The 144,179-nt window shown below is 35.6% G+C and overlaps 1 protein-coding gene across 1 annotated transcript; it reads left to right on the forward strand.

The window, feature by feature from the left end:
• Positions 1 to 4,937: 4,937 nt before the first annotated feature.
• Positions 4,938 to 83,746, forward strand: Nsun2 (tRNA (cytosine(34)-C(5))-methyltransferase Nsun2). The gene is made up of 15 exons (XM_069819957.1): positions 4,938 to 5,135; positions 5,740 to 5,820; positions 7,452 to 7,666; positions 15,030 to 15,207; positions 25,042 to 25,123; positions 32,066 to 32,206; positions 38,467 to 38,596; positions 45,150 to 45,280; positions 45,372 to 45,573; positions 54,728 to 54,985; positions 60,308 to 60,443; positions 63,649 to 63,726; positions 64,949 to 65,102; positions 71,114 to 71,293; positions 83,185 to 83,746. Exons 1-15 carry the CDS (start codon positions 5,070 to 5,072, stop codon positions 83,448 to 83,450), a joined length of 2,298 nt encoding a protein of 765 aa, XP_069676058.1. The 5' UTR covers positions 4,938 to 5,069; the 3' UTR covers positions 83,451 to 83,746.
• The last annotated feature ends 60,433 nt before the right edge of the window (positions 83,747 to 144,179 follow it).

Genomic DNA, 144,179 nt, shown 5'->3' on the forward strand with positions numbered 1-144,179 from the left:
GTGAATACTGCTCTTAAAATGAGTTTAAAATCGACAATGCACAATATTTAACAACTGCACTGCAGAACTGTCAAAACAATCTTTTCAAAATGTTTCACAAGTTAAATTTCATACTGTGTTGGCTTCATTTTATTACAAGGTCGGTACTAGGCTGTACATCTCTCCATAATACAGATAGCATTGTTATAATTCGAACATGCCGCAGCACCAAGCACAGGGATTATATTGAAGGAGAGGTAGGAGGACTATGCCTTATGTCGATGTAGATTTTGTTACTCTGACAGTATAAAATTAGAGAGGAGAAAACAAATATGGATTAAAAAATACTCAGATCTAAATGTCATTTTTTTTAAGTTCAAGGAGGGGAGGGGGGATTCAAACTCAGTAACTCCCCCTTGCGTAAACCCTTGCAGTCATACAGGCAATTGATTTTAAATAAACAGCACGAACTTTTAAATAGCATACTTGATTAGAATATAGTTTTTATTTCCATTTTTTCAGGCTTATACTATCAATTTACAATTCATTTTTATATTTCAGTATGCCTAGTGAATTATTAAATAAGTATATAATATATTTTCAATCTTAAGACATATCAACATGCAAATGTTTATTTGCTATTTAATAAGATATATGAACGTTTTCGCCGTTTAGGGCATCATCAGATATAAAAACCATCAACACCAACACATACAAATAAATCTGATGACGCACGACAGCTATAATCAATAGGATGTCATCAAATCAGAGTAATCACCAACGTCAAACAACTTTTCATAAGCGAACGATCTTTTGAATGATTGAAATTCATACTTAACTTACGATTTATCTACTACGAAAATCATCGTATACTCTACGACATCTATAACCAACGAGCATTCATTTCAAATAATATCTCAACAATTCTGATTACACGTAACAGTCATTTATAATCAATAAGATGTCATCAAGTCAGATAACAAATTGAAATAGTAATCTCCGACATAAAATAACATTTAATTCATTAGCGAACGTTTTTCAATGAAATACATACATAACACACTAACATCAGCTATGCAAATTGTCGTATACCCTACGACAATCCTCAACTAATGATTATTCTTAAAATATCTATTTTATCAATCATCACCATAAATTTTAACATTATTGACAAATTTTAATTATAATTGTATATTTTATTTGTAACATGAGCTATAGGTATAAAATATCCGTCCAATTCAATTTCAAATCTACAGATTATATCAACAATTATCCTGTATTATTTCACATTTTACATAAAGCTCATGAATCTCATGCATTACATACATACATTGTTCCTTATTCTTGTTATTTGCATAATTTATTATTATAGGTTCAGATTATATGTTTTCGTTATATCTGATGATGCCCTAAACGGCGAAAACGTTCATATATCTTATTAAATAGCAAATAAACATTTGCATGTTGATATGTCTTAAGATTGAAAATATATTATATACTTATTTAATTATACTATCAAATTTGATATATTGTTATACAGTCACAATAAAAGTACAGGAAGGAACAAGAATTAATGGAAAATGCTGTTGGTTATACATCATTAGAAATGGATAATATTATTTTTATGTTAAACAGCAAATAAATCCTTTAGGTTTCATAGAAAATGGCTGCTTGGTGGAATCATCACTGCCACTAATTCCTTGAACTTTCAACTCGTGAATAATAAGTAACAATTATTCTAAACTCCGATAGATATTGATGTCACAAACTCTCAAAAATCATACATACCATAATGGCAGTAAGACAGAAATCTTTTTGTAAATTCTTCACTAATGAGGACGATATATTAATTGATTAAACACAAATCCCTGTTCGACATGAGCCAAAAAGAAGAACCGACGTAAACAATAACAAATCTATATTTTGCAACAACCAGAACTGTTAATACAATTGAGTAAAGTGATTCATAATTGAAGGACACACACGATGCGGCAGATTTAGCTACTGAAGCAAAAGTTTGAGTGAAATAGTAAGTGAAGTGGAATTCCGAGCAAAGGAGAGAAGTGCAACAACCTCCTTCTCAAATTATTTTTTTATTTGTAACATTATTTCCTAAATAAATGCTCCTAAATGAAAAAAATAACATTGTAAAAAGTAAAAATAAAGTTTTTATATAATTAGTTTTTACCTTAAAGTTATGCTTATCTTTCAGCTGGGCTTATTGGTTTGTGAATAAATTTTGTGGGTAATTTTACAATATCATTTTCAATTGAACTTAAAACAAAATGAAATTGTTCGAGAGAAAGTCTGAAATATTCTTTAAAATTTCTGGGTTCATTTTCAAGATGTCTTAATATAAATTAAAAGGCCCCTCTGTATATCTATTTTTAAACATGACATTAACTACTTTAAAGATCCGTACTTGTTTTTAAAACGCTTATTATAACGTTATCATATTGCCATCCCCTTATCAGCTGATCAGACATGGTCATCTACATAAAACAATAAACCAGCGAATAGAGATTATAAAGAATGGACACTTCGCGTCGGTACCTTTGATGTAGCCAGACTGATTTCAATGACCTTCAAGCCAGCTATAGCATGAGATTCTGCTTTCTCCCTAGAGTTGGCGCTGACATCACACCAGCTAGCATCGACTCAGCGGAAATATAACACACATAATTATACATTATGTATAGAGGAGACGGCCTCCAAATATGGAGGGTAGCTGTGAATATATTGAATAAGCAGTCATGGACAGCCGATAAGGGGTGGTCCTCCAGCTTAGGGGTTGGGCTAACAACCCATCACCGTAAAAAACAGCTTGTTACGAATCCCTACAATAAGCCTCTGATTGTACCTATTTTTAAGAAGGGGGACAAGACTAACTGTAGTAACTTTCGAGGAATATCACTTTTGTTGACGGCGTACAAAATTTTGTCCAATATTCTTTTAAGAAGATTAACTCCATACGTAGTTGAAATTATTGGTGATCATCAGTGCGGTTTTAGGCGTAATAGATCAACTATTGATCAGATTTTTTGTATTCGACAGATAATGGAGAAAAAATGGGAGTATAAGGGTACAGTACATCAGTTATTCATAGATTTCAAAAAGGCTTATGACTCGGTTAAGAGGGAAGTATTATATGATATTCTTATTGAATTTGGTATTCCCAAGAAACTAGTTCGATTAATTAAAATGTGTCTCAGTGAAACATACAGCAGAGTCCGTATAGGTCAGTTTCTATCTGATGCTTTTCCAATTCACTGCGGGCTAAAGCAGGGAGATGCACTATCACCTTTACTTTTTAACTTCGCTCTAGAATATGCCATTAGGAAAGTTCAGGATAACAGGCAGGGTTTGGAATTGAACGGGTTACATCAGCTTCTTGTCTATGCGGATGACGTGAATATGTTAGGAGAAAATACACAAACGATTAGGGAAAACACGGAAATTTATTTGAAGCAAGTAAAGCAATTGGGTTGGAAGTAAATCCCGAAAAGACAAAGTATATGATTATGTCTCGTGACGAGAATATTGTACGAAATGGAAATATAAAAATTGGAGATTTATCCTTCGAAGGGGTGGAAAAATTCAAATATCTTGGAGCAACAGTAACAAATATAAATGACACTTGGGAGGAAATTAAACACAGAATAAATATGGGAAATGCGTGTTATTATTCAGTTGAGAAGCTTTTATCATCTAGTCTGCTGTCAAAAAATCTGAAAGTTAGAATTTATAAAACAATTATATTACCGGTTGTTCTGTATGGTTGTGAAACTTGGACTCTCACTCTGAGAGAGGAACATAGGTTAAGAGTTTTTGAGAATAAGGTGCTTAGGAAAATATTTGGGGCTAAGAGGGATGAAGTTACAGGAGAATGGAGAAAGTTACACAACACAGAACTGCACGCATTGTATTCTTCACCTGACATAATTAGGAACATTAAATCCAGACGTTTGAGATGGGCAGGGCATGTAGTACGTATGGGCGAATCCAGAAATGCATATATATAGTGTTAGTTGGGAGACCAGAGGGAAAAAGACCTTTAGGGAGGCCGAGACGTAGATGGGAGGATAGTATTAAAATGGATTTGAGGGAGGTGGGATATGATGATAGAGACTGGATTAATCTTGCACAGGATAGGGACCGATGGCGGGCTTATGTGAGGGCGGCAATGAACCTTCGGATTCCTTAAAAGGCATTTGTAAGTAAGGTACATTATGTACTCAAATAAAATAAATTGGATCCATAAAATAATAAATCCGTCATTAACTGTAATGTCTAGACTCTAGAGTTCCCTTATAATGAGAGTTGAGACGTTGACCCCAACAACAATTAAAATATGTAATGATTTGATAACACTGAAAATGGAAAAACAAAACTCTTACGAGAAGTAAAACCATATACCTATATTATATCATATACAAATATTAAACGAATTTGATACATAATTTTATAATGTATTATATTATTTTATAATACAATTTATTATATCTGAAATATAAACAATTATTATTACAACTAGTTCGTCACTGAGAAATAAGGAAAAGCTGTTAACTTGAATTTATTTGAAGCAAAGCATTACTGGATTATGCAATAAGGTAGGCGATGTTTGAATCCTGTGTCTCAAGTCTATTCTCAATTATTATCTTAGCCTATGCTCGATTACAATAACGTCTAGCGCTTGAAAGTAGAACTAAACGCTGGCGCACAGAGAAACAAAACACAGGCAAATTCGCTCAGTGTCCATTCTTTATAATATCTATTCGCTGAATAAACTATCCACCTACGAAGTTTGCCGGTAAAGAAACCACTCTCTGACGATGACCGCTGGCGATTTCTTCAGTCGTCAGCGATGTTCTTTCGTCGTAGCGAAACCATCTGTTTCAAACATGAGGGAAATTTCTCTCTTATTCAACCCATCACTAGGGAAACAATCCGACAACACTGTGAGCAACGCGCGCCCAAGCCGTCAAATGTTCACGTGGACTTTAAGGAAGTATATGAATCTGATTTCACTGCTACAATACAAATAATTTTAAGGTTTAACACCTATATTTAACATAATATTCACAAAAGTGATGGGTAGGGGAAGAAAATTTAGAAGTAAGGATAGAAATTTTGCTGAGAAGAGGAGAGCTAGAGAGGTGAGTTGCGGCTATCCGTAAATGTTCACGTTATAATTTGAGGTTAAGATGACTGGGAGATCTCAACGATGTGTTGAGTATACAATTATTAACTTATTTTCTCCTAAGATATACGATTCAAAATATCATAAAATGTCGTACAATACACGACCGTTATAAGAGCTCAACATGCTCACAGGATAACTGAACTCGCTGTCGCTCATTTAGTTAAATTCCATGCTCGCATGTTGAGTTGTACACAACGGTCTTGTAACGTAAATAACTATTACAAATATGGGTTAAACGAGCGGTGAGGAACTTCTGCCAATATTGGAATAGACACCGACCCATTTAGGTTAATTTCAATTAAGAAACACGCCAAACGAATTATCTTTGCGCCAAAAACGGATGCTCCTTGAACCAAATTATCGTTATTGTATAATTATTTGAATGCAACAGAAGTCGGAAGTCTTGCTAAAATCGGCGGGAGTCCCTCAATGTAGGATAATCGAGAGGTAATCTTTAGATAAACTGGTTAGAAATAATTTCACCTGAAATAATGTATAACCCAAAAATTCCTTGATATTTGTCAATGTGTTTATTTTCTCTCTCTTGTTTTTTTTAGAACAAACTGGACAGGAAGGCTCAAAGACATCATTACAAAGAAATAGTGCGCGAAAATGCAGAATTTGAAAAATATTACAAGGTTTGTAATTTCTATAGAGGCAACAGGGTTGCCAGATGCCCCTAGTCCCGCTTTGCTTCTAGGCGGGACGCATGAAGTCCCTCCTTTAGAGAATTAACATCACTGGAATAAATTGTATCGTTACGTAGAACTATTTTCTTCTAGGCTTAAATAATTACATTAAATTTGAATTAATTTAATGTAGGTTTGCACATTGAGAAAAAAAAAAATGAATATTTTGGGAAGTGTAAGGTTTGTAGCAGCAAATTCAGTGGTGAATATGATATTTCTAAACATTTTAAAAGAGACGTTCATCAGAAATGCATGGCACAGAGAATGGACAGAAGCTTGTTGAAAATGCTAAAGTACGGTGATAAATATGTAGGAAGCTCTAAAAATGTATAGGCCTACAGTATTATGGGGTAGTAATATGCTAAAGCACAAACTAAATATGAATTTAGGTATAAATAAATTTTGTGATTGTTATCAATTAATAAACATTGAAATTTAAATATTTTGTCGCGTGAGATGCCAGACAGAGCTATGATTAAGTCACTTAAGTTAATAATTTGACATAACATATTTTTGCCACAAGCTCTTCAGAAAGACTCCAGAGAAACGTGATGTAACTTACAGCCAGATAAATATTGTTTGTACCTGGATAGCTGTACCTATAATATGTTTTTTATTCAAATTGCAATTTTGAGATTCATATTACTTCAGCTCCGGGATAGGCCTAATTTTTTTTGTTTTCGTTTATTTATTTATTTATTTTGTATAGACATGAAAATTTCAACTCTACCCAAATTCATATCACTCTTTCTTTAAGACAAAACGTAAGTACTACAGCTTGTCCAAGTCAAGTCTGAGAGTGGGGATATCGGGATGGAATGTAGAGGCAAAACACAGTTGCCACATAGGTCACTTGACGCTCAAATTTCAACATGTTCACATCGTTTAAAATACACTATGGAGCACACTCAGTTTTTGTCTTTGTCTTCAGATAAAGGCAACAGTTAGGCTGTCTCCCAGCCTCCCCCCAAATGCAACTTTCTCCACGCTTGCCAATCAGAACGCCAAACCTCACTGTCAAGCAGAAGTAGAAGTACAGTCTATTTCAAAGCGTCTTATATTGTTACCGCTCTATGAACTGAAGTGCAGTAGGAAAACTTTGCTGTCATATGAGACTGTACTGGTCTCCTCTCGTTACCGCCTCCTTTCACTACAGAACTGCCTCCAACTTCCCCTCTCGGCTCTCAGACTTAACTTGATCGAGCTGTATACATGGTGAAAAAGGATGTCCCTCCTTGGTAGATCTAAAATCTGGCAACCCTGTGAGGCAATAATGACTAATTAAATGATAATATGGTTTCAAGTTTATCTAGGCTTGTACATTTACTTGCTCTAATTGTTCTAGACTGACATTTCCATATAATCGTTTTATTTCACATAGAATCGTTATTACAGTGAATAAAACAATATAAATATCAAACAATTATATATGTAGGGGGTAATAGTATTTTCATATATGCTTAGGGATGTAATTTGTAGTTGATTGCTTCAAACCACTTTTGAGAAAATTGAGACCAATATTTTAAGAGATGAGTTCACCATTATATTAATGCGTTACATATTTAATGTTTGTAATTTAGTTGCAGAAAGTCTGTCCAGACGAAGAATGGGACAACTTTATTGCTTCAATTAAGGAAAACTTGCCTACAGCATTTCGCATAACTGGTTCAAAATCGGAAGCCAAAGCTTTGCTTGGTATTGTGAAGGGGAAATTTTTCAAAGATTGTCTATTGAATCCGTCACAATCAGATGGAGATAGTAAGGAAACACAGCAGGAACCCATTTGTCTGCCATGGTAAGTTGGTTTTAAGGAATTAGCTAAATTCTTTATTTTCACATAAGAATTCTGTAACTTCTACATTGTGTTGTACATACGAATGGTTTGAATATCTACTTGAAAATGTGGGGCGAAACTTCCGTATCTCCCCACACTACACAATTCCTCGGCCTAAATAATCCCCTCAACTAACCCACTAATCTTGTCACATACCTCGGCTTAATGTCAGTTAGCTAAACTTAAATCAGATGTCAGTCCTGTTTGTGGTGTGGGACGATATTTAAGATTGACCAAGTAGAAGCCAAGCTCCAGAAAGCTACGCCCAATAAGACACAATTTTCTTTTGTTTCACTGGCTTCTGTGAGTTCTGTACAGTGACAAACACGTGGTTTTAGTTTACTGCCACAAACACTTTCAACATAAAAATCATTTGTTATTCACCTGTATATCGTAATACACTGTTGTAGCCCACTCCCCACTTGTTAAAAATTAACCGTAAACACTTCAGAGGTCCAGGACACAATACTGTACCCGGGTTTTCTATGGCACGAGATACTAAAGGTTTTTTTTTTAACGAAAAAAAGTGGAAAAATGTCTAGTTTTCAGAGGAAATGTACAGTGAAACCTGCGTTTGCGGTCACTTCATTTAGGCGGCCACCTGGCCAAAAGGCCAATTTTCTCTGGAACCAATTGGACTTTCCATAAGATCAATACAAATTCTCTCTTTATTTAGCGGCCACCTCATGCGCCGGCCAGCGGCCGGGGTCTATTTGGGTTGGAACCTGACTATAACAGTCACTGTCCAACAAAAAATCTTTTCACGGATACTGTCAGACCTATTTTTTCGACGGTTAGAGCATAGGAAGCAATAGCTAAGTGTACAACAGTACACCCTCCATATCTTGGGGTTAGTTGGTTACTGTTTTATGACTCTTTTGTCACTTTCCACTCCGACCCTGCACAGCTATAAATTCTTATTCGTTTTTTGAGGATTGAAACACGGACTTTTTATATCGAAAATGTCACAGTATGTTTTAGGTAGTTAACCATTCGATTTTTTTCTCCTCTTTCTATCTTTCTCTATATGGGCCAGCTTTTACGAATTTTTCTTCTTTTCATTCACTTGATTCAGAGGAACTGTGAAGTTAGTTTGAGAGAGAAATCATGTCTAACAATAAATTTAGAGTGGTGTTAAGTTTAGAGGTGAGACGAAAAATGATTGAAGAAAGTGAGAAGGGAACATCTGCGAGAAAGATTCCAGAAATATTCAAATGTGGAAGGACACAAATAAACGGTATAATTAAGAATAAAGATGAAATATTAAAAGAATGGGAGGAAGAGAGAATCTGTGTTTAGTAATGTGAATGATTTCGTTTACAAATGTTTCAAGTGTGCAAGGGCGAAGAAATTGCCAGTAAGTGAGCGTATGATTCAAGAGAAAGCTCTTGAAATTGCCAAAGAACTCAATGTAAGAAATTTTGTTGCTAGTAATAGTGGTTAGAGTGCTTTAGAAAACGGCATAACATTGCATTTCGTTCTGTGTCTGGTGAAGGAGGTGACATTGCAACCAATGTTATTGAAGAATGGAAAAAGTAGACTGCCTTCAATTCTTGTGGAGTATGAATTCAGAGACATTTACAGTGTTGACGAAAGAGGTTTTTTTTCAGGGCCCTCCCTAACAAAACTTAAGTTTTAAGAAAAAAGAGTGTAAAGGGGGGAAGTTGGCAAAAGACAGAATAACCCTGCTCTTTTGTTTTAATGCTGCAGGAGAAAAAGAACCACTCTTAATGATAATGATAATCATTGAAACCGAGATGTTTGAAAAAATGTTGACGTGGATTTATTGGGGGTGAAGTGGACTGCCAACAATAAAGCTTGGATGACATCATCATTGTTAGAGAATTAGCTATGCGATTTCAATTCCAAGATTAAACGACAAAATCGCATTGTGATTCATGAAATTGGTGTTTCTTCTCCCAAATACCACATCACACCTCCAGCCCCTTGATCAAAGTATTATCCAGTCATTTAAACTGAGGTCCCGCAAGCGAGTTTTGAAATGGCTAGTTGCAAGAATGGAACAGGCTGACATTAATATGCATGATTGATGTACGCGCACAGTCCTGAAAAGTCACTGAAATTCAGTATTTTCATGCTGATTCATAAAAAAACTCAACCTTAATCAAGCGGCCACCTGATAAAACGGCCATTTTACAAGGTAATTTCAGATGGCCGCTTTAGACAGGTTTCACTGTAATTTGGAAAGTGAAGAATTCATTAGGACGTAATTTGTCTAGAAAACATATTAGAACATAGCTAAAAATTGGAAAGAATTGATCGATGTAGATAACATGAAAGTTATTATTTAACACGTGAAATAAAGAGGTAGAACATTTGAAAATGAACGCTAATACGAAAATAAATTTACAACGCAACAATTATCATCGAAGCCAACCTAACCTAACCCAAGCTGGAAGTTTCATTGTCGCGTGCTATTAGGTTGGTTCCAGCAAGCAATTCAGAATGTATTATGAACTAATACCGAACTTCTTTCGACACATGCACCATTTGTGTACGGTCTCGGAACTAGATTGGGATTTTACCACAGTCTAGTATATACAGTCACGAAGCTGAATACATAGGGAATATGCATCCATAGATAGTTGCTAACCACTAGGATTGTTACTATCGCCTCATCACAGACAATGTGAAATAGTACCGGCACAGTCTGTTGTTCCTAGTACCCTCAACAACTCAAGCTTCATGACTGTATAATACTGGACTGTGATTTTACGTTTTGGAACGTTTCTTGAACTGTTCTTTCATGGCCTTCAGAGGTTCTTCTCTTATTAAAATTAATTCGTCAAAAAATGTATCACTATCATCTTCCAAATCAGTTTGAGGTATTCTTTTGTGACTGGAGGACGAAACATTTACTTACTCCCACAGGGGACATGCCCCATCATCAATAGCAACCATTAATATCATGGTAAAATCCATTTACTTCCCTCGACAGAATAACAGCATACTTACTTTTTTTTTTTATTTTCACTCGGTAAAAAAGAAAGAGAATTCAATATCCAATACAATGGCCAACACCTTCCTAGGACTTATGAATCCAAATATCTTGGAGTTGTTTTCGATAGTAAGTTAACATGGAGCAACCATTTGAAATACATTTCTGAAAAAGCTCGTAAAAGATTTTCCCTTCTAAAAAGACTAGCAGGAAAGAAATGGGGATGCTCTAGGAATACTTTGAACACTACATACAAAATGTTTATACAGCCAGTGCTGACATATTGCGGAGAAATTTTAATTACTTCACCTTTCATAAACGACGTAGAATATGTTCAAAACCAAGCTCTCAGACTCATTACTGGTGGAATCAAAACAACGCCAATAGATTCTATGAGATTCCTCACTAATATTAACAGCATCAAAATGACAATAGAAGAAAAAGCACTGATTCAATATGAAAAACTTATCAGATTACCAGGAAACAATTGGCATTCATACAGTCCTCTCTGTAGATTGAAAATTCAAAAAAGTTTCATATCCATTGTTCAAGAATTAAAACAGAAAATCAATATGCCGTATTTAAAAGAAAACTTACAAATTAAACCAAACCCATTAACTCTATTAAATCTAGAATATAATCTAAATTTAACAGAAGAAATACTGAAATCGGAAGTAAACACTGAAATACTGAAACATTTGTCTTTAGAGACAATTAATATTAGGTAGCCTCCACAAAACTGGCTTCATTTATACACCGACAGATCCTTGATCTCCAGAGAACAAGGTGCCGGTGCAGGTGTTACATGCTGTCTCTTCTCACTTTATAGATTTCTTGGATATGGAACAACAAGTTTTGATGGTGAAATCATTGCAATAAGTGAATGTCTCAGGAATCTTCTATGCCACATTAATAAATTTAGGAATGCAGTTATATTGTCAGACTCCAAAGCAGCTATTCTATCAATCGTCTCTAGACACACACCTTCATCTCAAACAGCAGACATAACTAAAATGCTCTCTCAATTAATATCACTCAATAAAAGAATTGTTTTCCAATGGATACCATCCCATTGTGGAATCCTGGGAAACGAGAATGCGGATGCTTTAGCAAAGAAGGGCAGCACTGCTACTTACAGACCTGTTACTAAATCTACGTATTACTCTGTGAAAAGATTTATTAAATCTACATACTTAGACTTCAACAAACAAAATTTGATAAATCAATCCCAAGGGAAAAAAATGGAACTCTCTGCATCATAATCCACAGTTAATTCCCGATTTACCACGAAAATCGTCTGTAGCTGCATTTAGATTGGCAACAGGCCATGATTGTTTGGCCAAACACCTGCGTAGAATTGGAATATATCAGTCCCCTAACTGCCCATTGTGCAACTCAAACCAAGAACTGGATTCGGAACACCTCAAAATCTGTGCTTCAGTGGCTGGCCATGATAATATCTTTGAAAAATATTGGAGTGCAAGAGGTCAAATGACTTTATTGTCAAACGCCTGGCATTAGAAAACAACAACAACTTTTTTTAAAATTTCATTTATCATATTCCGTAGATCTTATATTAGCATTGAAGTTTTAAGATGTGCAAAAAGTCAACATTTTACAACATTACAGTTTTTTTGGCGATTACATGTACACATTTTTCCTTTTATCATTCTGTTGGCAGAGACACAACAAATTATGATGGCGAAATAGAGGCTATACACATTGCTCTCCGACAATTATTAAATCTTCCCTTAAATAAATATAACAAGACAGTAATTCTTTCAGATTCTAAAGCTGCAATTCAGGGAATATGTTCAAATGCTACAAAGAAGTCAACAAAAATAAGAGAATGCTACAAAATGTTAACACAACTCCAAAAAGTTAATAAGATTGTCCATCTCCAATGGATTCCAGCACACTGTGGAGTCATGGGGAATGAAACCGCAGACACACTTGCAAAGAAAGGCACAACAATAAAACAAAAGTCTAAATTTTATTTCTCATATTCCTCAATAAAACGCTTGATCACTACAAAATTTTCTCATTCATACCTACAAGAAATAGAATCAAATGCTAAAGACAAAAATGGATTACACTACTTTCCAACCCAGATATAATCCTCCAGAGACCAAGGAAAACAGCAGTTGCAGCCTTCAGACTATTGACAAATCATGACTGTCTAGCAAGTCATCTCTACAGAATAGGTATCTCAGCTTCACCCATATGTGTCCTGTGTAATGATCCAGCAGAAATGAATGAAGCCCACTTGAAGACCTGTGAAGCATTAAGATCAGAAGAAACTACAGTTGAAAAGTATTGGAAAGCACGACTGCTAATGACTTCATTGTCAAATGCAAGGCACTAGACAACAACAATTTTTTGGCGAGGTGAAGTGAGGTGAGGTGAGGTCGAGGATTCGCCATGGATTACCTGGCATTTGCCTTATGGTTGGGGAAAACCTCGGAAAAATTCAACCAGGTAATCAGGGCAAACTGGGATCTAACCCAAGCCCGAGCGCAGCTCTGGATCAGCAGGCCAGCGAGTCTGCCTACTGAGCTACATTGGTGGCTCTACCAAAATTTTACAATATATAGCAATCAGATTATGAAATTTACGAACCTAAACAATTATTTATCAGTTGAGCTGTAAAATATAATACATAGCAAGTAAGTTAATTCACTTCAAAATCATAAACAATTCAAGCACTTGAGATATACAAAAATTGATGCAAATTACTACAAAGTACAAGCATAAACAAATCATCAGTAGAGCTATACCGACTACTATTCAATTTCAAGCATATACAGGGACATCATTTTATTTTTACTTCAATTTTTGTTGTACCCGAGTTTTTGAATGTACTTCACTCCCACCCCTTCTACTAATGAAGTTCCAACTCCACACAAAACCAAGACTGAGGATAGTAAGCAGTACTGAGTTACTGAGTATAGTACGTTCCAGAAATATGTTCGCGTTTTCCAGTGACGAAAGAGCTTTCAATATTGAATCATATTTTCGCACAGGTACTGTCCGTTTGCCTACGTCGCATCCCGATTTCCCCCACCTGCTTCTGCTCGCCCCTCTTTAAAAGCTGGGCTGTCTTAGCTCTTTTCTGAAAACATTAATTTCTCTTAGGAATTGGACGTTTACGTAATATTATACAGCTGTTTAATTTAACTTAAATAAAAGGGCCTCGTTAAGTAATTAACTTTCACGTGATTTCCTCCCTTTCTACAATCCTGCAGCATAACCACTTGGACGGACAGTAGATAGCATGTCTGAGTAATTTTATATTTTCGGGTCGGGCAGAAGTGAAGATTGAATTTACAGTACGTAGAGTAGGTACAGAATTATTTCAACATGAGTTACTAGTACGAAGGACGAAACTGGCAATTGGAATTAGATGCAATAGTCTATAGTGCGATAATATGCACAAAAGAACTGAAGCCTGTATCGAAATGAATGGCCACCATTTTCAAAATTGTGTTTAAATATTCATATTATGATTATTTTTCAATTTAACTTCTTTCTCTATATTGTATGCCAATGTGCTGTAGACAGTATAATATACACCGCATAATGAATACGTTCGCATGGATAACTCACTTCATGAGTAAAATTCTTAATACAGTACTGTACTTTGATTAAAGAAAAACCTAATGAAAATTATCAAACTCAAACTTCTAGTTTACGTAAATGGATGAACTACTTTTCTTCCTTCCTATACCTAGTAGAGTGATTTGTGTTTTACGCCAGTATCATCGAACTCCAGTCTTGGAGGGGGGAGCAAGCGGTGTTTCCGATTCTCTAAAGGTATTGACAGGTTAATATTAAAAATGTTAGTAAAAATGAAATGATGTCCCTGTACAATTTATCAGTTAAGCTATACAAAGATATACAATACACAGTAAACAGATTAATTCAATTTCCAAGCATATTTTAGTTGAGCTATACAAAATTGTACATTTCATATCAAGTAGAATAATTCAATTTGCAAGCATAAACAATTCATCAGTTGTGTAGAAGGTATGACTCTGTAGAAATTTCGTTAATTCTGTTCTCAGAAGATGAAGAAATGATTTATGTCTTGTATTAAAATTATGAATGTCTTGATTAGTAATAAATGTATCTCGGTTTTTAATAAGAAAAAAAAAACATCATTAGAGAAAGAATGTAGGCTATTCACAAGGTAAGGTCAAGATTTCTAAATTTTGGAAAATATTTGTACATGATGTCCTTTTATGCACACCAGCCATTATTCTTACAGCCTTCTTTTGTAAAACAAAAATGTGTGGAATGGAAAAATTTATTACTTAGATGGAAATTGGGTAAATGGGCTATATCTCAGTTTGGCTTTTATTACAGGTATCCAGATGGCCTGGCATGGCAGTTGCAGTTAACTCGGAAGGACATTCGACGATCGGAAGCATATTTTCGTCTTCATAATTTTCTTATATCTGAAACAGAATGTGGTAACATCAGTAGACAAGAAGTTGTTAGTATGATTCCACCTCTATTGCTGGATGTTAAGCCACATCACAAGGTAAGATTAAGTATTTGTTCACTTTATGTATTTTTTACATGCATTTCTAAATTACTGGAACGCATTGTTCACAGATTAACCTGGAGACTTGAAACTTTCAATCTTTTAAGCCCATATCAGTTTGGCTTTAGACCATCGTGTGGCACAACTGAAGCTTTATTATACGAGGGGGATCCAGGAAATAACGACTGTTTTGTTGTAATAATTAAAAAAAACATATTTATTTGAAAAAACAAAATCTGTTACATAACTGAAGCTTCCTTTACTTCTCTACATAATCACCACCTACATTTAAACACTTGTCGCATCTGTTTACTAGCTTTAGAATTCCTGTGTTATACTCCTCTGCCGCCAGTTCATTAAGCCAGGCGTTCACTGTCTTCTTCAACTCTTCATCACTTCCAAAACGCGTACCACCCAGAAAGTCTTTCAGCTTAGTGAAAAGGTGAAAATCGCTAGGAGCAAGGTCTGGACTATAGGGCGGATGATCAAAGATTTCCCAACCGAATTGATCCAGCAATTCTCGAGTTGAAGCAGCAGTGTGCGGGCGGGCACAGATTTTGTGGTAGCCAAGATGTTGCGACACAATTTCACCAAGCAAAGAACGAGAAATGTCAGGAAAGGCAATATGCAATTCGTCGAGTGATGTGCGCCTGTCTTGCAAGATTCTGTCGTTCACTTTGGTCTTCAGGTCTTCTGTGATGAGTGATGGGCGTCCGGGTCGAGTTTCATCGTGGACATTTGTTCGCCCATTTTTGAACATTTCACACCATTTTCTCACATTTCTTTCATTCATTACAGTATCACCATACACTTCTTTCAATTGCCAGTAAATTTCTGCAGGTTTGAAATGTCGGGCATTCAAAAATCGAATCACACTCCTCACCTCACAGTCGGCGGGATTATCAATCACATCGTTCATTTTGAATTAACACAAAATGCACAATGGCGACTTGTTGCAACCAGCACACTCAACATTATGAGAACACATGTTAAGGAAGCCAGTTGACCTTCAAACAAGGAAGGGGAGTCAGCTGCGCGGCAGGTATGCACTAATGGTCGTTATTTCCTGGATCCCCCTCGTATTTTGCTCAAGAAATTTATAAAAGTTTCACAGAAAAGAAGTCCACATTAGCTGTAATGATAGACTTTGAAGCCGCTTTTGATAATATTCCACACAGATCTATTTTATTACAATCTATGAAGCTTGGAATCAAAGGCAGAATGCTAAGATTTCTACATTCTTTTCTTAATGAAAGAACAATTCAAACCTCGGTAAATAATCATTTAACAACGATCCAAATGAAACATTAAGGGCCGATTGTATAAACCATTTAATCTTAGATCAGAGGTTAAATTGATCCTCGTTCTAGCTGAACTTGGAATTTTGTGTTGTATAAAGTCTAATCTGAGATTAATTTGTCTCAAACTAAAGTCAACTTTGACTGAAGAAATTTCTCCGATTAAGTTAGATGATCCAAGTTCAGTTATTTGCTTTCTGTTTGAAATATACGAGTGGCAGATTGTGCAAAAAGAATAACCATTATTATTAATATATATGGTAGATATATATATATATTTTTCAATTTCTTGCCTTAATACACAAACATTCCTATATTTTATAAGGTTTTATCATGTTCAGCAGTATCAAATAACATAACCTATAATTATATTATGTTTATAACAACCATTAATTATTCATGGATATGATAGGTACATCCATAAATTTTCAATTAGCTGTGTTACTAAACGAAAATTGTCGTTTTACAAAGCTTTATTATGTTTAGCAGTATCAAACACCATAACATGATAACAATTTGGAGAACAGTCAGCCATCTTCTTATTGTCCGCCATTATTTACAACGCACAACACAAACCAGTGTCTCCAACAGAGTGTGCAGAAAGTCGTCAAAAAGTAGTTGGAAAGTCACTAGATTTCTTATTATCAACAAAGAAAGATTAAATTTTCTCACTATGAGGTGCTAAAAAGGTCGCTAAATCCCTATTTAAGCAATATAAAAGTTAAAAGAAATTGTTGTCGAAAAAGAGTTAAAGTCGCTAAATTGGCTACACTGAACAAACCTGTAAAACATGGCCCGCGCATCACATACTTCACCTGTTTAAGCGATGTTGCCAAATCCTTTTCACGTGAACTTAGATTGTATTTGAACCTGGGTAATTTGATCGCAGAAAAGTTTTATATAATAGAAGATGTGTCTGAACTCGGTTCACTTTCCAATCTTCGATCAAAATTGATCTTTAGTCAGGGAATTTTATACAATTGGGCCTAAGAGTTATACAAACAGCTGTAAATAATATCAGTAATTGAACATTCAAATGGAATCCATCTATCTCACAATCAAAAACTGAATATACTGTCTTCACAAGAAGATACAGCTTAAAAAACTATGAACACATTTATTTGAATAATCAAGAAATTCAGTACATTCCAACTCCCAAGATCCTAGGATTAATTTTTGATGAAAAACTTTTATGGAAAACACATTTAACCAATGTTTGCTTCGCAGTGTCTACCACGATTAAATCTCTTGAAGATCACACTAATAAGGAATGGCAATGAGATATCACGACAGTGTGTCTGTTTTATAATGCTTATATTCGATCAGAATTGACCTATGAATGTGAAATATGGGGAGGAGCATCAGCAACTCATCTACAGAAAATATCTTTTCTTCAAAATTCAGCCTTAAGATTATGCCAAGGAGTACCAAAATCCGCATTAACTGTTGTCCTAGAAATTGAATGTAATATTCAACATATCAGATACTATGTATTAAAGAAGGATCTAAAAATACATTTAAAATTGCAAGTCTCGTCCAGATCTCAGATGTTCTTCAAACTGTCAGGTAATACCCTGTGCAATTTCTACAAAATAAACAAAGCAGAAATACCAATCTATATCACAGACACACTCATTGCTAAAACTCCAGTTTTGAACGAAATTCCTCCATGGAAATGGGTAATTCCTGAACATAGCATACAAATTCCAGGAAATCATTCCAAAAATGATCCTCCATACATTCTTAAGGGGGGGGGGGCGTGTGCGTGCGTTTTTTTTTGCTTAAATATTGTTTTTAGTAGGTTATTTTATGACACTTTATCAACATCTTAGGTTATTTAGCGTCTAAATGAGATGGTGATAATGCCGGTGAAATGAGTCCGGGGTCCAGCACCAATAGTTACCCAGCATTTGCTCTTATTGGGTTGAGGGAAAACTCCAGAAAAAAACCTCAACCAGGTAATTTGTTCCGACAGGGAACCGAACCCAGGCCACCTGGTTTAGCGACCAGACGCACTAACCATTACTCCACAGGTGTGGACTTAAACAATCATGGCCAGTGAGTAGCCAGAACATAGCAATAGCAGATTTACGAGGAAGTTCAGGGATTAGACTAATGTTTTCCAACAGATTTTTTCATTTGGCATTTTCACTTTCTGCTAATATTTTAATACATTGAAACCTTTTCAAGACGGAAGTGACATGGTCCTAATTTTTTTCTGTTGTGGACAGGTTTCCGTATTATTCAGGTGTGACATTAAAATGGAATATTTTGTCATTCATATACATGAAAAACAAAATGACATGCCGCAAACTGCAAGAAGTACAAAATATTCCATTTAACACTCATCACGTTAAATCAGCTTTCTGTCGCTCATTACGTTGGTGAATCATCTTGATTAAAATCTCATTTTCTGTATAAATATTATCGTAACTCACTCATTAGTCATTAAACATTACTAAAGTTTACTAATCTCATTCTATTTAATATCCAACACTATACTCTAATACTGTACTGCATATCACTGCACATTATTAATTAATTGGACTAGGAGCCATCTATTAGAAGCCTTGAATTCTGGTTTATTTAATTTCGTTCCTAGTTCAATAGCTTGCTTTGCAGGATAGATCCAGAAATTGGCTTGTTCTTTGAAAGGTCATGAAGAACCCACTCCCACAACAGTTCATTTATTTCCACATAAACAGTTGCTTTCTGTTCCTTTTGTGTCACCAATATTGGCCGCACGCCACTCACTCATTATGATCTTTATTTTTTAAAGTGTCACACCTGAGTTTTCCACAACTGTACTTCAATATTATTTCACACAGACTTTGTTTCTAATTTTCCTTTATCTCGATAACTTTTACTTCATCACTTAATGTTAATGCCACATTTTATGAAACTTTTTTTTTTTACCTGGAAATCACTACACTTCTGCTCTGTCTAGCTACGACAGTATACGGGTGTGAAGCATTGAAAATCTTTGAAGGGACTCGTCTGCCTAGTCAACAGGGTAATAAAATTATTACCTACAGGCCAACACACCCTCGTACCCTCTAGAATTTTGCAAAGAAAACTTGTTTTTATCTTGGTGACCTACATATTTCGTATATTCCTTGAAATTACACGCTGTTTCAAAATATAGTTACAAAATATAGTGTGTCCAAAATATTGTTTCCGTTTTGAACAGTAGCAGACAGTTTCCATTTCTGCGATGGGCAGTTTCTGTTTTATTCAGGAAAAATTACACATAATACATACAAATTTCGCCGGGACCCTTAAATTGTTCCGAAATAGACAGGATTCTGGATTATTCAGGTTCCGATTTGAACAGGTTTCACTGTATTATAATTGTGGTTGATCTTGCTTTTGATGATTCGTTTGACAGATTCATAGGACAGATTTAGACTTGTATTCTTTTCAATTTGGGAGCCGTTTTTCGCCAACATATCAGCCTTCTCAATCCCATTTATATTACAATGCGCAGGTATCCACTGAAGAATTATGTGTTTAAATAAACAGATTTTGAATTTGTTTAGACATAGAATGTATTTCTTTAATTTTTAATTCTTAAGTTAGATGCCAAGGAAATACTCTGCAGCACATATAAGGATCACCTTCAAATTTATACAGATGGATCTCTCAACCCTGATGATGAGACATCAGGAGCAGGGTATTATATTGCTTTAGCAAAGAAGGGCAGCACTGCTACTTACAGACCTGTTACTAAATCTACGTATTACTCTGTGAAAAGATTTATTAAATCTACATACTTAGACTTCAAGAAACAAAATTTGATAACTCAATCTCAAAGGAAAAAATGGAACTCTCTGCATCAAAATCCACAGTTAATTCCCGATTTACCACGAAAATCGTCTGTAGCTGCATTTAGATTGGCAACAGGCCATGATTGTTTGGCCAAACACCTGCATAGAATTGGAATATATCAGTCCCCTAACTGCCCATTGTGCAACTCAAACCAAGAAATGGATTCGGAACACCTCAAAATCTGTGTTTCAGTGGCTGGCCATGATAATATCTTTGAAAAATATTGGCGTGCAAGAGGTCAAATGACTTTGTCAAATGCCTGGCATTAGAAAACAACAACATATTCCAAAATATCAAGAAAGTTATTTCATACCGTGTTCATCCTCCTCCAGTCTTGACACTGAATTGCTACCTATTGATGCTGCTCTTCAGTGTGTTACTCAAATTTCTGAAAAAAATCTACTTGCATATTTACTGACTCCAAGGGGGCTATATTTAATATAATCAAATATGTACTAATCCTATACGCACATAGAATTATTCCAATTCAGAAACAACTAAGTAAACTAAAAGAACTCCAAAAGGAAATAACATTTCAATGGATACCTAGTTATTGTGGTATACCTGGAAACGAGAAAGTCGATAATATTGCAAAACAGGCAACGTATTTGCAACCAAGACCTCTTCAAATGATATCTCTATCCAGTGCCTTTGCTTCAGTAAAGTCTCACTTTGTAAACCTATGGATCAACAATTGGCTCTCTTCTGACAAAGGAAAAATTTTACAGTCCATTCAAAAGAAACCAAATGACCTGGAAATATACAAAAACTTGCCCAGACATGTTCAAACATTTTTAGCAATAGCCAGAACAGGTCACATTGTGACACAATTGTACCTACACCGATTTCACATTTCTGATACTTCTACTTGTCTGTGGTGTAATAATCATCTTGAAGATTCGGAACACATTCTTCTATACTGTCCATCCATAAACCACAAAAGAAGTAAATTAAAATCATCAGTACCAGTTGCAGAAGACACAGCCCTGCTGTATATATTGACTACACCCCAACTCTGGCTACTAGCAACAGGCATCTATAATGAACACTGATCAAAATATCCCTCATTTCTCATGAAAAGCAAGAACTGAAAAGACTACAGTCAATTATATTGGACTTTATGTTGTAGGAAACAGCTGGATACATTAAGAAGATTGATTGATTTTTATATGTTGTATTGAATTAACTAAAGTAAAGTTTCGTCAAATTCAAGGAAAAACTGAATGAGGTAGAAACAAATAGTAGGAATAAAAACATTAGAGATTTGTATAAAGGCATAAAGGAATTTAAAAAGGATATCATGGTAGAGTAAACATGATCAAGGATGAGAATGGTGACTTGCTTGCAGACTCTCACTCAGGGCTGAGCAGCAAGAGCGGATTCTACTCTCTCACAGGGAGCCATAAGATTTCTCTTCATCCCCTTTCTTCCTCGCCGAATACTGCGCAGTGTTGATTCAGTGACAGATGAATATTAAGCTTCCCCTTTTAGAGTCTGCATCTGCTCCCGACGCCCTGCTCTCACTCAGTCCTGAACAGATGGAAAAACTATTTTGGGCAACTACTAAATGTACATAGACCAAATAGAAATGATCAAGACGAAATTGAAATGCAAACTGCCGATCCATTTATACCTGAACCCACACTTTCTGAAGTCGAAATTGCAGTAGAAAATCTGAAAAAGTACGTCTCCATGTGTTGATCAAATTGCAGCAGAATTAATATAAGAGGATGAATGTGCATTGTCTAGTGAAATTTATAAGGTTATTATACATGCTATTTTGGAAAAGGAAATTGTACGAGAACAATGGAAGGAGTCCATATTCGTACCTATGTCTAAGGAGGGGCCTGTAGTAACTTTTAAGAAATATCACTTTTATTGATGTCATATAAAATTTTGTCCAATATTCTTTTGAGAAGATAAACTCCTTATGTAGATGAAATTATTGGGGGTCATCGGTGTGGTTTTAGGTGTAATAGATCGAATATTGATCAAATTTTTTGTATTGGACAGATATTGAAGAAAAAATGGGAGTTTAAGGGCACAGTACATCAGTTATTCATTTTTGCTCGAAATATTTGTCACTAATCTATATTCTTATCAAATTCTACCTAACCTTATCTCTAACAGTGGACCTACTTGTTGCTAATCTATCTTCAAATAAAATCCTACCTAACTTTGTCACTGATAGTTGAGCTACTTGTCAGTAAGAGTGAGGAGGAGGAAGAGGGGAGGAGAAGTATAGACGGGAACCAAATTTTTCTGCATAAGAACAGCCTTACCCTTCTGTTTGCTAAAAAGTATACTGCAAGGTTCCCAAATACTGATGAATCATAGTATGTAAATTTCCAATCCGGCATTTGCTTTTGTGACAGAGGGAAACCATGAAAAACCCCAGTCAGATTAGCCAGCCACGAGGTTTGAACCTGGGATCTCCAGGATGCAAGTCCCAAATGCCACCACCTGATCCAACTCGCTCAGTTACATTATATGGGGATGCTCTAAGAATACTTTGAACACTACATGCAAAATGTTTATACAGCCAGTGCTGACATACTGCGGAGAAACATTAATTACTTCACCTTTCATAAACGAAATAGAATATGTTCAAAACCAAGCTCTCAGACTCATTACTGGTGGAATCAAAACAACTCCAGTAGATTCTATGAGATTCCTCACTAATATTAACAGCATCAAAATGATAATAGAAGAAAAAGCACTGATTCAATATGAAGAACTTATCAGATTACCAGGAAACAATTGGTATTCATACAGTCCTCTCTGTAGATTGAAAACTCAAAAAAGTTTCATTTCCATTGTTCAAGAATTAAAACAGAAAAATCAATATCTCGAATTTAAAAGAAAACTTACAAATTAAACCAAACCCTTTAACTCTTTTAAATATAGAATATAATCTAAATGTAACAGAAGAAATACTGAAATCAGAAGTAAACACTGAAATAATGAAACAATAGTCTTTAGAAACAATTAATATTAGGTACCCTCCACAAAACTGGCTTCATTTATATACTGACGGATCCTTGATCTCCAGAGAACAAGGAGCCGGCGCAGGTGTTACGTGCTGTCTCTTCTCACTTTATAGATCTCTTGGGTATGGAACAACAAGTTTTGATGGAGAAATCATTGCAATAAGTGAAAGTCTCAGAAAACTTCTGTGCCACATCAATAAATTTAAGAATGCAGTTATATTGTCAGACTCCAAAGCAGCTATTCTATCAATAGTCTCTAAACACACCTTCATCTCAAACAGCAGAAATAACTAAAATGCTCTCTCAATTAATATCACTCAATAAAAGAATTGTATTCCAATGGATACCATCCCATTGTGGAATCCTGGGAAACGAGAATGCGGATGCTTTAGCAAAGAAGGGCAGCACTGCTACTTACAGACCTGTTACTAAATCTACGTATTACTCTGTGAAAAGATTTATTAAATCTACATACTTAGACTTCAACAAACAAAATTTGATAACACAATCTCAAGGGAAAAAATGGAACTCTCTGCATCAAAATCCACAGTTAATTCCCGATTTACCACGAAAATCGTCTGTAGCTGCATTTAGATTGGCAACAGGCCATGATTGTTTGGCCAAACACCTGCATAGAATTGGAATATATCAGTCCCCTAACTGCCCATTGTGCAACTCAAACCAAGAAATGGATTCGGAACACCTCAAAATCTGTGCTTCAGTGGCTGGTCATGATAATACTTACTTACTTACAAATGGCTTTTAAGGAACCCGAAGGTTCATTGCCGCCCTCACATAAGCCCGCCAGCGGTCCCTATCCTGTGCAAGATTAATCCAGTCTCTATCATCATACCCCACCTCCCTCAAATCCATTTTAATATTATCCTCCCATCTACGTCTCGGCCTCCCTAAAGGTCTTTTTCCCTCCGGTCTCCCAACTAACACACTATATGCATTTCTGGATTCGCCCATACGTGCTACATGCCCTGCCCATCTCAAACGTCTGGATTTAATGTTCCTAATTATGTCAGGTGAAGAATACAATGCGTGCAGTTCTGTGTTGTGTAACTTTCTCCATTCTCCTGTAACTTCATCCCGCTTAGCCCCAAATATTTTCCTTAGCACCTTATTCTCAAACACCCTGAACCTATGTTCCTCTCTCAGAGTGAGAGTCCAAGTTTCACAACCATACAGAAGAACCGGTAATATAACTGTTTTATAAATTCTAACTTTCAGATTTTTGGACAGCAGACTAGATGATAAAAGCTTCTCAACCGAATAATAACACGCATTTCCCATATTTATCCTGCGTTTAATTTCCTCCCGAGTGTCATTTATATTTGTTACTGTTGCTCCAAGATATTTGAATTTTTCCACCTCTTCGAAGGATAAATCTCCAATTTTTATATTTCCATTTCGTACAATATTCTGGTCACAAGACATAATCATATACTTGGTCTTTTCGGGATTTACTTCCAAACCGATCGCTCTACTTGCTTCAAGTAAAATTTCCGTGTTTTCCCTAATCGTTGGTCATGATAATATCTTTGAAAAATATTGGAGTGCAAGAGGTCAAATGACTTTATTGTCAAGCGCCTGGCATTAGAAAACAACAACATTATTCTTCTGGTAATTTGGCTGGACTTAACAGATTATTTCTTTAAAAAAACCGAAACTTTGAAACAGGGTTTTATTGCATCTGTTGTTTGTTGCAGATCTTAGACATGTGTGCAGCACCCGGGTCCAAAACAGCGCAGCTTATTGAGCTGCTTCATGGAGAAGACGGCACATTGCCGTGTGAGTATGGATATATAATGACTTATAATTGCCAAGTGCAAAGCTAAATGATTCTTTGCATCTTCCAGAACCAACCTTTATCCTTCATAGCTGCTGTGTTCCTTCATTTCTTGTGTTGTTTTAGCACTGGTCAGTGATAGCTCTACCTTTTATCTGATCAACATCATATTCCACAACACTTGACTTTCCTCGTCATATCCTCGTTTTAGGCTTTATCAATAAGGAGCAGATTCTTATGTAATTAAATATTCTTTTTGCGTGTGATAAAACACAATTAACAAACGATGAAAGAGTAATGGAACGGAGAAAAATTCTCTCCGGCGCCGGGATTTGAACCCGGGTTTTCAGCTCTACGTGCTGATGCTTTATCCACTAAGCCACACCGGATACAACTCCGACGCCGGTTAGAATCGTCTCAGATTAAGCTCCTACTCTTGGGTTCCCTCTAGTGGCCGCCCTCTGCACTACTTCGTGATTTAAGACGGCGCTTATTCCGTCGGATCCCGGCCAACTAGTCACTCATATCGAGTGCACCTCAGCACATGTGTGGACTTCGGTCCTGCGTTCAGAGACATCTATGACGTAGTGCAGAGGGCGACCACTAGAGGGAACCCAAGAGTAGGAGCTTAATCTGAGACAATTCTAACCGGCGTCGAAGTTGTATCCGGTGTGGCTTAGTGGATAAAGCATCAGCACGTAGAGCTGAAAACCCGGGTTCAAATCCTGGCGCCGGAGAGAATTTTTCTCCGTTCCATTACTCTTTCATCGTATGATGACGCAGAATATCTGCATGGAAATATCATATGTACTTCGGTACATTAAAATAATATATACAATTAACAAAGTTAAACATTCCGAACATGAAGTTTCAAGTTTAAAACCCGAATTTTATTTCACATAAAAACAGACATTTTCACAAAAAAATTATGTAAATACATATTTTCAGGAAATGTATTATAAATACATAAATCTTGGAGATTTTTTACTTGAATAATTTTTTACAATAATATTTTAAAACTAAATCAATTACATCACTCAGAAGTACGTTATCTTTTTAAGAATTCTTGGTTGCTTCGTGTTTCTAAGCGCTGTGTGGTGTATCCGTGATCCATTTTCGTAATAGTATCGCCTCAAGTTCTGAGAACTGCTAGGCAGCATATCAGTGTTATTATTAGAGAATAAATTAACATGGACAAGGAGGAGAGATCTTGCAACACATAATTAGGAATGTTTATTGTTGCTGAAGATGATTTCATTCCACGCTTTGTTTGTCAAACACAATAGATAAGATCTCCTGTATAAACTATAAACATTATTTAATTTAAACAAATCTCTCGCCTCTCGCTCATGCCCATCAAGTAATGCAATACATCTTGTTGTGATTCCCTGTTATCGGGCTTTGTCAATTGATATCCTTCAAGATATACTGAAAGATGGTTATTTAAAAAACGATTTGGCTTTCCTATTAGCAAATCTAAGGTTTTCGTGTGACACCATAAAAAAACTCGAAACATCCAAAAACTTGTTGTCTGAAACAGGGAGGTGCGTGCCATGAAAATTAAACTAGACTTGCTACCAGGTTCAGAAGCACAATTACTAAGGGACAAATTTCAGAATGTGTTTGGAAAAACAGTGGATATAAAAAAATGTGTAAAGTTGCTCAAGTATTGGAGGGTGTGCCTGTAGGTGAAATTGACGGTGTTTGTGTTGTGACATTCCTCTCTTTAAATATGCACGTCTGACGTCCTGTGATGCGGAATGATCGTTTTCACATAAATTGTTGTTCAAAGATAATCGGCATGCATTTGTGATGGAGAATTTGGAGATGACCTTTGTTGTTCACTGCAATTCTCGGCCAACTACTAGCACTCAAGTGTGGTTGTTGAGTACCTAGTAACATTTTTTTTTTCCAAGCTAAGGTATTTTTGTCATATTTAAAAGAAAATATTTTTTAATTTTTAGCAAATATTTTCGTACTTTTTATCACATAAAAAATAAATATATTTACATTTTTTAGCACATAAAAATCTGCTCCCTAATTATCAATTTGGGTATTCCATAGAAGGTAGTTCTTCTCCGTTAATTATCTGCAGGATGCAATGATTTAAACCATGATTTTTATAATGTAAATCAATATAAAAACTGCATTTGTTTTAAATCTGCACTACTGTACTGGCAGCAAACCTCTGGCCTTCTCACTTTTTCATATTCCTAATTAGACATTGTTGACAATTTGTGCACCTGAAATAATCAAAGTTGTGTTCTATTTCGAATAGATGCTTATTCTTTTTATAATGCTGTGTTTTTGACCGCAGAATACATGAAAATGCATTCCCCCATATTCCAGTAAGGCAAGTGTTGCACTAATCTGGCAACATTGTGATGGTGTCACTTCCCCACTCCATCATAACCTTAATTACAGCATTGTTCATATTTTGTGTACTTGCAACACTCACAACTATGCACATGTGCTCGTTCTTTCTGTGTTGTCAGACAGTCCTCACAGTATATAAATAACAGCTTACTTTTCTGTTTTGTGTTTTATATGAAGTACAATTCTGCATTATTGATAAAATTTTGACATATTATTTTGTAACTTTATTAGTTCTGTTAACATTACTTCCGTAATATTAGATTGGATTTATTGTGAAATGTAAAACATATTATTTCTTCGGAATATTTACGATAGGAACTTTCTTGTGTTAAATATTATTCACGTACCTTGTTAACATGTTTCGACCTGCAAATCAAGCTTTCAGGTATAACTCCCTGTAAAGTTAATTTGAATAATTTCGAGGGAATTCACAGATCATTGTGCACTCAATGTTGTCAACCCACTTTGGGGCCTGTGGATATAGAGGGAAAAATTGGATCGGTGTTGGGTAGAGTTCTCGGGTAGCTCAGTTGGGAGAGCGTTGGTATGTTTAACCAAAGGTCCCGGAACAATTTTTCCCTTGAAATTATTCATGTTTCGACCTATTTTTGGTCATCTTCGGAACTGGTCGTTGTTGGTCTTGGCGCCTCTTGTTTCCTGTGAGGGTGCGTTCGTAGTGTAGAGTCAAAGAGTGTATGGTTTTGAAATTGAGTTGTGTGTTGAGAATGTCGTTGGGGGTGTGTTTTCGTGTGTCTGTATATTTCAATTTGTTCTAGTGTGTTGAGTTTCTGGCTTTTTGGTTGGATGTGCAGTATTTCCATGTCTGTGTTGATGTCTCTGTAGGTGTGGTTGGCATTTGTGATGTGTTCTGCATATGTGGAGGTGTTTTGTAATTTTGTTATGGCTGTGATGTGTTCTTTGTAACGTGTTTGAAATGATCTGCCTGTCTGTCCTATGTAGAAGTTGTTGCAGGTGTTACATTTGAGTTTGTATACGCCTGTGTGGTTGTATTTGTTTGTGTGTTGAGATGTTTTTGTAGAGTGTGATTTGTTCTGTATGCGATGTTGTAGTTCAATTTCTTGAATGAGGTTGCAATTTTGTTTTCGTATGTTAGTGTGATGTATTTTTTGTGTTCTTGTGTTTGTGTTGTATTCTTCTGTTTTTTGTGGTTTTGTTTTGTCTTACGTATTATGTTGTCTATTATGTTGGGGTTGTATCCGTTTTCTTGTGCTATGTATTTGATTGTGTTTAGTTCTTCGTTGTAATCCTGTTGGTTCATTGGTATGTTGAGTAGTCTGTGTACCATTGTTCAGAATGCAGCTTGTTTGTGTTGTGTGGGGTGGTTGGATGTGTTGTGTATGTGTGTTGTTGTTGTGGGTTTTCTGTATACTTTGAATGTGTGTTTGTTGTCTACTTTTGTTATTGTGATGTCTAGAAAATTTATGGATTTGTTTTCAATTTCTAATGTGTAGTGTAGCTTTGGGTGTATTTTGTTTATGTGTTGATGCAGGTTTTGGATCCGTCTTTTGTTTCCTTTGTATAGTATTAGTATGTCATCTACGTATCTGTGCCAATATATGATGTTGTCTGCGTGTTTGTTGTTGACTTTGTTTAGTATGTATGTCTGTTCTATGTAGTGTAAGAATATTTCTGCTAGTATGCTGGAAATGGGTGATCCCATGGGTAGGCCTTAGGTTTGTGTGTAATATTTGTTATTGTATGTGAAGTAGTTTTGTTTTGTGATGATGTTTGTGGTGTGGATGATTTCTTTGATTTTTTATGATATGATATATTTATTCCACCAGTTTACATCGGTCGTGATGGCTCTTCACATTTCTGCATACAGTGCCATCACTCCCTTGGATACATGATTTTCTGCTTACGCTTTTTCTAAACCTCCGGCTATTACATATAAATGACCCTGATCACTTTTCTATCACGTCCCTCACCTCTGTTTCCCTCCCTTCTTCTTATATTTGCCCTTCCCTTTCCTAGTTATCTAACTTATTCTTACTAATCTCATTAAACTAAACAATGACATCTCTCAATCTCTTATTAATTGGTCCGAACATTGTTTATATTTGTTGAACTCTTCCATAGTTGTTAACTTATTTATTCACTTGAATCACTAACATTCACTAACAACTTATTCCCATTAATCTAATCTGTATATTTTCAGACGAGGTAGTTTCTACCGTTTCATTACCTTTCCATTCCTACTTTCTTTATTATATTTGTATCACTACTTACTTATTATCACTCTCTGGTTATTACTTGTATCTTATCCTTTTTCACCATTATTCCCTTGCCTTACGTCTTTTCTGTCACTATCACTCTTTTCACTTTGTCACTTTCTTACGTTTTGTCACTCATGCACCAACCTCTAAAGTTATAAGTTTTCTGACCCTTACTAATTTCTTATTTTTGTTCTTGTGGTGTGTGTTGTTATTGAGCATTTGTTCTAATATCTGTAGTGTATCTTTTATGGGTACGTTTGTGTATAGGTTAATTATGTCGAAAGTTGCTAATGTTGTACTGTGTGGAATTTCTTTGTCTTTTATTTTATTTACTATGTCTATGTTGTTTTTTTATTGTTGTTTGTTTTTCGAATTTTATGTTGTTCCTTATGGTTTTGTCCATTTATGTGGCTAGTTTGTGTGATTTATCATAAATATTCCGAAGTGATACAGTGTTAAAAGTTGTGTAATCAAGATGTATATTATTTCTATAAATAAATTGGCATGTCAGATTACTTTATTATTATTTTTGCAAACAGAAAATTACAGCACTTTTGTAAGGCCAAAATTCCTATTGCAACCAAGAAAACACCCTGAGATCCTTTTCTGTAGTATAAAGTGAAGGTTTATGAAAGGTTTCCTTTAAATTTCTAAGCGGTTTCAGTCTTACAAAGTCTTGACTGATCTTGTGCTTCTTCAGAATCCATTACAAGCTATTGTTTTTCTAAATAATTCCAAACAAATCTTGGAAAACTAATAAATTAAATTTTGAAAGAGTACAAAGGTTTACTCCATGCAGATGCATATTCATTTATGTCACGTAAATGATGCCGGTGTCAAGTCAGGTGATGCAGCTTTTGGAATTGAACACAACTAAGTGCAGCAGTCAGTTTCTTTCTTCACCAGTTCTAAACAATAGGTTGTAATCTACTCCCCCACACAGTTGTTGAAGGTAGTTCCTTTCATTACCAATGGATAGGGCTATCTTTAAAATATAAGAAACAATGTATAACTCATTTTACCAAAAAAATGTCACGTAGTTCCTTTTAGCTCTCACTGATTCATTCAGCCTGTTTCTGTTTCCATTATTCTTTACTTGATCAAGCAAAGTAAGACCAGCAGCTCTTCCTAAAAACTCCATTTCATTTGTTTCAATTTTTCTTCTGTCAGATCTATTCAGTGCCCAATTCTCTGAAGCATACATTAGCATTGGACAGCCATCACTTTATAAAACTTGAGCTTGTGTGTCAATTCTTGTTTTGTTTCTCAGAGTTCTGTGTATTGTACTACACATATGTTGAAATTTATACAGTTTATTTTACAAGATCATTCTTCCTGTTATATGATACATCACACCCAAGATAATTAAAATGAGAAATTTGTTCTATTTATTTATATAATAATACAGTACATATACTACAGAGTAATACATCAGACTTACTTACTGGCTTTTAAGGAACCCGAAGGTTCATTGCAGCTCTCACATAAGCCCGCCATTGGTCCCTATCCTGAGCAAGATTAGTCCATTCTCTATCATCATATCCCACCTCCCTCAAATCCATTTTAATATTATCTTCCCATCTACGTCTCGGCCTCCTTAAAGGTCTTTTTCCCTCCGGCCTCCCAACTAACACTCTATATGTATTTCTGGATTCGCCCATACGTGCTACATTCCCTGCCCATCTCAAACATCTGGATTTAATGTTCCTAATTATGTCAGGTGAAGAATACAATGCGTGCAGTTCTGTGTTGTGTAACTTTCTTCATTCTCCTGTAACTTCATCCCTCTTAGCCCCAAATATCTTCCTAAGCACCTTCTCAAATACTCTTAATCTCTGTTCCTCTCTCAAAGTGAGAGTCCAAGTTTCACAACCATACAGAACAACCGGTAATATAACTGTTTCGACAGCAGACTGGACGATAAAAGCTTCTCAACTGAATAATAACAGGCATTTCCCATATTTATTCTGTGTTTAATTTCCTCCCGAGTATCATTTATATTTGTTACTGTTGATCCCAGGTATTTGAACTTCTCCATCTCTTCAAAAGATAAATTTCCAATTTTTATATTTCCATTTCGTACAATATTCCCGTCACGAGACATAATCATATACTTTGTCTTTTCAGGATTTACTTCCAAACCTATTTCTTTACTTGCTTCAAGTAAAATTCCCATATTTTTCCTAATTGTTTGTGTCTATCAATCCAATAGTCAGCACATTTCTGTTCCTTGTTATTGTTAATCTGATAATTCAGTAAAATTATTGTGACTGTATTTTTCTTTGTGTAACTGTTTTGTATGTTTTTTTTTTTTTTTTTTTTTTTTTATAGCTGGCTTTGTAATAGCAAATGATGTGGACAACAGTCGTTGTTACATGTTGGTCCATCAAGCCAAGCGGCTCAATTCACCGTGCATTGTGATTACGAACCACGACTCTGCTGTGATGCCGAACTTTACTGTTACTGACGAAGGTATGATATTATAGTATGTTCACTTTCAGATTAAGAAGTATCATTATCATTTGTGAAGTGTTTACAATAGAATCCGGTTTCTTTCTTACTTACTTACTTACTGGCTTTTAAGGAACCAAAGGTTCATTGCCGCCCGCACATAAGCCCGCCATTGGTCCCTATCCTGAGCAAGATTAATCCAGTCTCTATCATATCCCACCTCCCTCAAATCCATTTTAATATTATATTCCCATCTACGTCTCGGCCTCCCCAAAGGTCTTTTTCCCGCCGGCCTCCCAACTAAAACTCTATATGCATTTCTGGATTCGCCCATACGTGCTACATGCTCTGCCCATCTCAAACGTCTGGATTTAATGTTCCTAATTATGTCAGGCGAAGAATACAATGCGTGCAGTTCTGTGTTGTGTAACTTTCTCCATTCTCCTGTAACTTCATTCCTCTTAGCCCCAAATATTTTCCTAAGCACCTTATTCTCAAACACCCTTAACCTATGTTCCTCTCTCAAAGTGAGAGTCCAAGTTTCACAACCATAAAGAACAACCGATAATATAACTATTTTATAAATTCTAACTTTCAGATTTTTTGAGAGCATACTGTATGATAAAAGCTTCTCAACCGAATAATAACAGGCATTTCCTATATTTATTCTGTGTTTAATTTCCTCCCGAGTGCCATTTGTATTTGTTACTGTTGCTCCAAGATATTTGAACTTCTCCAGCTCTTCAAAAGATAAATTTCCAATTTTTATATTTCCATTTCGTACAATATTCAGGTCACGAGACATAATCATATACTTTGTCTTTTCGGGATTTACTTCCAAACCTGTCCCTTTACTTGCTTCCAGTAAAATTCCCGTGTTTTCCCTAATCGTTTGTGGATTTTCTCCTAACATATTCACGTCATCCGCATAGACAAGCAGCTGATGTAACCCGTTCAATTCCAAACCCTCTCTGTTACCCTGGACTTTCCTAATGGCATACTCTAGAGCAAAGTTAAAAAGTAAAGGTGATAGTGCATCTCCTTGCTTTAGCCCTCAGTGAATTGGAAACGCATCTGACAGAAACTGACCTATACGAACTCTACTGTGCGTTTCACTGAGACACATTTTAATTAATCCGGTTTCTACCAAAACAAAAACTGCAGTCTTTTAGAAGAAAGATTTAGGTGACTTGTTTGCTTTCCTGCAAATCGTGCATACTTCATTTCACTGTTGGTTGACGTTGTAACATTGCTTTTAACAAAAAGTAGTTACATTAGTCGTTTATTTTCGTCGATGTTAGAAAAAACTCATTACAATTCCCTTCAGTTTTCTTCAGCAGTAGCGATTTTTTTATTTGCCATGGTGGGTTTGAGTGGATACAGTTTTTACTCTAGGAAATTCAAAATGAAAGATTTAGATCATGAACGTTAATGTTGGAAATTTGTTTAGAGTAGTCTCACTATACTAAAAGCCAGGTTATGAACCGACGAAACAGGAAGTAGCTGGATGGGCGAGAGGAAAGTGCGGGTTAGAGGGGTAGCCTGTGCAGTGATGACACGTTGAGTGTGGGGGATGGAGGGGAGAACGAGAACGGAGCTTTTCATTGGAACTCGCGTGAAAATGTCGTCTGCTAACGAAAATCTGGCAACGGAATCACGGAGACAGTGTAGCCAGTTCATTTGCAGTATTACGAGTCGCATTTCGTGCCAGCATCATTAGCTCATGCTTTCTTAAAAACAGTAATTTTAATTACTAATATTGTTGATAGTTATCGAGAACTATAGACAGTAGTTATTTTAAACATATCGGTGACAAACGCTGAACACGCTTTGAATCTCGCGCCACTATGTGGCAATAGAGCTCAGATAGAGACCAACAGAACGTTGCTTCCCGTTTAGTCGGTTTATAACCTGGCTTTTAGTATAGAGGTTCTGATTTAGTAGAGAAAATCAGAACTCGAGTGAGATTTAATTGACTGTTACACGATTAGAAGAAATAAAGTAGCTACTCTAATACAATGAAATATTACCGTAATTGACTTAGTAAAATATGTACTAAACTGTCCTAGAAATGTATTATTGCACCATCTCATCATTACAAATATTCCACCAGATGGCAGTAGTGTGTTAAGATGAGCTGTTGTCTTGTTACCAGTTGTGCCAACTATACGATTACTATGGACGATTACTAGTCAAGAAGGCTTTTTGATTCAGTTTCATTTTTATTAAAACAGTTGCATTCCACTTCAATTATCAATAGGTTTGTTCGCACAGCAAGTTTGTGATGGTTTGAGAACTGTCCCAACTCCACCTAATGTGCATGATCGGTTTCAAAACCAATTTCAAACCATCCGTGTTTTGAGCTGTATGAACGCATTTCCAAACTGGTTGGAACCACTGCCGTCTAGAAACTTATTTGAACTTACGACTGCAAATCAATTAATTAAAATACTTCAAATTGTTGAGAGAGATTCTCTGCTACATGGTGGGTTGCACGGAAATAATTCGCTGTTATTGTACCTAGGGATAATATGTTGAAAATAGGATTCATTTTAGGGCCTGTCTCTTTTCTCAGATAATTCCACCAAGTCCAACTCAGATGTTTATTCTTTATTCTGTGTATTTATTATCATCATTATTATTCTTTTAGAGATCCACTCGTTTCCAATTCGTTTACCAGTCCCAGTATTATATTTCTTTGGAGGGAGGGGGCATTACGAACACCAAATTCTCTCTGGCTTGCCCTTTGAGTAGCTGTAATTGAATTCGTAATCCAGTATTGCTTCACAAGGAAGAGTCGTTGATTTAATGCGTACTGCAAAAAACAAAACAAAATGTCGAAAACAGCTGCCAACAATAAGGAGTAAAGAATAAACATCTGCGCATCTCGTGACAGGGAATCAAAACTCCTGCTTAATTTGACGTTAAAAACTGGTCATTAAGTGAATTTCCAGCCGAATGAATAAAGCATTTTCAACATTTTCTATAGAGGTTAGTAATCTCCCAAAGATACTCTACATTTGAGACATAGCAAATTGTGGCTAGCATCATTCGTCTTGAAATAAAGAAAGAAAGAAATGTATCAGTTCTATATAAATCACTCTGTACATGTACGCAATGTAATTACAAAGTACGGGTACAAACAAATGTGAGAGAAACGGTATGTTTTACACTCATTCGACTTCACGCACACAGCCGGCCCAGGCAGGCTACCGGCTGCTTGGGGTATAATATGCATCTACTACAGTCTCAAGAGGCGTCCCTCATTGGTTAGAAGTTATGATGACGTGGGTTGTCATGGCAACGTCCATGCTAACCTACATTCAGCACTGCTGGCACTCTGCTGCCAGTTCAGGACCGCAGTATGTGCATTGTATATGCCCCATCACGCGACTTACAATTAAAACGTATTTAGAAACGTTTCGAGACTTTGTGATTAAATAAATAGAAAGTTTAATAATTGATTTGTCGTGATTCTTATAATCAATCACATTGAACAAATTTATAAGTATACGCTGTTAAAATTTTATCATAAAAATCGTAATAAGTTTGTATTACAGACACACTATGACACAAGACGAAATATTAATTCAACATTAGTAGAACCTAAATGTCTCACATCTGCTGGTCTAAAGCATAGCATTAATTTTGGCCCTCGGTTGTACAATTCTTTAGCTAAATTACAACCAGAACTTCTAACATGTAACCCACTAACATATAACAAGAAAATTAGAAACATGTTAATATCTTCAATTTGATTAAATACATGTATAGCCTATGTGTATGAATTAATCAGCCTATATTATATTTGTATTCTCTAATTTTGAAATATCATCATATCCCTCACGTATTAGACCCTGCAGGATCTGTTACGGTCTCATGCCAGCGCTTGCGTGGTCTTCCCAATTTCCTCTTTCCTCTTGGTACATAAGTAAGAATCTGTTTAGGCCATCTAGTGCGATCCATCCTTTCGACATGTTTTTTCCACTGAAGTCGATATTGTTGAACAAAATTAACTATAGGATCCATTTTTAGTTCCTGCAATATGTCCACATTTTTACGGTGTTCCAGCAAAGAGCATCCCGCTGTTCATCGCATGAACCTCATTTCAGCTGTCGCCAGCCTTTGCTCATCAGCTTTTCTGATTGTCCATGCCTCGCTACCATAGGTGAGGACTGGTCGAGCTAGTGTTTTATATACCTTTAGCCTTGTATGCTTCTGAACATGGGATGATTTGAAGACGGTGTTAATTACGCCAGTCATTTTTATAAATTTAGATATTTTGTTTGACATATCTTCATCAGTGATGTAAGAGAGGTTATAACCTAAATAGTTAAAGGAATTAACACGTTCAATTAAAGTATTATGTATCATGATCTTACTTGGAATTGGGTTCTCTCCCGAAAATGCCATGACTTTCGTTGAAATATATACTGTTTATATATATATATATATATATATATATATAAATAAATTGTCCTACTTTTCACGTGCGATATTATTCTTCTCTAGTGTTAATACTATATTATATAATTCCATTGCCGCTGTAATTTAAATTTTAGTTCCTATTTTATTTTATTTTATTTATTTATTTTTTTTATTATTTTCTATATATTTCTCTTATATTAATATTGTATTATATAATTTCTGTAACTGTAATTTTAATCTTATTTCCTATTTTATTTTATTTTATATTATATCTGAACTGCGACCAAACACATTCGGTCATTCGGTCTCAAATTTTGTTAATACTACTGTATCCCCTTTTTTATATTGATTGTATTATTTTATTTCTATTTCTCTTGTTTGTAATTATATTCTTTATTCTGTATATTTAAATTTAAATAAATCAGTAAATAAATAACAATAAATAAATCAGTGCTGCCCAAGCCGTGCTTGAGTGGACTGCACATCACTGCATCTGAATATACAACATTGCATATTAATTTTGTCATTCGTGATGTAGGTGAAGCAGACAGAGGAGCATTGTGTGGTCCTCTTTTTTGTCTTTGAATTCACGATAAACTCTTCCATAATTTGATATGAATAATTGTCACTAACTCACATAGAGGAAAAGCAATGAAAAATCTTACCAGCATAGGGAACTGTTAATGAAGTCATGTAAGATAGTGGTCATTCAGTTGACGAATTGCATTGAGTGCACAGAGTCAACTCACATGTCACGTGAGAGCATAGTCATATTGGAAAATGATCATTGTTTCTGTTAACAAGGTTTCTTCCTCCTTTCTGTGAACCAAATCAAGCTTAAAATGTTGTTGTTGTTTTCTGATGCCAGGTGTTTGACAATAAAGTCATTTGACCTCTTGCACTCCAATATTTTTCAAAGATATTATCATGGTCAGCCACTGAAGCACAGATTTTGAGGTTTCCGAATCCATTTCTTGGTTTGAGTTGCACAATGGACAGTTAGGGGACTGATATATTCCAATTCTGTGCAGGTGTTTGGCCAAACAATCATGGCCTGTTGCCAATCTAAATGCAGCTACAGACGATTTTCGTGGTAAATCGGGAATTAACTGTGGATTTTGATGCAGAGAGTTCCATTTTTTCCCTTGCGATTGTGTTATCAAATTTTGTTTGTTGAAGTCTAAGTATGTAGATTTAATAAATCTTTTCACAGAGTAATACGTAGATTTAGTAACAGGTCTGTAAGTAGCAGTGCTGCCCTTCTTTGCTAAAGCATCCGCATTCTCGTTTCCCAGGATTCCACAATGGGATGGTATCCATTGGAATACAATTCTTTTATTGAGTGATATTAATTGAGAGAGTATTTTAGTTATTTCTGCTGTTTGAGATGAAGGTGTGTGTTTAGAGACTATTGATAGAATAGCTAGCTGCTTTGGAGTCTGACAATATAACTGCATTTTTAAATTTATTGATGTGGCATAGAAGATTCCTGAGACTTTCACTTATTGCAATGATTTCACCATCAAAACTTGTTGTTCCATATCCGAGAGATCTATAAAGTGAGAAGAGACAGCACGTAACATGTTAAAATGTTAACATTGATTTCACTTGGAAGTTCTATTAGAACGTCAAATTTATTGCAGGCTAAGATATAGTGTTATGTACAAAATATGCTATTCATTCATAGTGTTCTGCGCAAGGGCAGGTGTTTCACTGCAAACCCAGCATTCTTCTCTCTTTCCTATTTTCTGCCTTCCCCTTTGTCTCCGCATATGAACCATATACTTAAGACAAATATATAAAATCTTGTGTAGTAAAAAATTCGTTGTTCATGGTTGTAACTGTGATTTCAGAAGGTACTGCAAGTATGTTGAAGTTTGATCGCGTCTTGTGTGACGTGCCATGCTCAGGGGATGGTACTTTGCGGAAAAATCCCGACATCTGGCTGAAGTGGAACACTGCAAATGGCAACAATCTCCATGGGTGAGATAATACTATTACATTATAAATTACATTTAATTATTAGTAATATCACAGTCTATTATATACAGTCACGAAGCTTGGGATTATTTTTTACAATTCTTGCGATAGTTGCTAGCCGCTTGGAGCGCTGTGAGTACTAGGAACAATAGACTGTGCCACAGCCATCGTGATCTAATACAGGCCATAAGGCAGACCATGTAACTCGTTTAACCTGATGACGAAGGGCGGCGTTTCAACCATATGAATTAGTTGGAATGCATAAACAGTAACATATGTTTCTCTAAAATGTAGTGTAATTCCATTAATAAAATTTAAAACAGTGATTATGAGACACTTAATTCACTTGCGAGTTAAGGTGTAATATTATTTATGGTGTGAAAATTACATTGTTAGTATGTGTAATACCTGCCTTTATTTCGATTAAATATTCCGAAATTCTTGTACATTCATTTATGCACAATTCAATAATTTTCAATTTCACCAGACGGATATTAAATTTAGATATGTTGAAATTATAGGTTATGTTTACTGTACCAGTTGCCCCTTTCTGTCTAAATTTAGTGATCTCCAATGCTTTGCCATTCATATGAAAATTATAGGTTATGTTTACTATATTTAACTTATATTCCTAAATTTGCAATCATACATTATAATTAAGCATAATGTCATGTATGATACCCAGGACATTCAATTTGTCTGTATTTTAATACTACAATTGAGTGCTGAATTACTGTATTTATCTACTACTTAAGAGATTAAGTAACACAATTGTACGTACACTAATTTCATAGGAGTGGTATGGTAAATGTTTTGTCTAAAATTAAGGAAGGTAGATGTGCTAAATTGAAATCACAATATGAATTATTTTTATTAAATCTCAAAATAGCTTCCATTCTAAAATTAAAATGTTGATGCCAACAGATTATGTTAACATGTAAAATTCTCTTCACATTAAAATAACACAGTTTTGTAATTATTTCTGCAACATATTATGCAACAAGAAGTAAACAGAACTTATGGGCACATTACACTAAATAATAAATGATATGCAATAAAGTTATAATATAATACTTCACTGAGCTCCATACACTGAAATAGAAAACCCGAACAAACATTACGGTCCGGTCTAGATCGAAAAGGCATTGACTGTGCCGTATTTCGCATTTTTGTGAAAAGCTATGTAAACTGTGAAATGTTCGTTATCGGTTGTAATAACTGTAAATGGCTAAAATACAATAATTTGAATAATAATATGGGACAAGAAGACGTTTGTAGTACTATAAATTGTAAGAAAAATAGGTTAGAGTTGTCCTTCTTCCGAAAGATCCAGGAAGGTGAGTTTATAGAATATAATATATATTTTATGAAAATAATATATAAACCTTATGTATTTCACATTTCAATAGTGGAAGGAAGGTGTTATTTTTTCAAAAGAACACAATATCCAAAGTACAATACATTTTATCGTCTGCTAGGGAAAGAGTCTGTGATGAGGCGATAGTAGCGATCCTGGTGGTGAGCAACTATCTATGTTTGCGTATTTAGTAAGTATTGAGCTTCGTGACTGTATATACTGGACTGTGCTAATATGCTATGATGCTGAAATCCACTCTGTTCCACGTTGAAATAATTGAAGCGTCGACTGGAACAACGCTGTAAGTTACAAAATTTTCATTCGGCGTATTTCCGTGTAATAATGTTGTATGTCATGTTACCTTGCTATACTCCTTGGCTTGTAACTGTCCAGCAATGCAGTACGTGAAATTTGTCCATTCAAAAGTTTGCTACCCTATAACAACAACGTTGTATGTGTACACATTTTTGCAGCTCCTGTAAATTTTACCAAATGTAACTTATAACGTTGTTCCAGCTGACACTTCAGTTATCACTAAGAGAATCTAGAGTGTAGCGATGGAAATGAACACATTTTTTCTTCGGCCTGTCTTTCTCAGGACAGACACTCGAAAATGAATCCTAAGTACAGTACTAGACTTCAACTGCAGATAGATTACTTGGACACAATGTATCTTTCTCAACATAATACAATAATTGAATTGTGAAATGCGTAAAACATTGAATGAGAATGTGTGTGTCATCTTCGTGACAAGTCCACACCTGTGGAGTAACAGTCAGGTCGTCTGGCTGCGAAACCAGGTGGCCCGGGTTCGAATCCCGGTCGGGGCAAGTTACCTGGTTAAGGTTTTTTCCGGGGTTTTCCCTCAACCCAATACGAGCAAATGCTGGGTAAGTTTTGGTGCTGGACCCCGGACTCATTTCACTGGCAATATCACCTTCATTTCATTCAGACGCTAAATAACCTAGATGTTGATACAGCGTCGTAAAATAACCCAATAAAATAAAAAAAAAATCTTCGTGACAATCTCCTTTCTTTCTCCCCCCCCTCCCAGGTTTCTTCGGAAATTTTTATGACGTGATTCGAGGGCAATTTTGCGTCATTATTATTGTTATTATTATTATTATTATTATTATTATTATTATTATTATTATTATTATTGTGTTGACTCAGTAATTTATTTGTTTTCCTTCACCCACTGTTTCTGCAGATGGAAGCACTGTTGGTTGTAGTATAATGGAATCTCATGAACACGTTTTCTCTAGAGATCAAAGGACTTTAAACATCATAAAGTTTAGCATATGCTGTATTTAGTGAAACTGAGGCTTCCATTAATAGACGTTGTATATAGGAAAATGCAGTAATCAGGAAGTTTTGTATAGTAGGATTTTTCAAAGGATTGCCAGTCAGTCTCTTTTGTTGCTAGAAGAACTTTGCCGCATGGTACACCCCGGTCATTAAGGGACGCGTGTGGAAATTTCTAGGCGCGCAGTTGTCACATTTTACATTGACTTCGCCACGTGGGTATGAAACAATTGTATATTTATTTCTATACAACAAATTGTACTTTCATTCAATCAATCACGAATTAATGAATGGTTAATTTTAGTTACTGTGTGTATAAAGATCCGTTATAGAACCAATGTAGGTCAACTTCTTCAAAGTAATATATTAAATTCTTATTTATATCAATAATAATATCAATAATAATAATAATAATAATAATAATAAAAAGTAACACCGAAAGAATATTGTCAATTTGTGTTTTATGTCTAAATCCGCAGCGAAATCTGAAATGTTATGTAATAAAATATGACAACATTTTGCTTCTCTTACCTCTATTCGTCGTCACTCTCTCCTAAATGAATCACAAATGTCTCTTGGTTACTGTCCCTGTCGTGCTTCATATAATTCCCTTCCGTTTTAACTGCATGTTGAACACAGGAGGACCAATTATGGGGACCGATTGTTGCAGCTCCATCACGCAAGTTAACACACTGGACTCAAGTCGGGATAATATTGTTTTTCCTAACATAAGACTTCAGTTGATGCCAGATCATTTCTCAAGGTCGACCTGGTTGGCGCAGTTGGTACAGCGCTGGCCTTCTATGCCCGAGGTTGCGGGTTCGATCCGGACTAGGTCGATGGCATTTTTGTGTGCTTAAATGCGACAGGCTCATGTCAGTAGATTTACTGGCATGTAAAAGAACTTCTGCGGGATAAAATTCCGGCACACTGGTGACGCTGATATAACCTCGGCAGTTGCTAGCGTCGTTAAAGAAAACATCACGTTTAACATTTCCAAAGGATTTAGAACACAGTGGTAGGAGGGAAGTCGTAACACTTCATGTCCAGATGAGGCTACGAGCTCCATCACTGCATGTTTCTTACTAATATTGGCTGATTTGATTTCCTGCAACATAACTCCCTTGATGGGTATGGGGTTGGGAACGGTAATATTATTGTGACTCATAAAGTTAATTATGTTTTAACATTGCTGTTCATCTATCATTGCTATCTTGGAGTTGTAAAAAGTGAGTAATTTACAATATACTCCGCAAAACAAAACAAAAAAAAAATAATAATAATAATAATGATAAAATTACAGAAGACTTTCAAACAGCGAACAAAAACACTTGTGAATTGTTTGAACATATTAAGAAAGATTGCATTTAGTGTTAGCATTCAGGCAAGAATTCGCAACATTTATGTTTGCCTCAGAAAGCGGAAACAGAGATTACCCCATCCCCGAGTGGACAGAAAAGATTGGGGGAACCGTCTTATTTCAAAAGCCACCGCTCAGCGTGCGGTATCCTCTGTCTTTAACTGGGGATGCATAGAGCGAGCCTACTATATCTGCATTATGTCCATGAACTTAAGAAGTCTTGGTGCAAGAGAGATCAGTTGTTCCATCAAACATAATTCCAGTCCACACCATTACTGTCACCTCTAATTGAGGTCCTGCCTGATATGTACAGTCTTAGAAAAATGTTTTGTCACACAGACACTTTATAAGTTTCAGAAAGGAGCCAGTGCTTATGATCAAACATGCAACGAAACAAAACTGATTTTACTACCTCAACTAGTCCTTCTCTTGTGAACCAGGTTGCTCGTCCTCTGATCATGCATACTGCCTCTTTCTGAAACCTATAAAGTATCTGTACAACAAAACTTTTTTCTAAGACTGTACACCTATTATCAGGTAATATGATGTGTGTCAGAGGAAGAACAATAATTTTATACATCTGAAGTTTGATTAATGTAATATATTACTAGTCAGCGATTATGCAATGGAGGGGGAAAGGAACTGGCTGCCCTACTCCATTTTCTCCTGGCTTAATTGCCTTATGAGCGATGCCTTATTGGTGTCACTTATGAAGGTCTAAGCTGTCTTTGACTATACAACAATCATTACTGTATCTCCATTGAACTTCTGAATGGTAGTGACTGATCTGCCTTCCTGACAACGTTCAACTTAAGGGGAGAGGATGGTATTTTTTGCTGAAAAATGAGTAAATTAAAAAAAAAAATCTTTAAAAATGTTCTGTGATATGTTGAATGTATAGTATAATATTTTGTGGGTATTTGTGCCCTTATCAGATGTTGAGACGCCATTTTTAAACTTCCTGCGCTATGGATTTTTAAATCACTCGCTTCCTTTTATCGGTTTATGGTAACTTCATTTTTTTGCTACATTGTCAGACAAAAATGGATATAATTTCTGAACTATTAAAGATACATGCATGATATTTAGAACACACATTCTTTAGACTGTTAGGAAACTTTTCTCTGTAACAGAATTTTGTTAATTGATTTCATTTTAAAACTACGTCCATTTGTTTGCAAGAAAGGAATTCAGAAAAGTGTTATTAAATTTTAAATGTTTATTTTACAAACCTGGGGACTAATATCAAAATTCTGTTACAGACAGTTTGTAGAGCATGCTTTTGTAAGTACATTGCAAAAAGGGATGAATGTACCTTTAAAATGGTTTACATATATTGATTTTAGTAAAATCCTGCATTGGGTATATTTTTTTCAAATCTGGGCCCCCAAATAATTTTTTTCAAAATATTTATTTTTGGTTGAGTTTCTACAAGTATGAGCTCTCTACATACAAAAAATTAATATTTTACACCAAATAGGAAAAAAGTTTTAAAAAATACCATCCTCTTCCCTTAAAGAACCAGGTGTTTTCTTTTGGGGCCTTCATACACTACTGTACTCCAACCACGAGAAAGTCTCCGCCGGATGAGATGAAGGAGGATAATGCTATGAATGAATGTTGATGTCATAAGGTCACACACGTGGATACTCTTATCTCTATTGGCTAGCTCTCACAGCACAAACCATAACATTGATACAGACATATTGATACTACCCTAGTTACAAAATTAGATCACAGTTAATCTGCTGGTCTTTTAATCTCTTCATACAGGAAATAACAAATGCAGGAGAGCGCATGGTTTTTAAACTGGCATTATAACGGTAATATTATTTATCTACTTCGTTCCAATAGAAGACGCAATAGTAAGCACATTCCTTTCACAGTTGATCTCCTGGTTGGAGAACAGTAGATGCCTGTCTTTTATACCTCAGCGAGACTCTTCTTCCTGTATTTTATTTTTGGGTATTCTTTCCACTAGACAGAGAAACCAAATGATCTGGAAATGTACAAAAACTTGCCCAGACATGTTCAAACATTTTTAACAAGAGCCAGAACAGGTCCCATTGTGACACAATTGTACCTACACCGATATCACATTTCTGATAATCCTACTTGTCTGTGGTGTAATAATCATGAAGATCTGGAACACATTCTTCTATACTGTCCATCCATAAACCACAAAAGAAGTAAATTAAAATCATCAGTACCGGTTGCAGTACACCCCACCTCTGGCTACTAGCAACAGGCATCTATAATGAACACCGATCAAAATAGCCCTCATTTCTCGTGAAAAACAACAACTGAATAGACTACAGTGGACTATATGCTGTCAGCAAACAGCTGGATACATTAAGAAGATTGATTATTGATTTCCTCTAGACAGAATGCTTTCACTGCTCTCACGTAACTTTGTCTGCCTTTTCAACCAGAGCAACTTGGTACTCACTTGCACAAAGGTGAAACTCCTCGAAATGAGGCCATCTCATTATCCGTTTTTAGGCAGTAATTGAGATGTAATGTTCGTGTTGCAGGATCCAGTCTCGTATTCTACGCCGTGGAGCGGAGATGCTTGCTGTTGGCGGACGTCTGGTCTATTCCACCTGCTCCCTAAACCCGCTTGAAAACGAGGCTGTGATCCACAGACTGCTTGTTGACTCCAATGGTATTCTGATTCACATGCATGCATTAATCAGTTAGTCTGACTTCTGGTGTACAGAATTTTTTTCAAACGGTTTCCTTGTTATATTTTGTAGGAGCTGTGAAAATAGTTGATGTATCGTCCCAACTTCCCGGGTTGAAGTACAGACAAGGACTTTCTTATTGGTTGCCAACATCAAGAGATATGATAGGTTACACAAGTTACAGTGATGTCCCAGAAAAGTGGCAGACGCAAGTTCGTCCACAGATGTTCCCTCCTTCCCCTGAAGATGCGAGCACGTTTAATTTAGACAGATGGTAAGTAGAAGTTTGTTTATATCGTGCCATTATTAATAAGTTATGCAACAGCCTGCATAGCAAGGGAGACCATCCCTCTGCCCCAGGAGACATGTACAGTAGCGTGCAAATTAATCCGAGCAATGTAATTACTTATGCAAAAACACTCAAACGGGATAAAAAAAAGGATCTAAGACATACCTCAGTAACCTATGTGGCCTCCCTTGTTCCTAATAACAGCTCTGGGACGATTTGGCATGGATTCCACTAATTTCCCACAAATATTCTTCATTTCTTCATCGTGAACCCATACACCAATGAGGGCAGAAATCATCTTCTCCTTTGTAGAACAATCCATTTTTTGCATTCTTCTTTTGCAAATTGACCACAAGTTCTCAATGGGGTTGATGTCGGGTGAGTTGCCTGGCCAGGGGAGTACCTGAATATTCTTCTTGTTGAGGAATTCTCTAGTTTTTCGAGACGTATGGCATGGTGCCAGGTCTTGTTGGAACACACCTCTGCCATCCGGAAATGATTTTTGCAGCTGGGGTACGATTCTGGTTTCCAATAAGTGAATATATTTGTCAGAATTCATCATTCCCTTGATAGGTATTAATCCTCCAGGTCCTTCATGTGTAAAACAACCCCAAAACATTACTTTAGGGGGGTATTTGGGTGCTTGTTGGAGATGAGCTGCTGTAACTTTTTCGGATCCTTTCCGTACGTAAGAAACACGATGACTGTGGATCTCGAAATGAGACTTGTCGGAAAAAAGTACATTCTTTCAGTCATTCACTGTCCAGTGTTGATGTAATTTTGCCCACATTAAGCGTTTTTTGCACATAACAGGGGTTAGCAGTTGCTTCTTAATAGGCTTACGAGCCCTTCGTCCAGCTTCCAAAAGCCTACGCCACACTGTTGTGACGTGAATATTCGTCCCAGTGGTAGCCATTAACTCGCGGGTTAAGTCGACAGCAGTTAGTCTAGGATTTAATTTACTTTTCCTGACAATTAAACGATCATCTGCAGGTGAAGTCTTCCTTTTCCGGCCACAGTTTCCTTTTTTCTGGGGTGTGATGGATCCAGTCTCCCTGTATCGTTTTATGATCGAATTAACAGTAGCCAAACCGATGTGACATTCTGCAGAAATTTGCCTCTGTGTCATAGAAGAATGCTCTGCTAATATTATAATTTTAGACCGTTTTCGTGGAGTTGTATCCATTTGTGAAGACGACAGAATGTACAAGGATTGCAGTATTAAGTCTTCAACACAACTGAAATGCTTGTAAGTACAAAACGACAGGCAAAATGTCACATATTATAAAAAAAATGACAGACCTTCAACAATGGAATTACACGTACTACAGATGTCAATTAAAGCAGTATAAGCAGCTGTGAGGCCAACAATGACAGAAAATGTAAAAATATGTCGTGTTCGGATTAATTTGCATGCTACTGTATTAATAAGTTATGTGACAGCCTGCATAGCAAGGGAGACCATCCCTCTGCCCAGGAGACATGATACAAGTTAGAATAGGGATGCTTTATGTACGATGCTTCAGTGAAGACTAAGACATCCACCGCTGTGGAGTAAGGTTAGCAGGCCTAACCATGGAACTAGCTGGTCCAGGTTCATATCCTGGTTGGAACAAGTTACCTGGTTGAGGTTTTTTCCGGGGTTTTCTGTCAACACATTAAGAGCAAATGCTGGGTATCTTTCGACATTGGACCCTGGACTCATTTCGCTGGCATTATCACCTTCATTTCAATCAGATGCTAGATAACCATAGCAATTGATAAAACGTCATTGCTAGGGACCAGAATTTTTAGCATCTATTTTTTCCAAATTCAGCATCTAATTTTCTGAAATTATTAGCTTCTTTTTTCCAAATTAGCATCTATTTTTCTCCAAAGGAAACTTTGTGCATTATAGGTTTCTTTTCTCAAAACATAACAATGTGAACAGTTCTTAGAGAATCTGGAGGTTCATTGCTGACCTCTGCCATCGGTCTCTATCCTGAGCCAGATTAATCCAGTCCCTACCATCATATCCCACCTCTTTCAGATCCATTTTATATTATCTCCCATTTAAGTTTCGGCCTCCCCAAAGGTCTTATTCCCTTCGGCCTTTCAACTAACACTCTATATGCATTTCTGGATTTGCCCATACGTACTACATGCCCTGCCCATCTCAAACATCTGGATTTAATGTTCCTAATTATGTCAGGTAAAGAATACAATGCGTGCAGTTCTGTGTTGTGTAACTTTCCCCTTTAATTTCATTCCTCTTAGCCCCAGATATTTTCCTAAGCACCTTATTCTCAAACACCCTTAGCCTCTGTTCCTCTCTCGAAGTCAGAGTCCAAGTTTCACAACCATACAGAACAATCGGTAATGTAACTGTTTTATAAATTCTAACTCATTTTTTTTTAGAGTAGACTGGATGACAAAAGCTTTTCAACCGAACTGTAATAACAGGCATTTCCCATATTTATTCTGCTTTCAATTTCCTCCCGAGTGCAATTTATATTTGTTACTGTTGCTCCAAGATATTTGAATTTATCCACTTCTTCAAAGGATAAATTTCCAATTTTTATGTTTCCATTTAGTACAATATTCTTGTCACGAGACATAATCATATACTTTGTCTTTTCGGGATTTACTTCCAAACTTATCTCTTTACCTGCTTTAAGTAACATTCCCGTGTTTTCTCTAATAGTTTGTGAAACCAGGGCAGGCTTGTGATTAGAAATAGACCACTGGCTCTATGTATTTTCTTAGTAGTGTTTTTTCCTGTTCAGGAGCTTGGCATTCCAGAATTGTTTTCGTCATAGTAGTAGCACAGTCTAGTATATACAGTCACGAAGCTCAGTACATAGTAAATATGCAAACATTAGGTAGTTGCTCACCACTAGGATCGCTAATATCGGCTCATTACAGGCAATGCAAAATAGTACCGGCACAGTCTATTGTTTCTAGCACCCTCAAAACTCAAGCTTCGTGACTGTATATAGTAGACTGTGGTAGTAGTAGTAGTAGTGAAGTTGTTGTTGTTGTTTTTGTTGCTGCTGCTGCTGTGTCAAGTGTCCGAAGACAGATTTGAACCTCGAATGATGTGCAGAATTGTTTCTTCACTTGCACTGTATTTTTTTACATATTGAAGATGTTGAGAGGTGAAATCTGTGCACTTACTGCTCCTGCCCTAGCTCTAGAGGCAGGGTCTGTAGATTTTGTAGTTGGTTCAGAAAAAGTTTACTCGTTAGGCTCTCTGAGATTTATTTAAGATTTTCTTTCAGTTTTGCAAGAGAACTGTTCTTATGTCCAAATTTGTTTGAAGATTGAGATACTTTGTTTTATTGCTGAAATAAGCGAGAGTTGACTTCGTGATTTCGGTTGTAATTTGCAAGCCAATTGACAAGTGCATACCGTACAAGCAGAGTTTTCTTACAATAAATAAACAAATGTACTAACTGTTGCAGAGCAAATTGGACACAACATGATAATTATTTTAAGTTTGAGAGTAGATACATAGCAGAGTTCTCTTACATTATCCTATTTATTGTGATCAATGTACTCTGCAGACTCAATACATTTGAAGAGGTGGATTCCAAACTGGCCTAAGTCCAAATGACAAGTTACGAGAAAATTGACAAAAACTGGTAAAATAAATTTGACACCCTTAGATCTGTTTGAAAAATCCTATACACTCACTAAGTCAAGACTTAGGAGAGTCTGTTAAATAAACTTAGGCCCAATTGTATAAAACTCCCTGACTAAAGATCGACTTTGATCGAAGATCGAAAAGTGAACACAGTTCAGACACTTCTTCTATTGTATAAAACTTTTCTGCGATCAAATTACCTTGGTTCAAATGCAATCTAAGTTCACGTGAAAAGGATTTGGCAACATCGCATAAACAGGTGAAATACGTGATGCGCGGACAGGTTTGTTCAGTGTTGCCAATCTAGCGACTTTAACTCTTTTTCAACAACAATTTCTTTTAACTTTTATATTGCTTAAATAGGGATTTAGTGACCTTTTTTGCACCCCATAGTGACAAAATTTAATCTTTCTTTGTTGATAATGAGAAATCTAGCGACTTTCCAACTACTTTTTTGGCGACTTTCCGTACACTCTGTTGGAGACACTGGTTTTTTGTGCAATGTAAATAATGGCAGACAATAAAAAGAAGGTTGACTGTTCTCCGAATTATCATGTTATGGTGTTTGGTACTGCTAAACATAATAAAGCTTTATAAAACGACAATTTTCGTTTAGTAATACAGTTAATTGAACATTTATGAATGTACCTATCATATCCATTAATAATTAATGGTTGTTATAAACATAATATAATTATAGGTTATGTTATTTGATACTGCTGAACGCGATAGAGCCTTATTTTTTTTTTTTTAATAAATAAATTTTATTTATTTATTTATTTAATAATAACATATACATAAAAACGTTACATTAAAATACCCCGAAAGAGCAAAGCTCGTGTTCGGGGACAGTTCCGTTACATAGATATACATACTTTGTAGACAAAATACTTCAGAAAAAATCTCACATAAAGATTGTAATAAAATTAGTAACTAATAATACTAATAATAACTGAGTGAAAAAAGAAACGATGTTGAGATTGATGGATTAATATTAAATTATTATTAGTAGTATAATTAGTGCAGGTCATGTTGATATAGTAACCAAGATAAGATAGAAAAATACACTTAGGATAGAAATAAACTTGTTTTACAATACATGGTACATAATATAATACAGGGAAGTCTGTCATATAAATTTTTTAATTCTGGATCTGAAAATTTCATTGCTTAAAGTAGTCAATTCTGGATGAAATTTTATTATCGAATTATATAGAAGTGGACCATAATTTGTACTGTGTAGTAAAGCAGCAGATGTGAAATATTTAGGTTCAACTAATTTAAGAATTTCATTTCGTCTCGTATTATGATCATGTGGCTGAGCTACAAATTTCATTCTATTTTTATGATAGAATTTCATTAAAGAGTATTTATAAATTTGGTCAATTCTAAAAACATTCAATTCAGAATGGATCAAATTTGTTGGATAATCCAGTCGCCTTTTCAAACAAATTTTGATTATACGTTTTTGCAACATAATTAGAGGAAAAAGAGCAGTTTTTGTAATGCCTTCCCATCCAATTATACCATATTGGATAACAGATTCAACTAGAGCCAAATAAACCAAACGTAATACATGAGTAGGCAAGTAATGGCGAAGGTTTACAAATTTGTAAATTGTTTTATGTATCCTGTTACATAAAAAGGTGATTTGTCTATCCCATTTCAAGTGCTGATCAACAATAATTCCCAGGTATTTCACATCTACAGATTCTTTCAGGCAAGGGCATTTACAGGTTGTATAAAATATAAGATTGTTTGTGTATTAAGGCAAGAAATTGAAAGAAATATATATAAATGTACCTATAATATCTATTAATATTAATAATAATGGATATTTTATTTGCACAATCTGTCACTCGTATATTTCAAACAGAAAAGAAATAACTGAACTTGGATCATCTAACTTAATCGGAGAAATTTCTTCAGTCAAAGTTGACTTTAGTTTGAGACAAATTAATCTCAGATTAGACTTTATACAACACAAAATTCCAAGTTCAGCTGAAACAAGGATCAATTTAACCTCTGATCTAAGATTAAATGGTTTATACAATCAGGCCTTATGCAGTTATATATATGCTGGAAAAGGATAAATTAAAACGTGAATAAAGCAAGTTAAAAAAAAAAAGACTTAGGACACTTTGGAATCCATTGCTTCATTTAGCAAAGTGTTTACGTCAGTATTGTATTTTATATGTTGTCAGAATTTTGTGATCTCTATTAATAAGTAATTAATACTGCATATCATTTCCTGCAGAGAATTTATTTGTGTGCATGTATATTATATAGCAGACTCCTGATAATTTGCAGTGATTAATGCAAGAACTTCTGCAAAATATCGAAAATGGCGAATTATCTGCAATATTTTTTTATTATTATTTAAAGTCCAGTAAAAGTTGCTCTGACACGTTAATTACTAAATTACACTCAGTGCAAAATGTGAAATAGTGCAAAACATTTTGAAACCTAAAATATTACACAATGCTGCAGTAGGAAAACAAGAAACACAAGTTTTACAAAAAATCATAAGTCACTTTAGTTTAACAAAAGTAATGTCATCTTTTTTTTGTTTCGTAGAGGATTGTTCATTTTTTATGATTTTAGATGGCAAATTTTTTAAGATATATGTTGTTGTTTTCTAATGCCAGGCATTTGACAATAAAGTCATTTGACCTCTCGCACTCCAATATTTTTCAAAGATATTGTCATGGTTAGCCACTGACGCACAGATTTTGAGATGTTCTGAATCCATTTCTTGGTTTGAGTTGCACAATGGGCAGTTAGGAGACTGATATATTCCAATTTAATGCAGGTGTTTGGCCAAACAATCATGGCCTGTTGCCAATCTAAATGCAGCTACAGACGATTTTCGTGGTAAATCGGGAATCAACTGTGGATTATGATACAGAGAGCTCCATTTTTTCCCTTGAGATTGAGTTATCAAATTTTGTTTGTTGAAGTCTAAGTATGTAGATTTAATAAATCTCTTCACAGAGTAATACGTAGATTTAGTAACAGGTCTGTAAGTAGCAGTGTTGCCCTTCTTTGCTAAAGCTTCCACATTCTCGTTTCCCAGGATTCCACAATGGGATGGTATCCATTGGAATAGAATTCTTTTATTGAGTGATATTAATTTAATGAAGACATCCGACAAGAACTAAATATTGCAGCCCTTACAGAGACAATCCACAAGTATCGGAGCAACTGGCATGAGCATGTTCTACGGATGCCAAATGATAGACTACCCAGGAGATTATCAAATTACAGTCCCCTTGGATACCGAGATCGTGTACGCCTGAAGAAGCGATGGAGAGACCAGCTTTTCACCTGAGACGGAACAGGCCAAATGGCCTAAACTCTGATAGCTATTGATTGAGAGAGCATTTTAGTTATTTCTGCTGTTTGAGATGAAGGTGTGTGTTTAGAGACTATTGATAGAATAGCTGCTTTGGAGTCTTACAATATAACTGCATTCTTAAATTTATTGATGTGGCATAGAAGATTCCTGAGACTCTCAGTTATTGCAAGATTTCTCCATCAAAACTTGTTGTTCCATATCCAAGAGATCTATAAAGTGAGAAGAGACAGCACGTAACACCTGCACGGCACCTTGTTCTCTGGAGATCAAGGATCCGTTGGTGTATAAATGAAGCCAGTTTTGTGGAGGGTACCTAATATTAATTGTCTCTAAAGACAATTGTTTCATTATTTCAGTGTTTACTTCTGATTTCAGTATTTCTTCTGTTAAATTTAGATTATATTCTATATATAATAGTGTTAAAGGGTTTGGTTTAATTTGTAAGGTTTCTTTTAAAGTCAGGACGTTGATTTTCTGTTTTAATTCTTGAACCATGGATATGAAACTTTTTTGAGTTTTCAATCTACAGAAAGGACTGTATGAATACCAATGGTTTCCTGGTAATCTAATAAGTTTTTCATATTGAATCAGTGCTTTTTCTTCTATTATCATTTTGATGCTGTTAATATTAGTGAGGAATCTCATAGAATCTACTGGAGTTGTTTTGATTCCACCAGTAATGAGTCTGAGAGCTTGGTTTTGAACGTATTCTATTTCGTTTATGAAAGGTGAAGTAATTAAAATTTCTCAGCAGTATGTCAGCACTGGCTGTATAAACATTTTATGTGTAATGTTCAAAGTATTTCTAGAGCAACCCCTAGAAATACTAGATATAAGTTATATAAGATATATGATGAGAGTATAAATCTCGAGTAAAAACGGAAATGACAATGTTATTTTGCCCCCCCCCCCACAAGGAAAACCAGATTGCAAACTATCTACTTACTTACTTAGCCTACTTACAAATGGCTTTTAAGGAACCCGAAGGTTCATTGCCGCCCTCACATAAGCCCGCCAGCGGTCCCTATCCTGTGCAAGATTAATCCAGTCTCTATCATCATACCCCACCTCCCTCAAATCCATTTTAATATTATCCTCCCATCTACGTCTCAGCCCCCCTAAAGATCTTTTTCCCTCCGGTCTCCCAACTAACACTCTATATGCATTTCTGGATTTGCCCATACGTGCTACATGCCCATCTCAAACGTCTGGATTTAATGTTCCTAATTATGTCAGGTGAAGAATACAATGCGTGCAGTTCTGTGTTGTGTAACTTTCTCCATCCTCCTGTAACTTCATCCCGCTTAGCCCTAAATATTTTCCTAAGCACCTTATTCTCAAACACCCTTAATCTATGTTCCTCTCTGAGAGCGAGAGTCCAAGTTTCACAACCATACAGAAGAACCGGTAATATAACTGTTTTATAAATTCTAACTTTCAGATTTTTGGACAGCAGACTGGATGATAAGAGCTTCTCAACCGAATAATAACATGCATTTCCCATATTTATTCTGCATTTAATTTCCTCCCGAGTGTCATTTATATTTGTTACTGTTGCTCCAAGATATTTGAATTTTTCCACCTCTTCGAAGGATAAATCTCCAATTTTTATATTTCCATTTCATACAATATTCTGGTGACGAGACATAATCATATACTTAGTCTTTTCGGGATTTACTTCCAAACCGATCGCTTTACTTGCTTCAAGTAAAATTTCCGTGTTTTCCCTAATCGTTTGTGGATTTTCTCCTAACATATTCACGTCATCCGCATAGACAAGAAGCTGATGTAACCCATTCAATTCCAAACCCTGCCTGTTATCCTGAACTTTCCTAATGGCATATTCTAGAGCGAAGTTAAAAAGTAAAGGTGATAGTGCATCTCCCTGCTTTAGCCCGCAGTGAATTGGAAAAGCATCAGATAGAAACTGACCTATACGGACCCTGCTGTATGTTTCACTGAGACACATTTTAATTAATCGAACTAGTTTCTTGGGAACACCAAATTCAATAAGAATATCATATAATACTTCCCTCTTAACCGAGTCATATGCCTTTTTGAAATCTATGCAAACTATCTACAAATTGAGTTAACTGCATGCGAATTAACAGGAGTCGATTGTATATCAATTCAACAACTTGCTGTTTTTCTTTTAGCATACGAATCCTACCACACCAGCAGGACACCGGGGGCTTCTTTGTAGCTGTGGTACAGAAGCTGCGTCCTCTTCCTTGGGAGTCTGCAGCAAAACATTTAGCTACAGACTCCAAGGAGGAGGGACCTGGAAGTGCTGAAAATTCCAGTGATGATAAACCACCTGTAGGACCCCCGCGAAAGAGGCGAAGAACCCACGGCTACAAAGAAGATCCATTTGTGTTCTTTACAGAAGACGAGCATCTGTGGCCTTCTATCAGGTAATAACCATAACTCTGTTTGCATTCTGCTACAGTGAAATGCCGCTGTTACGAATTTTTCAGAATAACAAAATAATTTTTTACTCCCGGCCATTTTACTATTTATATGGCCATGAAGAATGGAAAATATTTTTAAATATGTTGTTGTTGTTGTTTTCTAATGCCAGGTGTTTGACAATAAAGTCATTTGACCTCTTGCACTCCAATATTTTTTAAAGATATTGTCATGGCCAGCCACTGACGCACAGATTTTGAGATGTTCCGAATCCATTTCTTGGTTTGAGTTGCACAACGGGCAGTTAGGGGACTGATATATTCCAATTCTATGCAGGTGTTTGGCCAAACAATCATGGCCTATTGCCAATCTAAATGCAGCTACAGACGGTTTTCGTGGTAAATCGGGAATTAACTGTGGATTATGATGCAGAGAGTTCCATTTTTTTCCCTTGAGATTGTGTTATCAAATTTTGTTTGTTGAAGTATGTAGATTTAATAAATCTTTTCACAGAGTAATACGTAGATTTATTAACAGGTCTGTAAGTAGCAGTGCTGCCCTTCTTTGCTAAAGCATCCCATTCTCGTTTCCCAGGATTCCACAATGGGATGGTATCCATTGGAATACAATTCTTTTATTGAGTGATATTAATTGAGAGAGCATTTTAGTTATTTCTGCTGTTTGAGATGAAGGTGTGTGTTTAGAGACTATTGATAGAATAGCTGCTTTGGAGTCTGACAATATAACTGCATTTTAAAATTTATTGATGTGGCATAAAGTTTCCTGATAATTTCACGAGGCAAGTATTTTTACTCTTTTTTTTTTTTCTATGTGTAAAAACTTTGTGTTGTACTGAACAGTTCAGTTCATACATTCAATTGTGACTGGTATTGTATGAAATTATGAAGCTTTCGGATGCGGGAAATGACTGCCTGACCAGTTTTTCGTTACATGTGCTACCCTGCGAGAGGGAAAACAATAATGATAACCTAATATACCTCTGAACTTTACACAGATGTGAAGTGTTTATGGACACTAATTAAAAATAAAAACTCTTTTTAATATGATGTATAATGTCACTATAAATGGTGGTAGGATCGATTCCCGTCAATGATAGGGGAAAATAAATGACTTTGAAACAGATAAGGTCGTTACTTGTAGATTATTATTATCATTGCTTTTATCGTTATTATTATTTTAAATAATCCGTGGCAGGTATTATTATTTTAAATAATCCGTGGCACATCAGCTCTGAAGGATCAATGCCAGTTGAATCAGTTACTGCAACTAGTAGGTAGCAGTATAGTCATGTGGTTAAACGCTATCCCTCAATCGTTGGACCGTCACCAGGTTCTGAAAAGGCTTCCTACAGCACCTCCCCAGGAAAATCACAATGTAGCAGCACATTCATGAACAGCATATAACCATTTATTGTACTGTTATTACATTTCTTTACTTTTATATAAAATATTTCATTTTAAGGAATTTACCAATGTATTTTGTTCCCACTGTGCTAACTGTAGTGGGCTAATAAATTGCGAAACACATCATATTGTTCAGAAATGTTTTACCTTTCCAATCCCAGTACTTAAAACAGTGCAATGTTGGACCATATTGAACAGAATACTCGATTATAAGGCAAAGTAAATATGTGTGTAAAGTAACCCCGGTTGACGGTATTCTTCGTGGTTTGTTTAGAGATAAGTAGAGGGCAGTGAAATTGAGTTCTACACCTTTCCCAGTTGTATTTCAGAAAATATCATTTGTGTTTCAGATTAGTCAATTCAAGTTTAGATAGTATCAATTGTATTTCAGAAAACATCAATTGTATTTCAGATTTGTCAATTGTATTTCAGAAGTTGGTGGTGGTTGTGCTCTTGCAGTATAACACAGTACAATTCATCATGCTGCAACTTTATAGCTCCAGAGAATATGCCTGTCGGATGCTAAAATGCAATAAAGTTGAGGATTTTTAAAATCCATTTTCCATTTTTTTAAATACTGGGTGGCTCAGAAAGAAATGCATTTTTCTTTAAATTATAAGTCGGCTATTTGTATCTATGCACAATTTTAATTGAAATAAACTCAAAATACAGACCTTGGAAAATCATGTGTGATAAATTACATCATTCAAATGTCTACCCTCACGACGCTGACACTCCTCCAGGCGTGTCCTGAAATTTCCAATGACAGCTTGTAACATGTGTTGTGGAATGGCTGCGATTTCCTCCTGAATGTTGTCCTTCAGCTCTTGCAGATTGGCTGGAGTTGTGCTGTAGACCCGACTTTTCAGGTATCCCCAGAAGAAGTAGTCAAGTGGGGTTAATTCGGGACTCCTAGGGGGCCAGTTAATGTCACCCCTCCTTGAGATGAGTTTCTCTGGGAACAATGCTCCGATAGTTCGTAAGGACACATTTGGAGTATGGCTCGTAGCCCCAGCTTGGTGGAACCATGTTTCATCGTTGAAGCCTACGAAGTTCTGAAGTGCGGGACCTAAGAACCTTTCAATCATCCTGGAATATTGGTCTGCATTCACTGTTACGGTACAACCATGCCCATCTTCAAAGAAGAACGGCCCTATGATCCCTTGAGATGACAATGCGGCCCATACTGTGACTTTAGGGCTGTGCAGAGGTCGCTGATGTTTCTCTTGAGGGTTTTCTGTCGACCAGTAGCGACAATTATGCTTATTAACATATCCATCCAGATGAAAATGGGCTTCATCACTGAAGATAATGTTGTTAAAATCATTGAAACGAGTTAACATTTCATCTGCAAAAGCAAGACGACCAGCGTAATCAGTTATCTTCAGCGTCTGCATTAACTGGATTTTGTATGGATGTAAACCCAAGTCAATTGTCAATATGCGCCGCATACTGGATCGGTGCAAATTTAGAGTCGCAGCGTGGATCAGCTGCCACAGATTGCCAAACACGCTCAATGTTATCTTCGCTCCTGATGCTCCTGCGGCAACCTACAGGTCGTCTGTTACAAGTTGCCTCGAATTTCCTTACCCATTGTTTAATCACATTTGCACTTGGACATTGTCTAATGTCGTGCAGGCAAAAATGTGCACGAAATAAACGTTGAGTAGTTTTGAAGGAATTGTTGTTTTGGTAATACGACTGCACACAAAAAGCAGGCTCTGCACCTTTGAAGCAAACCATCTCTACTGAATGTCCAATTCCACTTCTCCCGCCAGCAAACATTGTTGGAATGCCCTCTCTTATATTTGCCCCGTAATTTGAAAAACAAAAATGCATTCCTTTCTGAGCCACCCAGTATATGTTAAAATCTCAAGTAGGCCTACATTTTTATTTTGTGAAATAAAAGTGACTACCTGTATGTAATCTTAAATGATTTGCTTATTTTCTGAAATTAAATTGACTGTGTACAGTACAGTACTGTACAGTAATACATATCTGTCAAATTATATTGTTCGTATGTGGGTGAATATTCTGAAATGGGTAAATGTATGTCCCGGCTGATTTAAGGAGTTTCTTGAAAATGTTAACTGATTACTTTTGCGTTTAATTAACTAACTCTCACATGTTTTAGTTCGAAACAAAGCATAAAAGGATTAATTTTAAAATTTATAATTAAAAAATAACGTCCAAACGTCAAAATGTAACTACGGTCCCTATGTCCCCAACTAAATTTTACTTTGTTTCACTAAGTTTTTCTCGAAATGTTTCGATTTGATTTTATTTCCTCGGCCAAGATTATAAAAATAAATAGTTAAAATACTTATGAAAGACAGGAATTGTTTGTTTAATTCTGAAAGGACACAACTTTAACGTAAAGTTGTCCCCAAAAATTTCGTAATGCCGGTCCCTCGAAATAAAAGAGCTACACAAAAGACAATTTTGCTTCATGTGGTAAATTTTAACAGTTGGTAGTGATGAGAGGTTAACATGGCGCCAGTTGAAAAACTTTTCGTCCATTATCGTAATTTATTTTGTTGGAAAATACAAAAATCATCACTGATGACTGAATGTTATGTTTTCTGTTGGTAACACCGGTCCCAGGTGGCATTAAATATAGTTTTTATATACAAAACTTTCGTAGTATATGCAAAACATTACAATGTTTGTCGACTAAAAAAACTAACCTCCATGATATTTTTAACAATTTATTTTGTCAGAACTATTACGGATTTATACTAATTTGTAACAATGGTCCCTGTAACGTCAGTCCCTTTATTGTGGATGAGGTTTCATTTAACATAAAATTATTAAATACTGGTGTATAAAGTAACTTCGAATATTATTTCATGTGATTGTTTATAGGAAAGAAAAAAAGTCTGATGATGAAAGTAGGAAATATGGAAGGGAGAAGATACGTAGGCAGAGGGCAAATATGACTGAAGAGGAGTTGCAGAAAAAAAGGGACTATGGCAAAGAATATAAAAAAAAGAAAGAAAATAGCAGATATGACTGATCGTAAAAAAAGAAATGTTCGAAGTCAAGTGAAATCTGAAGTACAGAAGTTTAGAAGATACCTTAAACAATGGGCTGTAAGGGAAAGATAACAACAGTTGTTTGGCTTTTTTTTTTTAAATTAGAAAATCTCATATAAAAATTTTTTTTAAGCTCAGCTGATACCAGAATCTTCAATAATAGGAGCAAATGTAACCAGTGTGAGGAAAAAAGTACACAATTTAATATAATATATTTTTTCCAGTTTTGTTATTCATATTTGCCCATTTCAGAATATTCACCCATGTATGTGATAATTCGATAAATAACAGTACAGTCATTTTAAAAAATCCTTATATGAAACCGATATAGTTTATAAGAATAAAAATAAAACAAAAAATTGAAGATACATTTGATACCATCTGAAATACACTTAACAAATCTGAAATACATGTGATAACATCTGAAATACAATTGATACTATCTGAAATTGAATTGACTAATCTGAAATACATTTGATAATTTCTGAAATTAAATTGATATTTTCTGAAATACAACTGGAAAAGGTGTAGACGACTTGGAAATCAACAGGCAAGAAACGGACCCCCATAGTCACCAAGAATCATCTGAAGACAAAATTAAACAGTGATAAAATCACCATTAACAATCACAATGATTTTTCTGGATTTGTCACAGTTCGGAGTTGTGACAGCAAAACGCTGTCACACCTCATACATCACTGAGGCAGATCTCTGTTAATTTTATCTGTTTTCTCAAAAATATTTTATATAGAGGACTTTGTTTATAAAGTATTTGCAGTGTTTTATTTTTGTATACATTGTGTGATGCTTTCTCATTTGATCAGTGCGAAACTGCTCCATTACAATCTTGGCTTTAATTATTTTGCAGGGATTTCTATGGCATCAGCAATGAGCTGCAGCCAACATGTCTGCTCACACGCTGTAAGGAGGGGAAGAAAAAGAACATCTACTTCACATCCCCGGCAGTGCGAGACATAGTGGTCAACAACCACGAGAAGATCAAGGTAATGCTTTGTCTGCCGTGTAACTGTCAAATGCATTATTTGGTAATTTGAAACTCTGTGATACTTTAAATTACACTGTCGCCTTCGAATATTTTCTCTTTCATATTTTTGTGTCTTGTAATTGTTTGTTTTTTTCTCTTTCTTATTTTTGCTCCTATATTTTTGTATTTTGTAATTTTTTGTCTTTTTCTCTTTCTTATTTTTGCTCCTATATTTTTGTATTTTGTAATTTTTTGTCTTTTTCTCTTTCTTATTTTTGCTCCTATATTTTTGTATTTTGTAATTTTTTGTTTTTTTCTCTTTCTTATTTTTGCTCCTATATTTTTGTATTTTGTAATTTTTTGTTTTTTTTTTTCTCTTTCTTATTTTTGCTCCTATATTTTTGTATTTTGTAATTTTTTGTTTTTTTCTCTTTCTTATTTTTGCTCCTATATTTTTGTATTTTGTAATTTTTTGTTTTTTTCTCTTTCTTATTTTTGCTCCTATATTTTTGTATTTTGTAATTTTTTGTCTTTTTCTCTTTCTTATTTTTGCTCCTATATTTTTGTATTTTGTAATTTTTTGTTTTTTTCTCTTTCTTATTTTTGCTCCTATATTTTTGTATTTTGTAATTTTTTGTTTTTTTCTCTTTCTTATTTTTGCTCCTATATTTTTGTATTTTGTAATTTTTTGTTTTTTTCTCTTTCTTATTTTTGCTCCTATATTTTTGTATTTTGTAATTTTTTGTCTTTTTCTCTTTCTTATTTTTGCTCCTATATTTTTGTATTTTGTAATTTTTTGTCTTTTTCTCTTTCTTATTTTTGCTCCTATATTTTTGTATTTTGTAATTTTTTGTCTTTTTCTCTTTCTTATTTTTGCTCCTATATTTTTGTATTTTGTAATTTTTTTGTTTTTTCTCTTTCTTATTTTTGCTCCTAAATTTTTGTATTTTGTAATTTTTTTGTTTTTTTCTCTTTCTTATTTTTGCTCCTATATTTTTGTATTTTGTAATTTTTTGTTTTTTTTTTTCTCTTTCTTATTTTTGCTCCTATATTTTTGTATTTTGTAATTTTTTGTTTTTTTCTCTTTCTTATTTTTGCTCCTATATTTTTGTATTTTGTAATTTTTTGTCTTTTTCTCTTTCTTATTTTTGCTCCTATATTTTTGTATTTTGTAATTTTTTGTTTTTTTCTCTTTCTTATTTTTGCTCCTATATTTTTGTATTTTGTAATTTTTTGTTTTTTTTTTTCTCTTTCTTATTTTTGCTCCTATATTTTTGTATTTTGTAATTTTTTTGTTTTTTCTCTTTCTTATTTTTGCTCCTAAATTTTTGTATTTTGTAATTTTTTTGTTTTTTTCTCTTTCTTATTTTTGCTCCTATATTTTTGTATTTTGTAATTTTTTGTTTTTTTCTCGTTCTTATTTTTGCTCCTATATTTTTGTATTTTGTAATTTTTTGTTTTTTTCTCTTTCTTATTTTTGCTCCTATATTTTTGTATTTTGTAATTTTTTGTTTTTTTCTCTTTCTTATTTTTGCTCCTATATTTTTGTATTTTGTAATTTTTTGTCTTTTTCTCTTTCTTATTTTTGTGCCTATATTTTTGTATCTTTTATTTTTTATATTTCTTTCTTAAGTTTGCTCCTATATACATTGTATTTGTACGTTGTATTTTTTTTTCTATGGATCAAAAAATTGAAATCAAACACATAGAACTTCCAGACCATCTATCATCTGTATGTGATGCAGTGTGCTTTGTTTATGACATTGTGGGCTGAGAATGTAGAGTATAATCCAAACATTGGACTGGAGAAAATGCTGTTTAGTAATACCAGTTCATAGACAGTGACAGTCCACACAATCTGAATTAATAAGTGGGAGCCATATAAGTCTTCCTTTTAAGGCTCCAAACAAATATAACTGGACGGACTCTTTATGTTGATAACTTTGGTTTTGAATGTCAAAATTACACCACAGTCTAGTATATACAGTCACGAAGCTCAATACTTACTAAATATGCAAACATAGACAGTTGAAATATGCATCCATAGATAGTTGCTCACCACCAGGATCGCTACTATTGCTTCATCACAGACCCTTTCCCCAGCAGACGATAAAATGTATTGTACTTTCGATATCGAATGCTTTTGAAAAAATTAACACCTTCCTTCCACTATTGAAATGTGAAATACATAAGGTTTATATATTATTTTTATAAAGTATATATTTAAGTTTAGAATGGAAGCTATTTTGAGGTTTAATAAAAACGAATTTATATTGTGATTTCAATTTAGCACATCTACCTTCCTTAATTGTAGACAGAAAATTTACCATACCACTCCTATGAAATAAGTGTACGTACAATTGTGTTACTTAGTCTCTTAGGTAGTAGATAAATACAGTAATTCAGTACTCAGTTGTAGTATCAAAATACAGACAAATAGAATGTGACGGGTGTCATACATGACATTATGTTTAATTATAATGTATAATTGCGAATATAGGAATATAAGTTAAATATAGTAAACATAACCTATACTTTCCATATGACATAACATACATATGTAGTGGCAGGGCATTGGAGATCACTAAAATTAGACAGAAATTGGCAACTGATACAGTAAACATAACCTATAATTTCAACATATCTAAATATCCGTGCGGTGCAATTGAAAATTATTGAATCGTGCATAAATGAATGTACAAGAATTTCGCAATATTTAATCGAAATACAGGCAGGTATTACACATACAAACAACTTAATTTCACACCAAAAATAATATTACACCTTAACTCGCAAGGAATTATATCTGAAGTGTCTCCTAATCATTGTTTGAAATTTTGTTAATGCAATTACACTACATTTTAGAGAAATATATGTTACTCTTTATGCATTCCAATTAATTTATATGGTTGAAACGCCGCCCTTCGTGATCGGGTTAAGTGAGTCACATGGTCTGCCTTACGGCCTGTATTAGATCACGATGCCAGTGACACAGTCTATTGTTCCTAGTACACACAGCGCTCCAAGCGGCTAGCAACTATCGTGAGAAATGCAAAAAATCACCCCAAGCTTCGTGACTGTATATAGTAGACTGTAATTACACTCTGAGGAACTATAGAATACTGTTACGATATCTGAAGAGATGTTTTAAGAGTTATAAAAAGACCAAAAACTTGAATCTAGCGAAGTGTCTATACTCATTACAAAACTCTTGCCTTTTACAGCTCATAAATACGGGTGTGAAAACTTTCGTGCGCTGTGATAACAAATCGATGCAGTGCGCCTTCAGATTAGCCCAAGAGGTAAGAACTGCAGCATACAACTGAACTCGTGCCTTCTTAGATCTGACAAGATCGTTGTCATTAGGGCTAGGATTTTGATGAAATTGCATCTTTTTTCTAGTAAGCCAGAAACATAGCTGCTTTAGTATTTATATGTTATGTGATAAATTGAGTGTTTTAAGACATATTTGTTAGGGCATTTTTTTGCATTTTTTGCCTGTTTCAACTCATAAGAGCATCTTTTGTTTTATTCGGTTATTTTTTAGGTATTTTGATTTAATTTTGGTCATAAATCCCCATTATTAATGTAAAATAATGTTTATTTCCATTGCTATTTTCTTTACATATTTTGTCCATTAATACCCATTATTTTGTATAATATTTTAATCGTTTTTCTACACAAATATTGCCATTTTAACGTAGTACACCCCATGTAGTCCCGCGCCGTGGCATCGTGGTCTAAGGCATTCTGCCTAGGACTCGCGTTACAGAATGTGCGCTGGTTCGAATCCTCATGGGGAAGAAATTTTCTCATGAAATTTCGGCCAGTGTATGGGACCGGTGTCCACCCAGCATCGTGATGCACTTGGGGAGCTACGATAGGTAGCGAAAATCCGGTTTAGCAAACCAGCTATAACAGCTGGGGGGATCATTGTACTAAACACACGATACCTCCTTACTGGTTTGATGATCGTTCACCTCCGCTTCGGCAAAATGTACGTGAGGCCAGCAGCTGGCTGGTCGGACTTAGCGCCATGGATTCTTTTTACACTCCACGTAATGGATCAGTCCAACCACCCTTTCAATATAGACTCATCCATACCTGCTAATTCCGGATAAGAGTGGTCTTGTGGTAGACTACATGGAAACTAAAAATAAAGAAATCCATGGCGCTACAGCCCAGGAAGGGCGAAGACCGACCAGCTGACTGCTGACCTCACATCCACAGCCGAAGCAAAAGTGAATGATCATACATGGAAACTACATCAGGTAAAGTAATTAAAGTGTACTACTTGGAAAAAATTATGTAAAATTTAATTTAATTACTAGTCTAAATATTAAGTAGTACAAAAACTCTTTTCCTATTAAGCCGGTTATGTAAGATCAATTTTTAGGGCATTTTAAGGGCATTTTTGAAAGATTTTTAGGTCATAAATGCATTATTTTTAGGACATTTTTTCATGATTTATAGGTCATCAAAATCCTAGCCCTAGTTATTATAAAGCTGCAATGTCTTTTTCAGGGCTTACACAGCATCTTTCCTTATGTAGGACCAAAGAGGAAAGTCTTTGTCAGCAAATCAGATCTGATTAAACTTCTCTTAAATGACGACCCGAAGTTCCCTCCTGAGACGAGCACTTTGGATGCTGCAACTCAAGGACAGCTCACAGATATCTGTAAGTGAAACTCGTTCTTCGTTTATTGTATGGATTGTTAAGCAAGTGAAGACTCTAACTGCTGTTGTGTCCCGTCAGTTGGAGATTTTGTTGTTCTGGATAGTATGCCTATACGGTATTAAAATTCTATTTTGTTGTTTATTTTCCACTGACGTTTGACTGTAATATGATTAATAGTTATTTATGGTACTTGTGAGGTAAGTGTATCTTTATTGCACGAGTGAAAAGATTTAAGCACGAGGCATCAGCCGAGTGCTTAAATTACACGAGCGCAATAATGATCATGCTCACAAGTACCATCCATGACTATAACGAAAAATTATGTTTTAAAAAAGAAAATATGTTGAAAATATAATCACGTATCATTGCATGGATTTTAGAATCGATACGTGTACTAGATAGGTTATGATGTAGGAGGCCATGATTAGTGGAGAATGATATCTAAGGCGTTGGATAAATAACAAATTATAATTAATTATATAATTTTAATATTTGACTCGGTTAAGAGAGAAGTTTTGTATGATATTCTTATTGAATTTGGTATTCCCAAGAAACTAGTTCGATTAATTAAAATGTGTCTCAGTGAAACGTACAGCAGAGTCCGTATAGGTCAGTTTCTGTCAGATGCGTTTCCAATTCACTGTGGGCTGAAGCAAGGAGATGCACTATCACCTTTACTTTTTAACTTTGCTCTAGAGTATGCCATTAGGAAAGTCCAGGATAACAGAGAGGGTTTGGAATTGAACGGGTTACATCAGCTGCTTGTCTATGCGGATGACGTGAATATGTTAGGAGAAAATCCACAAACGATTAGGGAAAACACAGGAATTTTACTGGAAGCAAGTAAAGCGATAGGTTTGGAAGTAAATCCCTAAAAGATAAAGTATATGATTATGTCTCGTGACGAGAATATTGTACGAAATGGAAATATAAAAATTGTAAATTTATCTTTTGAAGAGGTGGAGAAATTCAAATATCTTGGAGCAACAGTAACAAATATAAATGACACTCGGGAAGAAATTAAACACAGAATAAATATGGGAAATGCCTGTTATTATTCGGTTGAGAAACTTTTATCATCCAGTCTACTGTCAAAAAATCTGAAAGTTAGAATTTATAAAACAGTTATATTACCGGTTGTTCTTTATGGTTGTAAAACTTGGACTCTCACTTTGAGAGAGGAACATAGGTTAAGGGTGTTTGAGAATAAGGTGCTTAGGAAAATATTTGGGGCTATGAGGGATGAAGTTACAGGAGAATGGAGAAAGTTATACAACACAGAACTACACGCACTGTATTCTTCACCTGACATAATTAGGAACATTAAATCCAGACGTTTGAGATGGGCAGGACATGTAGCACGTAAGGGCGAATCCAGAAATGCATATAGAGTTTTAGTTGGGAGGCCGGAGAGAAAAAGACCTTTAGGGAGGCCGAGACGTAGATGGGCAGATAATATTAAAATGGATTTGAGGGAGGTGAGATATGATGATAGAGACTGGATTAATCTTGCTCAGGATAGGGACCAATGGCGGGCTTATGTGAGGGCGGCAATGAACCTCCGGGTTCCTTAAAAGCCAATAAGTAAGTAAGTATTTTTTCATTTTAAACGTGTATTTTCGTCTTTTTGAAGTTTGAGGGATTATTTAGAAGTGTTCATGGGACTAATGTCATTAAAATAATTTCACATTTTACTTCTGTAAACTTAAGAGGAATATTAAAAAGTAGTTAATCATCGTGTCTGTTTAGCTCAGTTGACTAACGCGTGTTGTTATATCGTCGCCTGAATGCAAGAACTAGGTAACTTGATTTTTCATATTTTGTGAAATCGCCTATTTACTTATTTATTGCACTAAGGAATATGTCTCGTTTTCTTTTACCTATTTGTTATATTGGAAAACAGATGTTGCTGGTATCGTTCGATCACTTACCTAGATCCTGGATTACATTTTGTGCGATTTTTGCTCTGCTATAAAAGAGGTAACTAAAAAACGCATTCAGGAGACGATATGTTGTTATAAAATCCTATAAACGCAACTTCGTAGGTTCAAGTCTCCTTGTCTCCCAAAAGGTAAATTATTACAAATTTAAAAAAAAATACGTATTAGATATGAATGGAATGCACAAATTACGACATAGTAGATAGAGAAAAGAGAAGGAGATTGAGTGTATGTATATTTAAGAAATGGTAATAAAGAAATAGAGGTAGTGACATCTAGTAACTAATATATCAACTTCTTGAGTAATAGTTGAATGGAAAGGTATGTGTGTGTGCCCGGGTACTAGGAAAATACTAATGAACTGTGAGATAAAGTTCAAAATGTGAGGTAAAGCCTTTGTCTCACTAGTGAAATAAAGTAATGTTGAATAAAAACCTACTTTACAAACGAAAAAGTACAGTGAAACCTGTTCAAATCGGAACTTGAATAATCAGGAATCCTGTCTATTTCGGAACAATTTATTGGTCCCGGCGAAATTTGTATGTATTATGTGTAATTTTTCCCGAATAAAACGGAAACTGTCCAACGCGGAAACGGAAACTGCTATTGTTCAAAATGGAAACAATATTTTGGACACATATTTTGTAACTATATTTTGAAACAGCGTGTAATTTCAAGGAATATACGAAATATGTAGGTCACTAAGATAAAAACAAGTTTTCTTTGCGAAATTCTAGAGGGTACGAGGGTGTGTTGGCCTGTCAGTCATAAATTTTATTACCCTGTTGACTAGGCAGACGAGTTCCTTCAAAGATTTTCAATGCTTCACACCCGTATACTGTCGTAGCTAAACAGAGCGCAAGTGTAGTGATTTCCAGGTAAAAAAAAAGTTGCATAAAATGTGGCATTAACATTAAGTGATGAAGTAAAAGTTATCGAGATAAAGGAAAATTATAAACAGAGTCTATGTGAAATAATGTTGAAGTTCAGTTGTGGAAAACTCAGGAGTGACATTTTAAAAAATAAGGATCATAATGAGTGAGTGGCATGCGGCCAATATTGGTGACACAAAAGAAACCAGAAAGCAACTGTTTATGTGGAAATAAATGAACTGTTGTGGGAGTGGGTTCTTCATGACCTTTCAAAGAACAAGCCAATTTCTGGATCTATCCTGCAAAGCAAGCTATTGAACTGGGAAAGAAATTACATAAACCAGAATTCAAGGCTTCTAATAGATGGCTCCTAGTCAATTAATTAATAATGTGCAGTGATATGCAGTACAGTATTAGAGTATAGTGTTAGATATTAAATAGAATGAGATTAGTAAACTTTAGTAATGTTTAATGACTAATGAGTGAGTTACGATAATATTTATACAGAAAATGAGATTTTAATCAAGAGATTCACCAATGTAATGAGCGACAGAAAGCTGATTTAATGTGATTAGCAGGGAACGGATTTATATGGACTAAAAATATATGAAATATGTAAATATATATGTAGTTATTTTTACCAAAATATGGAATTAAATATGGATTTTTACCAAAATATGGAATTAAATATGGACTTAAAATTATAAAAAAATGACTATGTATGTTAAATATTGGTACATTTTAATCAAACTAAACAAAAAATATAATGGACGTACCTTATCTTCCAATGTAGTTTCAACAAAACACAATTTTTATTGTCTGTTACCATAACAATAGGTTACAAACATTTCTTTCAAGTGCTGAAAAGTGAATCTTCTTCTATTGTCTCTGAGGATAGATTTATACTGACTAAAAGAGCGTTCGACGTCACAAGAAGTAACTGGTACATAATTCAATTTCACAATGTCTGCTGGGGATAAGTCCAAGTTAATCTTCACTGTTGATTCACCACTCATCACAGCAACAACCTTTTGTAGTTCTTCATATCCAGGGTTTTTTGAAAGTACAGTGTCCACCTTAGCTCTTACTGCATCTGCAACTTTACCTCTACCACGATTCAGTTGTTCCACAGTACTATTTATAATTTCAAAACTTTCAGATAGTGAAAGGTGCCTATTTTGGAGACTTTTGAGCGTTTTTATGATGCATGAAAATGTATGCTGAATGTGAGCTAAGTCATTCTTCACACTTATGTCACAGGTAACTGTTTTCGCAGTATCAATTGAGACTGCATCTTCAGAGTCCAATGCAAGGAGAACATTGTTAATAGAGTCTATATGTTCGGCATAATATTCAACTGCTTCTAGCCATGTACCCCATCTAGTTAAAATTGGCTTTGGTGGCAATGGAATTTCAGGGTACATTTCTTTCAACACGTTAACTCTACTGGGAGCTTTGAGAAATACTTTTTTCACTGATGAAATCAACAAATCTACTTTAGGGAAATTGTCTCTGACCACTTCTGCCACACGATGAAATGCATGCGCCACACAAGTAAAATGAGTCAATTTAGGATATACAACAGATAATGCTTGTCCAGCTTTGACCATATAAGGGGCAGCATCGCTAATAAAGAATAACACATTATCGTACATAATACCCTTTGGCCACAGGATACCCATAGCTTCGTTGAACAGTTTAACTATAGTTTTGTTATTGCACTTTTCTAGAACATCACAATGTAAAAGAATTCGTTCAGAATATTGTTCACTTAACAAACCGATAACTACATTACCAACAAGTCTACCTTCTTTGTCGGGAGTCTCATCAAAGGAAACCCAAATTGAACTATCTTTAATTTCATCTCTTATCTTCTGTATTGTCTCATTGTAGATGGATGGAGCATACGTCTTCCTAAGTGTTGACTCATCCGGGATTGTATGTTGAGTATATTTTTCAAGGAATTCCCTGAAGACCTTATTCTTTAGTTTGTAGAGAGGAATATCAGCAGAGATGAGCGAACGGCACAGGTCGATGTTAAACTCAGATCTTACATTCGATGTTGTTGGTTGTGTTAAAAACAATTGTCTCTGCTTGGAATTTAGTTGTTTGTTGGCCTGATGTTTACTAGTTGTAATGTGTTGTTGCACCAGGAACTTTTGTGTAGATGATACTGCACACTGACACAAATTACAAAATAATATTTTATTGTCAGTTGATAAACCATCTTCTTTAAATTCTGAAATGTAACTTGTTAGTTTTGATTTTAAATTGACTGAATGACGTACTTTTGGCATATTTACCGTCTTTATAGTATGATTTACAAAACTGAACCTATGTGTACTCTGACTGGCATTTAACTGTTGAGCTGCACAACTGAAGTCTGTTAAAAATTTTAAATTAAATTAATACAGTTTTGTAACTTACTTTCCCATTGTTGATAGGACTGCTAATTTTCAAATAACTCTGATGTTAAAGGGATTACTGAACATGTGTTTAAATCTCTATTGTTGAAATGTATTTTTAAAAGTTAATGGAATTTTGTTTTGTTTTATTGTTAAACCTAATATAATATGGACTGTTTTATATGAAATATGGAAAATATATGGAAATTAACGAAAATATGTACTAAACTGTAAAATATGGAAAAATATGGAAAATAAAAGTAGGATTTTTCAACCCTACACATTGTGAAACATAAAGATAATGCAAAATATAAATTATATTAGCTTTATAAGTAAATATGTATTTACATATAAATCCTTTCCCTGGTGATTAGTGTTAAATGGAATATTTTGTACTTCTTGCAATTTGCGGTATGCCATTTTGTTTTTCATGTATATCAATGACAAAATATTCTATTTTAAAGTCACACCTGAATAATATGGAAACCTGTCCACAACAGAAAAGAAATTAGGACCATGTCACTTCCGTCTTGAAAAGGTTTCACTGTATTTAGTAAAGGCATGTTTTTCGTTATGGTCAGGGATAAATGATATTGATATTCTTAATTTTCCTTTTTAAAATCGAGAAATCAGCACATTCATTAAAAATAAAGCTCCCATCATGTCAGATAATTAGACTCCCCTCTGTATATGTGTGCATATTTCTTTGTGAAATGTGAATCTATCTAAAACTTAGTGATTTTTTTAAATGTTGTACTTTCGTGATGATGGAAGTGAAATCTCTCTGCCTGCAGCTCTAGGTAGCTGTGTGTTGGTCTACAATGAAGAAGAGGGTCTTTCCTCAGATGAGGAAAACCCACCTCTCACACTGACTATGGTAGGATGGCGGGGAGCCAAATCTATGAGGGCATATGTTCCTGTCAGTGACTGTATACATTATCTTCGACTTTGTGGTGCTGATGTTTCCAAATATGGTGAGTAAACAGCATTTTCCACTTTGTGTTTATTTCATCTTCCTCAAAAATTTAGGAAGGATAGATTTTTATCTTTAGATTCATTTATAAATGTATTAAGTTTTCGAATTTAATCCATCAATGGAAACTTTTTATTCATCAGAATAATAAAAGTCCGGAAACTTAAATTTAAAAATATTCATCTTCATAATGAGAGAATAGCATAATTATGTATTAAAATTTAGTTCGAAAATTTATAAATTTTCTCCATAGTGTATTTTGTCTTTATTAATTATTTTTGTTGTTCATAATGAGTATAAGTTAATCTTCAGTGAAAGAAGAACAATTTAGATTTATGGCCTCCGTGTCTCTAAGTTTTGCTAAGGAGATAGTGCCTTTAACTTCATTAACCTCTAAACTGATAGTTGTACAGATTTTTAAGGTGTCCAAAAGTTCAATTCTTAATAGAAACAGAAGCTTCAAAATATTCATGAAAATTGCAGTTCATGTCTTCATAATAAATTAATCATTCTTGTCTTGAGTACTATGGGAGGAAGATATTTCTGAAAGACTAAACTTTTCACTGATGTAATGTTAAGTTATTTGAATAAATATAACTCTTCCACTGTGTTAGCATTGTAAATTTTGGTGTTATGTTGCCTAATTTTTATAATGTTAACACAGGGAAGTAGTTATTATTTATTCAAATAATTTAACCAGTGATTATAAAAGTGTTAAAAGAGTGTATTCAAGAATGAATAAATTTTTCAACTTAGAATACATTTATAGCAATTCATGCTACTGTTTGTGGAAATTGCATGCTTTCACAATATATATTTTGGTATATTACCGGAACATTAGTTGTCACTAAAGTTGAGAGTTGTTAATGGGTAATGTGTTGTGTTTTGGTGCATTCTATTCTGCTTTCTCTGCTGTGTTTTATCCTGTTGGTTGGAATGTGCATTTAACACTGCTTACGCTATTCTTTCATCTTGAGTTACGTTTGTTTCCTATGTTACGAGGTCAGTGCTGGAAGTTCTGTTAACAGCTATTAGAGAAATTGGTGATCATAAAAGAGCATTTTAAAGCTGCACTTTCAAACGCAACTATGCATGAACTAATGTTTGGGATGTTTGAGAAATTTTAATAATATTATTTATTTGTTATTAACTGAATTCTTTGACTTCTGCTTCAGTAAAATATATATATATATATATATATATATATATATATATATATATATATAATTTGAACTGGTAATGGAAATTACGGGAAAACGGCTGAATGGATTTTAATGAGTGACCCCTCATTTTCATGCCTGGTATCCAAAGTTTTTCGGAAAAGTAGTAGTTTTCAGTGAAATGTCAATTTTCCTACATAATTTTCCTATTTTCCAAAATCCATCTGTTGTCAGTTTTGAGAACTAATTTTATTCAATCACGGCCGACTTGATTGAATTTCAGAACAAAACACAGACTATAATAAACAATAGGCTATTACACGAAGGCCATGACCTGCAGGATTGCCGACATATTTAGAGCTCAATTCAATTTGTTATTAAAAACTGATTCTGCAGTGTATAATTTTCTGAGTACAGCTGTGTATTGGATATTCAAATCTACGAAACTTGAGATGGTTTGATGACATTATTACCATTAGAAATTAAATATTATTATAGTTAATATCATGATGTGACTATTTTTCATTAATTATACATATTAATGCTATATTGATGATATGAAAGCGAAACGTTTTGAGGTTATGTAAGTAAATGTAGAGAATATCTTAATTTAGATCTTCATTTCTATAATTTACTGAGTGACTGCTATATATAACTACAAAACTTAAGATAATATTGTTATTAAAAATCAAATATTTTTATACTTATTAAACCAGTGGGGTTGGGTCTTTTTCATATACTTAATGGCGGTGCAGTGTAGATATTGATATGTGTCATTGTCTTCAGTACTGGCTCGAGAGAGCGCAAAAATTACAGTTCCTAAGGAAAGATAAAAAGGTATTACTTACTGATAAAATAAGAGGCCTAGAAAATTTTGTAGTCTCCAGATCATTTCAGCAAGATCTCTTAGTAGGATAAAATGATTTTACGCTCTACATTTCAAGTTCTACATGCAGCAGCTATACGAAAATGCTATTGTTCAAAAGCTTAGCAAACCTGACATTTTTTTTTTTATTTTTGCCTACAATCCACAATGACCTGAAATAGCTACTGCTATCGTCCTGACATTGATACTTGCGTTTTCGTGTTGGAACTCAAAAACTGAAGTTGGATAGGTTCAAGAAAAAGTATTTGTCCTAAAAAAATCCATTCAGAGGGAGTATGTTTCATTATTATGGAAGCAAATAACTATCAAAAAGACAAGTATTCTTCATTGAAAATAAATCTGAAAAATTTTTATTTGAACGTCTAACGAACTTAGTTTGCAGCAGCATTTGCTGCACAAGCCACTAGTGTATATATAACTTGGTGCCCAATTCAGTGAAAACCATCAGTACACTCTTTGAAATTAGAGCAGCTTCACCATCACCAACCAGCAAACAATTGATTAACAGTTTATAAAGTTTGACGACTCTGTATTACATGCTATAATGAGGGTCACATAAGAGCAGTTCCCAAACAGCAAATATTGGCATCTTGTCAATGTTGCCAACTGTTACCAGATATCACACGATCCTTCGTACTAAATGACTTATTTACTTACCTTAAAAAGGTAAAGGTATCCCCGTAACATGCCATGAAGGCACTTGGGGGGCATGGAGGTAGAGCCCCATGCATTCCATGACCTCGGCACTAGAATGAGGTGGTGTGGTCGGCACCACGCTCTGACCGCCTTTTACCCCCGGGAAAGACCCGGTACTCAATTTTATAGGAGGCTGAGTGAACCTCGGGGCCGTTCTGATATATATATCAAAATGACCAATTTTGATGACAATGCATGTATTCTGAACAAAGGGAAACCCTAATGCTTCAGGACATCAATTTGAGGCAGCTTTGGACCAAACAATTGCAGAAAAAAAAGCTAATAGAAACAAGTGAATAAAGCTAATAAAAACAATTGAATAACAATGGTAATTTCATTCCAATATCTTCCTGAAAGTAATTAATAGGGAGCGGATTCCTATGTAATTAAATATTCTTTTTGCGTGTGATAAAACACAATTAACAAAGTTAAAAATTCCGAACATGAAGTTTCAAGTTTAAAACCCGAATTTTATTTCACACAAAAACACATATTTTCACAAAAAAATTATGTAAATATATATTTTCAGGAAATCTATTATAAACACATAAATCTTGGAGTTTTCTTTTACTTAAAAATTTTTTACAAGAACTTTTAAATATTTTAAAACTAAATCATTTATATCACTCAGAAGTACATTATCTTTTTAAGAATTCCTGGTTGCTTTGTGTTTCCAAGTGTTGTGTGTTGTATCCATGCACGGCCGACTTGATGTTCCCTTCGCTTTTTTTTGTATACGGCCTTGACAGTAGTAATATTTTCTTGAAATTGGATAATTTCTCAATTCCACCCCGAGGCGCTGTATTTACTTACCTTACTTTATGTTTAAATAATTCAATAATTTGTAACACGTTTTCTTAGGCAAGCTGTACAAGTATTCTGTCTGCCATTACGAAATTCATTGGTTTGACTAAACAGTTGACTCACGAAACCTAACCTAAAAATGTATTTTGTTTGACCACATTAAGGTACGTATTAACGTTTTGGAGGAAAATCTACATTTTTAACCAACCTTTTTAAGATATTTATCAGACAACATATGAAAGTAGACTAACATAACCATATATCAGAAACTTCAATTTCACTTTTTGATTCCTCAAAAAAAATAATTAATTAAAAATTATTCTATTTCTTCAAAATGCCATATATTTTCTAAAAATTACTCAATTTTGAAATTTCTTTCACTGAGTTATTGCTGTTAATGCGTACAATGCTCTGTACTATGATTTTGCAGCTAACATTATTACAAAGAAAATTTTAGTCAAAAAGACGCCATTTCAAACGTTAATACATACCATAAATAATAATAATAATAATAATAATAATAATATTGGCTTTATTTAACCTGGCAGAGTTAAGGCCGTAAGGCCTTCTCTTACACTCAACCAGGATTAAAACTTGCTTACATAGTTGAACATAAAACTGGATCTGAATTAAGTAATTACATACTGATACAATTTAGATACATAATGAGATAAAAATTTACCTCATAAAATAAAAATAAACATAGTGGAATACATATTAATGCTGTTAGAATCAAATACGAATCACATAAAAACAGACGCCGATAATTCAATAAAAAATGTACACAGTAAAAATAAAAATAAACACATTAGTATACATATTAGTATTAGATTACAATTAAGTAGGATTTACATAATTAAACCAGAAACCGACAATTGAATAAAATGTACACAAAAAAAAAAATAATAATAAAAAAACAACACAGTGGGATACATATTATTAGTACTAACTTCGAAAACTTACCTGACTATAGTCTTGAATTATAACCACAACGCAACAGATAAAATAACTATTAAGTATTAATATCAATACCGACATTAATTAATTATTAGTATGTTCAAATTTCACTAGCTTCCAGTAACAGGCTCAGAAACAAGAGGACTAATAATATAGTCCTCTTCCTCAGAAATCTAGTACAATTTCAATTTCATGGAACTCCAGTACCGACAAATATTGGCGATATTTGTCTCAGCTGCCAACATACCAGTTACAAAATCACTACCATTTGTAGTATTTGTCAGTATCGAAATTCGAAACGAAGTTGGCAAAAGAAAATTCAGCCTGCAAACTAGAAAATCACCACAATCCACTAGCATTGGTAGTAATGGGGGAAAAATGGTTAGGTTTCACCCTTACGGTATGAAGTAAGCTGACCCGGACTATAGTCCCGGACCCGGACAACCCCTGACTCACTCAATGATGCAATACAAAATCTTAACGAGGACCTTGAATCTATATCTGCATGGGCCAGAAAGTTTGGTTTGACTCTCAATGCAAGAAAATCACAAGCAATCCTAGTGGGACATCAACGTCTATTATGCAATATTACTCCTGCTCTTCTAGTCAAGTTAAAGGACACAATAATCGCTTTTGCTACCTGTGTTAAAAACCTTGGAGTTTACTTTGATAAGCATTTAAACTGGAATAACCAAGTAACCCATATTACCAAAAAAGTGCTTTCCATACTACATTCCTTAAACAGCATTCGAAAATTCCTTCCGCTATCACTCAAGAAAATACTAGTGGAAACACTAGTAATGCCCCACTTCGATTATTGTGATTTTCTGCTGACTGACCTCAATGTCAACCAGTCGCAAAGATTACAACGTGTTCATAATTCTTGTGTTCGCTTCGTCTGCGATGTCCGTCGCGCTGACCACATTGCCCCATCCTTCCAAACTCTAAACTGGCTACAGCTTAACGAACGTAGAAATTTTCATTCTCTTGTTCTCCTTTTCCAAGTCCTTCACACCTCTACACCAGTGGCGGTTATTCAAGTGAAGTACATGAAGGCCACCTTCACCCCTTTTTTCGTGCTTTAATAAAATATATTTTATCAAGAAATTAAAATAAAATGAATTCTTCACTAAACCATATTTTGCTCTATTTTTTAATATCTTGTTCGGCGTAATCCGCTCAGTTAACGTTCACTGCAGTACTTCACACGAACCCCTCACCAGTCAGGCCACGTGGCTAGCAGACCAGCTGAAGGTCCGAATGAGGCTTTCCTTTTCGCCTTCAGTAAACATACCCGGTTGCCATGACAACGAGTTGCTTACTATGAATTACTGGTCCCTTTTGCGAGGCTATTATGAGGGTCTGTGGAACAGGCATTCATCTCCTTTCTCTATTCTTGAAAGACAGAATCTCTCTCTCGTCCAAACATTGGGTCAGGGTGGCAAACTGTAATATTTTGCAACTAAATAAGAAAACATAAAATATTCTGTAAAGAAGTTAAATATTGTTTAAATTTAGTATATAAGGTATATATTTTGGTATTTTTTAACGTTAGCACCTCGTGAATATATTATTTTTGTATGGATTTTGAAATAATTTGAGTACACTGTAATAAAGAAAGTTGGCATAACATTTGAAACTACGTTGTACATTTAACCCGCGCTGACCAATGATTTCGCTTTACGTATTCTTTGTTGTGACAAGTGCAGCGAAGTGTGAAGGTGTTACTACGTGTATTAATGCGATGAAAACATGAATCCGTTAAACGATTTAGTGTGTAATCTTTTGGAGACACCGTTCTCTCGTTGGTGTGCAGAAGATAAGCAAGATATTTTAAAATACCGCAGAACAACAAGTCACATTAATATAACTACGAAAAAAGTGAAAAGTGGTGGTCGGTCATACAATATTCAGTTTCAAGATTCGTGGTATGCCGATTGCAACTGGTTATGTGGGAGTCACTATAACGAGAAGTTATATTGTTGGCCTTGTCTTCTTCTGGGGAACAAGAAACCCGCTTGGAATTCAACTGGATTTTGCGATTTCAGAAATGTCAATCGCGGTCTTTACAGCCATGCAGATTCAGCTGAACACATTAAATGTATTTTGCAATTAAAGGCACTGCAGAAGAACATGAACACCATTGCGGATGCACTAAAGGAAAGTTATAGGTTATACGTAAGTCAATTTAATGAAAACGTACGTTTAAATAGACTGGTAATGCACACCACAATCGATACGGTATTGTTTCTAAGCAAGCAGGAGTTGGCTTTTCGCTGTCATGATGAGAGTATTTCGTCACAGAACAGGGGGAATTTCAAAGAATTATTGGCTCTCATTTCATTGGCCCTATGAAAATTAGAAATCACTATGAAAAAATTAGGCCTGTTCTTTCTGGGAAATCTAAAACGATTCAAAATGAAATAATTGATTGTATTTCTGAATGCATCAATGAACTTGTAAGAGATGAAATTACTAGTGCCCCTTTCTTTTCCGTTCAAGTGTAAGTTTTCTGTTCAACAGAATACTGCTTTGATTTTATCGTAGCTGCTTGATTTTACTGGAGAGGTAAGCTTATATTGGAAGTTGCATGTTCCGAAGTTGATTTAAAATATGAATACAGTTTACGATTATGATTGTGATTTTGAATTTTGTTATGGGTCCTATTTCTTGTGTGCTCTTTTAATTTGATGTGTTGTATAAAATGTGTTAGATTTTGTCTTTTTTATGTCATGTGGACTTGTGGTTGTTTTATTATGTTGTGGTATGTATTGTGTGGAAGTTTTGTTGGGACAGTGAATTCTTCGGTATTAAGGGGACGTAGCTTCCGAAAATGTTGAAAATTTGTTTATTTTATATGCTGTGCTTTTCATAAAACTTAAGAAAATGGTGAATATATTACATTAATTCAATATGCCCATCGTATAGGTTACAAAAGCATTCGCGACGTCACGGGTATATAACGATTCCAGGAAATTACCTAGAATTCTATTGACCTTCACCTAATTTATCCGGCACGAGCCGCCACTGCTCTACACCTACCTACCTTGCCTTCCGTTTCAGTTACCTGTCATCATATCATAATCTCTTCACACGCACGCAAAATAGCCGCATACTAGCCATACCAACACATAAGACATCATCGTATTCATCATCATACACAATCTCGCTCTCGCGCTTGTGGAATACCCTACCCAGTGACATCAGAGACTGTCAGAATTTAGTAGCGTTCAAAAGCAAGCTTATTAAGTATTTCTTACTGCGTAGAGTAGGTTTAAATTTTACTTAATCAATAAAAGAAATGCTTCTCTCTTCTTAACTTTTACAATAAACTGTCTAGCTTTTATTAATCAGTTAATCTTTTAGTACTTTGATTTTTATTGTATTTGTAAATTTAATATTAATTGTAATTATAATTCTAATTGTATTCTTAATATTGTAGCTGTAATCCCCTGGTAGAGGGGAAGAGAAGGCCTGATGGCCTTATCTCTACCAGGTTAAATAAATAAATAAATAAATAAATAGTGCTCTGGGTGAAGCCTGCAGGCTGGGTCAGGTTGAAATTAACTTATGCTTGTCGGGTTCAGGCCTTGAAGAAACACAAATAATATTTTTCAGTCAGTTATGTACTGATTAAAAAAAAAAATACGAAGATTTTAATCCACAATTAGATGCCTGCCTGACACATCCAGAACAGTAGACTACCAATATCAGAAGTTATTGTTTATCTCGACTTCATATTTCGTAACAGCATTTGTCTTGTCTCTGAATGATAATCTCTCGCAGCTGTTCCTGACCCCTGTGGCCCCTCGCCTCTGCTTTGTCTGCTGACATTAGCGAAATAAATAAGTTCAAGTAGCTCATTTTGTTTCTACACCCACTGTTTTGATTCTGTACTTCTCCGTGTCTTTCTAAGCCAATCTCGGATTTCGGGTTGGACTCAGGTGATAACTATAAGCTAATTTCAGGTTTAGGGTCATATTGGAAAATCAATAATTGAAGAATTATATATAGTAGCCAATAATTACTTAACTTCAATAATTATTAATACACCTTTATTACTAAAAAGCGGTGCTGTCCCTTTCCATTGATGATTCCCAAGCAACTATTCAAAAAATGTCTCCACTAATATTAATTTCATTTTCATTAACCAAAAATATGTTCATATGAACCATTATTTTAATACTTACAGTATTGTGAATTTTATTAGTAACAACAATGTAATTTATTCGCCACAACAATAATTCCTTTCTACAATTCGCCTTAAACGCTCTCGTCAACAATTGGATTTTCACTTAACACAGTATTCGTTATAACACTCCACCGACGACAATGACCATTTACTTGGACTATTACGCACAACAATGAACTGTTAATCTTAACTAATATTTACAAAGCACTATTTACAAATCAGAAATATCAGTTCTCAGTTCACAGTTCTTCTATCTCAGTCACTCGAGTTCACAGTATCTCGAACCACAGACCTTCAGAGACAGTTCACTGTACTCGAACTCGGGTCCCTCCAACTGCGGTCCACTGCACTCGAACTCAGGTCCCTCCAACTGCGGTCCACTGCACTCGAACTCAGGCTTTCGGATGCTGACGCAGATGCGGACGCACACTCGAGTCGAACTCCGGCACACAAGTCTGGCTTGCTTGCTCTGGCTTACTCACTGACTGAATAACTGAAAACTCTCTCTGTCGTTCCTTCTCGTCCGTAATTTATAACCACAGCGACGTAGCCTCGAAAATTCGCGAGTCTTCCACTTCGACGGATTTCTGGAATAGTCGGGAAGGTCGTTCCACATTCACTGCGTTAAGTAGCAGCTGCGCGCGCAGCCTCCCCTCGCGTATAGGCCCCTTTCCCCGTGAAGCCCGCGCGCCATCCCAAAGTGCTCCGCGCGATCTTCTCTCTTGCGGGACGCTGGTCGTGAGTTCGAATCTCACGTCGCTGTCACAGTATTTACTTACTTACTGGCTTTTAAGGAACCCCAGGTTCATTGCCACCCTCACATAAGCCCACCATTGGTCCCTATCCTGAGCAAGATTAATCCAGTCTCTACCATCATATCCCACCTTCCTCAAATCCATTTTAATATTATCCTCCCATCTACGTCTTGGCCTCCCCAAAGGTCTTTTTCCTGCCGGCCTCCCAACTAACACTCTATATGCATTTCTGGATTCGTCCATGAATGCTACATGCCCTGCCCATCTCAAACGTCTGGATTTAATGTTCCTAATTATGTCAGGTGAAGAATACAATGCGTGCAGTTCTGTGTTGTGTAACTTTCTCCATTCTCCTGTAACTTCATCCCTCTTAGCCCCAAATATTTTCCTAAGCACCTTATTCTCAAATACCCTTAATCTCTGTTCCTCTCTCAAAGTGAGAGTCCAAGTTTCACAACCATACAGAACAACCGGTAATATAACTGTTTCATAAATTCTAAATTTCAGATTTTTTGACAGCAGACTAGATGATAAAAGCTTCTCAACCGAATAAAAACGGGCATTTCCCATATTTATTCTGCGTTTAATTTTCTCCCGAGTGTCATTTATATTTGTTACTGTTGCTCCCAGGTATTTGAATTTTTCCAATTCTTTGAAGGATAAATCTCCAATTTTTATAGTTCCATTTCGTACAATATTCTTATCACGAAACATAATCATATACTTAGTCTTTTCGGGATTTACTTCCAACTCTATCACTTTACTTGCTTCAAGTAGAATTTCCGTGTTTTCCCTAATCGTTTGTGGATTTTCTCCTAACATATTCACGTCATCCGCATAGACAAACCCTCTCTGTTATCCTGAACTTCCTAATGGCATATTCTAGAGCGAAGTTAAAAAGTAAAGGTGATAGTGCATCTCCTTGCTTTAGCCCACAGTGAATTGGAAAAGCATCAAATAGAAACTAGCCTGTATGGACTCTGCTGTAAGTTTCACTAAGACACATTTTAATTAATCGAACTAATTTCTTAGGAATACCAATTCAATAAGAATATTATATAAAACTTCTCTCTTAGCCAAGTCATATGCACTCCAATATTTTTCAAAGATATTATCATGGCCAGCCACTGAAGCACAGATTTTGAGGTGTTCCGAATCCATTTCTTGGTTTGAGTTGCACAATGGGCAGTTAGGGGACTGATATATTCCAATTCTATGCAGGTGTTTGGCCAAACAGTCATGGCCTGTTGCCAATCTAAATGCAGCTACCGACGATTTTCGTGGTAAATCGGGAATTAACTGTGGATTATGATGCAGAGAGTTCCATTTTTTCCCTCGAGATTGTGTTATCAAATTTTGTTTTTTTGAAGTCTAAGTATGTAGATTTAATAAATCTTTTCACAGAGTAATACATAGATTTAGTAACAGGTCTGTAAGTAGCAGTGCTGCCCTTCTTTGCTAAAGCATCCGCATTCTCGTTTCCCAGGATTCCACAATAGGATGGTATCCATTGGAATACAATTCTTTTATTGAGTGATATTAATTGAGAGAGCATTTTAGTTATTTCTGTTGTTTGAGATGAAGGTGTGTGTTTAGAGACTATTGATAGAATAGCTGCTTTGGAGTCTGACAATGTAACTGCATTCTTAAATTTATTGATGTGGCATAAAAGATTCCTGAGACTTTCACTTATTGCAATGATTTCTCCATCAAAACTTGTTGTTCCATACTCAAGAGATCTATAAAGTGAGAAGAGACAGCACGTAACACCTGCACCGGCACATTGTTCTCTGGAGATCATGAAGCAATTTTGTGGAGGGTACCTAATATTAATTGTCTCTAAAGACAATTGTTTCATTATTTCAGTGTTTACTTCTGATTTCAGTATTTCTTCTGTTAAATTTAGATTATATTCTATATTAGTAGAGTTAAAGGGTTTGGTTTAATTTGTAAGGTTTCTTTTAAATTCGGGATATTGATTTTTCTGTTTTAATTCTTGAACCATGGATATGACAACAGATGTTAAAACGTGTATAAATAAACTTAACAAAAAGAAAAAAAATATATTGCATACTTTATAAAATATGTTATAAAAAGAGCACCAGTTTTCCTTATAAAATGAATGCTTTCTCCTGCATTGAAAGAACTAGAGCATGCTTTTTTCTCATTTACTATCAATTGCTTGAATTTTGCATGGCGTATCCTTCAGTATTCTCTGGATGCTTCTTTGGTACTGCTTAATATTGACTTTGTTGTGGCATGCACCTGTTTTATCATCGATGTCTAATTGCTTATTTGTGTGATCAGAAGTAAATTGCAAATGAAGATGGTGTAGTCTTACCCACTGCTTTACTGTCTTGAAGCTTTGAATAAAAATTGCAATGAATAATGTTCCAAATCGTACTACTTTTATTGGTATATGTTTGTGCTTATACATTACAGAGAAGAATAAATTTATTAAAACTCCATCAGTTCCTGATGAAACGAATGATGAAACTCCGACGACAGTTCCTGATGAAACGAATGATGAAACTCCATCAGTTCCTGATGAAACTCCGTCAATTCCTGATGAAACGAATGATGAAACTCCATCAGTTCCTGATGAAACAAATGATGAAACTCCGTCAATTCCTGATGAAACGAATGATGAAACTCCTGCAGTTCCTGATGAAACGAATGATGAAACTCCGTCAGTTGATGACGATTGATGACAAGATGGATGTTGATAACGACAGTGATGTTCAGTAGGGAGAATCTAGTGATGGTAGACCTGACAGTGAGGCATGTACTGCTGAAGAACCAGAAAACAATGAGAATGCAATGCAGGAAGAAAAGAGAGAGGGAGCAGCGAAGTGTAGTGACCAGTGAACAAGATGGATAGTAGACTGTTGAGAGTTGAGAGTATCGAAATACAGTATTTTGTGTATATTATCAGTTAACAATATATGAACGAAATCCTCGTGTCCACTATGCTATGAAGAGAGATATATCAAACTGCCATTCTGTCGAAAATTCCATGCGGAGAATTCAAAACAATACAAAGAAAAGTTTGAGTATAACAATATTGAACACTTAGCTTCAAAATTTGTAAGTCATTAAGTTTTCATGCAGAAAACAGATTTGCCTTATTTCATTTCAGTAATTAGAGATTTATGTTTTTTTTTATACATAGCAAGTCTTCACGTCTTTTTTTTAACAGTGACATTCTAGTACAACATTTTATCAGTAAAGAAATTATAATAATGTGATTTCACGGATGATATTTGTTAAAAGTTAATTTCACTGAACACTTGATTACTGCAGCATCCAGTAAGAAAAATAGTAATATGCGTTACAAGAGTGGTATGTTGAAGTTTTCATGTTCCAGGAAAAGTTTGAAAAAGCAAAACGTAGTTGAGCTTTTTTAATTTCCGAGAATTGAAAGAAAACATACCGCTCGTGTATCGTACATTATTTTGTGCGAAGATCGTTTATTACATACCTGAAAGAGGAATTTCTAATTAGTTGCAATGAAATCTCCATCTTGGTTTCTGTTCAATGACGGCAAATTTGCAAAACAAAAGTATCTATTTTCAACATTGTTGCTTTAAAATATTTTCTGTGTTTACTATACTCCAGCAGGCCGTGATATACGTCTGTCTTTTTTTTTCCCCCCCCAGTCTATGATGAGTCTGGAATCTTGTTGATTTTTTCACGGCTTCCTTAATGTTACTTGCATCACGAATGCAGTAACTTTAGTGGAGTTGTAGAGTTTACTTAATTTTTGCAAATATTTAAAAACAATAATTAACAGTGCAATTTAGGTGAAATTGCAGTGGTAAGTTTCCAATTTATATTACTATATTGAACGTCTCTGAAAATAATATGTTAAAAGCCTAAAGCAGTAAAATCAATATGTCACTTAAGCAGTAAGAAGAGGGAAATTGTGTGTGTTAGGTTGGGAATACTGAATGTGGAATTTTAGACTTTCCGCGGATTGGTTTTGTGCGGAAACCAAGCAAATACACACGATCTCGCACAAAAACATTTTACTGCATTATTATGTTTTGAGTTTGTCAGAATTAATGTTGTACTTTTCACAGCTCATGACCATAACAGAAAACATGCCTTTACTAAATACTTTTGCGTTTGTAAAGTAGGCTTTTATTCAACATTACTTTATTTCACTAGTGAGATAAAGACTTTACCTCACAGTTTGAACTTTATCTCACAGTTCATTTGTATTTTCCTAGTACCCGGGTACACACGTATACTTTTCTATTCAAGAGAGATATTTGTATCAGCAAAAGCCGCCCTAAATAAGGGTTCGATAGACGTCCTACTAATCAGTTCACAATGAACAGTGATTAAAAACAGTTATGTGACAATTTGAAGGAAAAAAATATTAAGATAAATGATAAGAAGACATAGGAAATCATTTACAATAAAAGTTTGTTGGGTACAAATGATACTTGTGTTTGGAGAAAGGAATGACTCCTTTCTGTGATTGGCTGCTCCATTGAGGGCATGTCTAGCAATATTACGAATATTTGATACTTCTAAGCTCATGGAAGAGTTGAAGGCTGCTCACAGTCTACTGTATAATATTTTGCAAATTATAAAGTGGAATTTATATTAAAGCAGTGGACAGAACTTCTAAAACAATGTATTTTTTAATTACCAGGATTGGACTTAGTAATTTCAGAAAATATCATTATTGTACGATGTATTAATAAATATCTTATAACTGAATATGTTGTATAGAAAGTGAAATAATGCGTATGGTTTGTGAGATGTTTTAAAATGTAACTTTATTAAATATTTATACGGCACCAATAATATTAAAATTAGTTGTGTATTATAGTACGACTTCTGCCGATAATTTACCAAAACGTACCTTATGCGATAAAATTTAATAATAAATGGTTCTGTTGAATTTCCGAAACAATACTTTGTGTTTTGCATTGTAGACCTGTGATTCCCAATAAGTCCTTCATAATAGGGTGTGTGCTTTTTATGACTATTACTAGGGCTAGGATTTTGATGAAATTGCGTCTTTTTTCTAGTAAGCCAGAAACATAGCTGCTTTAGTATTTATATGTTATGTGATAAACTGTGTGTTTTAAGACATATTTGTTAGGGCATTTTTTTTTTTGCATTTTTTACTTTTTACAACTCATAAGAACATTTTTTGTTTTATTCGGTCATTTTTGGGGTATTTTCATTCAATTTTGGCAATAAATCCCCATTATTAATGTAAAAAATTATTTATTTCCTTTGATATTTTCTCTACATTTTTTTTTCAATTAATACCCATTATTTTGTATATTATTTTAATAGTTTTTACACAAGTTTTTTAACGTAGTACACCTCCATGTAATGGATCAGTCCAACCACCCCTTCAATATAGACTCCTCTATACCTGCTAGTTCCGGATAAGAGAGGCCTTGTGGTGGACTACACGGAACTATATCAGGTAAAATAATTAATTAAAGTGTACTGCTTAGAAAAATTATGTAAAATTGAATAAACTTTTACATTGGTACTAGAATTTAATTTAATTACTACTCTAAATATTAAGATACCTACTAAGCCAATTATGCAAGATCAATTTTTAGGACATTTTTAAGGGCATTTTTGAAAGATTTTTAGTTCATAAATACATTGTTTTTAAGACATTTTTTCATGATTTATAGGTCATCAAAATCCTAGCCCTAACTATTACACTTTTACTACGTCACGCTACTTTTGACCAATAAAACGGTACGAAAGGGCGTCTTTCAACCAATCATGGCTGCTTATCGCACAATTTTATCGCGTCCCTAGCATTTGTTTAATTTTATCATGTCCCTAGCATTTGTTTATTTTTATCACTACCATAGCATTTGTTTCTTTGTTTGCCAACATTTCAAACTGCACTGGTCTGGACGGCAAAAAAACAGAAAATTACAAACCACTCCAGTCGATGCACAGCAGTTTCAAATATGACTCGCATTGGCATTCAAGAACAAGAATTAATAAAGATCACTGGTCATATATGAAGAGCACCATTCGGAAATCCTGAATAAGTTGAGGGATACACCATGTACATCAACGAGTTCACTTCTTTTACGCACACGTCCAATATAACATCAACTGAACCACCAACCACTAAAACATTCAAATTTGAAAATTGTACTTTCAATAATTGTTTCTTTTAAAATTATTCAAGTTTATTTTTTATTTCATCATCATTAATTAAAAATGTTTCTTGTTTATTTCATCATCCCTAATTAAAACTTTTCTAACACTTGTGTATATTAGTTAGGTTATGTTATAGCTTCTGCTATATGATATTATGGATAGTCACGTATCAGAGATTGTTTAATACTAAGATTTATTGAAAATAATCTGTCAAGTGACGTTGATTACTGGGATCCGGATGATTGAAGTGGAATGCAACTGTTTTAATGAAAATGAAACTGAATCAACAAAGCCTTCTTGACCAGTAACCGTCCACAGAGTTCAATGAAGATTCCATAGTTGGCACAACTGATAAGAAAACAGCTATTCATAATACACTACTGCCATCTACCAGCGTAATATTTATAATGTTGAGATGGTACAAATTTGAAGACAGTTTTGTATTTTCGTAAGTCAATTAATATTTTATTGTATTGGAGTACTTTCTTACTTCTAATCTTTATATACTTTCTTCTAATCATGTAACAGTCAATTAAATCCCACTCGAGTTTTGATTTTTTCTAGATAAATCAAAACCTCTAGTGAGATTACTGTTGATAAAATATTAATTAAAGCAAAAATGAAAAGAAAAAAGTACAGGTAGACCTAATTAGCACAGTTCAAATACAAATAATATTTTGTAATTGAAAAACATAAAGTACCAATAGTAAGTTTAGTTTATTTCATCGAATATTTTAAAAACAAGTCACTGGAACAATTAACACTTTTTTCAAATTTTAATAAAAATAATTAAATCCTTATAGTGCATCTCTTATCATTGGAAACAGCAAGAATTATTGTCACACTCATTGCAAACTAGGAGCGACTAATGTGGCAGAATTTTGAGAAGGGAGATGTACTGTATGTATATTTGTTAGAAATCGAGGAATTGTTCTGAATGTAGGTTTGAAAAATAGAAGCACTCTTTTATTACTTGTCAGTTTTAGGCGCAAAAAAAAATAAGAATTTTTGCAAAAGTTGATAGATGCAGAAATCAAGATTTTACAGAAATTACATTTTTAAATTTAAACATACTTACTTACTTACAAATGGCTTTTAAGGAACCCGAAGGTTCATTGCCGCCCTCACATAAGCCCGCCAGCGGTCCCTATCCTGTGTAAGATTAATCCAGTCTCTATCATCATACCCCACCTCCCTCAAATCCATTTTAATATTATCCTCCCATCTACGTCTCGGCCTCCCTAAAGGTCTTTTTCCCTCCGGTCTCCCAACTAACACTCTATATGCATTTCTGGATTCGCCCATACGTGCTACATGCCCTGCCCATCTCAAACGTCTGGATTTAATGTTCCTAATTATGTCAGGTGAAGAATACAATGCGTGCAGTTCTGTGTTGTGTAACTTTCTCCATTCTCCTGTAACTTCATCCCGCTTAGCCCCAAATATTTTCCTAAGCACCTTATTCTCAAACACCCTTAACCTATGTTCCTCTCTCAGAGTGAGAGTCCAAGTTTCACAATCATATAGAAGAACCAATAATATAACTGTTTTATAAATTCTAACTTTCAGATTTTTGGACAGCAGACTGGTTGATAAGAGCTTCTCAACCGAATAATAACACGCATTTCCCATATTTATTCTGCGTTTAATTTCCTCCCGAGTGTCATTTATATTTGTTACTGTTGCTCCAAGATATTTGAATTTTTCCACCTCTTCGAAGGATAAATCTCCAATTTTTATATTTCCATTTCGTACAATATTCTGGTCACGAGACATAATCATATACTTTGTCTTTTCGGGATTTACTTCCAAACCGATCGCTTTACTTGCTTCAAGTAAAATTTCCGTGTTTTCCCTAATCGTTTGTGGATTTTCTCCTAACATATTCACGTCATCCACATAGACAAGAAGCTGATGTAACCCGTTCAATTCCAAATCCTGCCTGTTATCCTGAACTTTCCTAATGGCATATTCTAAAGCGAAGTTAAAAACATATAAATATTTATTTTATAACAACAATTTTCACAGGAAGCATTCTTTGTTCTGAATGTAGGTTTGAAAAATATAAGCACTTTTTTATTACTTGTCAGTTTTAGGCGCAAAAAAATAAGAATTTTTGGAAAAGTTGATGGATGCAGTCTATCTTCATATGAATCTCATTACAACACAATAGAATTGAGGAAAACTATTAGTGTCAACACAAAATTACAATTTTATCACAAAAGTCTGATGGGCACATCTGCTAGAACTGTTGTGTACAAGTTCTTTGCCTCGCCTGTTACTTCGAAATACTGCAGGAGTTTCTTAACGTCATTCTTTTTTACTTTGACACCATGTTGACTTCTGGAAGAACAGGGGAGTTTAACACACTATCACAGTCTACTATATACAGTCGCGAAGTGTGAGGTGATTTTTTGCAAATCTCGTGATGAAGCGCTCCAAGCGGTTAGCAACTAGAAACAATAGACTGTCCACGGTCGACTTTGGACTGTGTCGTATATCCATCGAGTGCTAGCTCGTTGCGTATTTCACATTGATGCTTGTAAAATGTTCGTTTTTGGTTGTAATGAAAATGTTTATGGCTAAAATACAATAATTGGAATAATAATATTTTACTAGAGACGTAGAAAAATTAAGTTTGTTTTAATGAAATTTATTGATCACGTTTTATTTTCAATTCTGGTGGGATTATTATTGCTTAGGCCTACTTTTTTTTCAAAGGATGTTTTTAATTATAGCTGTTAATTTTGTTGTTATTTTTATTTGTTACTTTACTAGAGAAGTAGAAAAAGTCTGTTACAATAAAATTTATTGATCGCGTTTTATTTCCAATTCTGGTGTGATTATTATTGCTTAACCTCATCCCACTTTGTTAACTACGTAAGCCTACACTACAAATACCGGTACACGTAAGTTACTCCATTAATTCATATTTCCATTATTATTGTTGTAAAGGGAAATGCAAATTAATATTTATTGGTTTCATAGTTAATTATCGCTATAATCTTGAATGAGTGAAGCGATTATAGTAAATTTCAGTTCGTTTTGCACAAACAAAAATAATATTAACCTATTTCTTGCAGGTATCTTCGAGTTTATGGTGGAATTTAATATACTTCATTAAAATAATAAATTAACTTTATGCATTTAATATTTCAATAATGGAAGGAAGGTGTTAATTTTTCCAAAAGAACACAACGAAAGTGTAACATATTTTGTCGGCTGCTAGGAGAGAGATCTGCGATGAAGCGATAGTAGCGATCCTAGTGGTGGGCAACTATCCATGTTTGCATTTTTACTACATATTGAGCTTCACGACTGTATATAGTAGACTGTGACACTATCGCATGTTTTAATTCTTGGTTTTAGCAACCACACTTCCACTGGACACGCTGTATATGTGTTCTGCACTGTAACAGAAACATTGCGATGTTTTCCCAAAGTTTTACTGTAAGTGATCACTCGCTGCGGAGCCATCTTAAATGTCAGTGTCAATCTTAACACCTGTTTAGCACTCGATTTTAAGTCCATGATTTTCCAGTCCTTGTTGAGATTCTTGACTGTGCCCTGATATTCTAGCATCTTGTGGTAGTCAATGAGGTCAATATGACGTCTTCCGAAGACACAATCTGGAGCCATATAGCTATGACGGCGTATCGGAAAGAAAGAAGAATCATCATCCATAGCGCTACAGCCCGGATTGGGCCTCGGCTTCCTTAAGAATTCTTCTCCATCGGTCTCGATCTTTAGCCACCATCCACCAGTTCTTCACTCCAAGCCTCTTAATGTCGTCCATAACACAGTCCATCCATCGTAGCTTTGGCCTTCCAACTCTTCTTCCTCCAGCAATCCCATATTCCATCACCTTCCTAGGTATTTCACATTCATCCATTCTCTTAACATGCCCTGCCCATCTCAGACGAGCAATCCTAATGGATGTTATTATATCGGGAGACTCATAAAGCTGGTATAATTCGTTGTTATATCTTATTCTCCAAGTTTCACCATCCCTTACAGGTCCAAAAATCCTTCGCAATATCTTCCTTTCAAATGCAGCCAATCTAAATTTATCCCTTTCACTAAGAGGCCATGTCTCTGATGCATAGGTCAACACTGGTTTTATTAGGGTCTTATATAGTCTACATTTTGTGCCACGAGATAGCAATCTTGATTTAACTTGTTTTTGCAGCCCATAATAACACCTATTGGCGCTTTGTATTCCTCTACTTACTTCCTCTGAGATATCATTGTTACTATTAACTAGTGATCCAAGATATACAAAGCTCTGGACTGTCTCAAATTTGGCATCATCAATCTCAATGTACTTAGAAGTTTTATTATTATTTTTGTTATTGAATACTATGTATTTTGTTTTGTTTCCATTAATTTCTAATCCCATATTCCCAGCTGCATCTCTTAGATTTCTGAAGGTTTTTATTAGATCTCTTTCTGACCTCGCTATCATGTCAATATCATCCGCAAAGGCTAATATTTGGACAGACTTATAAAAGATGGTACCTCTTGTTTGTATTTTTGCTTCCCGCACTATCTTTTCTAATGATATATTAAACAATAGGCATGCAAGAGAATCACCTTGTCTGAGTCCATCCTTGGTAGTAAACTTATCAGAGAGGTCCGTTTGTATTTTCACACAACATTGACTATTTTCCATGGTGGCCTTCACCAATCTTATGAGCTTATGGGGAAATCCAAGTTCTTCCATAGCATTATACTGGGTGTTCATTTCAAAGTGTGTCATAACGTCACTGTTGTTGGGTCACCGATTTGAAACGAGTTTCAGCTTATATGTTAGAGAAGTTGCCTATTATTTAAGGCGTTCTTCAATCTGAACTTGAGAATGTGTAAGGTATAACTTGAACGTCGTAGCAACAGATGGCGGTCTGTACGGTCTGTGTGCTACCATAACCTCTTTCGAACTGTGTTTTGCGCCGGCAAGTCTTACGCAGGGTATTTGTTATCATCGGTTGCGTACGGTAACATTCCACAACACAAATCAAATGCTCCGTGTCCATGTTGACCGTCGAAGTTAATGTCAACAAATACGTAAGTAATCGTCTTAACCCTCTCCCCATATCCCGACAGTACGTATTTCCAAACAGTTCACATTCCTGCCACTGCCGGCGTTACCGTACGTATCGGTACGTACTCTTCAGAATGAACGCCGTACTTGCTAGGCAACTTCTCTGCCTCTTAGGTTATACACCTCTGCGGAAGTGTAGGAAGATTGAATTCTCTAGACTCATCGGCTAGCCACATGACGGCATACAGCGAGCCATGACACATTTTGAACTGAACACCCAGTAGAGTCCAGCTCTATTCACACTGTCATAAGCAGTACTAAAATCTATAAATAAATGGTGTGAAGAAAGAAGAATGCGAGTAAAAATATTGCTTTGCTCCAAAAAAAACCATGAGAGTTGCCAATATAATGCTATTCTTGTTCTGACTGGCACAAGAATGAGAAAACAGATGAACGGTGGAAGGAGCATTAGTTGTGGTTTTTTTTCTAGATTAAATAAAAAATCTAGAATGCAGATGCGACTTAGTTACATCCCCTAGATGACTGGGTGTCCAATCAAGTATAGAATGACATCCTTAATTTCTTGTGTTTTTGAATGTATCACAACACAGAGGTTATAGAGCCATATTTGTCTTATGTAGAACACTTCGCCCACCGATAATTTTGGTAGAGGTTGATTTTGTTGTAAGTCGAAACATATCTGGATTATCACCTTTCATAATTTTGTAAAACTTGTCTGCACGGAGTTTTTGTAATCTATATTGGGTCCTGATTTCATTTTTTTACCAAGTCTGTCTCTGCCTTTATTTGGAATACGCCTATCTTGCAGGTTGAGCAGGAATCAGTATGGGGAGTTTTAAATGACAGGTTGAAATAACTGTAAAATATATGTTTATACTTCGAGAGTGAGTAAGTCTCAAGTAGTCCCAAGTTTTTTCTTTTTTTCACAGAAATTTGTCCACTTTTTTTAATAGAGATCTGGAGGCAGATATCTCGTACTAGATTTTCCCCCTGTATAGAGGCTCTCTCTGCATTTATACATCTTTATGTCATTTTAACTCTTATTGTAAGATTTTCATGCTTCTTACTTGCAGGATTTCCTCCTCTATTTTCCCTTGGTGACTGTCCTGTAGAGTAGAATCTATTTTGCCAGAAGAGACAATCAGTCCTTTGAGAAACTAGTATGCCTTGGAAACTTGACGCGCAAACAGAGATTATCTGTCCATCTGTTTTCCTGGTACTGTATTTAATTGACACACTTTTTCTTTTCGAAGACTCTGTATTCACCACTCTAAGCTTTGGTGATGTAATGGTCGTGAACTAATAAGTAATTTATCTTGATTTATTTTAATATTTGAGTCCACACCTGTGGAGTAACGGTCAGCGCGTCTGGCCGCGAAACTAGGTGGCCCGGGTTCGAATCCCAGTCGGGACAAGTTATCTGGTTGAGGTTTTTTCCAGGGTTTTCCCTCAACCCAATACGAGCAAATGCTGGGTAACTTTCGGTGTTGGACCCTGGACTCATTTCACCGGCATTATCACCTTCATATCATTCAGAAGTTAAATAACCTAGATGTTGATACAGCGTCGTAAAATAACCCAATAAAAATATAAAAAAAATTAATATTTGAGGAGAAAAATTCGCTCCGGCGCCGGGGATCGAACCCGGGTCCTTGGTTCTACGTACCAAGCACTCTGACCACTGAGCTACGCCTAATTGAATCCACAGCACCGGACCGAACCTTCCTCTTCAATGTTCCCCTTTTGGCCTGACTCCAAGTTAGGCATATATGTTGACGTATATGTCAGTGCATATTTCTGTACAGATTACTGTGCACTTAACTGCGGAATCCTGGCCAAACAAGTCACTCAACTGAGTGCGCTCCTAATATAATGGCAGTTGACATTGTACATATACGTCAGCATATATGCCTAACTTGGAGTCAGGCCACAAAGGGAAACATTGAAGGAGGAGGGTTCGATCCGGTGCTGTGGATTGAATTAGGCGTAGCTCAGTGGTCAGAGCGCTTGGTACGTAGAACCAAGGACCCGGGTTCGATCCCCGGCGCCGGAGCGAATTTTTCTCCTAAAATATTAATTGTCAATATTACAGATATTATTCTGTAGGGCAAATTAATAAAAACATCTTTAATATTGATTTATTTTGCATTAAATCTTAAATTTATTGTGAAATGCCACCGGCGTGACTCAGTCGGTTAAGACGCTTGCCTGCCGGTTTGAAGTTGCATTCGGGTGCGGGTTCGATCCCTGCTTGGGCTGATTACCTGGTTGGGTTTTTTCCGAGGTTTTCCCCAACCGTAATGTGAATGCCAGGTAATCTATGGCGAATCCTCGGCCTCATCTCGCCAAATATCATCTCTCTATCACCAATCTTATCGACGCTAAATAACCTAGTAGTTGATACAGCGTCGTTAAATAACGAACTAAAATAAAAATAAAAAAATATTGTGAAATACACTAATGTCATCAAAAGGTTAACTCTGCCACTTTACACTGCTTACTTTAGCTTTTGGATTGAAGGAAGCGTTTGCAAGTCCATGAGAACATTTTATATTCGGTTCATGCTCCTTTGTTTTATGCTTCCCTGTACGAGGACTCTTTAGTTCTGGATTTCCTACCACTCACCACTTTTTGAATCATAATCATTTCATCTCATGGATCCATTATTTACACACAGAAACTATCTAGAATATCACAACATTGGAAAACGCTCTTACTTAAAACTTGCCTGAAGTCACTCGTGAATGAGTACTGTTTTGAAATGTATTTTACTTCATATTCGCCACTTCACTGTCAAGTTGAGTGGGAGAAATCCTAAACGGTGAAGCTTTAGTTTGAGGAGGGAGTGAGATCAAATAGCTTCCGGCTCAGCGATTTACCGCTAGGCGACAAAATAATAGCAGTCCAATTCTGCCGGCAACCCTAATAAAATTAAACTGTCTAAAATACTATGCTGAAAACTATTTTATTTTACCCTGCACATATTTCAAATAAGAACTCGAGCATCTATCGAGTTTTGCTTTAACTAAGTGACAGCATCTATCGAGTTTTGAAAAAACCTGAAAGGTTTGGTAGCCTCTACATACGGTATGAATCAAGTTTTGCTAAATCTGAGTTCATAGGTCGATTCCGAAGCCAGAAAACATACGATATCCATATATAACTCATTTTCGAAAATTTCTGCATCTATCGACTTTTGCAAAAATGCTCCTCAATTATATAAATTTCAATAATGATAATAGCTTTTCAAAATTCAGCAGAGAGCAGATTTAGAACTCTGTGTTCCTCACACAAGCCCGCCATCGGTCCCTATCCTGTGCAAGATTAATCCAGTCTCTACCATCATATTCCACCTCCCTCAAATCCATTTTAATATTATCTTCCCATCTACGTCTCGGCCTCCCCAAAGGTCTTTTTCCCTCCTGTCTCCCAACTAACACACTATATGCATTTCTGGATTCGCCCATACGTGCTACATGTCCTGCCCATCTCAAACATCTGGATTTTATGTTCCTAATTATGTCAGGTGAAGTATACAATGCATGCAACTCTGCGTTGTGTAACTTTCTCCATTCTCCTGTAACTTCATCCCTTTTAGCCCCAAATATTTTCCTAAGAACCTTATTCTCAAACACCCTTAATCTCTGTTCCTCTCTCAGAGTGAGAGTCCAAGTTTCACAACCATACAGAACAACCGGTAATATAATTGTTTTATAAATTCTAACTTTCAGACTTTTTGACAGAAGACTAGATGACAAAAGCTTCTCAACCGAATAATAACAGGCATTTCCCATATTTATTCTGTGTTTAATTTCCTCCCGAGTGTCATTTAGATTTGTTACTGTTGCTCCAAGATATTTGAATTTTTCCACCTCTTCGAAGGATAAATCTCCAATTTTTATAGTTCCATTTCGTACAATATTCTGGTCACGAGACATAATCATATACTTAGTCTTTTTGGGATTTACTTCGGGATAACACATAGTCTACATGTTAAAAACACAAATGGGCCTCCATGTTTTACGGAAACTGAAATACTATCTTACTGAGAACACTACAAAGGAACTTTCCAACTGGCAAAAAAAAAAGATCGACTTTTGCAATTCATTATATAATTTTAAGAAAGGGTAGATTAGAAAGTTACGGTACTGTAGAGTTTCCATTATAAATGCTCTTTCAGGCCATGATGCCCAACCAATAACTATGCACAATAATCTTGTTGCAACAAAACAGTCTAAAGTTTGGTTGTCATAAATGAAGAATATTTAAAGCACTTTGAATCTAAGTTAAAATATGAAACCTGAGAATCAGGATATAATGATGACATGAATAGTAAATCCGATGCGTTTCAATATACATTTTTAAACATCTTTGAATCTAGAATAACTCTTCTCGGGTTCTCAGCCAGGTGAGTTGGAGATTAGCTTCCAAGCTTTCGACGGCTAGCTCTGCCATCTTCTTCAGGGACGAAGTGATGGCAGAGCTAGCCGTCGAAAGCTTGGAAGCTAATCTCCAACTCACCTGGCTGAGAACCCGAGAAGAGTTATTCTACATCAAACGCCGGGAAAGCCTCAAGTCATACATCTTTGAATCTGTAATAAAATTATAAAAATTCCAACACATCTATAACCAAAGGATTACACAAGGCATAAAAATCCCCTGTGAAATTAAGAGCAGCCCAGTAGCCAGGGGAGTATAGAGGGCCTCCCTAAATGTGAAAGGAATTATCAATGTTTCGATTATTTTTAAATTTGGAATAGGCTGTGGCGACTTATTTGAGGTGAAATAATGTCCGTAAGTAGTTGAATGATTATTCAGTTCATTGTATTTATAAAATTACATTCATTATTATTTTGTTTGTTGGTAATATTGCATTATTTATTTATTTATTTATTTCATCAATCTTTATTCACGTCATGGCGGATTAGATGTCATAAGCTTATTGCATTATAGTTATTATTCTTAATTATTTCATACTATGGAATATTCTTCAGTTCAGATATTTTTAAAAAGTATCAAGCAAGGGTAAACGTGATCAAGGATGAGAATGGTGACTTGCTTGCAGACTCTCATTCAATTCTTAACAGATGGAAAAACTATTTTGGGCAACTACTAAATATACATAGGCCAAGTAGAAATGATCGGGACGAAATTCAAATACAAACTGCTGAGCCATTTATACCGGAACCCACACTTTCTGAAGTCGGAATTGCGATAGAAAATCTGAAAAAGTACAAGTCTCCAGGTATTGATCAAATTCCAGCAGAATTAATACAAGAGGGTGGAAGCGCAGTATCTAGCAAAATTTATAAACTTGTACTTGCAATTTGGGAAAAGGAAATTGTACCAGAACATGGAAGGAGTCCATAATCGTACCTATTTTTAAGAAGGGGGACAAGACTAACTGTAGTAACTTTCGAGGAATATCACTTTTGTTGACTTCGTACAAAATTTTGTCGAATATCCTTTTGAGAAGATTAACTCCATATGTAGATGAAATTATTGGGGATCATCAGTGTGCTTTCAGGCGTAATAGATCGACTATTGATCAGATTTTTTGTATTCGACAGATATTGGAGAAAAAAATGGAAGTATAAGGTTACAGTACATCAGTTATTCATAGATTTCAATAAGGCGTGTGACTCGGTTAAGAGAGAAGTTTTATATAATATTCTTATTGAATTTGGTATTCCCAAGAAACTAGTTCGATTAATTAAAATGTGTCTTAGTGAAAGTTAAAGCAGAGTCCGTATAGGCCAGTTTCTATCTGATGCTTTTCCAATTCACTGCGGGCTAAAGCAGGGAGATGCACTATCACCTTTACTTTTTAACTTCGCTCTAGAATATGCCATTAGGAAAGTTCAGGATAACACAGAGGGTTTGGAATTGAACGGGTTACATGAGCTTCTTGTCTATGCAGATGACGTGAATATGTTAGGAGAAAATCCACAAACGATTAGGGAAAACGCAGAAATTCTACTTGAAGCAATTAAAGCGATAGGGTTGGAAGTAAATTCCGAAAAGACTAAGTATATGATTATGTCTCGTGGTCAGAATATTGTACGAAATGGAACTATAAAAGTTGGAGATTTATCCTTCGAAGAGGTGGAAAAATTGGAATATCTTGGAGCAACAGTAACAAATATAAATGACACTCGGGAGGAAATTAAACGCAGAAAAGTTAGAATTTATAAAACAGTTATATTACCAGTTGTTCTTTATGGTTGTGAAACTTGGACTCTCACTTTGAGAGAGGAACATAGGTTAAGGGTGTTTGAGAATAAGGTGCTTAGGAAAATATTTGGGGCCAAAAGGGATGACGTTACAGGAGAATGGAGAAAGTTACATAATGCAGAGCTGCACGCATTGTATCCTTCACCTGACATAATTAGGAACATTAAATCCAGACGTTTGAGATGGACAGGGCATGTAGCACGTATGGGCGAATCCAGAAATGCATATAGAGTGTTCATTGGGAGGCCGGAGGGAAGAAGACCTTTGGGGAGGCCGAGACGTAGATGGGAAGATAATATTAAAATGGATTTGAGGGAGATAGATATGATGGTAGAGACTGGATTAATCATGCTCAGGATAGGGACCAATGGCGGGCTTATGTGAGGGCGGCAATGAACCTACGGGTTCCTTAAAAGCCAGTAAGTAAGTAAGTAAGTAAGAAATGCAGATGTGATCGTGCTTTCCTTTTGTGTTGCTGGTTAGGTACTATTCCTGACCAAACTCCACACATACTCTCCCATCATGGATGTATCCCATTTTCCTTGATACCTTAATTCCATAGTCTATATGTCTTGGTGGAATCATTCTCCATGTTCTTGAGATACATCGCCTAGAATCTAGATATGTCTAAAGAAGTCGAAATGGGTGTGCAGATAATGCAGCTTTGTTGACATTTTGCAACCTAAGTTTTGATTTATATGTAGCAAGTTCTCAATCAACTCTCGGTAATTTGGACTCTTCTTATTGCCGAAGAAGCCGTGCACATGAAATGTGCAGCAACACAGCCTTCAAACTAGTACGTGAGCTGTCTACGAAGAGACGTCATTCAGTGGAATTGTGCGCTACTCCATTTTCACCAAAGAGACCAATGATGATCCAGCAAATTCCATTCTTGTAGACGGGATGCTAGGAGCTCTGCTTTCGATTTTAGTTAATTCAAGATCACGTGCTAGTTCCTGCTGATTTAGGAAATGATGATTCTGGCTGGAACTGTTGCTGTCGCTGTAGTCTGGGTCACTTTCGGTTACGGGTACATGCAGCACTGTCGATAAAAATTCGTTTGAGTCAATGGCTGGTGGTTCAGGAACTGGTAAACCTGGACCATAATAATAATAATAATAATAATAATAATAATAATAATAATAATAATGTTTTATTTCGCTGGCAGAGTTAAGGCCATAAGGCCTCCTCTTCCACTCAACCAGCCTTAATCAATACAATACATAAATTTAAATTACAAATATTTACACTACACTTAAAAGGTTCTCCAGCAATAATCTTCACTACACATTTATTTAAATTTAGATAAATCTATAAGGTAAAGTAGTAACTTAATTTATGAGCTAATTTAATTCAATGAATTATAATTAATTTAATATTTGAGATAGCTAGTAAAATGATGAAAATTAATTTAATATGAGCTTACTAGGACTATGTTACAGGGAGAATATATATATTTCTATTTCTATAATGAGAATATTAATGTAATTGCCATTAAGAGGTTTTGTAAATCTATTTAGAGAAATTAATGATAATAATAATAAGAATGGACAGATGTTAGTTTCATTATAAGTAACAAATATTAATCAGCAATTAATCTGTTAAGTAAGAATTTATGTAATTTTGACCTAAATGAAGTTATTGTCCAACAACCCCTTATATCACTCGGAAGCGAGTTCCAATTTCTAGCAACTGAAACTGTATAGGATGAAGAATATAAAGATGTCTTGTGGTAGGGTATAATGAATAAATTGTTATGATGAGATCTTGTACTTAGTTGATGATTTGCGGATATGGGACCATATGGGACAGGAGCAATGGAAGATGAGATATCCGGATACTGCAATCTCCCTCATTTTAAATTTTCAAAGCTGACAAATCGACCATGCAAAAGTAGCAATTGTCATGGTGGTTGGTTGGTTCCCTCCAAACAATGTAAACAGCAAATGGCAAGCATTTTCGATATTCTAGTAGCCATCCTTCCAATGTTTACTTACTGCAACCACAGCACACATATGGTGCCCATGATTTGTCCTGGTCTCCTATTGGTACTCCAAACTAAGCATTGTAAGCTGTATAATATTTGGTGCCCGGTGTTAAGTTATGCTTCTTCTGCTTTGGACTGACGTAATATCCGCAAACATAACACAAAGAGTCCAGTGAATTCCTGCCATCACCTCTGGAAATCATGCTTCAACGTAAAACAAACATAATTACAAATATCGTTATATTTCCGGAACCGTTATCATTTCAGACAAAGTAATGGCAGATTTGAAATCAGTGCGGAAAACTGAACCAGAAACAATTAAAATATCGAGAGAAACATTTTCGTTGTTACCCAGTGTTATTTATCTTCCTCATATAAATAAAACATCATGTATCATAGGGAAATAATATTTTACCATTTTACCTTGTGCTATCTGAACACAATAATCTTACATTTTTTCCTCCTACAGTAATAATAATGTGTTTAATATAGCTTATAACCTACAAATAGGAAATTGCCTGCTCTTTTCTTCTTCTTTTTTTCGATCAAGTTAGCCAAAACATTTCACAATGATCACATATTCATTATATATGAGGTCTCGCCTACCTCACTGAATATTACACGACTACTATGAAGTAGCCAATGTGTATTATCACCATTTCATTCGAGAAAAATTCGTAATATTCAGTGAGGTAGGCGAGACCTCATATTTAATAAATATGTGATGTATTAACGGTTAGGAGTTGTCACAAACTGATGTTGAACAGGGGCGGCCCGTCCTTATGTGCTACAGTGCTACAGCACAATGATAATTTTTGCTCAAATAAAGTGTTTGCAATACCATAGTATCTGATCTGCCATTTGACAATTTCCCGTGGTTATGTTCATGAGCGTTATAGAGTGTTTAGTCTTCGCTCTTAGCTCTTTGGTGCCTCAGGGGGTTCGTTGTGCTACTCAAAACTTACATGAGAATGTAGACAATTAATGCGCATGTGCGAAGCTGAAATAACTGCTCTGATTGGCTATTTTTACGCGGGGAAGTGCTGTAGTCAGCTTCAGCACAACACAGCTTGGAGATTGCAAAAGTAAAGCGTAACGAAAGAATGCTTGTTTGTGGAAGAACTCGGAACTATGTACAACGTATTTGGTAATTCAAGTGTCCTACTGCTGCTGCCATCTGCCAGTTTTTTGAGGTTCCTTCTGAATCAATCAGCAAGCGACGGAAAATTGAATCCCAGAAAATTGATGCCAAGGAGGTATGTAACCGTATAATTCAGGAAACTACTCATTGTTTCCAATCTTTAAGCCACCTAGACGCAACAAAATTGTTAAACAGCGAATTTTTTGACAATTTTTTGCATAATTTTCCTGAACGCGAACTTGAAGTTGCTGTCAACAGCTATACTGTACTGAACAAAAGAATGTTAAAGACACAACTTGGAGTTCTATATGGAAGATCTGACTTCCGAAATATAGATGGCTGTTCAATAGTTACAAAACATAGTCTCCAACAATTCACGGGATCCATTCTCTGAAGTAACGAAGTTGTTAAATATTTTTGTTACAAAACTAATGACCACTGCTGAGCCAGAAAGATGTTTTTATTGTTTGAAACGCATAAAAACGTTTTTAAGGAACACTATGTCCCAGGATCGCCTCAGTGCTCTTGCAATACTGTCAATAGAAAAGAGTATAATGTCCAGGATGGAGGGATTTAACGTTTAACTTCAGGGTAATTGACAAGGTCTGCAGTAGAAAGGAACTCCATATTTCGTCACTAGGCGAGTCTCAAATTAAGATAAATGCATATAAGTGTATACAGTAGGCCGATATAGAGATTGTAGCACACTCATTATTTTGACCACCAGCCGCTACTGTTGTTGAATATGGCCATAAAGTCATTTAAATATGTGCTCCTGCATGTATGACTTACATTGCCTAAAGTACAGGTAGTAAGGCCGTAAAACGTTAAACAAAGCCTTCTCATAATTTTGTTTATATTGGTATTTTAAAATTTGATGTGAAAATTTTAATAATACAAATATATAAGCAATAAAATCACAAAGAAATAAATATCCAATTAATATATAATAATAATAATAATAATAATAATAATAATAATAATTTACTAACTAAGCCCGATGGAATGACTAGTGGTGAATGGAAGGAGGCTATCAAGATGACTGCCAATGTAAGTGCTGTAAGAGCCATACCCGGTAGGTCTGAGGACAACCACTGCAGGCGATGCCTCAGTGATAGAAACCCTTGGACATGCCCTGGGAGCCTGCCCTTATGGCGAAGCATTGCGTATACATAGGCACCATGCAATTAGAGCTAAATTGGCTGATGCCCTTAGAAAACTAAAATACACCGTCTATGAAGAAGTCCACGGAACCGCAGACAATGGCAGTAACAGACGAATTGACATAATCGCCATTAGCGAATCCCTGTCTCAGGGTATGATAATCGACCCCACCATCAGGTTTGAAATGTATATAAAGGACAGCCCGAAGACGTACATGAGGAGAAACGAGCAATCTATGTTCCAACCATGCCGTATTATGAAGATAAATACCAACTTCACGATATCAGTGTTACGGGATTGATGTTTTGAGCAAGAGGAACGATACCCAACTTCTCTTCTCAATCCTGTAAGACCCTAGGACTGCACAAATCTTTTATGAATGAACTGGCCCTCCTCATAATTAGGGAGTCAGTCAAACTTTTACAGAACCACGTATATGGACTCTAATTCAGTGTATGGAAAAAATTGACGCACCATTATCATTTTTCTTTTTCCTTCTTAGCTTTCATTGATTCTTTACTTGAATTTTTTCTTCTTCTGTAAACTGCCATTGTTTGTTTGTGTATTTGTTTGCCTTTTTTCTTACTCTTTTAGCTCTCATCTTCTATTTGTTCTTGTATTGTTTTGTATGCTTTGTCTAATGGCAGCCTCTAATTTGAGGAAGCTCTGATAAATAAATAAAATATAATATAATTTTGGAAAGCAAGCTTTAAAGAACACAATTACCATGTTTGTGCATTCCAGGAACTTATTCACTTTTGTTTTAGAAAGGTTTAGAAACAAGATAGCATCATGATATATATAATATATATATATATATATATATCAAATTAAATAGAAATGAATGTAGTATTTTATAGTATAAAAAACGGGAAAAAGAAAATTTCAAGAATTTTTGCTTACAAGGTCCCCTTAATGGCAAACTCTGAAGACAGCCTACAGACAAATGTCACTACATTAAATAGAATATTACTGATGTATAATATGAAGATTTCTACTAGAAAGACAAAATCAATGGTCATGCATGGAAAGAATCAACGAAGAGTTAAAATAATCATAGGCTTGGAAATAATAGAACAGGTTCATGAATTTAAATATTTTGGCTGTACTATTTCAGCATTTACATTTAATGCTGATCTAGAAGACAATGTCCAGAAATACAATAAATTAAATGGATGTATAAACAGGTATTTCGGAAAGAATATGAGACAATATCTAAAAATCAGGATGTATAACATTATAATATCAAAACCAGCCCTTCGCTATGGAAGTGAAACATGGGTGCTAAGACAACAAGATCGAAAAAGAATAGAAGCATCAGAAATGAGGTTCCTAAGGCACACCCTGGGAGTCACATTAAAGGATAGAATGAGAAGCGAAGATATACATAAAGAACTTAAAACAACAAATATAGTTTTACTCTAGTTTAACATTGTTCTTATCCTCTGATTGAGGTTCTGGCTGATATATACATATATTATCAGGCTGTACACCTCACTTGAAGATATGTGTTAGAGGAAGAACAATTGTTTGTATACTGACTAGTGTAATATGTAACTAGTCAGCAATGTATGCAATGGAGGGGGAAAGAAACTGGCCACCCTACCCCATTATCTCCTGGCCTAGTTGCCTGTCTCATAAGTGGTGCCTTCTTTGTATCACTTGTGAGGTTCAGACCTGTCTTCGGACAGTTGACCAACAACAATAACATTATCCTTACCTTTTTTTATTTATGCATCATCTGTGTGCTTGTAAAATCTCATGAGATGTGAAAACTATTATGATTATAGAAGGGACTTTCAAAGTTAGGCAGCATTGTGTTAAAGAAAATTGTCATTACTGTAAGAAATATTTCTGCTTGAGTTTAAAAAAAGTTGTAGCTCAGAATACATGTTTCTCCACAGAAACAAAAATGGTAAGTTTTCTTTTGTACAGTTATACCACTTCCTATTTCTTATCTTTCATTTTCGTCTCACCTTCTTCTGTTCATTCTTCTAGTACAAAGTGATGTACCATTTTTTTACATGAAATGTTTATTCATTTCTATTTTAGATTTATAATATGTCTTTTCATCATACCTGAACCACTTGCTGTCTTTGATGCTACTGTCTTCATATCATACTGTCCTCTCAAATCTATTTTGCTGTATGTTGGTTGTCTAGACACTGAAAAAATCTTCCATAATAATAAATTAATTAATCAATCAGAAATTCAGAACATTCGATTTTCTAGATATGCATGATGAAGAGACCAATGATGGATTGATATTTTGTGATGGAGTGGAGTGGACTTTTTTCATTGCTGGTGATAAAATATAATTTTTCACGATGTTTCCAAGATTAGTTCTATCTTCGTCATCAGGTTAGAAGGATGTACTGGGTTCATTACATACAGCTGTCTGTCATACCAGTGGCGTATGCAAAATATTTGTCAAGGAGGGAGTGGTCATTATTAAAGTTGTTTACAATTTACATTATCAGTATTTTAAATTTTGTGTATTAAATTATTATTATTATTATTATTATTATTACAGTGAAACCTGTTCAAATCGGAACCTGAATAATCCGGAATCCTGTCTATTTCGGAACAATTTATTGGTCCTGGCGAAATTCGTATGTATTATGTGTAATTTTTTCTGAATAAAACGGAAATTGTCCAACGCGGAAACTGTCTGCTACTGTTCAAAACGGAAATAATATTTTCGACACACTACTGTATAATGTAAACTATATTTTGAAACAGTATGTGCTTTCAAGGAATGTACGAAATACATAGGTCACTAAGATAAAAACAAGTTTTCTTTGCAAAATTTTTGAGGGTGCGAGTTTGTGGTCATAAATTTTATTAAACTTTTGACTAGGTAGACGAGTCTCTTCAAAGAAATTCAATGCTTCACTCCTGTATACTGTCGTAGCTGGGTAGAACGCAAGTCTATTAGTGATTTCGTGATAATAAAAAGTTGCGTAAAAATTTTGCATTATCATTAACTGACGAAGGAAAAGTTATTGAGGAAAATTAGAAACGAAGCGTATGGAAAATAATGTTGAAATTTAGGAATGGAAAACTCAGATGTAACTGAACACTTTCAAAAATAAAGGCCGTATTACGTGTGAGTGGCTTGTGGTCAATATTGGTGACATAAAAAGGAAAGAGAAAACAACTGGTTACATAGAAACAAATGAACTGTTGTGAGAGTGGATTCTTCTTGCCCTTTCAAAGATCATGCCAATTTCTGGATCTCTTCTGCAATGCAAACCCTTGAACTGGAAAATAAATTAGATAATCCAGAATTCAAGGCTTCTAATGGATGGCTCCTAGTTCAACTAAGTAATCTGTTGTGATATACAGTACAGTATTATATTATAGTGTTAGATATTAAATTTAGTGTAATTAATAAACTTTACAGTGTTTAATGAGTGAGTTACGATACAATTTATACAGGAAATGAGATTTTCATCAAGTTCATTCACCAATTAAATAAGCGGCAGGAAGCTGATTTAATGTCAGTAATGTTAAATGGAATATTTTGTAATTCTTACAATTTGTGGCATGCCATTTTGTTTTCATTTATACAAATGATAAAATGTTCCATTTTAACTTCACACCTGAATAACACAGAAACCTGTCCACAACAGAAAAAAAAAATTAGGACCATGTCACTTCCGTTTTGAACAGGTTTCACTGTATTATTATTATTATTATTATTATTATTATTGTTATTGCTCGTATGTTACGGTATTTTATTAATGTTATTATACATTTATATTAAAAATATGAATTGTCAAATGCACAAAATGTTAAATCAATGTTTCACAATTAAGTCAGAACTCTAACTAACGAATGGATGAATACCACTCTTAAAATGAGATTCAAATTGGCAATGCACAATATTTAACAACTGCACTGCAGAACTGTCAAAACAATCTTTTCCAAATGTTTCACAAGTTAAATTTCATATTGTGTCGGCTTATAAACTTGGGAAAAAGAAATTGTACCAGAACAATGGAAGGAGTCTATAATTGTACCTATTTTTAAAAAGGGGGACAAAACCAACTGTGGTAACTTTCGAGGAATATCACTTTTGTTGACGTCGTACAAAATTTTGTCCAATATTCTTTTGAGAAGATTAACTCCGTACGTAGATGAAATTATTGGGGATCATCAGTGCTGTTTTCGGCGTAATAGATCGACTATTGATCAGATTTTTTGTATTCGACAGATAATGGAGAAAAAATGGGAGTATAAGGGTACAGTACATCAGTTATTCATAGATTTCAAAAAGGCATATGACTCAGTTAAGAGGGAAGTATTATATGATATTCTTATTGAATTTGGTATCCCCAAGAAACTAGTTCGATTAATTAAAATGTGTCTCAGTGAAACATACAGCAGAGTCCGTGTAGGTCAGTTTCTATCTGATGCTTTTCCAATTCACTGCGGGCTAAAGCAGGGGGATGCACTATCACCTTTACTTTTTAACTTCGCGCTAGAATATGCCATTAGGAAAGTTCAGGATAACAGGCAGGGTTTGGAATTGAACGGGTTACATCAGCTTCTTGTCTATGCGGATGACGTGAATATGTTAGGACAAAATACACAAACGATTAGGGAAAACACGGAAATTTTACTTGAAGCAAGTAGAGCGATCGGTTTGGAAGTAAATCCCGAAAAGACAAAGTATATGACTATGTCTCGTGACCAGAATATTGTACGAAATGGAAATATAAAAATTGGAGATTTATCCTTCGAAGAGGTGGAAAAATTCAAATATCTTGCAGCAACAGTAACAAAATATAAATGACACTCGGGAGGAAATTAAACGCAGAATAAATATGGGAAATGCGTGTTATTATTCGGTTGAGAAGCTCTTATCATCCAGTCTGCTGTCCAAAAATCTGAAAGTTAGAATTTATAAAACAGTTATATTACCGGTTCTTCTGTATGGTTGTGAAACTTGGACTCTCACTCTGAGAGAGGAACATAGGTTCAAGGTGTTTGAGAATAAGGTGCTTAGGAAAATATTTGGGGCTAAGCGGGATGAAGTTACAGGAGAATGGAGAAAGTTACACAACACAGAACTGCACGCATTGTATTCTTCACCTGACATAATTAGGAACATAAAATCCAGACGTTTGAGATGGGCAGGGCATGTAGCACGTATGGGCGAATCCAGAAATGCGTATAGAGTGTTAGTTGGGAGACCGGAGGGAAAAAGACCTTTAGGGAGGCCGAGACGTAGATGGGAGGATAATATTAAAATGGATTTGAGGGAGGTGGGGTATGATGATAGAGACTGGATTAATCTTGCACAGGATAGGGACCGCTGGCGGGCTTATGTGAGGGCGGCAATGAACCTTCGGATTCCTTAAAAGCCATTTGTAAGTAAGTAAGTAAGTATTGTGTCGGCTTCATTTTATTACAAGGTTTTTTTTTTTTAAATAATTTATTGATCGATCAGCGCATTTAGCCTATACAGATCATTTCTAAATAAAATATAAATACAATATATGAGACTGAATTGAGGGCAGCCTAGATTGGGCTCCTCAATGAACAAAAATTATTGTTAATAAATAATTATTTACATAGGTTGGTGTGATGATAAATTTTGATTATAATATGAGGTCCATTGGAAGTCGGTTCTTGATTCTGGTGGGAAATGTGGACTTCCTTCCGAGAGAGTAATGGATGGCGCCTGGAACATTTTCTAGGTTGTTATAGAACTTCTTAGCTTGTGAATGAATAAACTGTTTGATTGTGTCAATACCAGTTTCTCTGTGTAGTTGGCTGTTACGGACAAACCAGGGAGAATTGAGTGAAATTCGTAGGACTTTATTTTGAAATGACTGGATGTGTTTAATTTCACTTTTTGCAGCTCCTCCACAGACAGAACAGGCATAAAGCAGTAGAGGTCGTAATAGAGATGTGTAAAGTAGCATGCGATTTTGTAGCTTTAGAGATGATTTCTTGTTGAGGAGCGGATATAATTTAGCGAGTCTTGAGTAGGCCAATTTAAGTTTGTTGTTGATGTGATGTTTCCATGATAGACGGTGATCTAAGTGCACTCAAAGATATTTTACAGCTTCATCCTTTGGTGTCACGTTGGTTGAAAGATTTATGCATGGAGGATTAGCAGGACGACACAAAGTAAATATCATTGCTTCGCATTTATTGTAATTCAATACGATGCGCCAATTTTCAAGCCAGGGGCATATGATGTCTAAGGCTTCCTGAAGGTGATTTGAGGCTATGTTAATGTTGCGATAGCTTACTAAGTTACGAGGGGGATCCAGGAAATAACGACAGTTCGTGCATACCCGCTGCGCAGCTGACTCCCCTTCCTTGTTTGAAGATCAACTGGCTTCCTTAACATGTGTTCTCATAATGTTGTGAGTACTGGTTGCAACAAGTGACCATTGTGCATTTTGTGTTACTTCAAAATGAACGACGTGAGAGATAATCCCGGCGACTGTGAGGTGAGGAGTGTGATTCGATTTTTGAATGCCCGACATTTGAAACCTGCAGAAATTTACCGGCAATTGAAAGAAGTGTATGGTGATACTGTAATGAATGAAAGAAATGTGAGAAAATGGTGCCAAATGTTCAACAATGGGAGAACAAATGTCCACGATGCAACTCGACCCGGACGCCCATCACTCATCACAGAAGACCTGAAGACTAAAGTGAACGACAGAATCTTGCAAGACAGGCGCACATCACTCGACGAATTGCATATTGCCTTTCCTGACATTTCTCGTTCTTTGCTTGGTGAAATTGTGTCGCAACATCTTGGCTACCACAAAATCTGTGCACAATGGGTTCCACGGCAACTGAGTGACCAACACAAAACTCAGAGAATGGCCTCAGCATTGACATTCTTGATGCGATATCACAGAGATGGACACGCCTTTCTTGATCAAATTGTGACTGGTGATGAGACCCAGGTGTCTCACAACACCCCAGAGACCAAGCGCCAATCATGTCAGTGGCATCATCCCTCATCACCCAAGAAACTGAGTAAATTCAAAAAGACACTCAACACAAAAAGTCATGGGTACTATCTTTTGGGATCGCAAAGGTGTTGTTTTGCTGGATTTCATGCCAAAAGGCACTACAATACATGCAAATCGTTATTGTGAGACTTTACGAAAACTACGGCGAGCCATCCAAAACAAGAGGCGAGGAATGCTTTTGAGAGGAGTTGTGCTTCTTCACAACGCCCGCCCGCCTGCACAATGCTGCTTCAATTCGAGAATTGCTGGATCAATTCGGTTTGGAAATCTTTGATCATCCACCCTATAGTCCAGACCTTGCTCCTAGCGATTTTCACCTTTTCACTAAGCTGAAAGACTTTCTGGGTGGTACGCGTTTTGGAAGTGATGAAGAGTTGAAGAAGACAGTGAACACCTGGCTTAATGAACTGGCGGCAGAGGAGTATAACACGGGAATTCTAAAGCTGGTGAACAGATACTACAAATGTTTAAATGTAAGTGGTGATTAGGTAGAGAAGTAAAGGAAGCTTCAGTTATGTAACAGACTTTGTTTTTTCAAATAAATATTTTTTTTTTATTATTACAACAAAAGGGTCGTTATTTCCTTAAATAATAGGCAACTTCTCTGACAGAAAAGCTAAAACTCGCTTCAAATCGCTGACTCACAACAGTGACATCATGACACACTTTGAAATGAACACCCTGTATAACCGTGTTCAACGTACTTTATGCTTTATAGAAGTTAATTTTTGGTCTTGACAAGGCTATGAAGAATGGAAAATATTTTAAAATATGCAAAAATAATTATTCAGTTGTTGAATATGCATAATTATCAGTATGGTACCAATTCTTATTGAATTTGCAATATAATATGGGTATACAATATAACGTATGGGCGAATCCAGAAATGCATATAGAGTGTTAGTTGGGAGGCCGGAGGGAAAAAGACCTTTGGGGAAGCCAAGACGTAGATGGGAAGATCATATTAAAATGGATTTGAGGGAGGTGGGATATGATGGTAGAGACTGGATTAATCTGGCTCAGGATAGGGACTGATGGCGGGCTTATATAGGGCGACAATGAACCTCCGGATTCCTTAAAAGTATACAATATAACCTTGCCCAGGTACAGTATCTGATATTCCATAATATGGGACACAATTTGTAGGCAAATTTAATCAATTTTTGGTTTAACGACATTCCACTATAACGAAAACAATTACAGTATCCCCTCGAGTTGGTTTCACTCTATTATGTTGGTCATAATTATCAGCCATAATGAAGTTATGCCTGAAGTCCTGTATTACTCGCTGCCCTGTTGTTGATATAAGAATGGCACTGGTATATCAACTAAATTGATGATGAGAAACATTGGTATTCTTCGTTGTTTGAACAGAGAAGTAGAGGGCAGTGAAATTGACTTCTAGACGACTTGGAAATCTACAGGCAAGAAATGGACCCCCACAGTTACCAAGATTCATCTATTTGCAGTGTTTCATTTTTGTATAGTTGTGTGATGCTTTCTCATTTGATGAGTGCTCTAGTAAAGTCTTGGCTTCAATTATTTTAGCAGGGATTTTTATGACATCACCAAGGAGCTACCAGCAACGTGTCTCTTATATGTTGTTATAAGACGATGGAGAAGGAGAATATCTACTTCACATCCCCGGCAATATAATATGGGTATACAATATAACGTATGGGCGAATCCAGAAATGCATACAGAGTGTTAGTTGGGAGGCCGGAGGGAAAAATACCTTTGGGGAAGCCAAGACGTAGATGGGAAGATAATATTAAAATGGATTTGAGGGAGGTGGGATATGATGGTAGAGACTGGATTAATCTTGCTCAGGATAGGAACTGATGGAGGGCTTATGTGAGGGCGGCAATGAACCTCAGGATTCCTTAAAAGTATACAATATAACCTTGCCCAGGTACAGTATCTGATATTCCATAATATGGGACACAATTTGTAGGCAAATCTAATCAATTTTTGGTTTAACGACATTCCACTATAACGAAAACAATTACAGTATCCCCTCGAGTTGGTTTCACTGTATTTTATGTTGGTCATAATTATCAGCCGTAATGAAGTTATGCCTGAAGTCCTGTATTACTCGCTGCCCTGTTGTTGATATAAGACATGGCACTGGTATATCAACTAAATTGATGATGAGAAACATTGGTATTCTTCGTGGTTTGTTCAGAGATAAGTAGAGGGCAGTGAGATTGAGTTCGAGACGACTTGGAAATCTACAGGCAAGAAATGGACCCCCACAGTTACCAAGAATCATCTATTTGCAGTGTTTCATTTTTGTATAGTTGTGTGATGCTTTCTCATTTGATGAGTGCTCTATTAAAGTCTTGGCTTTAATTATTTTACAGGGATTTTTATGATATAAAGGAGGAACTAGCTGTGAACTGTCTCCTTATACGCTGTAATAAAACTATGGCGAAGGAGAACATCTTCTTCACATCGCCTGCGGTTCGTGACATAGTTATGAAAAACCACAAGATCAAGGTAATGCTTTGTCTGCTGTGTAACTGTCAAATGCATTATTTGGTAATTTGAAACTCTGTCCACACAATCTGAATTAATAAGTGGGAGCCATATAAGTCTTCCTTTTAAGGCTCCAAATAAATATAACTGGACGGACTCTTTATGTTGATAACTTTGGTTTTGAATGTCAAAATTACACTCTAAGAAACTATAGAATACTGTTAAGATATCTGAAGAGATTTTTTAAGGGTTATAAAAGGACCAAATCTAGCAAAGTGTCTAAATTGTTAGTAATTATTGTGTATATACTCATTACAAAATTCTTGCCTTTTACAGCTGATAAGTGTGGGCGTTAAAATTTGGCAATGCTCTGATGACGAGTCCTTGCAATGTCCCTTTGGACTGGCCCCAAGGGTAAGAACTGCAGCATACAACTGAACTCGTGCCTTCTTAGATCTGACAAAATCGTTATTATAAAGCTACAAATGTCTTTTTCAGGGTTTACATAGCATCTCTCCATATATGGGATTGAAAAGAAAAATACTAGTCCTCTCTGATATTAAAGTGATGCAATGTCCATACAAGTTGGCCAGAACGGTAAGAACTGCAGTATACAACTGAACTCGTGTCTTCTTAGATCTGATGAGATATTTATTATAAAGCTACAAATGTCTTTTTCAGGGTTTACATAGCATCTCTCCATATATGGGATTGAAAAGGAAAATACTAGTCCGCTCTGATAGTAAAGTGATGCAATGTCCATACAAGTTGGCCAGAACAGTAAGAACTGCAGTATACAACTGAACTCATGCCTTATTAGATCTGATGAGATCGTTATTTTAAAGCTACAAATGTCTTTTTCAGGGTTTACATAGCATCTCTCCATATATATGGGACTGAAAAGAAAAATATTTGTCCGCTGTGATAGTAAAGTCATGCAATGTCCATACAAGTTGGCCAGAACGGTAAGAACTGCAGTATGCAACTGAACTCGAGCCTTTTACAGCTTGTAAGTGTGGGAGTGAAAGTGTTCGAGTGCTGTGATGACAAGTCCATGGAGTGTGACTTCAGACTGGCCCCAAGGGTAAGAACTGCAGCATACAACTCAACTCATGCCTTCTTAGATCTGACGAGATCGTTATTATAAAGCTACAAATGTCTTTTTCAGGGTTTACATAGCATCTCTCCATATATGGGATTGAAAAGAAAAATATTTGTCAGCTGTGAGGGCATGCGTTCTTGTAAGTCACCCAGTGTGCTACATGACACATTGTGGTGCAGATGTGTCAAAATACAGTGAGTAAACAGCATTTTCCACTTTGTGTTTATTTCATCTTCCTCAAAAATTTAGGAAGGATAGATTTTTATCTTTAGATCCATTTATAAATGTATTAAGTTTTCAAATTTAATCTATAAAGGAAACTTTTTATTCATCAGAATAATAAGTCAGGGAACTAAAATTTAAAAATATTCATCTTCATAATGAAAGAATAGCATAATAAGTTACGGTATGTATTAAAATTTAGTTCGAAAATTTATAAATTTTCTCCACAATATATTTTGTCTTTCGGCTGGTAGGATCATCGTGCTAACTACACGATACTTCCATTCTGATTGGATGATCGTCCACCTCTGCTTCGGCATGTGGGCATGAGGCTAGCAGCCGGCTGGTCGGTCTAGAACTTTCACAGGCTGTAGTGCCATGTATTATTATTATTATTATTATTATTATTATTATTATATTTTGTCTTTATTAATTATTTTCGTTGTTTATAATGAGTGATATAAGTTAATCTTCAGTGAAAGAAGAACAGTTTAGATTTATGGCCTCTGTCTCTTGTTTTGCTGAGGAGATAGTGCCTTTAACTTCATTAACCTCTAAACTGGCAGTCGTACAGATTTTTTAAGGTGTCCAAAAGTTTAATTTTTAATAGAAACAAAAGTTTCAAGATTAACATCTTCATGAAAATTGCAATTCGTGTCTTCATAATAAATGGATCATTCTTGTCTTCAGTGATATGGGAGGAAGATATTTCTGAAAGACTAAACTTTTCACTGATGTACTGTTAAGTTATTTGAATAAATATAACTCTTTCACTGTGTTAGCATCATAAATTTTGGTGTTATGTTGCCTGATTTTTATAATGTTAACACAGGGATGTAGTTATTATTTATTCAAATAATTTAACCAGTGATTATAAAAGTGTTAAAAGAGTGTATTCAAGAATGAATAAATTTTTCAACTTAGAACAATTTATAGCAATTCATTCTACTGTTTGTGGAAATTGCATGCTTTCATAGAATATATTTTGGTATAACCGGAACATTACTTGTCACTAAAGTTTAGAGTTGTTAATGGGTAATGTGTTGTGTTTTGGTGCATTCTATTCTGCTTTCTCTGTTGTGTTTCATCCTGTTGGTTGGAATGTGCATTTAACATTGCTTACACTATTCTTTCATCTTGCGTTACGTTTGTTTCCTGTGTTACTTTTACACAACTTGGATGCTTTTAATTGCAATAGACTTGCTATCTAAACTTCCTAATAGAACTTTACATGTTTCTTTGAAACAGATGACATAATGCATGTTAAAAAATTCATTAGTTTTAATAATTCAGATATTAAAGGCATTAAAATGGACAGAGTAGATCTATGGGTGAATAGGTTGACTGTGAGCACTCCAGGGCAATGTGAACATCTTTTCAACGCAGTTCTGTTTATTATGTAAGTTTAGCAAACTTGTAGAATCTTCGCAACAGTGCTGGGACAGGTTTCTATTTTCCTTATCTGATCTTCAGAGACCTGTGCTTCACCCTAGAGTTCTTCATAAACAGAGTAGCATATCTTCCCTTCTCCCTTGGCAACACAGCTCTCTGATTGGTTCACATGACCTCTGTGTCCATTCTGGCTTCAAACCGGAGGGTAGCTATATATAGGCAAGCATAGGATGGTCATGTAGACTCTTGCTTTGTGATTGAGTTTGAAGGCAGAAAAATGCATACTCTTGGTTTCACAAGTAATGAACCTTCGTTGCAGGGTTGGGTTCAGGAAGCCATAAATCTGACTGACACGCTCCCACAATTAGTGAAACTGTGGACAAAGATACCGCCAGGAGACCGCCGAGAATGCTGTGTTGTGAATTTTCCATTTTTGAAAGAATCCAACCAGTTGCAAAAGAAAACACATTTAAAGAGTCCAGCCAAGAGCAAACGTGGCAACAGCTTCCCCTAACTGGCCTGTCAATCACTGTCATCTGTGCAGAAGTGGTGTGAGGCCAGGGTTCTTTACTTGTGGAGCCGAGAGTAATGATGTGCTTATATAAGATGTGCAAGATAGAACTAAGGAGCAAAGCTTTCCTGTTCTCTCCCCCCTCCCCCCCAATTCTGTGAGGTGAAAGTGAGAAGAATAAAAGAAAGCTTAATTTAATTTGTGTGATACGATTTGAGTTATATGTTACGTTAATATTACTATTAGAGATCATAGTATCATGGTCATTGATGAGTTATTTTGAATATTAATATTATTTAATTATTAAGTGGATTCTTGGAATTTGTTTTACAGTTCTTTTGAAGTCATATTCTCTTAAAAGTATGCGGGGGAGGCTAGCTAGGACGGCGAAGTATAATATGTAGAAAATGAGTGAGATCGGAAAATGAACGGTACACACGAAACAGACATTATAATGAGCATATTGGACAAATGTGTAATAAGTTTTAGTATCAAGTATTATTAGAAACAGTGTGTGTTCGATATAGTCTAAGTGATCTGAAAATCAAGATCAGAGTGCTAAAAGTGTCAATTCTGAATGAATTAGAGAATGTGTAATAGGAAGTTAAGTAAAACGAGAGAGATAATTGAAAATAGGTGAGGAGTCTGGCGGAGGAGGCTAGCTAGGATAGCAAGTGTAATAGGTAGAAAATTAGTGAGATCTGAAAAAGGAATTGCATACAACAAACAGACATAATAATGAACTTATTGGACAATGGGGTAGTATGTTTTAGTAACAAGTATTATTGGAAACAGTAGGTGTTCGATATAAATGTTCTGAAAATCAAGAACGGAGTCATAAAAGTGGCACTAAATCAAGTTGTTAAGTTTTTAAAGGTGAGAATTGTCGAATGATCTAAATCAAATTGTTAGGTTTTTTAAAGATGGAAATAATTGATCAATTTAAAGAGCGTCTATATAAGGTATATCTGTAATGAACGTAATTGTGGCACCGGATACAAAAATTGTGAGGTCCACATTCCATCAAATACAATACAATACAATACAATACAATACAATATTCTCTTAAAAGTTCGTATACTTTCTTTTTAATGCAGTATTATGGATATTACATTTAAATCATAGTTAGACCTTAGCTGCATAGAAATAGATACATAATTTTTCTCATACTCGTAGTTTGGGAGTTAGAGCAAAATAATGAATAGGCCTATGTAATTTACCCTACATCTGCAATGCTAACAATGGAGCTCGTGGGACTACTACAGTGGTTATGGGACCTCTGAAGTATTCTGATTATGTTTGTTTCACAATGTGAGTATACAAACTTGTATGTGAGGCAGAACCTTCGACTAGAAAATGATCAGTAAATTTTACCCAGAACTTTCTCATTTGGAGACAGGTTTGTTCATGTGCTCTCAATCTAAAACATGAGACCACTGACTTTACTTCCCTTCCAAAAGAAGCTGTGCTACGATTTTTATCGCTCTTAAAGAGCCCATTGAAGATGGCCGACTTTCAGTTCTCAAACCTCCAAACAGTTGTAAACATGATAACTAAAAAACCATGGGGAATTAAGCATGACCAACTGTATACTGAATACTTCTGTATGTTATGTGCAAAATGAATGCTTTTCCTGCATTGAAAGAGCTGTAGCATGATTTCTTTTATTTACTTTGAATTGTTGGAATTTTGCGTGGTGTATCATTTGATATTCTCTGGATGTCTGTTTGGCATGTCTTCCAGAAAATTAACCAAGACACCAGTGCCATGTAGCACATAGCATTGGAATTCCGTTACATGTTACATTGAGTGAGTTGATAATGGCTTTCGAGAAGAAAATCCGACCCATTTCCCATCACACAATTGTATTCATGTGATGGAAATAAAATCACTAAGTTACTAGCATATAGCCCATTTTCTACAGAAAATTTAACGAGATCAGTGCTGGAAGTTCTGTTCAAGAGCTATTAGAGAAATTGGTGATCATAAAAGAGCATTTTAAAGCAACTATGCATCAACTAATGTTTGGAATGTTTGAGAAATTTTAATAATATTATATATTTTGTATTAACAGAATTCTTTGACTTTTGCTTCACTGTAATAACCAGTAAAATTTATATATAATTTGGTGCCCAATTCCAGGGGCGGCCTGTCCTTATGTGCTACAGTACAATGATAATTTTTGCTCAAATAAAGTGTTTGCAATACCACAGTATTTCATCTGCCATTTGACAATTTCCCGTTGTTATGTTCACGACGCGTTATAAAGTGTTTAGTCTTCGCTCTTTGGTGCCTCAGGGGGTTCGTTGTGCTACTCAAAACTTACATGAGAATGTAGACAGTTATGCGCATTGCAAAGCTGAAATAACTGCCCTGATTGGCTATTTTTACGCGGGGAAGTGCTGTAGTCAGCTTCAGCACAACACAGCTTGGAGATTGCAAAAGTAAAGCGTAAGGAAAGAATGTTTGTTTGTGGAGGAACTCGGAACTACGTACAATGTATTTGGTAATTCAAATGTTCGACTTCTGCTGCCACCTACCAGTTTTTTTAGGTTCCTCCTGAATCAATCAGCAAGCGACGGAAAATTGAATCCCAGAAAATTGATGCCAAGGAGGTATGTAACCGTATAATTCAGGAAACTACTCATCGTTTCCAGTCTTTAAGCTACCTAGACGCAACAAAATTGTTAAACAGCGAATTTTTTGACAATTTTTTGCATAATTTTCCTGAACGCGAACTTGAAGTTGCTGTCAACAGCTATACTGTACTGAGCAAAAGAGTGTTAAAGACACAACTTGGAGTTCTATACGGAAGATCCGACTTCCGAAATATGGATGGCTGTTCAATAGTTACAAAACATAGTCTCCAACAATTCACGGGATCCATTCTGTGAAGTAACGAAGTTGTTAAATATTTTGGTTACAACACCAATGACCACTGCTGACCCAGAAAGATGTTTTTCTTGTTTGAAACGCATAAAAACGTTTTTAAGGAACACTATGTCCCAGGATCGCCTCACTGCTCTTGCAATACTGTCAATAGAAAAGAGTATAATGTCCAGGATGGAGGGATTTAACGTTTAACTCCAGGGTAATTGACAAGTTCTGCAGTAGGAAGGAACTCCATATTTCGTCATTAGGCGAGTCTCAAATTAAGATAAATGCATATAAGTGTATACAGTAGGCCGATATAGAGATTGTAGCACACTCATTATTTTGACCACCAGCCACTACTGTCCAATTCAATGAAAACTGTCAGTACACTCTTTGAAATTAGAGCAGCTTCACCATCACCATTCAACAAACAATTGATTAACAATTCGTAAAGTTTGACGACTCTGTTGTATTTCATGCTAGTGCTCTGCACAGGCTTGGGTGAAGCCTGCAGGCTGGGTCAGGTTGAAATTCACTTATGCTTGTCGGGTTCAGGCCTTGAAGAAACGCAAATAATATTTTTCCGTCAGTTATGTACTGATTAAAAAAATAATACGAAGATGTTAATGCACGATTAGATGCCTACCTGACACATTCACAACAGTAGACCAGCGAATAGGGATTATAAAGAATGGACACTGAGCTAATTTGCCTGTGTTTTGTTTCTCTGTGCGCCAGCGTATAGTTCCACTTTCAAGCGCTAGAGGTTACTGTAATCGAGCATACGCTAAGTTAATAATTGAGAATAGAATTAAGGCACAAGATCCAAACATCGCCTACCTTATTGCATAATCCAGTAACGCTTTGCTTCAAATAAATTCAAGTTAACAGCTTTTCCTTATTTCTCAGTGACAAACTAGTTGTAATAATAATATTTTATATTTCAGATATCATAAATTATATTATAAAATAATATAATACATTATAAAATTAAGATCGAATTCGTTTAATATTTGTATATAATATAATATAGGTATATGGTTTTACTTCTCGTAAGAGTTTTGTTTTTCCATTTTCAGCGCTATCGAATCATTACATATTTTAATTGTTGTTGGGGTCAACGTCTCAACTCTCATTATAAAGGAACTCTAGAGTCTAGACATTACAGTTAATGAAGGATTTATTATTTTATGGATCCAATTTATTTTATTTGAGTATATAATGTACCTAGATGTATTAATTGTATGTGTTATATTTCCGCTGTGTCGACTTCTAGCTGGTGTGATGTCAGCGCCAACTCTAGGGAGAAGGCAGAATCTGACGCTCTAGCTGGCTTGAAGGTCATTGAAATCAGTCCAGCTACATCAAAGGTACCGACGCGAAGTGTCCTTTCTTTATAATCCCTATTCGCTGAGTAGACTACCAGTATCAGAAATTATTGTTTACCTCGACTTCATATTTCTTAACTGTATTTCTCTCGTCTCTACTCTGTCATAGACACAGAGCATTGGTTATTTGTTTAACTTGGGAATTGAAGTGATAATCTCTCGCAGCTGTTCCTGACCCCTGTGGCCCCCTTGCCTCTGCTTTGTCTGCTGACATTAGCGACATAAATAAGTTCAAGTAGCTCTTTTTGTTTCTACGCCAACTGTTTTGATTCTGTACTTCTCCATATCTTTCTAAGCCAATCTCGTGTATCGGGTTCAACTCATGTCATAACTATAAGCTAATCTCAGGTTTAGGGTCAGGTTGGAAAATCAATAATTGAAGAACTATATATAGTATCCAATAATTACTCAACTTCAATAATTATTAATAAATTAAATACTATTATAGTCACAATCATGCCATGGTATGAAAGAAAAATTTCACAACCTCGAGCGGGAATCGAACCTGCGACTTCCTGGTCTCCGGTCAGGCGCTCTATTTCATACCATGGCAAGATTGTGACTATAATAGTATTTAATTCATTAATATGTCACATCAACGGACGTATATACGTCACCCAAACATCGTAAGATGAAGATTACATTTGTAAAATTTCTTTCAACCCATAAGCAGTGCTGACTAAGATCAGACGCTATGGACAGTACTCTATAACAGAGTCGCCAGTATGAAAGGATAATTCCGAGCCTTTGGCGTGAGACGAACTCGATAGCTCAGTGGTACAGAATTATTTCAACATGAGTTACTAGTACGAAGAACGAAACTGGTAATTGGGATTAGGTACAATAGTCTATAGTGCAATAATATGCACAAAAGAACTGAAGCCTGTACCGAAATGAATGGCCACCATTTTAAAAATGTGTTTAAATATCCATATTACGATTATTTTTTAATTTAACTTCATTCTCTATATTGTATGCTAATGTACTGTAGATAGTATAATATACACTGCATAATGAATACGTCCACATGGACAGCTCAGTTCGTGAGTAAAAACACTCATTGTTAATACTGTACTGTATTTTGATTAAACAAAAGTCTAATGAAAATTATCAAACTCAAAAGCGCGATATTTCCTAGTTTACATAAATGGATGAACTACTTTTCTTCCCTCCTATACCTAGTAAAGTGATTTGTTTGTATATTACGCCAGTATCATGGAACTCCAGTCGTGGAAAGGGGTAGCAAACGGCGTTGATCCAGAGGTATAGCCGAGTTAATATTAAAAATGTTAGTAAAAATAAAATGATGTCCTTGTACTTCAGTAAGTCTTTTATAAGAAAATAGTGCATGTTATGGTCCAAAAACTATGGTATGTATATTTTGCTTCACCATTTCAGTTAAACAGGGTTTTACTGTTGTTTAACATTGTTCTTATCCACTGATTGAGGTTCTAGTTGATATATACATCTATTATCAGGCTGTACACCTCACTTGACGATATGTGTTAGAGGGAGAACAATTGTTTGTATACTGACTAGTGTAATATGTAACTAGTCGGCAATGTATGCAATGGAGGGGGAAAGGAACTGGCCACCCTACCCCATTATCTCCTGGCCTAGTTGCCTGTCTCATAAGTGGTGCCTTGTTGGTATCACTAGTGAGGTTCAGACCTGTCTTCGGACAGATGACTAAACAACATTATTCTTACCTTTTTTTATTTATACATCGTCTTGTCTGCTTGTAAAATCTCCTGAGATGTGAAAACTATTTTGATTATAGAAGAGACTTCCAAAGTTAGACAGCATTGTGTTCAAGAAAATTGTCATTACTGTAAGAAATATTTCTGCTGTATGAAGAAAGTTGTTCCTCAGAATACATGTTTCTCCACAGAAACAACAATAGTAAGTTTTCTTTTGTACAATTATAGCACTTCCTATAAGGAAACAAATATGGATAAAAAAATACTCAAGGAGGGGAGGGGATTCAAACTCAGTAACTCCCCCTTGCGTACGCCCCAGCAGTCATACAGGCAATTAATTTTAAATAAACAGCACACCATTTTGAAATAGCATACTTGATTAGAATATAGTTTTTATTTCCATTTTTTCAGACTTATACTATCAAATTTGATGCGTTGTTATACAATCACAATAAAAGTACAGGAAGGAGCAAGAATTAATGGAAAATGCTGTTGGTTATACATCATTAGAAATGGATAATATTATTTTTATGTCGAACAGCAAATAAATGCTTTACGTTTCATAGAAAATGGCTGCTTGGTGGAATCATCACTGCCAGTAATACCATGAACTTTCAACTCGTGAATAATAAGTAACAATTATTCTAAACTCCGATAGATGTTGATGTCACAGACTCTCAAATACAGAATGAGCCAATCTCTGTGTAACCATAGTAACCATTTTAAAGGCAATGGAGTAATAATATGAATACAATGGAGGAACAGTGAAATGGCAGAAGAGGTCCATGCAGTCATAAAGATTAGCCAACAACAACTTTATTCATCATAAATCTCGTAGTTCCTGAACCCCAGTGTTGTGCAGTGAATGGGTGACTCTGTATTGTACCTGTATGAATTGAGAAGTACCTTGCTGATGGTAAGAGACCTGAACAAACAGCTGGGATGTAGCCAGAAGCATAGAGAAAAGTAATTTAATTTCATGTGATAAAAAGAATGGCTTAATACTCGTAGCTAATAGTAATATGTGTTACAAGAGCGGTATGTTGAAGTTTTGATGTTCGAGGAAAAGTTTGAAAAAGCGAAACGTAGTTGAGCTTTTTTAATTTCCGAGAATGGAAAGAAAACATACCGCTCGTGTATCGTACATTATTTTGTGCGAAGATCGATTATTACATATCTGAAAGAGAAATTTCTAATTAGTTACAATGAAATCTCCATCTTGGTTTCTGTTCAATGACGGCAAATTTGCAAAACAAAAACATCTATCTTCAACATTGTTGCTTTAAAATGTTTTCGCACGTATGGGCGAATCCAGAAATGCATATAGAGTGTTAGTTGGGAGGCCGGAGGGAAAAAGACCTTTAGGGAAGCCAAGACGTAGATGGGAAAATATTAAAATGGATTTAAGGGAGGTAGGATATGATGATAGAAAATGGATTAATTTTGCTCAGGATAGGGACCAATGGCGGGCTTATGTGAGGGCGGCAATGAACCTCTGGGTTCCTTAAAAGCCAGTAACTAAGTAAGTACTATACTCCAGTAGGCCGTGATATACGTCTGTCTTTTTTTCCCCCCAGTCTATGATGAGTCTGGAATCTTGTTGATTTTTTCACGGCTTCCTTAATGTTACTTGCATCACGAATGCAGTAACTTTAGTGGGGTTGTAGAGTTTACTTAATTTTTGCAAATATTTAAAAACAATAATTAACAGTGCAATTTCGGTGAAATTGCAGTGGTAAGTTTCCAATTTATAATTATTACTATATTGAACGTCTCTAAAAATAATATGTTAAAAGCCTAAAGCAGTAAAATCAATATGTCACTTAAGCGGTAAGAAGAGGGAAATTGTTATGTATGTTAGGTTGGGAATACTGAATGTGGAATTTTAGACTTTCCGCGGATTGGTTTTGTGCGGAAACCAAGCAAATACGCACGATCTCGCACAATAGTAATATGCGTTGCAAGTGCGGTATGTTTAAGTTATCATGTTCGAGGAGAAGTTTGAAAAAGCGAAACGTAGTTGAGCTTTTTTAATTTCCGAGAATTCAAAGAAAACATACCGCTCGTGTATCGTACATTATTTTGTGCGAAGATCATTTATTACATACCTGAAAGAGGAATTTCTAATTAGTTGCAATGAAATTTCCATCTTGGTTTCTGTTCAATGACGGCAAATTTGCAAAACAAAAATATCTATCTTCAACATTGTTGCTTTAAAATGTTCTCTGTGTTTACTATACTCCAGCAGGCCGTGATATATGCCTGTCTTTTTTTTCCCCCCCCAGTCTATGATGAGTCTGGAATCTTGTTGATTTTTTCACGGCTTCCTTAATGTTACTTGCATCACGAATGCAGTAACTTTAGTGGAGTTGTACAGTTTATTTAATTTTTGCAAATATTTAAAAACAATAATTAACAGTGCAATTTACGTGAAATTGCAGTGGTAAGTTTCCAATTTATAATGATTACTATATTGAACGTCTCTAAAAATAATATGTTAAAAGCCTAAAGCAGTAAAATCAATATGTCACTTAAACGGTAAGAAGAGGGAAATTGTTATGTGTGTTAGGTTGGGAATATTGAATGTGGAATTTTAGACTTTCCACGGATTGGTTTTGTGCAGAAACCAAGCTAATACGCACGATCTCGCACAAACAATTTTTCTTTTATCAATAGATCACATATAAGTAACGTTTTCCAATGCCTATGCCAGAAACATTTTCATTTAGAATAAACTGAAATTCTGTTACAATTGAAGGGCTTAGTGGAAGAAGGGGGTATCCCTCAAAATATGTTTTTGAGATATTTAGCATTTTGTTAGATTCTCTGTAACTGAAGGAAAATAATAAGAATCACAAAGTCTTTTGGGTAATGTGTTAGGTAGGTATTGAACTAACTTTCTACAAATGTAGAGCATAATATCTTGATTATTATTGTTATTGTAGGAAAATTTCACTTATGATATACTATATTTTACAACAAAGAAAGAAACAAACTTTGAAAGGTATTAATCAAAAGACATTTAAATAAGATTCATTTGTTTGTCTGTTGAGTCAACTGTCCGAAGACAGGTCTGAACCTCATAAGTGATACCAACAAGGCACCACTTATGAGGCAACTAGACCAGGAGGTAATGGGTTATGATCATTGTTTTCTACTTCACATCCATTATCTGATTTCAAATTTAAATAAAAGTTGTGATGAATTGGAGGTATGAACTTTAATATGGACAGTATGTCAGGACGCTAAGCAGCTTTGATGAGCATTCCATCAGGGTGCTTTGGTTTCATAACTGTGCTTGCTATACAGGGTGTTAAAAATATCCAATATTTTAGGAGGTGCAATTATGCATCAAAACAAGAAAATAATGTCTAATAAACATCGCTCCTACAACACATACTTTCTGAACACTTCTTCATAGGAGGTGCCTAATCTAATGTCCACGCATCGCAATGCATTTCTCTGCCCTTTGGAGTAAGGAATCACGCACTCTTTGAAATTGACCTGATTCCTTTATGTGTCCCCATAACAAAAGTCTAGGAGATTTAGTTTTGGGGAACGAGCAGGCCAAGGTGTGGGGCTTCCCCGACCATTGCAGTGGTGTGTGTCATCGTGTATGAACCACATCTGTGTCCCCGTAACCAAAAGTCTAGGGGATTTAGGTTTGGGGAACGAGCAGGCCAATGTGTGGGGCTTCCCCGACCATTGCAGTGGTCTTGAAATGTCAACATCAGGTGATCACGCACATTGTGGTGAAAATGTGTTGGTGCGCCATCGTGTATGAACCACATCTGTAGTCCTGCTGACATGACACATTCTCCAGCAAGGCAGGCAATACGTTAATAAGAAAGTCCTAAAAGTCTCTGCGGTAGCACATATGGCCCTATTAATCTTTCACCAAGAACGCCTGCCCATACGTTGATTGAGAATGGGTGCTGATGCCTCATTTCTTCAACTGCATGGGAATTTTCATCAGCCCACACATGCTGATTATGAAAATTCACAACACCATCTCTGCTGAACCCTGCTCATATCCGCAACCAGACTTTTGTTTTCAGTATTCCTTGCAATGTATCATTATTCCATGCCAAAGGTGTCAACTACGGTATGATTTTCTGGTAGTCTGCTGTATTATAAGGCAGAGAAATGCATTGCCATGAATGGACGTCACATTGAGCACCTCTTATGAACAAGTGTGTGTTGTAGGACCCATGTTTATTAGACATTATTTTCTTATTTTGATGCATACTATCACCTCCTAAAATAGTGGATACTTTTTAACATTCATTGGGGCTTTTTTTTTCCTGTATGTTAGTGAACACTTTAGCAGACATTACTTTGTCTGTGCGTGTAATATATTCTTGTCCACTGTTTCGTGCCTTCTGTGTGCTGTTGTCTTTCCATTTTATGGATTTCTTTTCCTCTTTTTGCTATTATTTATCTTATTTTCACCATTTCGTCACTTACAAAAACATTAGTACGGTCAACATCTGCCATGTTGCTTGGAAACTTATTGTATCAAAGCAGTATTCTCCCATTGGTCAGTTGGGTAAACAGTTGGCCAATCAGAACCAAGATTTCAAGGAACTGTGGGATACCTCCTTATTCCATTCAGAATTTTGATACAACTTACAAAGCCCTTTCATATGTTCATATTTACTTTAAAATGGGACTATCCCTTACTTAAATAGCACATTAAACTAACAGTAGATGGACTCAGCTTTCATAATATGGACTTAGTTCATTTTTTACCAAAATGTGGGATACTCCCTTATTCCACTAACCCCTTCAATTGTAGTACTGTACTGAAATTTGTTAGGAATAAGAGTCATAATTGAAATATTTTGACAGTGCTACATCTTCATTAGCATCTTCTCCATTAATAATACGCTGTCTTTCATAAATCCATGAAACACTTTGAAATTCACCACAAATAAACTAAGCAACGGATAATTGTAATTCTTATACCGATAGAATGAGAAACTCTCCAAGTTTTGTTAGGAAAAAAATCTGTGATGATTACATTTATCAACAAGACTGCTGTCTGGCTCATTTCCAATGACATACGAGGCTATTTCAACACAAATTTATGACAATGTTGATAGGATGCTGTTGGCAAGATGATGACGCCTTAATGTGGTGCCCACCCATGTACCGAATTTAACACTTGCGATTTTTTCTTGTGGGGATTGATGAAGGACATTGTTTTTTTTTACCCCCATTCCCCTTAACCTTGAGGAACTTTCAGGAACCGATAGAATGAGAAACTCTCCAAGTTTTGTTAGGAAAAAAATCTGTGATGATTACATTTATCAACAAGACTGCTGTCTGGCTCATTTCCAATGACATACGAGGCTATTTCAACACAAATTTATGACAATGTTGATAGGATGCTGTTGGCAAGATGATGACGCCTTAATGCGGTGCCCACCCATGTACCGAATTTAACACTTGCGATTTTTTCTTGTGGGGATTGATGAAGGACATTGTTTTTTTTTACCCCCATTCCCCTTAACCTTGAGGAACTTTCAGGAACCGATAGAATGAGAAACTCTCCAAGTTTTGTTAGGAAAAAAATCTGTGATGATTACATTTATCAACAAGACTGCTGTCTGGCTCATTTCCAATGACATACGAGGCTATTTCAACACAAATTTATGACAATGTTGATAGGATGCTGTTGGCAAGATGATGACGCCTTAATGCGGTGCCCACCCATGTACCGAATTTAACACTTGCGATTTTTTCTTGTGGGGATTGATGAAGGACATTGTTTTTTTTACCCCCATTCCCCTTAACCTTGAGGAACTTTCAGGAACCGATAGAATGAGAAACTCTCCAAGTTTTGTTAGGAAAAAAATCTGTGATGATTACATTTATCAACAAGACTGCTGTCTGGCTCATTTCCAATGACATACGAGGCTATTTCAACACAAATTTATGACAATGTTGATAGGATGCTGTTGGCAAGATGATGACGCCTTAATGCGGTGCCCACCCATGTACCGAATTTAACACTTGCGATTTTTTATTGTGGGGATTGATGAAGGACATTGTTTTTTTTTACCCCCATTCCCCTTAACCTTGAGGAACTTTCAGGAACCGATAGAATGAGAAACTCTCCAAGTTTTGTTAGGAAAAAAATCTGTGATGATTACATTTATCAACAAGACTGCTGTCTGGCTCATTTCCAATGACATACGAGGCTATTTCAACACAAATTTATGACAATGTTGATAGGATGCTGTTGGCAAGATGATGACGCCTTAATGTGGTGCCCACCCATGTACCGAATTTAACACTTGCGATTTTTTCTTGTGGGGATTGATGAAGGACATTGTTTTTTTTTACCCCCATTCCCCTTAACCTTGAGGAACTTTCAGGAACCGATAGAATGAGAAACTCTCCAAGTTTTGTTAGGAAAAAAATCTGTGATGATTACATTTATCAACAAGACTGCTGTCTGGCTCATTTCCAATGACATACGAGGCTATTTCAACACAAATTTATGACAATGTTGATAGGATGCTGTTGGCAAGATGATGACGCCTTAATGCGGTGCCCACCCATGTACCGAATTTAACACTTGCGATTTTTTATTGTGGGGATTGATGAAGGACATTGTTTTTTTTACCCCCATTCCCCTTAACCTTGAGGAACTTTCAGGAACCGATAGAATGAGAAACTCTCCAAGTTTTGTTAGGAAAAAAATCTGTGATGATTACATTTATCAACAAGACTGCTGTCTGGCTCATTTCCAATGACATACGAGGCTATTTCAACACAAATTTATGACAATGTTGATAGGATGCTGTTGGCAAGATGATGACGCCTTAATGCGGTGCCCACCCATGTACCGAATTTAACACTTGCGATTTTTTATTGTGGGGATTGATGAAGGACATTGTTTTTTTTTACCCCCATTCCCCTTAACCTTGAGGAACTTTCAGGAACCGATAGAATGAGAAACTCTCCAAGTTTTGTTAGGAAAAAAATCTGTGATGATTACATTTATCAACAAGACTGCTGTCTGGCTCATTTCCAATGACATACGAGGCTATTTCAACACAAATTTATGACAATGTTGATAGGATGCTGTTGGCAAGATGATGACGCCTTAATGCGGTGCCCACCCATGTACCGAATTTAACACTTGCGATTTTTTCTTGTGGGGATTGATGAAGGACATTGTTTTTTTTTACCCCCATTCCCCTTAACCTTGAGGAACTTTCAGGAACCGATAGAATGAGAAACTCTCCAAGTTTTGTTAGGAAAAAAATCTGTGATGATTACATTTATCAACAAGACTGCTGTCTGGCTCATTTCCAATGACATACGAGGCTATTTCAACACAAATTTATGACAATGTTGATAGGATGCTGTTGGCAAGATGATGACGCCTTAATGTGGTGCCCACCCATGTACCGAATTTAACACTTGCGATTTTTTCTTGTGGGGATTGATGAAGGACATTGTTTTTTTTTTACCCCCATTCCCCTTAACCTTGAGGAACTTTCAGGAACCGATAGAATGAGAAACTCTCCAAGTTTTGTTAGGAAAAAAATCTGTGATGATTACATTTATCAACAAGACTGCTGTCTGGCTCATTTCCAATGACATACGAGGCTATTTCAACACAAATTTATGACAATGTTGATAGGATGCTGTTGGCAAGATGATGACGCCTTAATGCGGTGCCCACCCATGTACCGAATTTAACACTTGCGATTTTTTATTGTGGGGATTGATGAAGGACATTGTTTTTTTTACCCCCATTCCCCTTAACCTTGAGGAACTTTCAGGAACCGATAGAATGAGAAACTCTCCAAGTTTTGTTAGGAAAAAAATCTGTGATGATTACATTTATCAACAAGACTGCTGTCTGGCTCATTTCCAATGACATACGAGGCTATTTCAACACAAATTTATGACAATGTTGATAGGATGCTGTTGGCAAGATGATGACGCCTTAATGTGGTGCCCACCCATGTACCGAATTTAACACTTGCGATTTTTTCTTGTGGGGATTGATGAAGGACATTGTTTTTTTTTACCCCCATTCCCCTTAACCTTGAGGAACTTTCAGGAACCGATAGAATGAGAAACTCTCCAAGTTTTGTTAGGAAAAAAATCTGTGATGATTACATTTATCAACAAGACTGCTGTCTGGCTCATTTCCAATGACATACGAGGCTATTTCAACACAAATTTATGACAATGTTGATAGGATGCTGTTGGCAAGATGATGACGCCTTAATGCGGTGCCCACCCATGTACCGAATTTAACACTTGCGATTTTTTCTTGTGGGGATTGATGAAGGACATTGTTTTTTTTTACCCCCATTCCCCTTAACCTTGAGGAACTTTCAGGAACCGATAGAATGAGAAACTCTCCAAGTTTTGTTAGGAAAAAAATCTGTGATGATTACATTTATCAACAAGACTGCTGTCTGGCTCATTTCCAATGACATACGAGGCTATTTCAACACAAATTTATGACAATGTTGATAGGATGCTGTTGGCAAGATGATGACGCCTTAATGTGGTGCCCACCCATGTACCGAATTTAACACTTGCGATTTTTTCTTGTGGGGATTGATGAAGGACATTGTTTTTTTTTACCCCCATTCCCCTTAACCTTGAGGAACTTTCAGGAACCGATAGAATGAGAAACTCTCCAAGTTTTGTTAGGAAAAAAATCTGTGATGATTACATTTATCAACAAGACTGCTGTCTGGCTCATTTCCAATGACATACGAGGCTATTTCAACACAAATTTATGACAATGTTGATAGGATGCTGTTGGCAAGATGATGACGCCTTAATGCGGTGCCCACCCATGTACCGAATTTAACACTTGCGATTTTTTCTTGTGGGGATTGATGAAGGACATTGTTTTTTTTTACCCCCATTCCCCTTAACCTTGAGGAACTTTCAGGAACCGATAGAATGAGAAACTCTCCAAGTTTTGTTAGGAAAAAAATCTGTGATGATTACATTTATCAACAAGACTGCTGTCTGGCTCATTTCCAATGACATACGAGGCTATTTCAACACAAATTTATGACAATGTTGATAGGATGCTGTTGGCAAGATGATGACGCCTTAATGCGGTGCCCACCCATGTACCGAATTTAACACTTGCGATTTTTTATTGTGGGGATTGATGAAGGACATTGTTTTTTTTTACCCCCATTCCCCTTAACCTTGAGGAACTTTCAGGAACCGATAGAATGAGAAACTCTCCAAGTTTTGTTAGGAAAAAAATCTGTGATGATTACATTTATCAACAAGACTGCTGTCTGGCTCATTTCCAATGACATACGAGGCTATTTCAACACAAATTTATGACAATGTTGATAGGATGCTGTTGGCAAGATGATGACGCCTTAATGCGGTGCCCACCCATGTACCGAATTTAACACTTGCGATTTTTTCTTGTGGGGATTGATGAAGGACATTGTTTTTTTTACCCCCATTCCCCTTAACCTTGAGGAACTTTCAGGAACCGATAGAATGAGAAACTCTCCAAGTTTTGTTAGGAAAAAAATCTGTGATGATTACATTTATCAACAAGACTGCTGTCTGGCTCATTTCCAATGACATACGAGGCTATTTCAACACAAATTTATGACAATGTTGATAGGATGCTGTTGGCAAGATGATGACGCCTTAATGCGGTGCCCACCCATGTACCGAATTTAACACTTGCGATTTTTTCTTGTGGGGATTGATGAAGGACATTGTTTTTTTTTACCCCCATTCCCCTTAACCTTGAGGAACTTTCAGGAACCGATAGAATGAGAAACTCTCCAAGTTTTGTTAGGAAAAAAATCTGTGATGATTACATTTATCAACAAGACTGCTGTCTGGCTCATTTCCAATGACATACGAGGCTATTTCAACACAAATTTATGACAATGTTGATAGGATGCTGTTGGCAAGATGATGACGCCTTAATGTGGTGCCCACCCATGTACCGAATTTAACACTTGCGATTTTTTCTTGTGGGGATTGATGAAGGACATTGTTTTTTTTTACCCCCATTCCCCTTAACCTTGAGGAACTTTCAGGAACCGATAGAATGAGAAACTCTCCAAGTTTTGTTAGGAAAAAAATCTGTGATGATTACATTTATCAACAAGACTGCTGTCTGGCTCATTTCCAATGACATACGAGGCTATTTCAACACAAATTTATGACAATGTTGATAGGATGCTGTTGGCAAGATGATGACGCCTTAATGTGGTGCCCACCCATGTACCGAATTTAACACTTGCGATTTTTTCTTGTGGGGATTGATGAAGGACATTGTTTTTTTTTACCCCCATTCCCCTTAACCTTGAGGAACTTTCAGGAACCGATAGAATGAGAAACTCTCCAAGTTTTGTTAGGAAAAAAATCTGTGATGATTACATTTATCAACAAGACTGCTGTCTGGCTCATTTCCAATGACATACGAGGCTATTTCAACACAAATTTATGACAATGTTGATAGGATGCTGTTGGCAAGATGATGACGCCTTAATGCGGTGCCCACCCATGTACCGAATTTAACACTTGCGATTTTTTCTTGTGGGGATTGATGAAGGACATTGTTTTTTTTTACCCCCATTCCCCTTAACCTTGAGGAACTTTCAGGAACCGATAGAATGAGAAACTCTCCAAGTTTTGTTAGGAAAAAAATCTGTGATGATTACATTTATCAACAAGACTGCTGTCTGGCTCATTTCCAATGACATACGAGGCTATTTCAACACAAATTTATGACAATGTTGATAGGATGCTGTTGGCAAGATGATGACGCCTTAATGCGGTGCCCACCCATGTACCGAATTTAACACTTGCGATTTTTTCTTGTGGGGATTAATGAAGGACATTGTTTTTTTTTTACCCCCATTCCCCTTAACCTTGAGGAACTTTCACAATTGTATCACCGCAACTGTGGCACTGATCAATCGTGATATGATGACATGCATGTGAGATGAAATGGATTATCGGCTAGATGTCTGGCATATCAGCAAGGGTGGAAACATTGATCTTTTATGAGGTATGTAAAAAAATAAATAAAAATAAAAAACTTGGAGAGTCTACCAACATTTCTGTGTAATAAAATTTAGCGCTATACTGGAGAATTAGCACGATCAGTTTGAACCGTGCTGTTACGTTTACCACCATATTTAAGTAAATACACAATGTCACCAACATAAGAACATGACGTTGGTGTGTGGCGTAGTTGCCGGGAGAAATTTTTTTTTCTCTCTCTCTCTCTCTGCCTCCTTCGTTCTGAACATTACTGAGAGATAGCAACAGTGTTAGCTACAAAGTGTATTTGCGCAAATATATTGCAAGTAGATTACGTGACTTATTACATGTCTTAGATGAGTGTCTCGAGACAAAACAGTCTTGTGCTATATTTCTTTTTTCTCTCTCTCTGTCTACCTCCTTCGTTCTGAACATTATTGAGAGATAGCACCACTGTTAGCGACAATGTTTATTTGCGTAAATATTGCGAATAGGTTAGGTTAGCTTAGCTTAGGTTAGCTTTGGTTAGGTTAGCTTAGCTTTGGTTTGGTTAGGTTAGCTTTGGTTAGGTTAGTTTAGCTTAGCTTTGGTTAGGTTAGGTTAGGTTAGCTTTGGTTAGATTAGGTTAGCTTTGGTTAGATTAGGTTAGTTTTGGTTAGGTTAGCTTGATTTCATTCGTCCATGTAGTAGTTAAAATTATATAATATGACAGTTTTTGTTTCGTAATATTGATAAAAAAATAATAGGCCTATAATGAAAGCAGTGAATAATTTCATGGTCCCTAAAATTTTTTTTCGTAAAAGGCTAGGTATTTTTCTATAGGCCAGAAATAAAACAGCAACGCCGTCATAATTACGTACTTTACGCTTTGTCGAACTTTAACCGGAAATTTACTTTCCGTCATTTTAATGGTATTCCGTGAAACACACCTTTTTTCCTGTTAATTTCCTTGTGATAACCTAGTTTATGATCTTATTACATCTTCATTTTCTTTTAATGCATTCAAAAAACCGCCGTTGTACTACATAAAACCTTGAACTTGACTAATGGAGTGAATTATTTAAGAATATAGTCGCGAATTTGACTACCACCATTTCGATTATATTTTGTTTGATACGGCTCGGTACGGCCCGGTGACTAGTGGCCAGCGAGTAGTGTCGACTATGGATATTGGTCTGCCGTGGGTATTATCCAGTTGTTCCAAATTTAGTATCTGTTGCTTAGTTTATTTGTTGTGAATTTCTAAAATGTTTCACGGATTTATGAAAGTTAAGTATCAAAAGCAGTATAAGCAACAATCTTTCTTATTTCCTTTTTATTTGTTTAAGACCAGTGAGCTCTATACTAAACTGGAGGCACTGCAGCAATGCTCTTTCCTGTCTGAAAGCGTGACTACGGCTTGTAGGCCTACAGTATTCAAATTTCGTTTGTGCTTTCTAGAACATGAACTATGAACCATGTGGAAAACCACGAGGCACGAAGTTTATCTTACACTTCTGTTTCCATGGTACCACGAATGATGTTACAGTTTACAGAAAACATTTGATATCAAACCTTACAAATTTTTTTCTCCTTGTAGGCTGAGTATAAACGTTTCACATAAAAAAATCTTGTCTTGCTGATAAAATGCATTAAAGATTGAGCCATTCATATTTACATCACAGTTGCTTAACTTCCATATCTATTAAAGTAGTTACATACCAGCTGTCTGTTTGCATTTTAATAGCAGTGCTATGAAGTGTACAATATTTCGTAAAGAAATACAGTCATTAGTATTTGCATTTGAAACAATAATATTGTTTTCTTATATTTTTAAATTGTAATATGTAGGCTATATGATTATAGTAATTCCAGTGTCTATCTACTGTCTTATACCAAAGTTTATATCAGTTTTATGATGGATCCCATGTCTGTAATTAACGACAGGAAGGTTATCCCACTAGAAGCTTACCGAGATTCATTAGACATTTTTAATGTTCCAAACTGAATTGTCTGCACATAATGTAGATATTTTTAATGAATAAAACAACATACTACAAGAAAAACAGAGGTTAGCATTTGTGGTAATTTTTTAGTTTAGATAATAGTACATGTCTGTACGAATTATACAGTGAAATATGTAAAATAAAAAACTGAAAGCATACTCAATATTTCATCTTATTATAAGTTTTCCGATAAGCAAGTTTGCCAGTTTCTGGCAAGGAATATTCCTATCGTAAATAAGGAAGTGAAACATTACCTATCAAGCTAGAAATATTGATAAACATATCAGTGGCGTAGCGTCAATGTAAGCTAAAAAGCTCAGCTTCCCCAGTTAATAATAATTTCATAATAAACCTGCAGTTTATGGACAAAATTATTTATTAATTTTAATAGAGTTTATATTTATGCGTTAAATATTGTGATGCGGCAGCTCAGGATGATTCGTGATGCAGCAGTAAACAAGAAGCCTGCACACACCAGCTTCCAAGCAGACTGGTTTCTTTCATTCATTCTTCTGTGTAACGAACCCCGCAGATTTTTCATCCCTTTCTAACTGAACTACCCTGGTCGCAAGGCTCGCAAAAAACTAGCTTTTACATTGAAAATAATTTAGTTTCCGAGTTATCCCTTTTGTGAGTTGTGTTCAGTTGATGTGTTGGTGTGCATTGTGGCTGATATAATAAATAATGAGCGAAATAACAGTTCCTGACACCAATTTACTTGAATTTTTAGGACAATTGTATTATCAAGACTGACTTACGAACAAAAGTGTGAATTAGAAAACAAATGACCGACTCCCTTGCTGTCAATGAAGGACACAACCAAAAGACAGACGCATACTTACGTAATGATACTAATATTGTGATTTCTCTAAATATGACAGGGAGTGAGCTAATGTTGTATGTATACATGTCTATTTGTTAGAGATATGTGTAAACCGTGAAATCATATTTTACTACGTATCATTTGAGGTCATGCCTTATTGGTGTTACGAGGTTCCAACCAATCTTCGGACTGCTGACTTGACATCGACTACTACTTATTTTAAGACTGTATTTTTGCAATACTTTTTTCATATGTACATGAAAGACAACTTGAGTTAGCTTCCCCTGCCCAAAATTTCATGCTACGCCACTGAAACATATACCGGTATTAAAGAAACAACTGAATCTCGGCCAAGTTGTGACATTTTTCTGTAAGCTGAATATTGGGCTAATACTTATGTAAAGTCTTTTCATGTATTCATCCTAGATGATTTCAATTTATTTAGTTAATACTATTTGGTGAGTAAATCAGTACTGCATTAGAATGTTTGTGCATTTATTGTAACTCCATCCCCATTTTGGTGAATATAGTATGTTTGTTAAGAGAACTACAATGAGGAATAGTGTAAAATAGAATTTTATAGATCGAAAAAAACCTTCATTGTTACAATACCAGTTAAGATACCTTTGCCTTTCGTACATATAACTTTCTAATCTAATTATCACAGCCTTTGCCAGTCTTGTTTCATTTCCCTCTTACCTTCATCTTATGATCACTAGGAATTCTATTTTAGTGACTAAAATAATCTTATAAGACAGTTAACACTGTGCAAACATTCATTGCAGTCCTCAAAATCTGTGCTTCAGTGGCTAACCATGACAATATCTTTGAAAATATTGGAGTGCAAGAGGCCAAATGACTTTATTGTCAAATGCCTGGCATTAGAAAACAACAACAACATTCATTGCAGTTTTTAGTTTTGTGTGAAATAATGTTGTTGTTATCTAATGCCGGGCTTTGGCAACGAAGCCATTAGCCTTCTTGCTCTCCAATATTTCTCTGTGGTGGATCCATCAGGTAGAACCTCACAGGTTATGAGATGATCTTCAGTCATTTCTTCTTCTTTGTTGCATAGAGGGCAATTTGGGTTTGTGTAAATTCCTATTTTATTCAAGTGTTTGGCCAAAATAATCGTGTTCTGTAAGCAGTCTGAATTTTGCTACTTAACCTTGTGTGAAATAATGAAATGAGTTTTTTTTCTGTTTATTCCTAATATAACATTTTTTACAAAGCCGGTATCAGTCGAGGTCAGTGGAAATCCTTAGCATGACTTTCTTTGGAAAGGGAAATAAGGTTAGGTTTTATGTGTCGTGAATTTTCATCAAGTGAAAGAAATCTGTCCCTGATTGAGAGGAATTCAGACTGACTGTTTCTCGTCCACGAAAAATTCAGTTATGTTAGTCATCATTTTCGTCCAACATCGCATCATGGGGAATAATGAATTCGTCCTCCAGATACCAGTACCTCCAACTCAGAAATGAAATACACATAAAATCATATATCTTCTAAGTCATCTAAATACCTCCACAGAGCAGACCAGAAGTTCACACAGCTGAAGAAGGAAGGAAGAAGAGAGAGGAAGGACCCGAATATAGCCGATCTTCTGTCTTTATTCTGTGTTATCATTTAATTCAAGTAGTTGGAAAATATGAACGTCATAGTTATAATGTTTTATAGATGAAGGATAAAAGTGAATCAATCTGATTGCGAGATCATAATGTGAAAGAAAAAGAATTTTCAAATCAAAGCTGAAGTGCAGAATATCATAACTCGATTATTCTAATCTAAATGCTAAATGACGTTATATGAAGAAATACGAACTACTTCCCCTATTTTCCATGACAAACAAGAGAAAAGAATACCGGACTAGTTGTGTTATGAGTTGGCTCTTTTGAGAGCACTGATTTATTAATTAATTTGGTAAAAAAATAATAAGGTTGGAGGAAGAGAACTATTGAATAAAAATGAAATACAGTGAAAGTTCGATATTACAAGTATGGCTTAAAATGAAAAATCCATTATAACGTTAATATACTTTTGCACAGTCATATTGGCCATAAGTACAGTATACTAAAAATAAAATTTCTAGCAAGTGAATTTTAAGATCAATTTTACTACAACGAGCATTGTGATGCAAGAAGTCAATTATTATTTCTATCGGTAATCAGCCAAATGATTAAATTTTAATCGCCTGCAGTACAGTTACTCACAATGCAATATTCCCCTTTGCTCCACTCGCAGGTATTTCAATCACTGAATTATAGAAGGGAAAAAGGGAACTGTGCTTACGTACATACCATGAAATAATAATTATGTGGTTGTAATGAGTGACCTACATTATTCGTTGTAGATAAACGAGCTAAATACCGTACTGGAATTTCTGTTGTTATGACACAGGTAATAGAAATTCAGGCTACAGCATCCCTGAATACCACCGGCTTCATTCATCATCAAAATCATATTCATAAAAAATCAGTAGTACATCTACAGATGCCTTGTAGTTCACAAGAATAGAACCAGCCTCAACAATAGTACATAGGCCTTCGGATTTCACCGAAAAGATTAACTCGCGATATGACCAGAGATGTTAAAGCTAGTATAAATAACAGACAAAAAAAAAAATGGTCATCTGATAAATATGTGATCAGGGATTTGGCTAATACAGACTGTAGGATTCTTAGTTCATAATTATTACACTGTACAATACAGATACTAATGACGCAGCATTTCAAAGGTGATTCACACATACTCTTTGATATGAGGAAACTAATACTTTTCATTTGTTAATCATCTTCCTGTTTTATACCTAAACTATGAAAGATAACATAAAGGAAATATAATAGTGGTGCTAAGAGTAATTGCTCTCATAATTCAGATAAATTTGAACAGTGGAGATTCAACCTTCAGCCAGATTTTTTAAAAAATACGTCTTCATTCAAATTCACCTGCTTCCATTCTTTACAAAGTTTCATTTCTTTCACGCATATTAATTAATAACATTTCTTAAAGCTCGAAATGTGAGCTTCAAGATTTATGGAATTTTGTCTAAAAACAACTGGAAAACAACAAGTTACATGACAGTCCACAAGAGTTAGTCATATCTTTTTTTTATACATTTACGTTGAGTTTTATTGTTGTAACACTATGTTTAATCTAAATGCATTAGACTGAGTTGTATGAGCTCTTGGTACCTTAGAGGACCATTTATAAGTATACCATAATGTTTTTTTAGTAGTTACTTTTTTTTCTGCATCTGAAGAATCTCTTTTGCAATTCAGAGTGGCGCATAATTCACTTTATCAGAATAAATATCAACGCAATATTCGCCCAGTTATTATTCATAACATAGACTTCAATTTTAATCAAATTTCATTTTAGAGACGTGAACTTACTTACAAATCCTACTCATGGTACCCTGACTTCAGGAATGTATAATAATTGATATTTTTAGACTTCTACATTATTTTTCAATTGTTTTTACCTCTTTATGACACATTTTCCAGTTCTGCATAACTGTTTGGTATTTTATTTTTTACATTAAATTTATATTCCTTTCAATTTTAATGTATGGGTACGTTTATCAGGAGAAAGTTGTAAACAAAACGACCCAACTGCTCTGCAATGACTTGCCGAAGCATTATGCACCAATACTGGTGCAGTAGCGGCCGGTGATCAAAATCCTCGGTGAGGCCAGATGCAACTAGTTTAAGTGCCTCCGATAGGAAATGTTTGTTAATGATATTAATTATTATTGTTATTATATTATTAATATCATTATTACTGTATTATTATTATTATTATTATTACTATTATTAGTCTATTCTTATTACTATCAATGAAAAATAATAATTTCACTCACCAAATAAGCTGTTATGCTCTGAGTTTCAGTGATTGTTTCAGTGTGATGAAGCAACCCATATTATGTGTTGAAATTCCCCTTTCTTTCTTTTCTTTTTATTTTTTTCCTTTGACAGCAACAAACAAGGCCAAGAGAAGTTTATTTTGCATCACATTACCACATAACCATTTATGTTGCCCATACCAGGATGCAATAGAAACTCGCGTTTTAAGATTATGTGTCAGAAAAATTATTATCAGCGATGTCGTAGGTATCTCGGTAGTCTCTCTCTTTATTTAAAACTTCCTTTCTTTTAGTATTATTTCTTCTCGAAAAAGGACACTCTAACAATGAATTAACTGCACCAGCATTATTTCTCTCATTTGTTTCTGTTTATTTTCCCAAAATACATAACAACATTGGCCCAGATTCACTACTGTACTACGAAGTACAATAGTACAACACCCTCGCTTATGTCATAAACTGAGACATAAGGGGAGAGAATCGAGTGGGTCTCTGCCTGCAAAAGAGCTGGAATTTTGTTATTTATGGCCTAGTTAGGAAGACAAGTCACCACTGCTATTCCCACCCCACTCTACCCTTGAGGTCAGCCCATGGATGGGACGAGTGAAACCTGACCAGGCCAGCCGAATTGTGCCTCAGCTACAACGTTTTAAGCGTAAACTCAAAGCCCGCGAAAGGGCATGAAATGCATTAAGCCAGACCCGGCAGGAACGATTCTGGCCTCAGGAACAAATTTTACTGCAAAACAGGTCTATATGCATCACAAGCCAGACCCGACACGAACGATTCTGGCCTCAGGAACAAATTTTACTGCAAAACAGGTCTATATGCATCACAAGCCAGACCCGACACGAACGATTCTGGCCTCAGGAACAAATTTTACTGCAAAACAGGTCTATATGCATCACAAGCCAGACCCGACACGAACGATTCTGGCCTCAGGAACAAATTTTACTGCAAAACAGGTCTATATGCATCACAAGCCAGACCCGACACGAACGATTCTGGCCTCAGGAACAAATTTTACTGCAAAACAGGTCTATATGCATCACAAGCCAGACCCGACACGAACGATTCTGGCCTCAGGAACAAATTTTACTGCAAAACAGGTCTATATGCATCACAAGCCAGACCCGACACGAACGATTCTGGCCTCAGGAACACATTTTACTGCAAAACAGGTCTATATGCATCACAAGCCAGACCCGACACGAACGATTCTGGCCTCAGGAACAAATTTTACTGCAAAACAGGTCTATATACATCACAAGCCAGACCCGGCACGAGCGATCCCGGCCTCAGGAACAAATTTTACTGCAAAACAGGTCTATATGCATCACAAGCCAGACCCGACACGAACGATTCTGGCCTCAGGAACAAATTTTACTGCAAAACAGGTCTATATACATCACAAGCCAGACTCGGCACGAGCGATCCCGGCCTCAGGAACAAATTTTACTGCAAAACAGGTCTATATGCATCACAAGCCAGACCCGACACGAACGATTCTGGCCTCAGGAACAAATTTTACTGCAAAACAGGTCTATATACATCAAAGTTTTCAAATGCTTCTACAGCGATATATGCTTCATTCAAACAACTAATACATTATATAAAAAGCACAAAATTTGATTCCAGTTAAGCCAAGTGACTGAGGCCCGGCCTCACTTGCCTCAGTCAATCAGCCGCCACTGTACTGGTGTGAAAATACTATGTTCTGTGTCCAGATTAAAGTACCAAACTAAAAAATACATATCTTGGGAAGTATTTATTAGACACTTCATTTTACACTCTCGCAATGGCAGTTTCTCAGAGTTTTACCCATAGGTACCCTGTTCGAACGCATCTGCTAGCTAGTGAGATTGTGCTTAGGAAACCATGTCGCAGGAGAAGGATGCATGTATGTTGTGGCTAGCCGAGTTAGTCTGTTCAGCATATGTAGTTTTAGAACGCAAAATGGATGTGAATTTACAACATGGAATCCATGCTATTAAATTATATTTTACTGTACCTACAAATAAAGAAAAGCATTTACACACTAAGTTAACAATAAATGTATAATTTATGGCAGCGTTTCTCAAACTATAGTCCACGGACCACCTGTGGTTCTCAAGGTTGCCCTTGTGGTCCTTCAAAAAAGACATTAGAAAAAATAAAATTCAAACGAATTGCATATCACCACAGTCTACTATATACAGTCACAAAGCTTGGGGTGATTTTTTGAATTTCTCGCGATAGTTGCTAGCCGCTTGGAGCACTGTGAGTACTAGGAACAATAGACTGTGCCACTGCCATCGCGATCTAATACAGGCCGTGCACACTAACTCTGTGTGACTTAAATTGTGGTTTTCTGTTACGTACAGTGACGTGTATTATGCAAATTAAGCTTTCAGGTATAACTCCCTGTAAAGTTAATTTGAATAATTTCGAGGAAAAATTGTTCCGGGGCCGGGTATCGAACCCGGGACCTTTGGTTAAACGTACCAACTCTCTCCCAACTGAGCTACCCGGGAACTCTATCAGACACCGATCCAATTTTTCTTTCTATATCCACAGACCTCAAAGTGGGCTGACAACTGTCAAGCAACCAACATTGAGTGCACACTAATTCTGTGTGACTTAAATTGTGGTTTTCTGTTACGTACAGTGACGTGTATTATGCAAATCAAGCTTTCAGGTATAACTCCCTGTAAAGTTAATTTGAATAATTTCGAGGAAAAATTGTTTCGGGGCCGGGTATCGAACCCGGGACCTTTGGTTAAACGTACCAATGCTCTCCCAACTGAGCTACCCGGGAACTCTATCCGACACCAATCCAATTTTTCTTTCTATATCCACAGACCTCAAAGTGGGCTGACAACCGTCAAGCAACCAACATTGAGTGCACACTAACTCTGTGTGACTTAAATTGTGGTTTTCTGTTACATACAGTGACGTGTATTATGCAAATTAAGCTTTCAGATATAACTCCCTGTAAAGTTAATTTGAATAATTTCGAGGAAAAATTGTTCCGGGGCCGGGTATCCTCGAAATTATTCAAATTAACTTTACAGGGAGTTATACCTGAAAGCTTAATTTGCATATCTGTTCCATGATTTGAATTTCAGAATGACGCATGCTACAATAATTATAGTAATTTTAGATAGACTGCACCTGAACACACATAGCAAAATTATATTATTTCCTAGCTTTGTAAATTAGTTTAGTACTGGAAACACAAACTGAATACAACCTTTTCAAGATACAACAAATATAGCTGCAACACTTTTTATAATTACACTATTTGTTAATATTTCTTATTATATGTCTTATTTGAAACGTAGAACGCGAGAATTTACAAGTCTTTATACATTAAAGAGTAGGCTATTCCTCTGTTCTCAGGAAGTAACAGTCTGTATTCGCAAATAATCACAAATTCAAGGAAGTAATTTTTTACATGTCACGGCAGATGAAATAAGCATACTTCTGAGCTCTTTCTTTACAATGAGAGCTTTTACACTTCTTTCTTGTTAATACATAGGACAGTTTTGCACACACTGGTTTTATATTCAAATAACTCAAGTAGTTCTATCTTTCTCAACTGATGTCACATAATTATAGTCAAATCCAGTTATTGACAGTGTGCCATATCTGTTCCAGTATGCAGTTTGAAATATTATATGCTTATAGGCCTATTATAAGTTATATGAAAATAAAACCGCAATGTGCCATATCCGTCCTAGTATGCAGAAAGGGGTCAAACTCTGCCTCAAGCACATAATGTGGAAGCAAAGAGTATATTTGGAAATTCTGACTTAGGCAGCATTATGAACAGTTCGATTTCTGATTTAGCTGGAATCAGAGTGACATGCTGTTCTGTAGATTTATCAATTCAAGGTATAAACTTTCAGGATCTTCTATCGGCTATAAGCCAAAAGGATTTCAGAAAAATTTCGATTCCTTGTCAATTGTCACTGTTTCTCCAAACTTAACAGTGAATTCTGCTGTAGGTCTTGAAGATTTTCTTATCACTCTTCAAGATAGTTTACCTCAAAGAAAGTGAAGTTGTGTATGTTCTACATGATAATGTCACAATTCAAATTTTATCCATAAATGCTCTTAGCTAGTCGATCATATGTAGTGCAATTCTGTAAGTTGCACACACAACGTGCTAACGATATTTGATATCAGTCTCAACTTGTTGATATCCCATTTTTGCCTTTAGCTGTGCTAAAGCAGATCTAGACAGTGTTTCTATACTAAAATCTTCACTATGTTTATTTGTAACATAAAATGTCATGCGTAAGGATGTGTAATAGAACATAATACAAGCTTTACCTCCCTTCTTAATAAAAAAATCTTCCTCTTTCGACTCATCGCTAAAGGGAAATGATCTGGGATTATATTGTTTTTCACTTAAAACGAGCCGCCACTTATTGCAGACGCGAGCGAACTTGCGTGTTGCAAGAACCACATACAGACACTACAGCTATCCAACAAGGAAAACTCAGTGCGCAGAAACCAGCGGGCGTGACTGTCGCACGCAGATGACGTATGCTCCCATTCCCAGCATGCTCTCACGCCTACTACAGGGGAGCAAGAGGGATATAGCATGCGCGCCGCAAGGAGTCCGAGCTGAGTTTTGCTTGTAGGATACCTATAGTACAGAGTCCTTTCTACCTGCACTGAGGTTGTGTTGACACTTTGAGAGCATGAGTTGCTCACCCATGTCTATGTCTGTTAAATAGTATCCATTACACATAATGCAGGGGCGGCTTTTGGGGTAGTGCCAGTGTGCCATGGCACCACCAATGAAAGAAACGAAAAATAATATCCTAGAAAGCAGTTGTAATAGTTTATTTCTACACATTTTATTCGTATTTCATTTGAACGAGCGCGCGCACAGATCCGGACGCACTCTTGCAGCGTTTTTCCGAACGTTGGAGCCACTTTGGTGTGGCACTGCCTACGTCCATATAACATTGTGCAAAAGGCTACTGATTCTAGTTTATATGCGTTTCTTATGGCAGACTTTGAGCCGAATCCGATTTGACTCAGTAGTTAATATTCCGCCCGCTAGAGCACAGTAATGCAGAAATTTCGCTAGATGGCAGGGCTGTTGGAGACGTTAGGCAGGAACCATCAACTGTAGACTTGCACGAGAACACAAGTTAAAGTTCCTCGCCAAATGTTAATGTAATGTTGCCATTTCAAAACAAAAGCACATAACTTCGATTTAAATGTGTAAAGTATTATCCATTTAACTATATTAAATGCAGAGATAGTCATGGTTCTTTTTAGAAAGATAAATATTTTTTCATATTATGTAAAACTGT

Source organism: Periplaneta americana, chromosome 3, assembly GCF_040183065.1.
Source record: "Periplaneta americana isolate PAMFEO1 chromosome 3, P.americana_PAMFEO1_priV1, whole genome shotgun sequence".
Lineage (NCBI taxonomy): Eukaryota > Metazoa > Arthropoda > Insecta > Blattodea > Blattidae > Periplaneta > Periplaneta americana.

What these genes read in the sequence shown, in the direction of transcription:
- Nsun2 (XM_069819957.1), top strand. Translation starts at nt 5,070, where the DNA reads ATGGGTAGGGGAAGAAAATTTAGAAGTAAGGATAGAAATTTTGCTGAG. An exon ending in ATGTTAAGCCACATCACAAG is followed by an intron (nt 15,208 to 25,041) that starts GTAAGATTAAGT and finishes TGTTTGTTGCAG; the next exon opens with ATCTTAGACATGTGTGCAGC. An exon ending in CATCTGTGGCCTTCTATCAG is followed by an intron (nt 54,986 to 60,307) that starts GTAATAACCATA and finishes ATTATTTTGCAG; the next exon opens with GGATTTCTATGGCATCAGCA.